The sequence below is a fragment of the Siphateles boraxobius genome, unplaced genomic scaffold, assembly GCF_051911475.1.
Source record: "Siphateles boraxobius isolate OS27281-9 unplaced genomic scaffold, OSU_SipBor_1 24, whole genome shotgun sequence".
Taxonomy (NCBI): Eukaryota; Metazoa; Chordata; class Actinopteri; order Cypriniformes; family Leuciscidae; genus Siphateles; species Siphateles boraxobius.
This window is the reverse complement of record NW_027508855.1, coordinates 6,706,726-6,850,904: the sequence shown is the minus strand read 5'-3', so window position 1 is coordinate 6,850,904 and position 144,179 is coordinate 6,706,726. Positions and strand designations below refer to the sequence as shown.

General features: G+C 40.5%; 5 protein-coding genes across 8 annotated transcripts; 4 read left to right on the top strand and 1 right to left on the bottom strand.

Annotated features, from left to right (window-relative positions):
• Nucleotides 1–1,947: 1,947 nt before the first annotated feature.
• Nucleotides 1,948–7,638, top strand: LOC143748526 (alpha-(1,3)-fucosyltransferase 7). Its single transcript, XM_077240543.1, has one exon. It carries the CDS (start codon nt 1,952–1,954, stop codon nt 3,008–3,010), a length of 1,059 nt encoding a protein of 352 aa, XP_077096658.1. The 5' UTR covers nt 1,948–1,951; the 3' UTR covers nt 3,011–7,638.
• A 53,554-nt stretch (nt 7,639–61,192) lies between these two features.
• On the top strand, nt 61,193–65,435 carry carnmt1 (carnosine N-methyltransferase 1). The gene is made up of 8 exons (XM_077241044.1): nt 61,193–61,400; nt 62,562–62,757; nt 62,895–63,061; nt 63,628–63,768; nt 64,085–64,263; nt 64,377–64,490; nt 64,599–64,702; nt 64,783–65,435. The coding sequence occupies exons 1-8, from the start codon at nt 61,252–61,254 to the stop codon at nt 64,957–64,959; spliced, it is 1,227 nt and encodes a 408-aa protein (XP_077097159.1). The 5' UTR covers nt 61,193–61,251; the 3' UTR covers nt 64,960–65,435.
• A 204-nt stretch (nt 65,436–65,639) lies between these two features.
• On the top strand, nt 65,640–71,660 carry LOC143748829 (uncharacterized). The gene is given in 3 exon segments (XM_077241048.1): nt 65,640–65,848; nt 65,851–66,185; nt 71,362–71,660. Coding segments are annotated over 3 exon segments (621 nt in total). The 5' UTR covers nt 65,640–65,718; the 3' UTR covers nt 71,518–71,660.
• A 1,956-nt stretch (nt 71,661–73,616) lies between these two features.
• trpm6 (transient receptor potential cation channel, subfamily M, member 6) lies at nt 73,617–95,852 on the top strand. 3 transcript variants are annotated; one of them, XR_013206837.1, is made up of 41 exons: nt 73,617–73,812; nt 74,242–74,289; nt 74,720–74,799; nt 74,921–74,959; nt 75,055–75,238; nt 75,329–75,542; nt 76,055–76,179; nt 77,004–77,175; nt 77,273–77,447; nt 77,625–77,748; nt 79,457–79,529; nt 79,610–79,710; nt 79,800–79,934; nt 80,039–80,092; nt 81,833–81,973; nt 82,193–82,309; nt 82,421–82,674; nt 82,841–83,069; nt 83,603–83,758; nt 84,645–84,746; nt 84,850–84,978; nt 85,966–86,017; nt 86,151–86,214; nt 86,575–86,749; nt 86,947–87,061; nt 87,262–87,452; nt 88,976–89,108; nt 89,675–90,603; nt 90,692–90,768; nt 90,888–91,008; nt 91,317–91,360; nt 91,447–91,511; nt 91,600–91,622; nt 91,733–91,783; nt 91,897–91,962; nt 92,045–92,346; nt 93,335–93,417; nt 93,505–93,710; nt 93,812–93,863; nt 94,479–94,588; nt 95,245–95,462. XR_013206837.1 is itself a non-coding variant. In XM_077241023.1 (40 exons), the coding sequence occupies exons 2-40, from the start codon at nt 74,287–74,289 to the stop codon at nt 95,310–95,312; spliced, it is 5,667 nt and encodes a 1,888-aa protein (XP_077097138.1). In that variant the 5' UTR covers nt 73,617–73,812; nt 74,242–74,286; the 3' UTR covers nt 95,313–95,852. The 3 variants fall into 3 exon arrangements, 2 of the variants coding, with proteins under 2 accessions (XP_077097138.1, XP_077097139.1); XM_077241023.1 differs by having other exon boundaries at nt 85,966–86,214; nt 95,245–95,852; XM_077241024.1 differs by lacking the exon at nt 73,617–73,812 and having other exon boundaries at nt 73,939–74,289; nt 85,966–86,214; nt 95,245–95,852.
• A 4,583-nt stretch (nt 95,853–100,435) lies between these two features.
• rorb (RAR-related orphan receptor B) lies at nt 100,436–121,840 on the bottom strand. 2 transcript variants are annotated; one of them, XM_077241040.1, is made up of 10 exons: nt 121,585–121,840; nt 106,398–106,483; nt 105,966–106,107; nt 104,841–105,260; nt 104,540–104,661; nt 103,401–103,533; nt 103,179–103,286; nt 102,915–103,025; nt 102,633–102,745; nt 100,436–102,508 (listed from the first exon to the last, which is right to left on the bottom strand). In XM_077241040.1, the coding sequence occupies exons 1-10, from the start codon at nt 121,589–121,591 to the stop codon at nt 102,350–102,352; spliced, it is 1,401 nt and encodes a 466-aa protein (XP_077097155.1). In that variant the 5' UTR covers nt 121,592–121,840; the 3' UTR covers nt 100,436–102,349. The 2 variants fall into 2 exon arrangements, with proteins under 2 accessions (XP_077097155.1, XP_077097154.1); XM_077241039.1 differs by lacking the exon at nt 121,585–121,840 and adding an exon at nt 107,854–107,970.
• Between the last annotated feature and the right edge of the window lie 22,339 nt (nt 121,841–144,179).

Below are 144,179 nucleotides of genomic sequence, written 5' to 3'. Positions count from 1 at the left end.
TACTGAGCCTAATATTATTGTATAGAGCGCGCAAGGTATATGCACATGCTCCATGTTTTTAGTGCATATCTGTATACAGCCACATAGCTAGGTCTGTCATGTATGCTTAGGCTACTACATCGTTTTGAGTCGGTTTCAGTGGTTTCTTGTGTACGCACGCAGGTATTGACAGAGACGACACCGTGTTCACGGATTTTTTTTTTAGAACGAGGAAAAAAACATCGGATAGGGAAAAGCTCTGGCTTCGTGTGGATGTGGCCTTAGTGTAGGCAAAATATTCGAGTCACTGGGATGAATCATCTCCCCACCGCTAATGTTTGAATCTCCCTTTGAAATAAAGAGAGCCTGCAAATCAATAATGCAACAATATGTGTATATTGTGCCCTTTATTTATTTGATGTATTGTAAATAAAAAGCTTCGACATGATAGTTTCATCCAAATTTTTAGTCAACACCTCCCTCTAGTGTCTAAAATAGGCTAGCCTATTAGCGCATCGTTTGTGTTCACACTTCAGACAGTGGGAATTAAGCTGATAAGGCGGAGGCCTATTTCTTATAACAAGTAACAGCGCTAAATGTCCAGTGTGGTTTAGAGAGCAGGCTGTGGTTTCCCCTCAGCATCAGCCCACAACAGGATTTTTTTTTTTTTTTTTACTGAATGACTAGGCTACAACGTTCCAAATCATTTAAATGGCCAACTCACAAAAAACAATACATCAATAAGACCCCAAAACTGTGACATCCACTAAACTGACATCCACTCTTTAAAATCTGGATATACAGTTTATATTATATAAGTTTATATGATATAATATTACAATGTAAGATAAAATCTGTATAAGGAAAATTAGCCTATACAAGAAGCAGTACATTTTCTGTCAAATGTACTAAAATACGGGTAATATACATAAGGTTTGTAAAACACATATTGTTGTAAAAATCAACTGAAGATTAATAAAACATCATATATTGGGCCATATTTAGTAAATATTATATTATATTATAAATTATTTATTTCCACACAAAATATTTACTGATCACATTCTTTGCCAAACAAGGGCAGATTCTAAAAATATCTTTGAATTTGGTGTTATTTAAAAAAGATAACCTGCGCACATGAAATGTAATTTGTCTTGAAGTGGGACCAACCAAAGCATTTCAGATGGACAGCAGCTCAATCCATACTTTTAAATGTTCATTTAGATTAACAAATGTTTCCTTAAACCCCTTATATTAAAATCCTCTCAGTAATTTTTGTAAAATATGATCTGAAACACATGTACAGTGCTATAAGTTGTAGTTTTGTATAATCATCTTTGTATAATCATCGAGACATCTTGCCTGCTCTGCACCAAAATAGGTGTGGCTTTTACACATGTGCAGGGTGAATCTTTGCACCACATTGATTTCATGTGTCCAACCTTCTGCGTTGTGAGTTTGTCTGCCAACAGGCGAGGCAGGGCCGGATACACACTTTCGCTTCATGTCATTCGCCCACAAAGCAGTGGCACTCTGCATTACAATTGCATTCTTAAATTTGTCGGTCCTGGACTCTCAAGCCAAGGCAAGTACATTATTTAATTGTGCCTGCATTATGTTAGAAAATACAATAACAAAAAGAAATAGATTTTTTATATGTAAATTATTAACCTTTATTGTGAACATATTAGAAAAATAAATACATTATTTTGCTAATAAAATGGCAGTGCATAGTATATTGATTCCAACCTGCTTTAATATTAGTTTTTTATAATGATTTATAGTTTTTTTTAAAACCAACCCATTCAAAGTTGTTACTGAAACCATGCGAAGTTATGATTAAGTGTTCCTACGTGTTCACGCCATCACTTCACATCAGGGTTTAGTCACTAGGCTACTTTCAAAAGGAAGAGACTAAATTGATTTGATGCTGTCTGTAACCACCTCCCTTCTTTGTCTTCATAGTTGTGCCATGCAATTATTGAAACAACATAACCGTGCCCTCTGTTGTCTGTTTGGCTTTGTACTGCTCTACAATTTTTTATCCTGGAGTATACAAATGCTACTCTTGAGTCAGATTGAGACCAGCGGACCAAAGATTCTCGAGCATAACATCACCATCCTCCTGTGGCACTGGCCTTTCGGAGTTCACTACAGAGTGGGGAGAGGCGTCTGTATGGATAAATATGAAATCCCTAGATGCTTTCTGGAGGATAACCAATCCAATTTCACTCAAGCAGATGTTGTAGTGTTCCATTACTATGAGCTCTGGACTGGTCACTCCAAACTTCCTCTCCACCTTACGCGTCCACCAATGCAGAAGTGGCTTTGGTTATCGCTGGAACCTCCCACAAACAACCACAACCTTAGCAACTACAACGGCTTGTTCAACTGGACGATGAGTTATCGCCGTGACGCTGACATCTTCATGCCATACGGAGAACTCGTTTCTAAAATGACTAATGCCACATACATCATTCCGAAGAAGAGCGACTGCCTAGTTTGCTGGGTGGTCAGCAAATACAAAGCCAATCAGAGTCGCTCTCTAGTTTTCCAGCAGCTGAAGAAACACATTCCATCAAATCTGATAGAAGTATATGGTCAGTGGTCCAAGCGGCCGCTCTCAAACAAAAAGCTGCTTTCCACGATATCTCGATGTTACTTCTACCTTGCCTTTGAAAACTCAATATCTACAGACTATATTTCTGAGAAGCTGTGGCAGAACTCCCTTAAGGCAGGGAGTGTGCCGGTGGTGCTTGGCCCACCAAGGAATATTTATGAACTATCAATTCCACCTGAATCATTCATCCATGTAAATGACTTCAGCAGCGTTAAGGCGCTGGCTACTTTCTTAAGTCAAGTGGCCGCTGATAGAGAGCGTTATGAATCTTATTTTAGATGGCACCATTACTATGATGTTAGAATGTACACAGACTGGAGAGAGAGACTCTGTCATATTTGCATGCATTATGACCAGCTCTCTAAGCATAAAAAAGTGTACAGTGACCTGTATAGCTGGGTCAACAGTTAACCATACCTATGGCATCTGTTTTTTGATAAAATAATATGTAAGTGTTTGATTGAATATTAAATAAATCTATAATAATAATAATAATAATAATAATAAACTAATATATAATAATAAATTGTATTTATACAATAATACTGTTTTTTCCCTGTTTTGTTTTGACCTTTCCCTTGTTTGTTGTCATGGTTTTTAATTTGACCTCATGTGCTACACCTGTGTCTAGTTAATCATCTCATTATGTTCGGTGTATTTAAACCCTCGGTTTGTTTCAGTTCAGGGTCAGTTCTTCTCTGTAATATGTTGGTTTGCTTCATTTCCTGCTCTCTTCTGGTCTCCACTGTGTTTCTGTTTTGGTCTTTTGTAAATAAAAATGACTGTTGCAAATAGATACTGCTTAGTCTCCCTTCTTGACAACATCCGTGAAATCTATTTTGTAATCTTTTTGTCTTAAAATTTGTGAGTGTTTGAAAGAACATTAAATGAATCTGTAATAAATATATTATAAGTGCATTGTATTCATAATAAAAAAATAAAAAATTTAGTGTCCTTGTTACATGTACTTACCATAGTAATAACAGTAAATTATGCATAATTACATGCAACAAACCCTGCTCAACCAAATCCTAATCCTACCCTAACCCTATAGTAAGTACATGTTGATAATTAATATTACCCACTTAAATATATAATTACTGTCACGATTTGAGTCTGTTTTGTTCTGCTTTTCGGTTCATGTCTGAATTCTAGATTAGTTTTCATTGTTCAGTTCATGTTTGACTTTGTACCCATTCCTTTGACCTAGTTTTCCAATGTCTTACTTTTCCATTGTTTGATTCCTATCACCTGTTGTTTTATCAATTCCCTCATTGGCTGTCTCGTTACTTTGATTAGTCCCTGTGAATTTAAACCCTGTGCTTGGTTCTGTTCAGTTGTCAGTTCTAAGTTGCCTATGGTTAGGTAGTTCATGTGTATCGTTTCTGAGTTATGTGTAAATAAATACTGCTTGCATTTAGATCCTGCATCCATCCTTTATTGCAACTAACCATGACATTTAACAAAGACACCTTAAAATAATGTGTAACTAAATAAAACATTTAAAATAAAAAACTTCCTACAAGAGATGATGCCTCTATTTTGTAATCTTGTTGTGATAAAATATGTTTGAAGCAATAATTATATTGTAATACATATATAATAAAAAATACATTTTATTTACTTAAAAAATACTTCATACACGAGGAGTAGGCTTCTTAAGACTTTAAACATTCAAACCAAGATTCAAAGGAAGCTTTATCTTTTAAAATAGATATTCAAATACGCTCAGGAAAACCCTTCTGATGTGATGTTATCAAGTTTTCGTCAAGTTTTTTTTAAAGTTTAATCAATGCAATTTCAAAGCATCTATGCATGCTTCTAAATCATATTTTTAAAAATGACTTATTTGCAAGATTTCATAGGAGCTGACTTTAATAAAAGCAAACTAAAGCTTTACCTATAATGCCATGGTAAACAATTGTTGTGAGACCGCCACGCCCGAAAGAATGCTGCCCACGGAGAAATAAAATGAGTCAGAATGAAGCATGGTAGCTCACTCTTGCATCCGAAGGGTGTTGGTTGTGTATGCCAGGCTTGTGCACACAAACATGCATGCACACACACACACAGACACAGACACACACACACACACACACACACACACACACACACACACACACACACACACACACACACACACACACACACACACACACACACACACACACACACACACACACACACACACACACACACACACACAATTATAACAAGCTGGAGGATCTGGGGTCCTTGCAAGATCTCTGTTTTTTTATGGTAGTTTATGTTAAGTGTCTCAGGGGGTATCACTCTCAGAGGGCTGTAAATTAATAATACATTTGAGACTCAACTTTTCCTATTTTGTTTTAAAAGCTGAAATTTTAAGGGGCAGCTGTGGCCTAATGGACTGGTAACCCAATGGTTTTAGGTTTGACTCTCAATACCGGCTGTAAATGACTGAGGTTCCCTTGAGTAAGGCAGCTTGAGTAAGGTCACCCCAATCGCTCCCCGGGTGCCACAGCAAAAATGGCTGCCAACTGCTTCGGGTGTGTGTCCATGGATTGCAGTGTGTACACTACTCACTACTCCTAATCTGTGTGCACTAACTTGAACGAGTTAAATGCAGGGGACAAATTCCGAGTATGGGTTAACATACTTGACCTTCGTATATCTATTTCACTTTAAAATCATCACCACTGATGTGCACCACAGCAGTCACCAGAGACCACAACAGACCCATTCCTATTTTTCAATATTATTGGTAGAAGGAGTTTACAGTGCATAGAAACATTAAGCTATTTTTCTGTGAAATTGCTCTAAAAAAATCAAAGTTGGGAGTGAAACCATGCAACACCTTCACAACACATCAGATCAGTGAAGGAAGAGATTAAATTGATTTTATGCTTTCTGAAATCTGTGATCAAATCCCATCTTTGTCTTCACAGCTTTAGGTGCTCTTCTAAGCATAACCCAAAGGATGTAAGATCTCAGCTATTGGCATGCTTTAATTTGGACTGATATAAATCAAGACGATTAGCACCTTCAAGTATTTTTCATCTTAGTGTGTTGGTTTGAAAATTCGGATCACAAAACCTATGCAGAGCAACAGTTTGTTGTGACCAATGTAATTTGCAACCGATGTCTTAAGGTCGGAAAAAGCTCACAGAGGACAAAATATCACATCCTCTTCAACAATGAGACATCTTAAACTGTCTGTTTCTGTGGTTTCCTTTTATGCCAACAAAGGAAAGTTTCAACTGAAGCTTTTTGACAGGTAGGAATTCTTGTAGAGAATCTGTATTAATTTTGTAAGATTTTTTATGGAAATGCAAGAAATTCCAAGAGTTAAGTTTAAAAACCCATCATTTTATCCTGTGTCCTGTTAATTTTAGTGCAGCACTGATCTTACTCTCATCGCTTTATGATCAGTAAACGGTTAACAAGTAGTAGCTTAATCTATCTGTAACAATTAGGCAGGAACGAAGCGGAGAGAGAATCCACATGCAAGCACTATTTTAATAAAACAAACAAGTAATCCAGGGCAAACAATAGAACTCAGGACAAGAAAATGAAATAGCGACAGCTACAAGCAACAACGACCAAGAAACAACAACTGACTAATAAACAAGAAAAACTACAAAGGACTACAAAACATGGCACAGAACAGGAAATAACAAAAGTCCACACAAGACAATGAGAACACCAGACAGGAATCATGACATAGCCCCCTACTTAAGGAGCGGATTCCAGACGCTCCTCAGGAGAACAGTCCAGGAGGATGGTGGGTGCAACCTGGGCGGCCAGGTTGGAACATGCAACCTGGGCGGAGCAGGCTGTGCAGGCAGCCATGTCGGAGCAGGCAGTGGAGGTGGCCAGGGCGGAGCAGGCAGTGCAGGCGGCCAGGGCGGAGCAGGCAGTGTAGGCGGCCAGGGCGGAGCAGGCAGTGCAGGTGGCCAGGGCGGAGCAGGCAGTGCAGGCGGCCAGGGCGGAGCAGGCAGTGCAGGCGGCCAGGGCGGAGCAGGCAGTGCAGGTGGCCAGGGCGGAGCAGGCAGTGCAGGCGGCCAGGGCGGAGCAAGCAGTGCAGGCGGCCAGGGCAGACCAGGCAGTGCAGGCGGCCAGGTCGGAGCAGGCTGTGCAGGCGGCCAGGGTGGACCAGGTAGTGCACACAGCCAAGGCGGAGCAGGCTTTGCAGGCTGTGCAGGGACCCAGGGCGGACCAGGCAGTTCAGGTGGCCAGGGTGGACAAGGCAGTTCAGGTGGCCAGGGTGGACCAGACAGTTCAGGTGGCCAGGGCGGACCAAACCCCGGCTCAAGAACAGACCCCGGCTCAGGAACAGACTCCAGCTCAGGAACAGACAACGGCTCAGGAACAGACACCGGCTTGGGAACAAAGGGAAGAGACACCGGTTCAGGAAGAGACACCGGCTGGGCAGCGGCCATCTTGTCCGAAGACACTGGCTCGGCGGACTTGCCGTGAACAGTCTCTGGCTCGGCAGGCGTGACGTGAACAGTCTTTGGCTTGGCAGGTGTGATGTGAACAGACTCTGGCTCGGCAGGTGTGACGTGAACGATCTTTGGCTCGGCAGACGTGACGTGAACAGTCTCTGGATCGGCAGACGTGACGTGAACAGTCTCAGGATCGGCAGACGTGACGTGAACAGTCTCAGGATCGGCAGACGTGACGTGAACAGTCTCTGGGTCGGCAGACGTGACGTGAAGCGACTCAGGCTTAGTGGATATTGTCAGTTTACAGGATTTCTCTGCAAAACCCCCAGTAAGAGTTGATCCGGCCAGCAAAAGAGCATGGACAATATAATGTTGAAGATTCCAGCTAGGGTGATGAAGTGGCATAAGGGAGCTGAGCGCTCGGATAGTCCTCCACAGAAAAAGATCATTAGACATAACTCGTCCATACAGGTCAAGTGAGCCAGCTCCAAAAAGTCCGGGCTAATTAGAAACACCTGGAGAGACTAATAAACAAGAAAAACTACAAAGGACTACAAAACATGGCACAGAACAGGAAACAACAAAAGTCCACACAAGACAAGGAGAACACCAGACAGGGTATGTATGGGGTTAGATTTCGGTCACAATTCTGCACGCGCAAGATCAAATTTTGAGCATGCAAAATGGCATTTTGCACGCGCGTGAATGAGTTTTGCGGAGAAATGTTCGTCCCGCAGATAACAAAATATTTGGAGCGAACGAAAATCAATTTTGCATTTAAAATAAGTATTTGGATGTGCGCAGACGTTCTCTTTCGCATATGCAAGGTTTCACTTTCTTGCTCCTCTCATACCAGCCCTGAGAGCTCTCTAAGCGAAGACAGCTCGCTTGCTCAACACAACCCAGCATTACAATATGCCGTAATTCCAGCCAATCAGAGATGAGGCTGCTAAATTCTGATTGGCTGGCTTGACAACCAATCATAAGACTTCCTGCATCACCGACTGTGGAAGAGGAAAAATACATTGTGGAAGATGTTTATGTTTATGTAGAATTTGTTTAATGGCTTGAACACTTCAATTTAAAGGCAGGGTAGGTAGAAATCCCCAAAAATACTTTTTTCCAAATTTGTTTAAACTGTCGAGCAGAGAGGAGTGCAGTGCATGTAGTGACATCATATCAGAATCGCAAGTAATAAAATAACTAACTTTATTGTTGTACAAACTGTCACTCATTCACTGAACGACATAACATAAAAGTCTCACGTGTCAGAAAGAGACTCTGCGACAATAGTGGAAACAGGGGGTGGTGCCCTTGTAAATCCACTTTTTGATGGCGTGGACGTTGATATGTCTTTCTCATAACTATAAAAACAAGCAAATCACCATAACAGTTAAATCACCACATTTTTTAAATGTTTCGTTTACAGATAAACTGAGTAACATACACAAGATAATATAACACACACACACAACATATATTGTATACATACAGATACAACATAAAGACATAGGTAAACATATGCATACCTGTCAAGTTTTGGATTTGAAAATAAGGGAAATTTTCCGGCGCCCACCGCGAACAGTCCCACCACCGCAACCAAGCTCCAGTCACGTTATCCCTTACATTTTAAGACAAGTGTTATAGCTTAAATGAAAACACAAAAGGGTATATATGAAGAGCATTTATTTTAAAGGCTTATTTGCATATTTTCTGTTCATTTAACATTGCTTGTCTCTACATTTACATTTTATTTTCATTCCACACATTCTTTTAATTTCATATTGCTTTTCTTTTACAGTTTTTCTTTACATGTCACATAACTTTTCTTTACTCTTTTAGTTAGTTATTGTTCAAATTTGTTGCAGACTTTGCATTCTTTTTAGGCTGCAACCCCACTTTTGAAAAATCCTCAGAAATGGCATACCCAAACTGAAACAGATAGCCTACAGTTCATAAACACTTTGCACTAAAATCACAAGTATGATCTCATTTGAAAGCTGACACCTGGCAGTTTATTGTAAATGTAGAATTCATTATTGTCATAATGAAAAATAGTTATTAATAGCTACAAAGTTTTGTAAAGTTATTAGAAATTTATTTTGTATGAAACATCTTCAAAGTTTCTGAGAATACAATAGTGGTCAAATAGTGAAACTTGAGTGTTATATCTTTTTAATGATGTATAGTTTGTCAAGGTAATAACATTAAATCTGATAGTAACTTTGAACTATTTAAACAAACAAAAAACGCTTCAGTGCGCCGGCGCACTGGCAACGGTTAACAGGTTTTAAGATGCTAAAGTCGCAGTTAAAAAACGCGTGACTGTCCCCTACCCTGCTCCTCTTCAGAAAAGTAAATTCGCTGTCCCATTGATCGCGATATTTACATGAGGGTTTTGGTTTTGTGGCAGGAGTGCCTTCCGTCTCTGTCGTAGCGTCCATCATCCGTCTGCGATTTTTTTTTTCCTGCGTTGTCACTCTGACCTCACTAAAGCCTAGTTCACACTACATGATTTTAAGCCCGATTTAAGCCCGATTTGCAAATCGTTGAGCTCGCCGACAGGTCAGAGTGTTATCGCGTGCAAATCGCGGGGGATTAGCGAGCGATGAACGCTTGCCAATCTGTTAGTATGAAAGAGCCAACAACGCATCAAAGACCCTTGCAGACGCCTCGCAGACGCGTCGCCGAGCCTAGAAAAATATCTAGCATGCTAGATATCCAGAGCTGTCGCACAACTCAATCTCACTGATGTCATGAGCAACAGCCAATCACAGCAACGCATGAGTTGAGGTCACCGGGTAAATACGTGATTTTTGCCATCAGCTAAACATAAACATGCAGCTACATCTCCGATAGGCTATAAACATGCTGTACTCACCTCCGACTCTCTCTGTAGCACAGACCTGCCATTCGCGTATACAGATCCACTCTTTCCCCCATACTCTCTTATTTTTTCTTTTTTTTGCGTTTTTTCTCAGAGCAAATCATCGCGCAAACAGTTTGCAGCACTAGTTTCTGTCTGACGTCCATATTCGCGTGTTGTGTTGTTCTTTGCTGTGTATTGGCGCGTGCTGTTTCGCGTCAAGATAGACATTAGACAGATAGATTTGTAGACAAGATAGAATCGTTGGGTGACAGAGTTGTTGTCAACTCGTGTAGTGCGTTACCTCCTGTTGCGGATCAATCACGCTGTGTCGTGTGGTGTGAACAGCTCAACAACTTGAACACTCCTGATTTCTCAGAGAGCAAGTCATGTAGTGTGAACCGCACAGTTCAGCCCGACGTTTTAAAATCATGTAGTGTGAACTAGGCTTAACACACTAACCTCGCGACAACTGTACCTGTAGTAGGCTACTGCATTTGGCAGTTATCGCGTGGCTAGTGACAGAGCTCAGATTGCGAATGTTTTTTGTTTTTTTTTAATCCGCCCCGGGCCATTATTATTTTTTAATAGCGCAGGTTAAAATACGGGAGATTTACGGGAAAATACTAATACGGGAGGACGGCGGGAAAGAAGGGTTAAATACGGGACTTTCCCGGCCAAAACGGGATACTTGACAGGTATGCATATGTAGAGCATATAACAACAAACCAAAGGTGAAAAAACGGAGCAGGTAGAGTTCACGGTGAACATAGGAACAAAGTTTAGGCAGAGGGTAAAGCTAGGTATAAAAATAGATCCCCTAAACTTTTTAACCTAAAGTTAGATTTGGCGAAATTAAACAAAACAGCTTTCAACTGCAGATAGGCCTATTGCCTATTTATCCTCTCAACCCTGGCTCACTAACAGTAACGTTATACCAGTCAACACCAAAGTTAAATATCATAGCTAAATGTCTATAGCTAAGCCAGTGTAACGTTAGTTATGCTACATAACGTTAGGTAGCTATATTAGGTAGCTACGTGTGCTAGTGATACATGCTTCATGAAAGAATAAATGCCATCAAATTTCTTGATTTATCCAAAGACTTTTTGTTCATAGCCTTTTCAAATGCTGTCTTCCTTTTTTTAACTTGTTTGACTTCGCTGCCTCTATATGCAGGTACTGAGAATTTTGACTGTTCTTTCTCTGCCATAATTGTTATTACTAGCTTCCGTGCCTCTTCAAACGGGTGCGCACATTTGGGCTGCTCCTGTATCAGCAGAGGTGGTATCTATGGTAACGAGGGAGAGTGACAGTCGCCCCAGCCAATCATTTCTTTTGTCCCGAATGGAATAATGAGCTGTGTTTATTACAGTCCTGAGAGGATTACAGACACTTGATTTTTATAATTTATATTCCAGAGTACTTACATTTTAATTATGCATTGATATATAAAGACAGTTTAAACAAATTTGGAAAAAGGTATTTTTGGGGATTTCTACCTACCCTGCCTTTAAGTTCAAATGTTTAATCAAATCATACTATTACTGTACATAATGGCATGTCCCAGTGGTAGTTCTAACTTGTTTCTGAACTGCAAGTTATGTAATTAACATTAGTGAAATATGAATGTGACCGAGCTGGGGTCTCAAATGTTACACATTTTCAGAAATGAAGATGGACAGACTTTTCCCCTTTTAATGAGATAAGTGTGTAAAAACGGTACATCACTAGCATCAGAATAAAAAAAGCCATCAAATAAACGTAGAAATGCAATGTAATAATGTTACAATAATAATCAATCTACTTCATATCCTTGGCATTACTTAAATAAAAACATTCACAGCAGAGATGTTCTGTAAAACAGGGGTGCAGGCATTGGAATTAACATTTGAACTTAAATTGAAGTGTTCAAGCCATTAAACAAATTCTACATAAACATAAACATCTTCCACAATGTATTTTTCCTCTTCCACAGTCGGTGATGCAGGTGATTACGTTCCTGTGTATTTTGCATGAATGAGGATTGGTGTTTGGACAGATATTGTGTTTTGCGGTAGTATGCCATACAGAACCGTTGCCATGTGAACTTAGTTTAGGATTTGCAATGTAGTTTCTCAATTCCAGAATTCAGCACTACATGACAATGCTTAGAGGTTGGAATAATGGCAGGAAGCACAATTTCTCCACTGGCTTTTACCATGGCAATGGAAGTAATCATTAGGGCATCAAAATGGGTAGTAGGAGGAGAGCGATTGGCTTCTGGGATGCGACAACCATCAATCAGAGCACACATGGATGACATGGCAACCATGACTACAACAGTAGCCTGCACTATTCGGTTATTGGGTAAGTTAACCGATAACATTGAATGGGCATGAATGCAATTTAAGCCCTCTAAATCAAGGAGCATCTCGATAATTAAAGGCAAGGTGGTAGATAAAACATTCTTCATTAATGGTGAGGCAATACCAACAGTTTCTGAGAAGCCAGTGAAGAGTCTTGGGAGATAGTACGATGGGGATCTAAAGGACACAGTTCGAGTGGGAGAAGTTAGACGACAAGCAGTGGAAGGGTTGAAGAGCATAAACAGCTGTGCTCTACCAGGGAAACTAAAACTCTGGTGCTTTCAGTTTGGTCTACTGCCGAGGTTGCTGTGGCCACTGACTGTGTACGAGGTTTCTTTGACAACAGTGGATAAGCTGGAAGCGTTAATAAGTTCATATATCAGGAAATGGTTGGGAGTTCCACGCTGCCTCAGCAGAGTGGGACTTTATTGTAAAGGAATATTGCAGCTGCCAGTCTCTGCTTTAACCGAGGAGTTTAAGTGCGCCAAGGTCAGACTGGAAATGACCTTAGTAGGGTCACACAACAAATGTGTAAGGGAGGCAGCACCTGTGTTAAAAACTGGTAGAAAGTGGTCAGCAAAGAAATCTGTGGAAGAGGCAAAGGCTGCCCTTCAAATTGGTGATATCGTGGGGCAGGTACAGCATGGAAGAGGGGGTTTTGGGCTCAGTTTAGCTCCTCCTAAATGGCACAAGGCACCCCCAGCTCAAAGGAGGAAGCTCGTAGTCAACGAGGTGCGAAAGCAGGAGGAGAGGATGAGGTGCATAAAGACCATTTCCCAGGCCAAGTAGGGAGATTGGATTAGATGGGAGAGTGTGGAACAACGCAAGATGGGCTGGCAAGACCTTTGGTCAATGGAAGAGAGTAGGATCAGTTTCCTTATCAGGTCAACATATGATGTTCTCCCATCACCACAGAGCCTAAACCTCTGGGTAGGAGAGGATCCCTCTTGTCCTTTGTGTTCATTACCTTTTCCCAGGCCAAGTAGTCTTCTCCTCTCCAGTCATCCTACCACCTGCCCTCTAGACCCCATCCCCTCACACCTTCTTCAAGCCATCTCTCCCACACTTCTACCAGCACTCACACACATCATCAACTCATCCCTCCATACTGGCATTTTTCCTACAGCATTTAAGCAGGCTCGGGTAACCCCACTGCTTAAAAAACCAACATTAAACACATCACTTCTAGAGAATTACAGACCTGTCTCTCTCCTACCTTTCATTGCAAAAACACTTGAACGAGTTGCTTTCAACCAAGTATCATCTTTCCTGTCTCTGAATAACCAGCTGGATATTAACCAATCTGGCTTCAAGAAAGGGCATTCGACCGAGACCGCATTACTTTCAGTCACAGAAGCCCTGCGGATCGCCAAAGCTGCTTCCAAATCATCAGTTCTAATTCTCCTAGACCTGTCTGCTGCCTTCGACACTGTGAATCATCAGATCCTTCTGTCCACCCTCTCATCACTGGGCATCACTGGATCTTCCCTCCACTGGTTTGAGTCCTATCTCACAGGTAGGTCATTCAGGGTCGCATGGAGAGGCGAGGTATCCAAAGCACATCGACTGACCACAGGGGTTCCCCAGGGGTCAGTCCTTGGACCCCTCCTCTTCTCCATTTACACCACATCACCGGCACCCATCATACAGGCACATGGTTTCTCTTACCATTGCTATGCTGATGACACCCAGCTCTACCTCTCATTTCAACCAGACCATCCCACAGTAGCTGCACGTAGCTCTAGCTGTCTGGCGGACATCTCGGCATGGATGAAGGAACATCACCTGCAGCTCAATCTGGCAAAGACTGAGCTTCTCGTTCTCCCTGCCAATCCGTCTCTACAGCACGACTTCACTATCCAGTTAGACTCATCCTCAATCACCCCATCAAGGTCAGTCAGAAATCTTGGAGTAATCTTTGATGACCAGCTAACCTTCACAGACCACATTTCAAAGACAGCTCGATCATGCAGGTTTGCAATGCACAACATCAGGAAGATCAGGCCTTTCCTAACTGAGCATGCAACACAACTTCTTGTCCAGGCCCTGGTTATTTCTAGGCTTGATTACTGCAATGCTCTTCTAGCTGGTCTTCCATCATGTGCAACTAAACTCTTACAAATGATCCAGAATGCTGCTGCTCGTCTTGTCTTCAACGAGCCCAAAAGGGCCCACGTCACTCCGCTGTTCATCTCCCTGCATTGGCTACCACTCGCTGCTCGAATCAAGTTCAAGGCGCTGACACTTGCTTACAGATTGTCCACCGGCTCAGCTCCCTCCTACTTTCACTCGCTCCTACGGGTCTACATCCCTACCAGAAGCCTACGATCGGCCAAGGAGCGACGGCTCGTGGTGCCTTCACAGCGAGGCACAAAATCACTGTCCAGAACATTCTCATTCACGGTTCCATGCTGGTGGAATGACCTACCCACCCTCGTCCGGAATGCAGAATCCCTGACAGCATTCAAAAGACAACTGAAAACTCATCTCTTCCGTGAGCACTTAACAAAGGAAAAAAAAAAAAAAATCTTTTTCTTGAAATCTTCGCTTGTCTGGTTTATGCTACTCTGAGCAATGTTTGAACTTTGTATTCTGAGCACTTCTTGCGTTGTTTTTGCCTCTCCATGATGACTCGCTTGGTTTAATCCTCAAATGTAAGTCGCTTTGGATAAAAGCGTCTGCTAAATGACTAAATGTAAATGTAAATGTAAATTACCTGCCACATTAAGGCACACTTTGACAGGATGTAAGGTGGATCTTAGCCAAGGTCGGTTTACTTGGCGCCATGACCAAGTACTCTGATGTTTGGCTTTAGCATTGGAAGACAAGCGTAACATGACCAATAAGTTGCCACCTGTTCTAGCAAAACATTACACACAGAAGACAATATTCCTAATAGGCGAGCAACCACCACGAAAAGGTGTTAAAACCAATTGTCGCTCAGGACAACTGGAAGCTGCTAGGGACTGGAAAATGCTGGCTGATCTTGATCAACGTTTTCCACCTGAGATTGCCACCACTAACCTCCGACCAGATATTATTTTGTGGTCTGGATCAGCACGCATTGTTCAACTGATAGAGTTAACAGTGCCATGCTAGGATGCTGTAGATGAGGCATATGAGAGGAAGAAACTGCAGTATGCTCAGCTGGCCACTGAAGCAGAACAGCGAGGATGGAGAGTCCGGGTTTATCCAGTGGAAGTGGGTTGTCGAGGATTTGTGGCACACTCCACAACCCGGTTCCTCAGAGACGTCGGATTCAGTAGTCAAGAGTTGCGTCGCACAGTAAAGAACTTATCTGAAGCAGCAGAGAGGAGCAGCAACTGGCTGTGGTTGAGACGGAAAGATTCTGGCTGGCTGTGTACAGGCCGCCACGCTACGGTTTAGAAGAATTCTTGAAAACTCGAAGAGTCTGTTGGTTTATTTGTATAGTTTGCATTGTAATATTATGTTCCTGTGTATTTTGCGTGAATGAGGATTGGTGTCTGGACAGGTAGTATGCCATACGGAACCGTTGCCACTGAACCTGCTTTAATGACGGCAGTGGGGCTCGACAGCCTTAGTCAAATGGGTTGGCGCATATGGTCCGGTTGCGGAGAGATTGTGAGAGATTGTGGTTAGGTCACATGTGAACGATGAGGAAGGAGCAACCTCAGCAGCAGGAGGGAGGTAAAGGTCAGTAAGCTGGGCTGAGTTGAGTGGGGGACGGAGGGGGGTGACTCTGGGACAAATCAGCATGAAGTTTTAACATTTACTCTCGTGTAATGGAAATCATGTGATTGGTTGTCAAGCCAGCCAATCAGAATTTAGCAGCCTCATCTCTGATTGGCTGGAATTATGGCATTATTATTGTAATGCTGGGTTGTGTTGAGCAAGCGAGCCATCTGCGCTTAGAGAGCTCTCAGGGCTGGTATGAGAGGAGCAAGAAAGTGAAACTTTGCACATACGAAAGAGAACATCTGCGCACATCCAACTATTTATTTTAAATGCAAAATTGATTTTCGTTCGCTCAAAATATTTTCTTATCTGCGAGACGAACATTTCTCCGCAAAACTCAGTTCACGCGCATGCGAAATGCCCTTTTGCATGCTCAAAATGTGATCTTGCGCGTGCGGAATTGTGACCGAAATCTGACCCCATAGGTATGCACATGCAAATGGACCCGAGGATATTCGATAATGGAATATTATCCTCGAATAATATTATTAGCTCTTGCTCTGCTGCGGAGAAAAACTGAGCGCGCTCTTTGGCCACGGTGAGCAGCCAATAGCAGCGTTGCTGATCAATGTTTCTACTATCCATACATATCCCCTTTTAAACCAACGCATGAATGCAGTTATCTCAGATAACTCAATCCAGCTGTACTAATCATAAAGGATGATAAAAGATGATATCATCAATCAAAAGATGATATCATCTTGGATGTCTCATTTGATCTCGGATGTTTTAAGCAACGTACGAAGCATGGTTAAAAGTTGTTAGGTAGAGTGTGTTTTTTTATGGTATTGTATGGTATGTTTTACTTTAATGTGCTACAGTGAACGTCTATAAATGTCTCTTCGATGTACTTGGAGGGCGGGGTTAGGGGGGCCCATACAAATTTTTTATTCTCTTTCAGCGACAATCTTCACATCGCCTTGATTCTCCTACAGTGGATGACCCAGCCCCCCCCCCTAATTCCGTTACCCTGCGCTACAGACCTGGCCCTGTGCGCCACATAGACCACCGCCCATGCTTTTGGAAGTGTTCTTTGATTTACTTTACTTCTGAAAGGGTGGGCGTGGTTGTGTGCCCTGTGTTTTTGTTTGCTTGCTGTCTTCTCTTTCTCTCTCTCTACTCACTCTCAGGCCTAATCATCAGCACCTGTAACTCGTTTGTGTGCGTGCCTGAGACGGAGAGTATAATGAGGCAGTCAAGTGTTTGCAGCAGTGAGATGCAGGAAGGCGTTTGATAACAGGAAGGAAATAAGAAAGCTTGAGTTTGTCAGTTGGAGGAGATCAGTTGGTGTTCTCTGCTGTAAGGTCCTTGTTTTTCCCCCATTTTCTTTTATTAGTAGTATAAGTAATAATAATATTAGATTAGTGTTGGAAAAGGAGGTGGTATTGGAGGCCCGTGGCTTCAGGGAGTGGAGTGGAGGGGATGACGATGGTGGTGGGTGGCATATGGTGGTTAAGGCTCTAAGAGGGAGGCATCAAGTGAAAGACCTGAAATGTCAGGAGATGAAGGAAATAAAGTTAGGAGAACTGGAAGTACTGAAGAGTTAGTTGTGCTGTTTAAAGTCAAGGGAGCTAATCAAGGAGATACAGGATTTAGAGCAATTAACCCATTAAAGGTTACTAATGCTTTGGAGAGTCAGATAGGCAAGGATTTTCAGGCCAAGATATTATATAATGGAATGTTAAGAGTATGTTGCAAAAATAGGAAACAGTATGATGATGCTAGAGGTGTTGGGAAGTTGGTGGTTAAGGTGGAGACTTTGGTCCCTAGAGGAAGCAATCAGGGAGTCAATGGAGTAGTATATGGAATGTTTGCTAGCTAAGGAAATCTTAGAAAATGTTAAGGGGGCCCAAGTAACTGATGTGGTAAGACTTGAGCGTAGAGATGGAGCCGGGGATCCGCCCAACCTGTTAACGTTTAAAGATGGTGTACTACCACAGAGAGTGTTCCTAGGGAGTATGGTGTATCATGTGAGGGAGTACATTAAACCACCCTTGCGCTGCTATAATTGTCAGAAGTTTGGACATGAGACCCCTAAGTGCCCTAACTGTGATGGGAATCATGCAGCAGGGTTTCATGGTTGTGAGCACTTTGTCCAAGCTAGGCGGATGCAGGTTGTGAAGGATCAGAACAAAGTAACATATGCAGAGGCGGTTCAAAGAGTGACTATTGAAAGCGGAAATGTAAGCTCTGGGGAAAGGCCGGTGTTGGGTTTGCCAGGTCTCTGTGCCAAATCTACCATCTGCATCTTCATCTGACATGTTAATTTTTAGTAAGGAGTCATTTTTGTCTTTTGTTTCTGATGTGTTGGTGTGAGCTAAGAAAGCAACTAACGGGTCAGATGTCATTAGGTTAGTGGTGGGTGCAGCTGAAAGGTACCCGAGTATAAAGCAGTTGCCAGAAAAGTTACATCAATACATGATGGAGAGTCAGTGTATAGACAGGTCACAGTTGTTGAAGACTAGCAGTATGGAGGACGTTAGTAGTGAGGTGGTTGATGAGGATCCTCATTAACATTTTAATGTGGTATATTCTTCAATGGAATGCCCGGAGTCTGATTGGAAATGGTCTGGAGTTAAAAAGGTTTAAAAAGGTTTTGTATCCAAGAGACATGGCTAAAGCCCTGTCTAGATTTTGTAATTCAAGGTTATGAATGTTTGATATTAGATAGATAGACTCTGATATTGAGTGTTTGGCTTTGGAGGTCTGGAGCAGTCTCAGTTCTATTACTGTGATAAATTATTATAACCCCTGTCAATCTTTGGTATTGTTAGATTTTGATGAGATAATGGAGAAGGTAAGGTGTCCTGTTATATGGATCGGAGATTTTAATGCGCACAATCCAATATGGGGGAGTGACCACAGGGATAAAAATGGTGTAATAGTAGAATCATTTTTAGACAAGTATGAATTGGTAGTACAACCCCAAATAAGAAAAAGTTGGGACATTTTGTAAAATGCAATAAAATCAAGAATCTGTGATTTGTTCATTCTATTTAACCTTTTATTAACTGACAGAAGTACAAAGAAACGTTTTCCAATGTTTTCACTGACCAACATAATTGTATTTTGTAAATATGAACAAATTTTGATTTCGATGGCTGCAACACACCCCAAAAAAGTTGGAACAGAGACCAAATAAAAGTGAATATTACAATGCAAGATGGCAAAGAATTTATGCCTTTCATCACCTTCCATACATAATATTGTCAGAAGATTCAGGGAATCCAGAGAAATCTCAGTCTGTGTTGGGTAAGGCAGCAGACCTCTGCTGAATGTGCGTGACCTTTGAGCCCTCAGATGGCATTGCACAAGATACCATCATGCTAATCCGACACATGTGCTCAGGAGTAATTTGGAAAACCGTTTTCACTGAACACAGTCTGATGCTGCATCAAGAAATGCCACTCGAAAGCTTTACATCAGTTCTATGTGGAGATGGCAGCGAGTTCTCTGGGCCTGAGCTCAACTCAGATGGTCTAGAAGAAAGTGGAAATGTTTGCTGTGGTCAGATGAGTCCATGTTTCAGCTTGTTTTTGGAAAAAAATGGACATCGAGTTCTCAGTCCCAAAGACGAAAGGGACCAACCAGACTTTCACTAGCGACAGGTGCAAAGCAGACATCTGTGCTGGTATTGAGGTGCATCATTGCAAACGGTATGGATAACTTGCATTATTGTGAAGGTACCATTGACATGGAGGGATATATTTGGATTGTACAGAGACATAAACTGCCATCAAGATGACATCTTTCCTGGGAAGCAAGACAATGCCAGGCCTCATTCTGCACAGGCTAAAACTGAGTGGTTTCTAGACACTCTGCACCATGTGCCTGCCTGTTTACTGCAGTCCAGATATGTCTCTTATGGAAAATGTATGAACCATCATGAAAAGGAGAATCAGGCAACGATGACCACAGACTGTTGAGCTGCTGTCTTGTATCAGACAAGATTGGGCAAATATTCCACTAGCAAAACTATAACAATTAGTATCCTCAACTCCCAAATGATTGAAAAGTGTAATTAAAAGGAAAGGTGAAGTGACAGTGGTAAACATGTCTCTATCCCAACTTTTTTGGGGTGTGTTGCAGCCATCAAAATCAAAATGTGTTCATATTTACAAAATACAATTATGTTGGTCAGTGAAAACATTGGAAAACGTTTCTCTTGTACTTTTGTCAGTTAATAAAAGGTTAAATAGAAAAAATCAATAATCTGTGATTTGTTCAATTGCATTTTACAAAATGTCCCAACTTTTTCTGATTTGGGGTTGTATTAAATGATGGAAGGCCGACTAGGTATAATACTGGGAGAAATACCTGCAGCCATATAGACTTATCAATTGCATCATCAAATTTAGCTAGAATTTGTGATTGGGATGTTACAGATTCCTATACACTGGGTAGTGACTATACTGGCCTTATTAGATTTCTCTGGCATCTAACTATCCAGTAAGTTAACTAGTGACTCAAAAACATTGCTGGACACTTCAAGTTGTTTCTGAAGTTTATGATTCAACTGTGAAACTGTAAAAATATACAAAAGATACAATCACTAAATATGAAATTGGAAAATTACAGATTGACAATAACGTAAGGATAATTAAACTAAGAAAATATACATCTTAATATCAAATAACCTTCTCATATGTATCACACAATTAATTTAACACTATGTACTTAAAGACATTGCGTCTAACAGATGCAAAGAAAGATGATGCTTAAAGATGTAACATAGCTATCACATTTTGCTGAACTACTGCAGTACTATTAGTACTTCCTGTTTCCTGAACTAAGAGGTTGTCTGTGACTGCTTTTCAAAATTAAAGTCCTCACTAGAATAAACATTTTCAAAATGTTAAACCCCCTGAAAAATCCTAAACAAATGCAGTCCTGCACAGTGACCATTGTCCAATTTTATGCAGGTTTGGTAGAGATTTGAGAAGAGAAGTGGAAAAGAATGTCCCTTTTATCAGGCCAAATGGGATAAATACCAGGAGAAAGCTCAAAGCTTAGTAGGAGATGTTGATAGTGAGAGTTCTGTAGATAACTGGAATACTATTAGTCTCATGATGCATGAGGCTGCTTGCTATTACCATTCTTGTGAAGCAGGATCGCAGCAGTGATCTGTAAGGTTATGGAGAGGATGGTAACTAACAGATTAGTATATTTTTTAGAAACAAGAGGACACTTTGTTGATGTACAGAATGGAAGGTCTACAATGGAGTCAGTTGCAGTTTTAGATCAAGATATTAAAAGGGCATTTAGCAATAAGAAAATAGTAGTGAGTGTATTTCTGGATATTGAGAAGGCTTATGATTCTTTGTGGAAGGAGGGATTGATGATAAAAATTTTTGACTTGGGAGTTAGGGGACGAATGTTTAATTGGATAAAGGATTTTTTTATTGACAAAGAACAATTCAAGTAAAGGTTGGTAGTGTTAGTTAAAAGACTGTGGGCATAGAGAATGGAACCCCACAGGGAAGTGTAATTAGTCCAGTGTTATTTAATATAATGATTAATAATATCTTTGGTAAAATAGAGAGAGGATTTGGGTTATCTTTATTTGCAGATGACGGGGCCATTTTGAAAAGAGGGCGTAATGTAGAGTTTGTTTTAAAACGGATTCAAAGAGTGTTAGTATCTGTAGAGGAATGGGGGAAAACATGGGGCTTCAAAATCTCTGCTTCTAAGACTAAATGTGTGGTATTTGGTTTTAAAAGAAAGTTACCTAATCTAGGGCTATATATGTATGGGTCTCCATTGGAGAAGGTAAAGGTTTTTAAAATTTTAGGTGTTTGGTATGAAGAGCGTATGACTTGGGCTGTGCATGTAGGTATATTTGTGTTGAATTGTGAAAAAGTTTTGAATGTAATGAGAAGTCTGGCTGGGTGTGAGTGGGGGGCTAATAGGGAGACGATGCTGCTAATTTTACAGGCCATGATCAAATCTGGTGTTTTGCAGATCTAGATTATGGGTGCTTTGTGTATGGATCTGCTTCCAAAACTGTTCTGGCTAGGTTGGATGTGGTGCAGGCAAGGGCTTTGAGGCCTTTCTGTGGGGCCTTTTAGAACTTCCCCAGTCCCTGCCCTAATCATTGAAATGGGAGAAATGCCCTTATGAATAAGACGCATTAAGTTAGGGTTACAGTACTGGGTAAAACTTAGTGGGTGTAATCATACCTTCCCAGCAAGGTGTCTGTTGCAAGAGGTTGCTGGAGCTAATAGATACAATACATTTTTTGTCATAGTAAATCAGTGGGCAGAGAAGATATGAGCATGGATCAGGGAGGTATTGTAGAGCACACAAGTTGGTTACCTATACCATATTGGGTGCTGTCTGAAATGAATATTGAGCTTGGTTTTCTTCAGGGAAAAGATAAGGGGGAAGTGGCACCAAAAATAGAGGAACATCTTAATTCAATTATTGGGAGCACAATGATTGTTTTTACAGATGGATCTAGAGATCAAGTTAGTGGGAGAGCTGGATTTGGGGTGTATGTGGAGCAGCTAGGGTTGGAAATTGGTCGGCATATTTTTAATGTAAGCTCTGTCCTCACTGCTGAATTAATTTTATGGGCTCTATGGTGGGTTGAGGAAGTCAAACCTAGAGAAGTTATTATCTGCTCTGATTCTGCAGGTGCCCTAGAAAATTTTACAGTAGGAAAATCTAAAGCTCGTCCTGACATTGTCAATGACATCTTGAATGTGGTTTTTAGAACTAGGTTTACTTGCAACATCAGTTTTTGCTGGGTTCCCGGGCACGCTGGGGGGAGGGGGAATGAACAGGTGGATAACATTGCAAAGGAGAGTTTAGGAAGAGAAGTAGATATCCATGTATTATTAGGAAGAGTGGAATTGAGAGAAAGAATTAAAGAGGGCTTAATAAAAGAATGGCAGAGAGGGTGGGAAAAGGAAATTAGGGGTAGACACTACTTTTCTATACAACCTGAAGTTAGGAAAAGATGTTCATGTAAAATTTTGTCCCGCAGGGACTATAAAATCTATTCTAACCGAATAGAGAGCCTAAGTCCCTCCCCTTCCGGTGGACCACCATGGGGCCTTATTTCGGAAAAATATTGTATGGTAGTCAATGGCGAGAGACAACAAATATTTGGATCCCGTTTGAATTGTGCCCTGAATTACACGATGTTTGTCAATTTAAAAGATACATTTTAAAGTCAAGAAAGTCGCAGTTTGATGTAAAACTGTTGAGGTATAAGACTGTGAAAATACGTAATTACAAAGACTACAAACCCAAAAGGCGCGCATGTGACGTCTAACCTTTTCTCTCAATGAATTAAGCTAACTTTACTGAAGCTAATGTCTGTCATTTTTTCTATAGTCTAACGTTATAATCGTAACGTTACGCCGTCATGCCTGTGTGTTCTGTACCAGACTGCACACACACGAGATTGGTGACGTACATAGTGCGAGACGAGAGATGTAGTTCATTGAGTGATTTTCACATAAAACTAAATGTTACTCTTCTGTTTTATGACAAACTGTGACTTTCTTGACTTTCATAATTATCTTTTAAATTTACAAACATCATATGTGTAATTCAGGGAACAGTTCAGACGGAATAAAAAGATAAGTTGTCTCTCGCCATTGACTACCATACAAATTTTTTCCGAAATAAGGTCCCTTGAGCCGGAAGCAGAGGGGAGGGAGCCTAAGTCCCTCCCCTTCCGGTGGACCACCATGGGGCCTTATTTCGGAAAAATATTGTACGGTAGTCAATGGCGAGAGACAACAAATATTTGGATCCCGTTTGAATTGTGCCCTGAATTAAACGATGTTTGTCAATTTAAAAGATACATTTTAAAGTCAAGAAAGTCGCAGTTTGATGTAAAACTGTTGAGGTTTAAGACTGTGAAAATACATAATTAAAAAGACCACAAACCCAAAATGCGCGCATGTGACGTCTTACCTTTTCTCTCCATGAATGAAGCTAACTTTACTGAAGCTAACGTCTGTCATTTTTCTATAGTCTAACGTTATAATCGTAACGTTACGCCGTCATGCCTGTGTGTTTTGTACCAGACTGCACACACAAGAGCTTGGTGACGTACATAGTGCAAGACGAGAGATGTAGTTCATTGAGTGATTTCCACATAAAACTAAATGTTACTCTTCTGTTTTATGACAAACTGTGACTTTCTTGACTTTCATAATTATCTTTTAAATTGACAAACATCATATGTGTAATTCAGGGCACAGTTCAGACGGAATAAAAAGATAAGTTGTCTCTCGCCATTGACTACAATACACATTTTTTCTGAAATATGGTCCCATTAGCCGGAAGCAAAGGGGAGGGACTCAGGCTCTCTATGCTCGTCCAACGCGCGATGGGTTGTAGGCAATAACAGCCGTTAGAGTGTGCATCGATCTGCACTTCGGATTCTGACCGGATATAGTAGACCATCCGGGTCTCTTTGGAACACTCATTTCAATATACTACGATTTGGGACGTACTAGTTCTATTTTCGAATACTATTTAGGACGGATAGTATGCGAATTGGGACGCAGCAGCACTTCTCCCCTGCTCCAGATTGAACTGTTATGGAATATGTTTGCTTCTGACATTCACAGACAGTAGTTGTGAGTTAGCGGTGGCTAACTGAGTTTAGCAAGTGACCTGTGTTTAGTGATCTTGATCTCACTTCCACTAAAAATTAAGCAGAAGGTATTGTGTTCTTGTTAACCTGTTTAGTAGTTACTGTTGTGAGGGAAGCTTTTGGGGGTGAGTGCCCTTTTCTTTTAATACTGTTTTGTCCCTGTTTTTGTATAGCAAGGGAGTTGAGGGAAGTTTATTTCTTTTTGTTTAACCTATTTTAGGTTATTTAGAACTCCTCCCAAAATTAGTGAGTGGGCTGTTTTGTTTGTTATTTTAGGCCTTGCTCTCCCCTGAGCCATTGCTCCCTAGTAACCTGTTCTGTCCTGTTTTTTTTTGTAAATAAATTCCTTTCTTTGAATTGATATATATCATCTGGGGCCTGTTTCAGAAAGGAGGTTAAGTAAACTCTGGGTAATATGTTAACCCTGAAAAGAGGGAAACTCTGGGTTTTTCAGTTCAGATTGGGAGGTATGTCAAACCTGAGAAAGCAGGGTAAGTCAAGCCCGTTTCTGAAAGAGAGGTAACTTATACTCAGAGTCAGTTACCATGGAACCTAACCTGGTCGGGAGCAGGTTTTCTTCGGTAAACCCAGAGTTTCTTTCGGTCTCCTCCCCTTTTTTAAAGAACAAGCAGTGTTTAAACACCTCATTCTTTCGGTACATTTATTCATTGCTGCTTTTATTTTATTTTTAATAAGATGAAGTCTATATAACTGAAAATACAGTAGATTAGCGTTACATCATGTAGTTCTAAACAAATTCTACAGAATAAAACTGGCATTTACTGAAAATCACTGTACTGTGTTCATCTGTGCACCAGAAGTTGATGAACCTTCCTCCTTCTGTTCTTCCACACTAGGATAAGAATGTCCTTTTATACTTGGATATAAATTTAGATTCTATAGGCTACTCCACATAAAAATGTGAAAAAATGTGAATGTGTAGTTTGTTTGATGTGTATACACATATTAACATTACCTCTGTAGGCCTCTCTGTGGTGTCAGAAACTGTTTCTTCATCCCCATCGTCCTGTGAAGATGAGCATTTGGTTGAGAACACTTTATAATACTATTTGTCATAATTTCTTGTGTATTGAGTAGGCTACTTACAACTGTCTGGGGTTCTGTTGGGACAGGAGGCTCCAAAAGACAGATATTACTATCAGAATCTGTTGGGAACAATGAAAAACCCAACCCAAAGTAAAATAAATGGAAATATCAAAAATAGCCTATATAAAAAATAACACATATGTAGACCTCTTACATTTTATGAAGGCCCTTGAATCTTCGGGAGTGACTGGCTCTGATGAAGTCCTTCCAGGAATTCCCTCAGATATTGGCCTTCCAGCATTCAGGCTCAGGGACATCTCCATCTCCTCTCCTCCCCCCGTTTCGCGAGCCTCTGCCATCTTTCTGTTGGCTGAGTAGAAGTCAAATGAGAAGGAACATTAAATTGTGTGAAAAAATAATTAGACCTATGTCAAAAATGCTGCTGCACTAGACACTGGATGCTATTTAGTTATTTAATATGACAAATGTTTGTAAAGTCAGGTAGACTACATCCATGATATGCTCAAGCCTTACCTGTTTGAATTATGTTTTTATATTTCATTTTCAGCTGCTGCCACGTTCTTTTAAGGCCTGCAGGATTGCACCTACATGAAAATTAAAATGAGGTTGAATAACATACTGTTCTTCCAGTTTCACCTCTGATATTATAACAGTTGGGTAAGTTACTCTAAAATAGTTATTTATTACTAACTACAAATGACATCTTCAACAGTGTAATTAGATTAATGTAATAATTACTATCTCTAGAAAGTATTGGTCTACTTATTACTAATTACTGTCTAAATCCCATATCTACTTATTACTATTTACTTTCTAAATCCCATATCAACCTCAACCACTTGAACAATACAAAAAGAGACAAGAAACTGCACTTTTAATGCTTTCAAATTAACAATATACAATTGCATGAATTATTCTTGAATTGACCCAAGTGTGTAGAGGGAGAAAGTTACATTAAAAATATACCTTTTAAAAATGTTATGTTAAATCCACTATTGTTTTATATAGAATTGTTCTTTAGTCTATGCAGTATGTAATGCAATGACATCAGATTTTACTTTATATTACAGAAGAATTAAGAGTAATCCCTTTAAGTAAATTACAGTATTTAGATTACTTGGTAATTAATTACACCCAATACTGTATAACAGTAATTATACTCGAGCAACTATTTTCTCCCAAACTAACTCTCTGTCCTTCGCCGCTGCTGCCGTGTTGCTTTGGGTCCTTCGTTTCAGAGTCACACTCAGGACCTTCGGGTCCAAATGGGCCGGAGGGGTGGGATTCATATTTATTAAAAGAAAATCATCATTTTTTTTTACTTGTTTTTTTATAATATTTTTTCTTTTCTTTTTTGGTGTTTTGAGATAATTTTATGATTTATAATTAATATTTATGCAATAAATATGACCCATTTTCCCCCAATCCCCCCCCCCATTGATTATAATAGAAAATTATTTTTTAAAAAAATATTTTTTTTTAATTTTTTTTAAAGCTGTATTTCATTTTAGAGTCAAGCCTAGACCTCATGAAAGCAATTTTTGAAATGAGATGGATGCCATCTGGTGGACAAACTGAGCATTTTAAAAATGCAAAACACATATGAAATCTGAATTTTTTAGTTTGTTTATGTATAAAAGTGTGTTTGTGTGTGTGTGTGTGTGTGTGTGTGTGTGTGTGTGTGTGTGTGTGTGTGTGTGTGTGTGTGTGTGTGTGTGTGTGGATGTGTCTGTTTTGCACTCTTGATGTTTTATAGATTCACCCCTTCACTGTTGTGTGCTTTTTTTCTGGATCGTGGCTGATTTGTAGATTGTACGCACAAAAAAACTCGGTATTTTCACATTTTTGCCAATTTCCCATTCATTTCCTATGCACGGTCCATTTGGGCCGAAGGTCCTGAGTGTGACAATTTTTTTTACAACCACTTAGATTATTCAAATCCTGTCCCCAATTTTTTTGGATGTTCATATACCAAGTACCAAAAAAGTCACCAAATTTCAGACCATTCCGATGAAGCTATGATTTAAAAAAAAAAATATTTAAATGCGTCCGGACCATTTGGACCGAAGGACCCCAGAGGGTTAAAAAAAAAAAGTGTTCGTATTCTCCATATGCTTTTAGAAGCACATCCAGTTCTGCTGGTGAGAAATATGCAGATCTCTTTTTGTCTGGCGCTGTTGCCATGGTGACTCATAATATCTGCGCTCTAAGTCAGTCAACTTACTCATTTCAGCTGTTCTGTAACCGAAAACTCAAAGTTTCCCATCTCAGGGTAAGTCAACTCAGTTCAAGTTCTAACTCAGAGTTGGTTGAACCACCTTATTGAAACAGGCCCCTGGTGTCGTCTTCACTCTGGGACAGAGGATTGAAGTGTGTCCTCGCCTTCCTCCTCTTTTTTTTATTTTAAATTTTACGTTTTTTTCCCTTTGTTACCTCCCCTCCCGGCCCCTAGATGGTTAGGGGAACGTATTAAGGGGCCTTTCCCACTCTCAGGACTTTTCAGAGGATGCTGGGCCTGATGGTACTTCTGGTGAGCCTGCTACATATGCGATCTGGAGTATCTTTGGGAGGGCAGAGTTCAACCTTTTCGCCTCAGTAGACAACTCTCACTGCCCACTATTCTTCTCAAAGGACGCCTTTTCCCCAGTCGCGCTGCTCCTCAGGTCATCAAACAGATCAGAGAGGACAGACACAGTCCTTCTGGTGGCCCCTCTCTGGCAGACCCAACCTTGGTTCCCCCGAATTGATACAGCTGCTAGCAGGAGCCCCATGGCCAATTCCCCTGAGGAAAGACATCCTTTCCCAGGCTAAGATTATCCCGCTGGATGGTGGACACCATCGCATTGGCCTACGCTTCATTGGTCCTTGGCCAGCCTAGTGACGTGAGGGTGCACTCCACCAGAGGCATAGCCTCTTCCTGGGTTTAGTCCAGTGGTGTATCTACTGGCATCTGAGCGGCGGCTGGCTGGTCCTCACCGTCCACCTTCGCCAGGTTTTAAAATTTGAACGTTCCTGCACTGCAACCACGAGTCCTCTCTGTCTAGCTAGAGTCCTTAGCGAGCTCAACCCGTGGATATCTCCCTGGAGGCTCCGGTCCATGGCCAGAGCCCCTTCTGTCAGGCAAGTTCTTGCCTTTGTTTAGTCATATTTCCATCAAAGCCCTTATGTTCAATTGTCTTAGGCTAGGGTCTTGGAAACAATTGTTCCCTTTCGTTGTCACTCCGAGTTAGGTCGGATGACGACGAATGGGGTTTCGCTTAGAACACCTATCGACTTCGAGTATTACAAAACGAGCCAATGGCAAAGAAATGCCATGGGTCTGCGGAATTTGCATAGCGTATCTCCGCCTTACCTCGTGGGTATAAAAGGAGGACGCCAGCAACATGCAGATATGTTTTCGCTTCGGAGCCAAGAATATTTCTTCACTCCACTGTCATCTCTGACTTCGCTCTACGAGACGAGCTTCTCTCTCCGATGTTGGTGTGACGGCGATCTGCAGCGAGCTCACAGTGCCTGCTGATCTGTGCAGTGATCTGCCAGTGTGTGTGTGTCTCCCTGTGTGCTTCAACATCGCGGAGTTTTTTTCTCCTCTCTTAAAAGAGCTCGCACGCGGCACGTCTTTTTAAAGACGGCTCGCCCGTGCATTTCTGGTTGCAGCGGACTGGTATCGGACTCTGATGGGCACGAGCGCTGTCTAGTGTGTTGGGCTTTGATCATGCTTGAACAGCGCTCGTGGATGACTCATGTTCTCTCTGGGAACGTGATCATCGCGTCATATATAGGTCGAGACTCGGTGAACTCGCAAGAGTGAGAGTCCCCTCATCCACCCCCCGATCTTCGGCTGGGGGCCAGGGTGACCTGAGGGTGTTGGTCTGGAACAAGGCACCGACTCTGTGTCCGCGACCCCAGCCCCCCTCTTTAATGACGGTGCCCGCTAGCGAACTGATGATTCCACGAGTCTACCCCCCCCCCCCCCAAAAAAAAGGGGTGGCCCGTGTGTTTTCATTTGAAGCTACAGAGGATGATGCTGTGTCTGTAGCAGCATCACTAGGTGGGCTTGATTCTTCTGGAAATGACGACTCGTCACAGCTGCCACCCTCTGGTGTGCATACGGTTGTGCCTGAGTCTGATCCGGAGATGACGGCCATGCTTTCCTGGGACGATTGGTTTTTGGGTGAGGCCGCCGACCCGCGTCCACGGCAAACCCCAATATCTTTCCTCCCGGACGTGCATGATGAGATCACGGGTCCGCTCGTTGGTCTCATCCGCCTTTCCTCCCCTCAGGGGCCGCTGCCCATGGGTACACTGGGTTCCCCCGGTTGAACGCTCTGTTGCCATGCTACTGTGTCCTCAGAGTGCTTCCCGGCGCAATCCTAAGCCCCCGTCCAAAGCCTGTAGTTCTTTTCGTCTACACTAATCTGTGGCGAAATCCTATAGTGTCACAGGACAGGCAGCCGCCTCACTGCATCCCATGACCGTTCTGCTGGTCTACCTGACCCAGATGCTCATGCTCATGGACATGCAGGAGGGCGGGACTGACCCGAGGCTCTTCAGTGAGCTGCGCGCCGCCACTGACCTTGCTCTCCGAGCGACGAAAGTGGCCGTACGCTCTCGGAGTCAGGTGATGTTCACCATTCTGGGGCTGACCGGTCTGAGGTGCACGATGTCGGGTGGACCCGTCTGCTCGACACCCCCATCTCCCAAGTCGGCCTCTTCGGCGGTGAGGTTGAGTGCTTCTGCCCTACAGTTCTCAACCGCCCATGAGCAGATTGAGGTTATTCTGCCCGACGGCCCCGCCGTCCGCTCAGATCCCTCAGTCTGCCCACCGCCGAAGGCACCCTCCTACGGTTCCAACCCCGCCCATTCACCCGGGCCTGGCTCTGGAAGACCGTAGCTGGGACGCCACAGCCCTCTCCAGCCCCGCCCCCCGCTAAACGCCGGGTTAGCGGCACTTTTGAGATGGGCTGCTCAGAGATGAGACTCAGTTCTTCCAGGAGTTGGTAGCAGGGCCACTCCTTTCCCCGGTGGAGGGCTGGCGAAGAATCCTTATTCAGAAAGAACTGACTCTCTCGTCTCTGAGCATATAGAGTTCTCGGACGACACAGAGCGCCGCCCACAAGCCGTGCTCTCCTCGTCCCCCTCTGTTCCAGAGGCGGTTGACACGGCGTGCCGTCCACGGACCGCTTCGCCCCTGTCCCCCTCTGTCGCCAGACCCCTGACAGAGCAGGCCCCGGTGGAACGCTGGTCCTTCCCTGGGCTCCTCTGTCAGGGTGCGGTTATGACCTTGCCCCCACACCGGGCCGCTATGCCGTCCACGTCTGGGCCAGTCATTCCGCTTCGCTGCACCACCCGGGGGACGTCTGTGGTTCTTGACGCCGCTGGTACAGTTGGGAGCCTGCCTAGAGCTTCCCTTGTGTTCCGCTGGGTAGCGCGAACCATCGGCTCGGCTTGCGATTCAGTTTGCACGGTCTCCTCCCCGCTTCAGGGGAGTCTGCTCCACTTTGGTCGGTGGCTATGCCCCTATCATGAGAGCGGAGGTTGCTACCCTACTGGCGATGGGTGCGATTGAGACTGTTCCTCCAGCCGAAATGAGGTCCGGGTTTACAGCCCCTACCTCATTGTCCCGGAGAAGTCTGGTGGGTCACGGCCAATCCTGGACCTACGCATCTGAACCGCTCCCTTCACAGGCTGCCGTTCAAGATGCTCCTGGCCAAACGCATTTCTGGATGTGTGCGGCCACAGGATTGGTTTGCAGCGATCGACCTGAAGGACGCCTACTTTTATGTCTTCGTTCTCCTTCGACTCAGACCATACCTACGGTTTGCTGTCAGGGCACGCGCATATCAGTACGCTGTTCTCCCATTCGGGCTAGCCCTGTCTCCTCGCGCCTTCACAGGGGTTGTAGAGGCAGCCCTTGTTCCTCCATGGGAACACGGGGTTCGCATCCTGAACTATCTCGGTGACTGGCTGTCTTAAGCTCACTCCTGAGACCAGGTTTGCGAATACAGGGACCCAGTGCTCCGGCACCTAGCTCGTCTGGGCCTTCGGGTCAACTGGGGAAGGAGTAAACTTTGCCCCGTGCAGAGGATCTCTTTTCTCGGTATGGACTTGGTCGCCTCCACTCAGCCATTGCTGACTTGCCTGAGACTATCAAGCGCAAGAGTGCGGTTCCACTGAAGTTTTTTCAGAGGCTCCTGGGGCATATGGCATCTGCAGCCGCGGTACGTCGCTCAGATTGCTTTATATGAGACCGCTTCAGCTTTGGCTTCGCGACCGAGTCCCGAGGTGGGCATGGCAACACGGCACCCTCCGAGTACCAGTTACTCCGACCTGCCGTCAGTACTCACCCCGTGGTTGAACCTCAGTTTTCTACGGGCCCGAGTGCCCCTGGAACGAGCTTCCCGGCATGTTGTTGTCTCAACAGATGCCTCCACGGGCTGGGGCGCCATGCGCAATGGACATGCTGTCACACTCTCATGTTGAGCAGAATTGCTCCTGAAAAATTCTGTGAGATTTATCACACCCAGGTGTTGAGCAAGGTTGCTCCTGAAGCTCAGTGATTCTCGCATGTAGTGTTGAGCAGTATGGCATGTCTATTGCCTCGAGTTGCTGGCAGTACGCCTTGCCCTGCACCGCTTCCGGGCGTTGCGCTGGGGTCAACACGTACTAGTCCGATCAGACAATACCGCCACAGTAGCGTACATCAACCATCAAGGTGGTCTACGCTCGCGCCGTATGTCGCAACTCGCCCGCCACCTCCTCTTATGGAGTCAGAAGCATCTGAGGTCGCTTCGAGCCATTTTCATTCTGGAGTCCTGAACTGTGCAGCCGACGAGCTCTCACGGCTTCGGCCACTCCCTGGAGAATGGCGACTCCATCCCCAGTCGGTTCAGCTGATTTGGGACCAGTTCGGGGACGCGCAGATAGATCTGTTTGCCTCTCACGACTCGACCCATTGCGCCCAGTTTTATTCCCTGACCGAGGGCACGCTCGGCACGGATGCTCTGGCGCAATGGGTCGCATACACAAAGTATCCGTTTCCCCCAGTGAGCCTTCTTGCGCACACTTTGCGCAAGGTCAGGGAGGACGAGGAGCAGGTCATTCTGGTTCCCCCTTACTGGCCCAACCGGACCTGGTTCCCCGAACTAGTACTCCTCGCGACAGCACCTCCCTGGCCGATCCCTCTGAGGAAGAACCTTCTTTCTCAGGGACGGGGCACCCTATGGCACCCTCGTCCCGATCTTTGGAACCTCCACGTGTGGCTCCTGGATGGGACGAGGCAGGTTTGAGTACCCTACCACCAGCGGTGGTGGCTACCATCACTTCCGCTAGAGCGTCGTCCACGAGACACGTCTATGCGTTGAAGTGGAACCTCTTCGTCAACTGGTGCTCTTCTCACCGAGAAGACCCCCGGAGATGCTCGATCAGTGTTGTGCTTTCCTTCCTTCAACAGGGGCTGGAGCGAAGGCTGTCTCCCTCCACCCTGAAGGTCTATGTTGCCGCCATTGCCGCACATCATGACCTCATCGAAGGTAAGTCGGTGGGGAAGCACGACCTGGTCATCAGGTTCCTGAGAGGAGCGAGGAGACTAAATCCTCCTCGTCCTCCTCTCGTTCCCTCTTGGGACCTCTCAGTGGTTCTAACTGCCCTGAAGAGTGCTCCCTTTGAGCCCCTGCAATCAGTCGAGCTTAAGTTCCTGTCTATGAAGACAGCGCTCCTGGTTGCACTGGCCTCCAACAAGATTGTTGGGGACCTGCACGCATTCTCCGTTGACGAAGCGTGCCTGGAATTTGGGCCGGCTTCCTCTCACGTGATCCTGAGACCCCGGCCTGGATACATGCCCAAGGTTCCTACCACTCCCTTTCGGGACCAGGTGGTGAACCTGCAAGCGCTGCCCTCGGAGGAGGCAGACCCAGCCTTGGCACTGCTCTGTCCAGTACGCGCTCTCCGCGCCTATGTAGACAGAACGCAGTGTTTCAGGACCTCAGTCCAGCTCTTTGTCTGTTATGGTGGGAAGCTGAAGGGAAAGGCTCTCTCCAAGCAACGGTTGTCTCACTGGATAGTGGACACCATTGCTTTGGCTTACCAGCAGCAAGGTCGACCGTGCCCCCTTGGTGTGACTGCCCACTCCACCCGGAGTGTGGCGTCCTCTTGGGCTCTAGCGCATGGCGCCTCGCTAACAGACATCTGCAGAGCTGCAGGCTGGGCGACACCTAACACATTCGCCAGATTCTATAATCTCCGAGTGGAGCCTGTGTCCTCTCGTGTACTCGCTTCAACCAGCTAGTACCGGACCCGCTCAGGTGTCTTCGCTTGCTCGCCATTCCACTCCACGGACTGGATACGTGCGATATTTTCCTCAGGTGAGCTTCTCCGAAAGCCCTGAGCTCCTCCAGCACTCCTGACGTCGGCGCCAGTGTCTATTGCCTGCGCGTCGGCTAGGTGCCTCCCGTGTGCATGGTCCCTCCTCTGAGCGACCCCCACATGTGTATTTCCACTGTAAGCCTCTCTGAGCGTGTGTCTTTCCCTTGGCAAGCCACCTTGCCACCCCTGGGGTTGAAATATTCCACCTGCGGCTGGACACCCCAGTGTTTTCCATATGCTTCCTTCGGGTCATATGTGTATTCTCTAAGTCCCCCCCCTCCGGGCTGGCATTAATTGCATACTTCCCCTAAGCTTGGGATATGCTTCCCAGTGTACCTTGGTATTCCTGTGATAAATGGAGTCCTTTGTCCAGGCTGACAGGGATCTCGATTTACGCAGGGCACTGGAAGACAGCTGAGAAGGTGGCGTGATTAGACTGGTAACCCCATTCGTCGTCATCCGACGTAACTCGGAGTGACAACGAAAGGGAACGTCTACGGTTACGTATGTAACCCTCGTTCCCTGAGTAGGGAACGGAGACGTTACGTCTGCCTGCCACTTTCCGCTGTACCGCGGGGATCGCCTGAGCTCAGTCTTGGCTTCTCAGCGAAGAAACATATCTGCATGTTGCTGGCGTCCTCCTTTTATACCCACGAGGTAAGGCGGAGATACGCTATGCAAATTCCGCAGACCCATGGCATTTCTTTGCCATTGGCTCGTTTTGTAATACTCGAAGTCGATAGGTGTTCTAAGCGAAACCCCATTCGTCGTCATCCGACGTAACGTCTCCGTTCCCTACTCAGGGAACGAGGGTTACATACGTAACCGTAGACGTTGTTCTGCCTTATAGACCTTATGTAGCCACGCCCCTTTTCAGCACTGAGCTCGTTGTCTTTTGACTTCCGGTCTGTATTTTCACAGCGATCTTGCGTAGTTATGAATGAACGGCTCGTTTAAAAAATTTCCAAGGTCCATTTGTTAAGACATATGCTTTACAATACTTATGATAAACATTACAATGCTCATGATAACTTTCGTTAACTCTACAATAAGTAAATCAACTTCACCAGTTAATTACTCCTGGACAGCGATGCTATAGAAATATACAGAGCGAATACAAAAACGGAAGTTCAAAGACGATATGCTAAAGATGGCGGCGCCCTCGTTTCTCTGGTGCATACTGAAGGGTTGGGGTCAGAATCCCTTGCCTCTTCAATTCAACTATATGTATATCCTTTTTTATGATTACATTATTACTATAATAAGCACTAATCAAGTTATATAATCCTTCCTATACGCAATAAGTGATTCACATATAGTTTTTTATTCATACTTTTGTTGAATGCACATCTTTCCTGAATGTTGGTTGAATGCCTATCTTTCATGAATGTCTTCTGATGTCTGTGACTAATCTTCTGTGGCCCTGAGCGAGAACATTAAATACAGGCTTTTTGTCCGTATGTATACTAATGAGTGTGTTAAACTTAAAGAAAACCCTCATCATATGATCATGTTTCTCTGCTGACCCTATTAACGGACAGGGGTCAAGTTCTGTACGATTCTATGATTTGTTTTACTTCTTTCATACATATATCTCTCAAGAAGTAAAGTAATTGTTATTTCTCTCTCTCTGAGGATGGAAGGTTTTATCAGTATGTTGCAGGTCTCATGACACGGGGTGGCTGGTCTCATGACGCTTTTCGATGGGCCCTCCGAGGTCATTACTGGATCTTCGTGACTTGGATGACAGCTATCTTGATTGATGTCAACGTACCCTTCTATCTATGTGTGATTGTTTAGACTTTATGTCCTCTGAGCCAATCAGAAGTGAATGTTTATGTAATGTATGCCCTTGGAAACAGTATAACTGGTGTACGATTTTCATGTAAGGTAGAGTTAGCTTGCGACCTCCTCGTGAGACTTTGACGCTGGCTCTACCAATTTAACTGCAAACTATTCTTCAGTAAATTTTACTCTTTGATTGAACATCACGACTCCTGGTCTTTACTGTAAACTGAAAACCCGCTCTTTACAGTCCTGTAAGAACTGTAAACCCGCTCTTTACAGTCCTTTCAATAAGGTCTATACAGTATCACTACCTTATAGCAAATGGGTTTGGTTACCCATATACTTCAAAATATCTTCCTTTGTGTTCAGCAGAACAAAGACATTTATACAGTTTTGGAACAATTGAGTGTAAGTAAATCATGACATAATTTAAATTTTTGGGTGAACGATCCCTTTAATTCGGAAGAGGAAAGTGATGACAAAAAAAGAGCAACCCACATCCACACATAAGATCTAATATTTATAAGGAATCTATCTGATCTTCTGCATTTACAGAAAAAAAAATCTAAATTATGTATAATAGATATTAACTGCATTTGCAGGAGCTGAGAACTAAAAGAGTTCTGCAGCAAGTATTGTAAAAAACTAATTACCTTCATAAAAAATCTCTTTCCATTTCTGTTAACTTAATAATAATTATCATTCATACAGTATATTATACTTTTTGCACACACTTTTCAAATATTTTGATGCCAAAGATTATGATTTTAATTGCGTGGGAACCACATCCTACAGGCAACTATACACTGTAAGAAAAAGTTACTGCCTTAAATTTCTAAGTACAATCAATTTGGATGTTAAAGTCATTTTAACTTAAATTATATTAAACTGACTTTTAAAAATTAGTTGAATCTTGTATAACTTATAAAAAAAGTAGAAAATTGCGTAACTTATTTTGATTAGTTTAAGTAATATAAAAACATGCTGTCATAACTTATTGATCATATAATTGTTTACAATGTATACTTCAGAGTTTGGGGGTGTAAAGGGGTAAACGTTTTTAAGAGACCTGATTAAATTTTAATTTTTTCTGTTCTCTTTTTCTTTATTTCTGTAATGTCAATTTTATACAAAAAAGACACACCTCTTTTGCTATAAATTTTATTTGACTTAAAAGCATCAAACGTCTCTTTTAATTGCATGTAATCATGATAAGCGTTAATATATGTACAGAAGTCTTTATATTCATCCGTCATCATCCACTCTTTCTTGGGCATGCGCTTATTAACAATACTCCAGCTTATCCACTCTGGTAACAGCAGTAAAATCAGGAAGTTCTGGAATACCCATTACTCGTGCTTGTGTAGGTGTGTAACTCTACTGTTTTTAAAAAAAAATTTTTTTACAATACTTAAAAGACTACTAAATGAATTGGAAAATATGCCAAAAGTATGGTTAAACAGCATCTATGTCTTTCTGTAATGCTAAACAAAATCAAGGCTGCCAAAATAATCTCTGACTGATCTCAGCCAGTCAGTTCCAGTCACTCTCAGAGGACAGGTTTCCATCATCAAAGAAATTTTGTAAAACACTTCCCCCGCAGCAAGAGCCCTTCATTCTTTTTACATAACTTATATATAGCCATTTTGAATAACAGTTTATAATTTTCCTTGCTTTCATTTTGTGATTATTGTTACTCCTTTCTATGGAAAGCACTTTAAATTGCAATAGTGTGTGAAATGTGCTATATAAATAAACTTGCCTTGCCTAGTTATCTTTATTTATATTAAAGCTGCCATGCACATTTTGCATGCTGTGTCACATGGCATTTCCCTGCCTTTTGTGGTTTCTCTAAGTTTCTATTTCATCTTAACACATTAGAGAGTTTTAACTTATTATAGGTTGTGTAAGGCTGCTTTGATACAAAATGGATTGTGTAAAAAAATAAAATAAAAAAAAAACTATCCAGAAGAAAAAGAAATAAAAGAACAATGTTGTAACAACTTGTTCCCTATAGAACAACTGTCTTAAATAAACAATGCATCGGTTTGATAATAATCATTTTAATTCATTTTATTATAAGCCAGAAGAAGACGACGACGAAGAAGAAGGTCACTATTTAAGGGGACAGCCATTTGTAGTGGTGTCCGAAACCATAGTGGGCGTTATTGAGTGCACTCATGATTCAATCTCACAATGCACCTCAAATATACTTCTAAATTAATTTACAACTGATGTTCGCTCAACAGCTAGAGAATCCCATAATGCACCGTGAGAGTCGCGTGCTGAATTAATTCTCATGCTGTGTTCGAAATCGCCCCATATTACCTCATTCACTATTCCCTACCTACATTACTCCACTAATATAGCCCACTTTAAGGAGTGCATGGAAACGAGTGAGGGAATTTGGACATTTGGTGCGCCGGTGTGGTGAAGAGATGAGTCCCACTGAATAGATGGTTCCGAAGTATGCCTGACCTAAATCTGTTCTCGCAAAACTGTTAATAAGAAAAATAGTAATAAACTCAAATTAACATTATTTCATGGTTCTTTTAATAACAAAATGTGTACAACATATTGTGCTGATTATTACGATAAAAAATAATGACATAATTATTATTGAGGCAATGATGAGACAAAGGATCGTGAGAAATGTAGTTCATAAGTGAAGGACACCGTGGGAAAGGAGGACATCTAGTGGACATCAGGGGAACACAAACCCAACACTGTGACATAACCCCCCTCTACGGAGCGGCTACCAGACGCTCCACGACAACAAAAAAAACACAGAAAACACAACACAATACAAGAGGTTTAGGAGGGAGGTGGAACGGTGGAGGATCAGGGAGAGGGAAGGTGGGCCAGATCCATGAAGGGAGACAGGAACAAGGGGTGAGGTTTTAACCGGGGACCAGGGCAAAGCAAAAAATCTATCGGGCATCCAGGGGGAAACACAAAGTCCATCGGGAGGCCAGGGCGAAACGCACAGTTCATCGGGAGGCCAGGGCGAGACGCATAGTCCATCGGGCGGCCAGGGCGAAGAAGACCTCTCGGGGGGCCAGGGCGGTGAGGATCCCTCGGGCGGCCAGGGCGGTGACGACCCCTCGGGCGGCCACGACCCCTCGGGCGGCCAGGGCGGTGACGACCCCTCGGGCGGCAAGGGCGGTGACGACCCCTCGGGCGGCAAGGGCGGTGAAGACCCCTCGGGCGACCCCTCGGGCGGCCTGGGCGGTGAAGACCCCTCGGGCGGCCAGGGCGGTGAAGACCCCTCGGGCGGCCAGGGCGGAGCAGACACTGGCTCAGGAACAGCAGACACCGGCTGAGGAACAGCAGACACCGGCTCAGGAACAGCAGACACCGGCTCAGGAACAGCAGACACCGGCTCAGGTACAGCAGACACCGGCTCAGGTACAGCAGACACCGGCTCAGGTACAGCAGACACCGGCTCAGGTACAGCAGACACCGGCTCAGGTACACCGGCTCAGGTACAGCAGACACCGGCTCAGGTACAGCAGACACCGGCTCAGGTACAGCAGACACCGGCTCAGGTACAGCAGACACCAGACACCGGCTCAGGTACAGCAGACACCGGCTCAGGTACAGCAGACAGCGGCTCAGGAACAGCAGACAGCGGCTCAGGAACAGCAGACACCGGCTCAGGAACAGCAGACACCGGCTCAGGAACAGCAGACACCGGCTCAGGTACAGCAGACACCGGATCAGGTACAGCATACACCGGATCAGGTACAGCAGACACCGGATCAGGAACAGACACCGGCTCAGGAACAGATACCCTGCTCAGGAACAGACACAAGAAACAGACACAAACACTGGCTCTGGAATAGACATTGGCTCCAGCTCTGGAAGAGGCACTGGCTCTGCCTCCGGCTCTGGAACGGGCATTGGCTCTGCCTCCGGCTCTGGAACGGGCATTGGCTCTTGGCTCTGCCTCCGGCTCTGGAACGGGCATTGGCTCTGCCTCCGGTTCTGGAACGGGCATTGGTTCTGCCTCCGGCTCTGGAACGGGAATTGGCTCTGCCTCCGGCTCTGGAACGGGCATTGGCTCCGGCCCTGGAACAGACACTGGCTCCGGCCCTGGAACAGACACTGGCTCTGGCCCTGGAACAGGAGACACTGGCTCCGGCTCTGAAACAGCAGACACGGGCATGTCCAGGATCCGAGCCAGACGCTCCAGATAGTCCAGGTCCATGAAGGCAGACGGCACTGGCTCTGCCTCCGGCTATGGAACGGGTACTGGCTCTGCCTCCGGCTCTGGAACGAGCACTGGCCCTGCCTCCGGCTCTGGAACAGGCATTGGCTCTGCCTCCGGCTCTGGAACAGCAGACACTGGCTCCGGCTCTGCAACAGTAGACACTGGCTCCGGCTCTGGAACAGCAGACACGGACATGTCCAGGATCCGAGCCAGACGCTCCAGATAGTCCAGGTCCATGAAGGCAGACGGAACGTGAACAGTCTCTGACTGGGCAGACGGAACGTGAACAGTCTCTGACTGGGCAGACGTGACGTGAACAGTCTCTGACTGGGCAGACGGAATGTGAACAGTCTCTGACTGGGCAGACGGAACGTGAACAGTTTCTGACTGGGCAGAAGTGAGGTGAACAGTCTCTGACTGGGCAGACGTGACGTGAACAGTGTCTGACAGTGTCTATGCTTTGAACCAATTGGATTGCTTGGGTCCTAAACTGTGACTCATTTCTTCAGTGGGACCGAGTGGGACCAGAGATGGACTATGCCCAAACATAGATATAAACACTAGTTGTCACCTTGGGGTTCTAAGCATGCGTCAAAACCGCCGCCATCTTGGAACAGGGGTCTTGTCATAGGAAGTAGCTAGGCAACGCTGAATTCATGGATAATGCCGGACTTTTGAGCTGCATATAGATGTAGACACATGAACGAAATCTAAAAACCAGACAGCAAGGGATTAAATTTCACAAGATTGTGGAATTTTGTAAATTTTGTAAAAATTTTCTGGACTCTATAATAAATACATGACTGACCGTTGGAACGAACCAAAACAACCAGAAAATCGCATTCATGATGATTTATGGTGATTTTATTTTCGTTAGACCTTTTCCTACATTGACGCTGATGAGGGGCTCCCCTGTTTGAAGATGGCGGCTCTATTGACACTGTAGGGTATGGACCAATCAGACACATATTATTCTATTCTATATACTAATTATTCATTATATACAAAGGTTTATGAAACTCCTCACACAGCCCAAATGAACAAACACAAGGGCAGAAACAGTGTCATGTTACAGGGCATGATAAGGAGATTTTACGACCTCCGAGGAATGTGGCCACATACTCAAGAGAGAGACTATGAAACAGAAACCTCTTTAAAACAGACTTTGCTGCATTAATCATAGACTAACTGATCTATAAATGAACATGCATAAAACTGTGAAAGAAACATTGTAAATGGTTTACTGTCTCGTGTACTATTAGGTATATATTATGGTATGTATCCTGGTATACAACCAACTAACGATCAATGTAACCTCACCTGTATCATGCCTCCTACCTAATTAATGCTCATTTAATGACTCACACTTTGATGTACATCACCTTCTTCTAGAATGCAGTGTGGATGTGTTATAGCTATCTGAACATTAATGAAGGTATAATCATGCTAGGGACAAAGATCCGTAAATCAACTAAGAGCCACTTTCCCTCTCAGACATGTCACCTTTCTGATTGGTCGAGTTCAACCCTTAGGGGAGGATCTTTTCCAGGCCTTATTAGAGACAGTCCACATGTGACCTCCCTCTCTTAGTTCTTTCATCCAGCCGCAACACTGTTCTGGTGATTCTGGGGAACCCCCTCCCCCTCCACGGGGGCCCCAGGGCCCAGCAGGCCGCAATCCAACCAGATATGGGCACAGGCAGGAGAGAGATGACTCTCTCACAAAGAACCAAGGACAATCTCAAGAGTTTTGGAACAAAGACTCCAACCAACAACGACTCCAATCACCCATACTTCCTCACTTCTCCTGGGTGCTCGGCGTGGCCTCAACAGAGTCCCAGGCCTTCACCAAACCAGTCATGCGTTCCTGGAGAAAGAGAACGCTCAACCAACTTCCACTTGACACTGCCGGAACCATCAACGACTTCAATTTTCAACAACTTCAAGAATTGTTCCCATTACAAATGCAAGTATTCAATTCAATGAAATGTGAAAATGAAATTCTGATGGTTCTTCTCATAGACCCTCTTTCGGTTTCCAATTTCATCCTATCACTAACCTAATTTATGTATTCATGTGTGTATGTTGTTTAGTTTATTTATATTCATATAAATATCTATATTTAGTTAATAAAACTTGTACATAATATGTATTTGGTTCTGTTTTGTTTGCAATACAAGTCACTTTACGATCACGGTTTTTGCTACTGGCTCAAAGTACTGTACAGGCGAAGAAATAATTATTCTTCGGTGGCCATGGGAGATACCCTTTTCTTAGAATAAATTAATAATCAAAAGAGTTCGTTGGAAGAACTGATTAATTGATTGTAATATTAATTCAGCCACATCAAGTTAATCCAATTAACTGACCCAAATATTTATAATTAATAATAACAAGATATTATTGATTATTAATATTTCCAGAAAGCTGAGTTCCTTACAACACATTCGTTTCAATGAACTGCCGTAGCCAAGGCGACATCTAGTGTTTATATCTATGATGCCCAAAGAGTATAGAAGAACAAGAGGCGAAATTCTGATGCTTTTTTGGTAACAGCCACTAGGTGGCGCTTCGGTAGCGCGGCCGCCATTTTGGGGTGAAAATTCCAACTGGAGTTACTGGACAACAGCACAGATAACAGTTAATCCAATCATTAAATACACATTTGAGGTAGTTTTTTCTTGCTTTGAGTATTTCCATTTTATGCAACTTTACACATTTATTACTATTATTAGTTACCAACTCCACTAGGCCTGAAATATATTTTGTACGTTTTACCCATACAAAAATGTAATATATGGCCATATATGTACTCATATTTTAAATAACATGACATATATCTATACATATATATAGACTTATCTGAGAACACAATATATGCCTTCAACATATGAACATTTATGTGTCCAAACATGTGAATGATTTCCATCACACGAGAGTAGATGTTAAAACTTCATGCTGATTTGTACTCGACTTTCGCTAAGATAAGCACCAACTAAGACGTAGCTTTACAGTAACCTATGCTTCTCCATCCATTTACGCTTCTTTCCAAATGGTGATGTGAATCGATACTCGGTTACTAACGTAACCTCAGTTCTCTCTAGAGAGGGAACGAGTATTGCGTAAGTTTAGCTTACCCTATGGGAAAGATTCATCTTCTCGAGATACTGAAGCCAAAAAATTATCCTTAATTTTGTATTCCTTGTCAACGCAGTGCAGCAGCTAGCAGACCTAGAGCAATCCATCACGTGTGCTCATTGGCTGCCCTGCGGCAACTGCTGCAGCCTACCAGTGAGCCCGGCGTGACGTCACGCCCAATGAAGGGCGCCCGCGCCTTCATAGCGTCACAGCCCGCCAGAATGGGCGTGGCCTAGCGTATAAAAGTAGGGGCTGTAGGCTGAATTCTCTGGTTTTTTGTCGACTGAAGTGAAGTCGCTCGTGGCGCGAGCACAGCCGGTTACCCAATACTCGTTCCCTCTCTAGAGAGAACCGAGGTTACGTTAGTAACCGATTATCGTTCTCTTACGAGAGGTTCTCTCGTATTGCGTAAGTTTAGCTTACGCTACGGGAACACTTTGTCAACGCCGTGCGCGCCAAGCATCCACCATGAGACCCCGAATTTTCAGGGGAACCCCATAAGTGAAAAAAATAAGGTGGCCAGCCACGCGGGCCATCACTTGTACATAAGCACACGTAAGAAATACAGAGCAGCGCACCGGTCTGTATAGGCACATGGCACATACCCTACTTAGTGCAGCTCAACCAGGAGAGCTGAGTCATGTGAAAGTGATCTGAGCAGGAGATCTGGGCAGAATACACCTCTCCTTCAAACTGACAACAGTTTAGCCTGCAAGGCAGGAACTTCTAGGTTATAAAACCTGACAAAGGTAGACGGGGAGCTCCAGCCCGTCGCTACACATATGTCATGGATAGAAATTCCACTGGACAATGCCCACGAAGAGGCCACGCCTCTCGTGGAATGAGCCCTGATGCCCAGAGGGCATTGCAGACCTTTCGACGCATAAGCGGCTGCTATAGCGTCCACTAGCCATCTGGACAGGCTCTGTTTCGAGGGGGCGAGACCCTTGGTGCGCCCACCAAACGAAACAAAAAGCTGTTCCGAACGCCTGAAGGAGGCGGAGCGCGTAATGTAAACCCTCAGCGCTCTGACAGGGAAGAGGAGATTCACATCACTTTCGCTGTCAGATGCTGGGAGAGCTGACAATGAAATAACTTGCGCTCTGAATGGAGTGCCCATCACTTTAGGGACATAGCCATGTCTAGGTCTGAGGATGACTTTAGAGTCATTCGGCCTGAACTCAAGACACGACACGCTGATGACGACGCGCTGAACTCAAGATGACAGCGCATGCAGGTCCCCCACACGTTTTACTGACGACAGTGCAGTCAGAAAGACGGTTTTCAGTGATAGATGTTTCAACCCCACGGAGTCTAGTGGTTCAAATGGAAAAGCTTTCAGGGCCTCGAGGACCAACGAAAGATCCCACATGGGAACCGACGGGGGGCGCGGCGGATTCATCCTTCTAGCTCCTCTAAGGAAGCAGATGACAATGCATGCAGAGACCAGCGCTCTGGATGGGGATGCCAGATCGTGCCGCGTGCCTGAGAGAGGAGATCTGCCCTCACCGGAATCGGCCACGGAGCTGTATGTGACAGCCGTGCTAGTTCCGGGAACCAAATCTGATTCTCCCAACGCGGGGCTATGAGGAGCACCGAGTGGCGCGTTCCCTGATTCTCTTGATCACCTGTGGCAACAGAGAGACCGGAGGGAAAGCATATAGCGGGAGGCTGGGCCAAACCTGGGCCAGCGCGTCCTCGTCCTTCGAGAAGAACGTTGGGCATTGAGCGTTGTCTTTTGACGCAAATAGGTCGACTTCCGCTCTGCCGAATAGGCGCCACAGTTTCTGGACCGTTTGGGGGTGCAGGGACCATTCCCCTGGGGGAACATTGTCCCTGGACAGTTTGTCTGGGCCGTCGTTCAAATGGCCAGGCACATGCGCCGCCCTCAGCGAGCGCAGGTGCATCTGAGACAAAATAAGGAGGCGTTCCGTCAGATTGCAGAGATTTCCGGATCTGACACCGCCCTGACGGTTTACATAGGAAACCACAAACATGTGGTCCGAGCGAACAAGAACATGCTGGTCCTGTATGAACGGGAGGAAGCACTTCAGCGCGTTCTCGACCGCTATCATCTCCAGACAGTTTATGTGAAAACCCTTCTCCTGGTCTGACCACGGGCCAAAGACCGCTCTGCCCTCGAACAGCGCGCCCCAAACTGAGTTGGACGCGTCTGTCGAGATGACTTACCGATAAGAGATGGTTCCCATCATTACTCCCTGCTGGTACCAGTCGGCCACTAACCAGGGCTGCAGAGCCGCTAGTCAGGTCTGGGTCACTCTGATTTTCTGGCCCCCAGACACCCAAGCTCGGCAGGACACGCGAGCATTCAACCAGCATTGGAGCGGGCGCATGCGCAGTAGGCCCAGCTGAAGCACCGCTGCAGCTGATGCCATACAGCCCAACATCCTCTGAAAAGTTTTCAAAGGGAGAAAGCTGCCCTTCTGGAAAGACGCGGCTAGGTGGCGAACATGGCGCGCGCGCTGTGTCGATAAACGAGCCGTCATGGTCACCGAGTCCAGTTCTATTCCTAAAAAGGAAATTGACTGGCTGGGCAGTAATGAGCTCTTGGTCCAGTTGTTATCTTGGTCCAGTTGTTATCTCATTCCACTTAGGTGCACAGACCTCCATTTGGTACTCTGGTGGATTGAGAGGGGGGATGTCTGACGGAATTGACATAGGCTCATGCCTTTTTGCATCTGTATGCGTTTCCTCCAAATATCTCTCTAGCTCAACCCTAGATGCTTTTAAAGTGCCATTCTTCTCACTGGTGAATAACTTCTTTACGAATTTATATGGGTCTTTATAGAAATTAGCCCTCGCACGCTCCTTCTTTTTGTAGCATTTCCGTAGGCGCTCAGCTCTGCGTAATGTTGCAAGCTTATCTTTTATGGCCCTTTGTAAGAGATTGAGTCCCTCCTTCTGACCTTGTTCTGCTCTTTTCCATTGCTTCCTCAGCTGCCTCCTTTCTCTAGCTAACCCTTCAATTTTCTGCTGCCGTCTAGACATTCAAGGAGTAGTTTGTACTTTTTCCTTCCTTTTTTCCACACCAAACCTCTCACTTCCATATGCGTAAATGATGTCCCCAAATTTATCCAGCTTCTTTTCAACTGTACCAGTTAATCTTTCCAGTGCAAAGCATAGATCTGTGTTTACCGTGTCCCATTCAGTTTTCTCACTAGCTCTTGGGCATCTAACTCCAGGCCTATGCCCGTTGAGGTTCTTTTCTCTCTTTTGCTGGTTAATCTGACCGGGTTCACAAGTATCAATGTGTTGATCACTAACTGTGCAAACCCTCCTCTCCTCTATGACAGGGGTGCTGATATCCTGCGAACTGTGGTTTGCTTCCTGTCGCTGGATTTCAGTCGACTGACTTGACTTACTTCGTAAGAAGTACTGATCAATGCGAGGCCCTTGTCCCTTCTCTCTCAAGCATTTCATTTTCTCTTGATGAATCTTCAAACCCCTGACCGTTGTCGCCTTGCTCCAGCCACAGACACAAGCTTGGAGTTCAATGACTTTGCTAACTGCAGAACCTGAACTAGTCTTTTGTGAAGTACTCTCCATACTCATTTCCGTTTCCATTCCAAAGATTTAACCATGTTGTCCGACATTGAGTCATCTTCCGCCCCCACTCTCGCAGACTCTAGGGGTATTTTCCTCTTTAATTTCTCAGAAGCCTTGGGCGGGTTTCCCCAGCATCCTGTAAACACAGAGCTGGATACTGCCGACAAGGGTAGCTAACCCTTACCAGCAGGCTTGTGCACAATTCAGAATTGAATTGAGAATGACTCCTAAAATCCAATTCAATTCTTGAATTTGAATTTAATTTGAATTGATGTCAAAAACAGGATCTAGAATTACAATTCGAATTTGAATTAAAGGAAGCAGAATTACAATTCAAAACAAATTCTAAGAAATTCATATAGATATTTTAATTGAAGTGTTTAACAATGAAGCTTTACAGTATATGTCAGATATGATTGCATTACATATTCTATAAATGATATTAGTTTGAACTACTTGTACAGATTACATTAACAGGAAATATTTCCCCCCAGTATAATTTTGTGGAACATGATAGAACATGTCTCAGAACATGATAGAACATGACTCCCAGAATTACTTTAGTAAATCTTTAGAAGAAAAAACTATTTTAGGCGGACATTTGTTTATATATATATATATATATATATATATATATATATATAGAACAAAATGTATGCAGTTTTGAGGAGTGAGTTAACTGTAATGAAATTATGTTATTGAATTACAAAATGAATGTAATTGTATTTAGTTGTATTACTGAGGTAAAATGTGTAATTTAATTAGTTAATAATCAAATTAAAAGGAAATTGATTTACATTGATAAAGTAATCCAAATAAAATAAGCCAAACCACATTTATAATGGGTAACTTATAACAGTAAGCAATTACATTTCCAAAGTAACCTTCCTTACGTTGAATGTGAGATTCAACATATTCTTTCTGTTGTGTGACTAGGGTGACCACCCGTCACGCTTTGGGTTGTACCGCACAGCATTTTCACCCCTTGTCCCCCACGTTGCATATTGAGAAAATGTCCCGCATTTTTATCAGTCTGTTTGTTTTTAATTATCATATCAAGAAAATGTGCATGTGTTCTTTTGCCTTTTTAAGAAAGCATTTTATTTATTAATTTTGCGCCGTGGTTTTTCACCTATATTTAACAGCGCTTCGTCAGAAGTACAAATACAACAGCTGTTTTTAAAATCATATCCAATTGTTGAAAAGAAAGGAGTAAACACGGTCACTAGTAGGTTGTCAATCAAAATGTTGAGCGGTAATTCCTTCCATGTGTTCCCTGTCAGAAAACAAATGGATAATTCTGTAAATTAAAATTTTAATTTAACAGAATTTATCAATTTATTGCCTGCTGTAGTTGTTTTAATGTACATCCTTTCTAAAAATATGAAAGTGTTTGGTGTAATATATTCTTAATATATAAGGCTGTCAATAAACTAATTTCAATAAACTAATTTTGGCAAGTAAAATAAAGACATGTTATGTTACATTGGTGATGTAATTGTGTTGTCTGGAAGGGACTAAATAACAAAGTATTTTTATCAGCTGAAATGCAGAATACAAATGTTTTTGTTAAGTTAAATGGACATTATTTAACAGTTTCAGGTTATGTTTTAGTGTTGGTAACATGTCCCACATTTGGTTTGTTTGATGGTGGTCACCCTATGTGTGACTGTGTAGAATTTCTTTGAATTGCCATGAATTTAATTCCACTTCCTGTCATTCCAATTGCAATTCCAATTCAACTTCCTGTGGGGCGGAGTCAATTCAATTCAAATTCCAATTCGTGAATTGAATGGAGGCCAATTCTGAAATTCATTGGGGTCTCTTTCCTCCTGTCAGCTGTCTCTCCAGGCTGTCTCAATGTCTTTCCCTTGTTGCCAGCAGCACTATTCACCGCAGTCACTGGACGTATCCAGATCTTCATAATTTCCATTACACGAGAGTAGATGTTAAGACTTCATGCTGATTTGTACTCGGTTTTCGCCAAGGTAAGCACCAACTAAGACGTAGCTTTACAGTAACCTATGCTTCTCCATCCATTTACGCTTCTTTCCAAACGGTGATGTGAATCTCCTTCTGCCTGGTGTTAATAGTATTTGCACACACAACGGCTGCAACCACAGTGCGGTCCCCTCATGACAACCGCCTGGACTGAGCAGAGTAGGGGACATCTCTAGGGTCTTCAAGTGGGCACCTTCCATCCTCAGTGTTTCGTTGACTAGCCCACGACACCTCAAGAGGGCTCGACAGTGACTCTGGCGTCCCAGAGTCACCCCCTCCGTCCCCCACTCAACTCAGCCCAGCTTATTGACCTTTACATCCCTCCTGCTGAGACTGCTCCTTTGACCTAACCACAATCTCTCACAACCTCTCCACAACCCGACCATACGCGCCAACCTGTTTGACTAAGGCTGTCGAGCCCCACTGCGGACGTTAAAGCGGTCAGTGGCAACGGTTCCGTATGGCATACTACCGCAAAACACAATATCTGTCCAAACACCAATCCTCATTCACGCAAAATACACAGGAACGTAATAACTGTAATTACTATGCAAACTATCCAAATAAACCAACAGACTCATCAAATTTTCAAGAATTTTTCGAAACCGTTGCATGGCGGCCTGTACACAGCCAGCCAGACTCTTTCCGTCTCAACCACAGCCATTTGCTGCTCCTCTCTGCTGCTTCAGATAAGTTCTTTACTGTGCAACGCAACTCTTGACCACTGAATCCGACGTCTCTGAGGAACCGGGTTGTGGAGTGTGCCACAAATCCTCGACAACCCAATTCCACTGGATAAACCCGGACTCTCCATTCTCGCTGTTCCGCTTCAGTGGCCAGCTGAACACACCGCAGTTTCTTCCTCTCATATGCCTCATCTACAGCATTCTCCCATGGCACTGTTAACTCTATCAGTTGAACAATGCGTGCTGATCCAGACCACAAAACAATATCTGGTCGGAGGTTAGAAGTGGCAATCTCAGGTGGAAAAATAAGCCGTTGATCAAGATCAGCCAGCATTTTCTGGATGTAACCGATCGGCGAGAGTTGCCACGTGCAGGCGGGGAGGAGCTGCAAACAGAGACGTGAAGTCCGACACTTTCTGGTTCCCGTAGTGACCGCTCACCTGGTGTTTGCATACTTTATCACAGCTTAAGTGAAATAAATGCAATATTTGCAAAATATACAGATGTTTCAGAGACATTTCCATTCAATACTTTATGTACTGCTTTATACAGCGTCTGTTTGAACAAGAATAAAGTTACTACTATCAATGAAGTGGAATCAACGTGTTTTAATCAGTTTTATTGTGATAAACATGACACAATATAACATCATGACTACATGAAAACAGTTATAAAAAATAATTTGTGAGCTTTCGTGGAACTAAAGGTGTGAGAATAAACACGAAACACGTGATCGTTGTCATGCGGTGAATCCGGCCAATCGTGGAACAGTTGTGTCGTCATCAGAGCTCATGCAGCTGCTATTGAGAATCTGCGCTGGCTGAGTCCTGCGGCTGCTCTCGAATCGCTCTTGCGCTACTTTAATGGCATACGTCATAGTCATGTGGCGTCGGCGCTGCATCAAGTCGGACAAAATTTCTAACCGGCATGCACTGCTTCAAGTCAGCCACCGATCGGTCTGCGCAGAGCTGCTTGAAGTCGAACAAGCCTATAATCAGTGCCATAGAGAGAGGAATGCGGAAGTAGCACGTGTCATGGAGCAGCCAATACATGAATATCAGATTATGTCACCAACGTCTCCTCACTGACGTCACTCAATTCTAAAACTTGTCTTCCGCCATCTTGAGTACCTGATTCGGCAAGATCGATACATCAGTCGCATAGGAACTAGAGCTTATTCTCTGGCCGAGCCCGAACTTGCGGGCCGATATTTCCCGTCACTATCCTCGGGCCGGGCCCTTGATCTAGAGACGTGCACTCCCAATGCAAAAGAGTGCGGCGCGGGACTAGATTTGATGCCGAGTGCGAGCGGCAATGCACTCTCTGTGTGTGTGTGCGTTGCAGGGAGAATAAAACGATTCGCGGGACTCCCGCAAATTGGAAATATCTATGAATAAAACATATAAAAACTAATACATCTTTGCAGAAAAGCAACAAGAACTAAAACAAAATAGAAACGATTTACAGGCCAGAGTTTCCTTTTAAAACACGTTTGCAGCGTTGAGCGATGTAGCCAATCACAGACATACGTGTTGATTTCTTCAACGCAAAGGCCAATCAGAAGCATTTAAGATAGACTCCCCTCACTGCTCAAAACCTCTATGCTCAAAACAGACTTTGTGTTCAGAGCTCTGTATGCTGACAAATCCTCTAATTGTAACAAACAAAGTGTATATATTATGAAAGATTCATTGTGCAGTCGGCTTAATTGATATTAACAGAGATGTGAGATCGCGTTTAACTGATGTCAGCTTTTTAGGAATTATTAAGGGAGCGCACTTTGCGCGCATTCAAAATCCTTCAATCATATCATGCCCAACCATGCACGCAGCTGCTTGCTTTTATGTTATAACAGTGGTTTGTGTGTGCAAACTCTCTGTGCAGTGTTCATGTTGTCTGTGGTGAGTTACGCTAGCTTAGGGGTGTGCGATATCACGATTTATGATCGTGGATTAAAATATATCCACCATCTGCTTTTGAAGAAATGTCGTATCGTGCATTCTGTCAGTAGCATTTCTGGCGCCTTCCTCTCAGCATAGGCTACAACGTGACGTATATTCACATCAAATGTTAACGCAGAGGAACGGGACAATGCAGTTCACATAAGTTCATTATTTGCATGTGCTAACAAGTCATTCACGTGTTGATACGCGGTTCTAACGAGGGCTTTTCTGAGCGCGTACACCGCTTCGCACGCGCACTAAGCCTGTCTAACAACAGCGACAGGTTACTGAACTAAGTTATCTTTCTAGTCTTATTGCGCGAATACTGTCAAATACACACAGGGTTTACATAAACAAAGTTGGTTATGTATAAATCCTAGCTAATGCCGTCAGTATTGTAGACAGTACTCGGCAGGTACTCAAGATGGCGGCAGTCAACTTGAAAAAGAGCGGATGACGTAAGAGGTCATGTGACTGATATTCATGTATAGTTCCAAATAGAGCTTAGATCGGGCCCAAAAAATCAAGCCCGACCCGACCCGAGCCCGTGCACGTTGTGTCCGAGCCCGGCCCGGCCCGACACATTAACTGTAATTATGAGCCCGAGCCCGATTTAAACCCGACCATTTTTAATATGTGGGCCGTTATAACCAGGGGCGACGACAGATCATTTTTTAACGCAGGTGCTGAATGGGTGCTAGACCATTGACAGTGTGGAGCTGCGCAATTATATATATATATATATATATATATATATATACTATTAATAAATGTGCAAAAATTGGCCACTTAATATTTAATATTCAATTATTTTAATTATCACAATGATAGTTTTAATTTTATTAAATTGAACAATTAGTAAATTCGGTGACAAGCGTGCCGAGAATTGATTTAATTTTATGATGAGATGTTCCAGTTCACGTGCTATGGTGAACACGGCTCGCCGGCGCCTCCATGTCATGAATATTGCCTGCGATATTTGCTTCTTATTAATGCTTCTTCTTCTTCAGGCAATTGGTTGATGAAAAATGTATTAAAATTAAGATACTATTTATACAAAACGAAATTCACTTTAAAGAAAGGCTTTCTACAAAACAAAACATAATGAAGTGGTCAAAATCATGCTTGAACCACTCCATGTCTCCTGATATTGCGCATCCTCCTATCTACTCTGTTCACTTTCATAATCAACATAGATGGAAAAAAAGAACATTATAATATTTTAATAAATATGAAACTAAATGCGCTTATTTAATGGCTACAACACATACAGACTCTCTAGCAGCGCGCCGCACTTGGACTCAACAAAGCCAACACATATCTTGTCACTGCCCACGAGTTTAAAATATTTCCATACCTCCGACTTTCCTTCATACTTGCTCAAAGTTAATTCTCCTGTTTTAATTTTTTTCTTTACTTCTTCAAGCTCCATGTTGCACTTAAGCTACACAATACAGCACAGCGTGCGAGTGGAGGAGACGCTGCGCGTGAAACGTGACGTGCTTGATCAAGGGCCCGACCCGACCCGACCCGACCCGAGCATAGTGGCGGGAAATATCGGCCCGGCATCGGGCAGAGAATCTAAGCTCTAGTTCCAAACACTGATAGTTCCAGCATTGAACCCCATTCATTTTCAGTGTTTCCGAAGTACGCTCGCTGGTAAATTAATGAAATTATTTTATTTTTTTACTTTTAAACACATTTGCCGACCTCTCGTGAATCTAGTCAGTAGTTATTTTATGTAGCCAGTTTTAGTTAATGTTTATTGGAAGATAATAGGTTAATTGCAGCTATAGCTTACGTGACACTAACGTTAGCTACCTTACGGTAACCTGATTATATATACAGGTGCTGGTCATATAATTAGAATATCATCAAAAAGTTGATTTTATTTCAGTAATTCCGTTAAAAAAATGAAACTTGTATAGTATATAGACTCATTACATGCAAAGTGAGATATCTCAAGCCTTTATTTGTTATAATTTTGATGATTATGGCTTACAGCCTGTGAAAACACAAAATCAAAATCTCGGAAAATTAGAATATTACATGAAATCACACCGTAATTACGCAGTAATCCCATGGTCATTGAACCAGGTTTTGGTTCTTTTGGCAGTGTGGGCAGGTGCAAATCCTGCTGGAAAATGAAGTCAGCATGAAGTGCTCTGAAAATGTCCTGGTAGACGGCTGCGTTGACTCTGGATTTAATAAAGCACAGTGGACCAAAGTCCTCTTTTCTGATGAGAGCAAATTTTGCATCTCATTTGGAAACCCAGGTCCCAGAGTCTGGAGGAAGAATGAAGAGGCACACAATCCAAGATGATTGAAGTCCAGTGTGAAGTTTCCACAGTCTGTGTTGGTTTGGGAAGCACATGTCATCGGCTGGTGTTGGTCCACTGTGCTGTCCACTCAACACAGCAGTTTAACACGACATTTTCAGAGCACTTAATGCTTCCTTCAGTAGAAAGGCTTTGTGGAGATTTTCCAGCATGATTTGCACCTGCCTAAAACTGCCAAAATAACCAAAACCTGGTTCAATGACCATGGGATTACTGTGTAATTACTGTGTGATTTTCATGTACTATTCCAATTTTCTGAGATTTAGATTTTGTGTTTTTCACAAGCTGTAAGCCATAATCATCAAAATTATAACCAATAAAGGCTTAAAATATCTCACTTTGCATGTAATGAGTCTATATAATATACAAGTTTCACTTTTTGAATGGAATAACTGAAATAAATCAACTTTTTGATGATATTCTAATAATATGACCAGCACCTGTATATATAATATTATTAATAATATTATATATATATATATATATATATATATATATATATATATATATATATATATATATATATATATATATATATATATATACATACACACACACACACAAATCATTTATTTAAATGGGTTAGGGTTATGTGTGTATATATGCATATTTGTCAAAATGTGTGTTTGTGTAATACATATAGGCCAACATAAATACACATGCATTCATATATATATATATATATACATACATACATACATACAGGTCCTTCTCAAAAAATTAGCATATTGTGATAAAGTTCATTATTTTCCATAATGTAATGATAAAAATTAAACTTTCATATATTTTAGATTCATTGCGCACCAACTGAAATATTTCAGGTCTTTTATTGTTTTAATACTGATGATTTTGGCATACAGCTCATGAAAACCCAAAATTCCTATCTCAAAGAATTAGCATATTTCATCCGACCAATAAAAGAAGTATTTTTAATACAAAAAAAGTCAACCTTCAAATAATTATGTTCAGTTATGCACTCAATACTTGGTCGGGAATCTTTTTGCTTCAATGCGGCGTGGCATGGAGGCAATCAGCATGTGGCACTGCTGGGGTGTTATGGAGGCCCAGGATGCTTCGATAGCGGCCTTAAGCTCATCCAGAATATTGGGTCTTGCGTCTCTCAACTTTCTCTTCACAATATCACACAGATTCCCTATGGGGTTCAGGTCAGGAGAGTTGGCAGGCCAATTGAGCACAGTAATACCATGGTGAGTAAACCATTTACCAGTGGTTTTGGCACTGTGAGCAGGTGCCAGGTCGTGCTGAAAAATGAAATCTTCATCTCCATAAAGCTTTTCAGCAGATGGAAGCATGAAGTGCTCCAAAATCTCCTGATAGCTAGCTGCATTGACCCTGCCCTTGATAAAACACAGTGGACCAACACCAGCAGCTGACATGGCAGCCCAGACCATCACTGACTGTGGGTACTTGACACTGGACTTCAGGCATTTTGGCATTTCCTTCTCCCCAGTCTTCCTCCAGACCATAGACTGTAAAAAAAGATGGACGACGCCCCTTCGCTCTCTTCCATTGGCGAGAAGTGAAGCCGCCATTGTCCCGACATGGCACTGACATCTTGGGACTTGAGTCTGCGCAGTTGCGATTTCGGGACCAGACATGCGCAGTAGTAAGCAGGAAGTAAAGCCGCGAAATCAACCATAGACATCATATATGAAATCAATGTCCCGCTCTGGTCCCGCCCTCACTTCGCTGAATCAATCGTAAGCACGCGTCTCTGCTGCAGAACAAACCATTATTTCGGTGTGAAATAATCAATTATAGAAATTTAGATATTAAATTTAAAGCTTCAATCTCCTCAGTCCTCCAAAGATCCCGAAAAAAAGTCCGTTGTTGCTTGAGTGACTACTTTGCTCAAAGAACCTGTCAATCACAGCTGTCAATCATGTACGCCACAGCGCTGTTTTTATAGCATCAAATAACTAACTAAAACAAACTTATTTTAAAAACAAACACTTGAAATTACATCAGCATGATGAAAACTACATTAAATGACCGAAACTATCTTTGGAAAAAAGATATGTGAAGTGTAATTTAATTGTTTAGTTGGTCTCACTTCTCATTGAATAACATGGGGAGGCGGGGTTTATGAGCTATACTAGGACCAGTCACTGGGGGGCGATAGAGACGTTTTGGCTTCACTTTTCAGGGCTTGTGCGGCAGGCTTGCTCCAGACTCTGGCACCTTGATTTCCGAATGACATGCAAAATTTGCTTTCATCCGAAAAAAGTACTTTGGACCACTGAGCAACAGTCCAGGTCAGGCGCTTCTGCCGCTGTTTCTGGTTCAAAAGGGGCTTGACCTGGGGAATGCGGCACCTGTAGCCCATTTCCTGCACATGCCTGTGCACGGTGGCTCTGGATGTTTCAACTCCAGACTCAGTCCACTGCTTCCGCAGGTCCCCCAAGGTCTGGAATCGGTCATTATCCACAATCTTCCTCAGGGTCCGGTCACCTCTTCTTGTTGTGCAGCATTTTTTGCCACACTTTTTCCTTCCCACAGACTTCCCACTGAGGTGCGTTGATACAGCACTCTGGGAACAGCCTATTTGTTCAGAAATTTCTTTCTGTGTCTTACCCTCTTGCTTGAGGGTGTCAATGATGGCCTTCTGGACAGCAGTCAGGTCGGCAGTCTTACCCATGATTGCGGTTTTGAGTAATGAAACAGGCTGGGAGTTTTTAAAAGCCTCAGGAATCTTTTGCAGGTGTTTAGAGTTAATTAGTTGATTCAGATGATTAGGTTAATAGCTCGTTTAGGGACCCTTTCCATGATATGCTAATTTTTTGAGATAGGAATTTGGGGTTTTCATGAGCTGTATGCCAAAATCATCAGTATTAAAACAATAAAAGACCTGAAATATTTCAGTTGGTGTGCAATGAATCTAAAATATATGAAAGTTAAATTTTTATCATTACATTATGGTAAATAATGAAATTTATCCCAATATGCTATTTTTTTTAGAAGGACCTGTGTATATATATATATATATATACACACATACACAGCTAATATATTATGCGTATGGGTTAGGGTTAGTAATGTGTGATTCAAATATATATACATACTGTACACCAGGGGTGTCAAACTAAGTTCCTGGAGGGCCACAGAGTTTAGCTTCAACTCTAATTAAACACACCTGATCCAGCTAATCAAGTCCTTCGGTCTTATTTAAAAACTACAGATGTGTGTTGGAGCTCGTTGGAACTAAACTCTGCAGGGCTGTGGCCCTCCAGGAACTGAGTTTGACACCACTGCTGTACACAGTACATCGTATGTATTTGTGTGTGTTTTCTGATGAATGGTTTAGTCTATGATTAGGGTAGGATGAAGGGGTAGGCTACATTAGCCATACTGAAATGAATCCCGTTAACAGTTATTTAGCTACGTATTTAGGAACATAGTTCATTCACTCATTAACCACTCTCCGGTTTCATTTTATGAAGTTAATATTTACCGAACATTGCTGCAAATCGTTGCTTTCTACGTTAGGGGAGCAGTCCATTTCCCTCCTAAATCATTCATTTGTACATGCACAGCGTAATTATTTATATTTTATGTTGGTTGGAATTCTGAACGGACCGCCACTGCAGACCTCTTTGCCTGATCACGAAGGTATGGAAAATGACTGAAAAGCAAGATCACGGATCAATAGCCTAATACAGCCCAGTTGTGCTAAAATAAGTATCATGAGACGTAGTATCCATCATCAGAGCCGCTAAAGCCAGTGCTACTACCCATGCGAACATGAACACTAAGCTTTTCCCTCAAATAAACCCTAAAACGTAACTAAGTAATATACAGTATTTCGTTGTCACCCTGCCTCTCCAAATGCAATTTGACATTAACTAAATGCAATAATGCAGTAACAGCTGAAAAAAGTACTTCGGTGTGTGTTTTATTTTATATTTACCGTTCAATAATGCAATCGCTCATAGTTCGAATTACAGGGGGTACTGGGGGGTACTATACCCCCCAATGAAGACCCAGTACCTCCCAAAGGGACAGAAATATCAGTTTTGGGGGGGTCAGATAATTTTTCTGATATTGTGAAAAAATATAATTAGAGTTACAATAGGCTACAAGTCAACTCCTATTTTCACTGTAGGAACATTTTAATGTAAAGCGATTTCAGACACCCCTATTGTGGACCGTACCATTTTTAACCACCGTGGCTAGAAGCAACGGAGATAGAGAACGGTTTGCTGCTGACCTGCATGGATAAATGTAAGTTGCTAGCTGACGTCTAGCTTGTTGATTTTACAACCTTCATTTATTAACGTGTTTTGTTCTTTCATAGCTCATGTCACGTCTTCATACATTGAATTACCGGCTACTTACCTGCTACTTACCCACTGAGGCTAGTTAAGTGGACCTTAGTTACCAAGGTTAGTTAGCAAGGTTAGGTAGCAAGATAATTCTCAATTTAAATCAAGCTTTACATTGTGGTAAGTTAAAATCAGGGGCGGATCTACAAACAACATTGTTAGTGTATTAGAGGCGTGGGCGCGATCGAACTGTGTGTGTGTGTGTGAGAGAGAGAGAGAGAGAGAGAGAGAGAGAGAGAGAGAGAGAGAGAGAGAGAGAGAGAGAGAGAGGCGCGGGCGCGATCGAACTGTGTGTGTGTGTGTGTGTCGTATGACTAAATCTGTTCATATTTCCTCAAAACTCACTAGAAGACATCATTTGAGGGGTCTTTTTTTTTTTATCTCCTGGGGAGCAAACCCCCCAAGAATTGCTTTTTCACAAAGTACAATTTAAGTATAGACTACACAGACTGTTGATAGTGATTACATAGAGAAAGGGTCCACAATTCACAAATTAAGACCCTCACCATCCAAAAACCCAGCTACATCTCTGATTTGACTCCCACTCCGTGTAATGTAGGTGTAGAGAACAAAACACATTCAATGAAAACCGTAGCATTTTAAATTATGAATAATGTCCATGGCCCCCCTCCTGAAACCTCATGCCACCCCTTTACCACCCCAGGTGGTAGTATGGTTTTTTATAGTATGCTCCTTAATCACATTAAAGATTGTGTTGATTTGACACTGACTACCATAGACTACAATGGAAAATTGGTTTCTGTTTATACAGTATATGAGAGGGTTGGGTCTTACCTCCAGGTCTTATGAAATCTAAAAATAAACCAAATCAATATTTCATGAAATAGGCAATAGGCTTCTTGAAAATGTATTACTTTTACTAGTAATTAGAATGGTATTTCAGTGCACTTAACTTCTAACTTTTGGGAGTTGATCAAAACAGTTCTCTTTTGGATATATAATAACAATGAGATATTCTGTAGCCTACTGATTATCAGTTTGTCGCATGTTTAGACCTTGTATGTGTGTTGCACAACACATGTTGCACTTGGCGATCACGGTGGGGATTGATATGGTAGTGGACCATGATGGTCATAGAAGAAGTGAAGGGGCAGTACCCCCCAATTATGGTGGGGTAATTCGCACTCTGCAATCGCTGCTGTCTGTCCCATAGAGGAACATGACAGCCAGCGTATGTTTTGAAACTATTGGGGTTTACATGAACCACGTGACAGCCACAGCGGCGACATCAAAGCGTGTCGCAACCAATGATCTATATCGCAACTCTTTCTCTCTATGGCACTGGACATAATAAATACACACAAAAAATGAAACTTTTACACTTTATTGGTTCGATGTTAAAACATGACATTCTTATCATTTTCATCACTTAAAGGGTTAGTTCACCCAAAAATGAAAATTAAGTCATTAATTACTCACCCCCATGCTGTACCAACCCCGTAAGACCTTCGTTCATCTTCGGAACACAAATGAAGATATTTTTGATTAAATCTGAGAGGTGGATCACTGCTACATAGGCTGCCAGAGGGAATGAAACTTGACGGCCCAGAAAGTCATTAAAGAAAATGTTTAAATATTCCATGTGCCTACAGTGGCTCAACTATAAGTTTATCAAGCGACGAGAATACTTTTTTCCCGAAAAAAAACAACATAATAACGACTTTATTCGACTATTCCTTTTCTTCATTGTGGGCCTGAGACGAGAGTTCAAGAGATTTCCACGACGCATGCGCGAGAACTGAGAAGAGAACGTTCTTCTTCTAATACTTCTTGTTCAGTTCTCGCGCATGCGTCGTGAAAATCTCTTGAACTCTCGTCTCAGGCCCACAAGGAATGAAAAGGAATAGTCGAATAAAGTCGTTATTATGTTTTTTTTTTCGGGAAAAAAGTAGTCTCGTCGCTTGATAAACTTATAGTTGAGCCACTGTAGGCACATGGATTATTTAAACATGTTCTTTAATGACTTTCTGGGCCGTCAAGTTTCATTCCCTCTGGCAGCCTATGTAGCAGTGATCCACCTCTCAGATTTAATCAAAAATATCTTCATTTGTGTTCCGAAGATGAACGAAGGTCTTACGGGGTTGGTACAGCATGGGGGTGAGTAATTAATGACTTAATTTTCATTTTTGGGTGAACTAACCCTTTAAGATTTGCATGACAAAAGTTTGGAATCACTATGATTTAAAAAAAAGTATACTTTTATAGCAGGCAAGGTCAAGGATGCCTTAAATTGATCACAAATGACAGCAAAGACACAATGTTACAAAAAAATAATTTTTAAATAAATTTTGTTATTTTGTACTTGCTATTCATAAACAATCCTGGAAATATATGCTCCATAATGATTTCCACAGTTCATTAAGCAACACAACCATTTTCAACTGTGATCATAATCTGAAATGTTTCTTGAGCAGCAAATCAGTATTAGAATGATTTCTGAAGGCTTGTGTGACACTGAAATCTAGAGTAATGAGCTCTGCCATCACAATACATTTTTTAAAAAACATTAAAATAGAAAACTTTCACATATTTATAATATTTCACAATATTACTGTTTTTCAGATAAATGTAGTCTTGGTACCCTACCTAGAACCTTACTAATACCAAACTTTTGAACAGTAGTGTATTATTATATCAAAGCCAGCACAAGCACACCTTGCAACCAAAACATAAAAAAAATAGCGTTAAGTTTTTTTGCCAGTATGTATATTTGTAAATATAATTATTTTAGAACATCAAATTCTAAACTCATAAACTCTCAAGTTTATTAATTTGTGATTTGTAGAATAGGATTTGTGCACCTGCAATGAAGAATTTGAGAAGGTGTAACTGTTGTGTTGTGTTTGTGGGAGAGAAAAAAAGTCTACAAGTTTGCAACTCTTAATGCATTTCTCTCTGTGACTTCAAATTTACTTATACACATGTGTGGCTATTCTCTACAACTACAAATTTCACTGTCACAGGCGTTCAGTAGTTTTGCACAAAAATACCTTAATACTAACATGCCTACAAAAATGTTCCTTTACATAAAAACATTTCATTTATAAACAAAGTTGATACATTGACTGTAGTTGACTTGACAACACAACAAACTAGCGAATCGATCACGATCAATGAACTCACAAATCGACTGTGCAGGTTCTATTATATTCCCTGTATTCAGTTATGTTGCCGATTGTCGATTACTTACGCCTACAGTGAACGGCAATGGCTGACGGCAAGGATGAAACAGTAGCAGCTTCCAAACCAGAGGTATTTTACAACTATCGGGAGAGGATAACACGTTCACCCGAGGAAGAGGCCCAATTAGAGAGGCAGCATTTCTGGAATGTCATGAACGCGTTTAAATACTACAGGTAAACATTGCTGGAGCATCCAAGTCCCATCTGCTCAACAGCCACACAAGATGAGCCACTGATATTTGAGCTTTAATTTTGAACATGCGAGAGCATTAAAATATCCGTATCTATCTATCTATCTATCTATCTATCTATCTATCTATCTATCTATCTATCTATCTATCTATCTATCTCTATCTATCTATCTATCTATCTATCTATCTATCTATCCCCCCTCTCTCAGATTCAAATTCATATAGCTTCATTGAAATGGTGAAAGAAATCTTTACATTGCCAAAGCATTAATAACACGATACAAAATAATAATAATAAAATACAAATTTTACATTAAAAAAAAATAGCAATATTTTTTTTAAATCTTTTAATATTTATAACAGTGTCTCTAGGCACATAGTGAGTGTTGGTAGCTCTGTCCCGCTGGAGTCTCTTTTATCGTGTCAAGACCTCAGGTACCTGGCAGCCAGGTTTGAGCTTCCTGGGCTTTCTTATAGCAGTTATGGGTGTTTGTCCATATTTGTTTTCTGATGGAAGTGTTTTTGGTGGGTTGTGAAGTGAGGAGAGAAAGTGTCCCTAATGTTTGTATAAGAAGAGCAGGATGTCAGAAATTGCAGCTCTGTTTCCACTTGATTCTCTGTGCAGTGAGGTCACACCCGCTCTTCCTTTGGCAGCCAGGTCTGTCTGTGTCTGACCGATTCATATTCATTTAGGGCCAAATAGCTTTCCAATTTGTTGGGCTGTTGCGTTTGTCCAAAGGTGTTTTAATTATTTGGTTTGGTCTGGCTATGTTTTTATTGTCAGTTTGTGACGTCAGCGAGCTCTGACCAAGTCTTAGACAGATAGTCTAAGATCAAGACTTAGATCAGTCTAGATCAAGTCTCTCTCTCTCTCTCTCTCTCTCTCTCTCTCTCTCTCTCTCTCTCTCTCTCTCTCTCTCTCTCTCTCTCTCTCTCTCTCTCTCTTATATATAAATAGGGTGATTTAGGTTGATCGGGGTTGATTTTTCCCATCGAGATGGGAAAAAGTGTCCCAATCAACTTAAATTCTATATATATATATATATATATATATTAAGTTATATTATATTATATATATTATAATATAAGTCCCTTTAATTTACTTTGTCCTCTGTCCATATATATTGTCTCCCACTGTGTTCAGAATTCATGTTCACGAACGAGTGAATCGAGCCGAGCGGCAGTTCCGATGCCTTCCAGATCACCACCAGCAACTTTTGACAAACTTCCTGCCCAATCTGAGCAAGATACGCTACTGTGTTGACCGAAACCAGGAGGTGATGCAGGCCATAGTGAACAACTGCCTAGACATGTTTGAGAACATGGAATATGGACAGGATGTAGGTGGCACTCAGTAGGTCTTACAATTAATAATGTTGTATTTTTTCATTTGGTTGTTGTGATGACAGAAGTGTGGCTTTTATTATCCTGTTTAGTAGTAAGTCAATTAATCTAATAGTTTTCCTGCTTTTTAAAGGGTGACCCAAGGAAAGTACGGCCTTCTTCAACTTTTGACATGGACAAGCTAAAGTCAACCATAAAGCAGTTTGTCCGGGACTGGAGTGCAGCAGGAAAGGCTGAAAGGGACAGCTGCTACAAACCTATTATAGAGGAAATCCAGAGACTATTTCCTCCAGACCAGTGGTAAATATACTTTGATGTCATTCTGTGGTCAAGTATACGGTCTACTGTCAAAGTATAAGGTGCATGCAGTATCTATATACACACTACCTAAAAAGTTTAGGGTCAGTAAGATTTTTTTAATGTTTTTGAAAGAAGTCTCTTATTCTCACCAAGGCTTTATTTGATCAAAAATACAGTAAAACAGTAATATTGTGAAATACTATTACAATTTTAAATAACAATTTTAAAATGTCATTTATTTCCAGTGAATTTTCAGCATCATTCCTCCAAGATTCAGTGTCACATGATCATTTAAAAATCATTCAAATATGCTAATTTGGTGGTCATTATATATTTCACATTATTATCAGTGTATTATCAAGCTTTTACTTGATATAGAAATCTTTTGTACTTTTAATCCGTTACCCTTGCTGAATAAAAATATTGACCCAAACTCTTGGAAAAATGTAATCTTTTTGGAAAAATGTCTGCTGGTTAAATGAATTTAGTGTTCTTATGTTTTGTGTCAAATGGGCTAAACTTATAATTTGGAAAGAAAGGAGTTTGAGTTATATTTCTCTCTACAGTGATGTGTCCCAGGTAAGAGTGTTAGTACCCGGGTCCGGTCTAGGTCGACTTGCATGGGAAATTGCTCATCTGGGCTATTCGTGCCAAGGGAATGAGTGGAGTTTCTTCATGCTCTTCTCCTCTAATTTTGTTCTGAATAGGTACAACACACTAAAATCTTCACAATTTAAGTAGTTCCATTCACATAAATATAGATCATTAAAATATGTTATATTTATTATTTTTCTCTCTTGGTCTTAACAACATGTTGTAATAATATCCTGTTGGGGTAGCCCTCTATTTATTATTAGTGACATGTTAAGTTGTGTAATTTAGAGGCATAAGGTAAAGTATACTAGAACTTGTATCCCTGGCTAAAGTTCTTTGAGTTCTAGGACAGCACATTTGAATCGAGCAATCAGAATGGTATATAACATCTGTAGTAAGGAGGAAACTAACTGATATTTTGTCTCTCAGGTGTGATGAGGAGAATGCTTTGACTCTGTATCCCTGGATTCACCAGTTCAGTAATAACAAAATGTCCTCAGACCAAACAAGACCTGTGTCCTTTCCTGATGTGAATCCACAGAGTCTTCCAGCAGACTCGGACTTCTCTATGGTCGCTGGAGACTTCCAGGAAGTATACAGTGACCCTGGTGAGTTTATTTTTTTTAATTTTTATAAACATCAATGTAATTTTAAATGGCACTTAAATGGAGACAGGGAAAGATATGAAACTTGACCATTTTAAGTTGTATCTCCCATACAGAAATGTGGGATTGTGTTGCTACTTGCTTCTTCATTGACACTGCCCACAATGTTCTTGATTACATTGAAACCATCTGGAATATTCTAAAACCTGGTGGTGTCTGGATAAATTTGGGTAAATCAAATTCTGTATAATCTTAATCATTCACAGACAAATGTTATCTACATATGAAAGGCTGAAAACAGGTGTGGTTGAAATAATTTTTTGTATTTGTTCTCAAAGGTCCACTACTTTACCACTATGAGAATATGGCTAATGAATTGTCAATTGAGCTGAGCTATGAGGATATAAAGGCAGTCCTTTTAAAATACGGATTTGTCCTAGAGGTAAACAGTTAATTATCAACTGTTTAAATTATTATTAACAGTAATACTGTTGTAAACTGTTACTGTATTTCTTTCCACAGTTGGAGAGAGAGTCTGTGGCCAGCACATACACAGAGAATGATCGCTCCATGCTCAAATACCTTTACGACTGTGTCTTTTTTATCGTACGGAAACCTGCAGAACAGTTGATGAATGGAGATCTGACACCTAAAGATGGCCAGATTGAGGATTCTTTACAGATAAGAAACTCAACATGATGTTTAGAAGGCTGAACTTCTGGCTGAATTCACAGACAAAATGGCCCAAATAATAGACTGAGGATTTTAATCATGAATGTCATCATTATATTCCTGGTGATACAATTAGACTGGAGCTTTATTATGGACTGAATTATTTCAGACATTTACCAAAAATATGTCACGTTTTGGTTCATTGCTTTGCAGTCATATTCCTCAGGTTTCAGGTGCTGCTTCACATCTTACTAATGGCGCTTGTCACTCTACACATACATTTCAGTGTTTTTCTTGCAGTTGTTTACACTACCACAGTTTTCATGTCCAAAACAGGGCCTACTCTGGATCTTGATTTGCGCAGTTACTCCAGACCCTCTGAGAAAACTTGCTGGCCATTAAAATTGTATTAGTAGGTAGAACTAAAATAAAGTTGTTTTAAACTTAACAGATTTTCATGATCTTGTACATACTGTAATAAACTGTTTTACAATTAAGAAAAATTGGAATATTGTTGCATATACAATGACTGTTGTAAGCTTTTAAGACTGTTTATTGTTCACCACACAAATTTCACATTAGTTATTAGGAAGTTAGTTAATGTGTTTTAACATTTACTCTAATAGTTGATATGGATATTATTCACAACCGTTTAGCTTTTTACTAATAAAACATAAACGATGTTGTTCGACCTCTCTGGCCACAGAGGGCACTGTATTCAAACATGCGGTTCAACTTCAGTTACGACCGTTACGACACAACTGTCGTAAATGGCTAGAATGTTGAATGCCTCTGCGTACTACAAAACAAGTCTTACCGCTTTTTTGTATAAGTTTTAACTTTTCTGAAGAACTTAGGTTACACGTCGCACAGATGACCAAGCGGAGAGCAGAGAACATTTTGCCTCCCGAAATCCCCAGAAAAGAAGTTTTCGTTCTCTCTTCAACATCGACAAACCTGTCGCAGGTGTGAATGTGATCCCAAACGCTAATCCATCCTCGTTGTTGTCATTCTCTGGACAACGCTGCAGGAAAAGACCGAAGTTTCTCGATGACCCGCTGGATACCATTAACCTACCGAGAAAAGTGGCTGCAAACAGGGTTGATTCAGTGCTGGCAGATAAGAACACATACAAGCCTAAAACATTCGAGGATGATGTTAGATCTGCTTTCACGCGGCGCTCATCTTGCGCACTTCAAACTGAGCCAAATAAACAGCCAGACGAAGAAAATAACCTTACTGCAGGAGACAAGGTAACGTTTCACACAAAAAGTGCAAAGTCATGAAAGTCAAAGTCTATCTATCTATCTATCAGGTCTAGTTTCACAGAAAGGGCTTAGATATGTCTTTATTGTATTTAGAAATTGCTGTTCCCACGTGTAAAACCTGCTAGTCATGACGAGTCCCCACAACGTAGCAAAAACAATTAGACCTTGGTTCAATTAGGACATTTAAGTAGCTTTTATACATGTGCCTTAGAAAAAAACATCACTGGTGTGCATCTTGAAACAAAACAATGGCACAACATATTTTAAAGGAGTCCTATTATGCTTTTCCACTTTAGTTAGTGTGTCATGTAGCAGCAGCTGTTTGAGCATAAAAAAGATCTGCAAGGTTAAAGCTCAAGTCCACTAAAAAGGTATATTTTATTTAACAGAATCCCTTCTCAAGAATTACAACAAACGGCTCGTTTGGACTACAACGCACTTTTCCGGATCTTATGAAGTCTGTTCTTCCTAACTAACTCCCGCCCACAGAATACGCTAAACATTTGAGAAGGGTCTGTCTGCGTCCCGCAGTACTACAAACCACGCCCCTACAAGGTGGATTTCATTGACTAAACAATCTTTTGCAGAAAATTATTTTGTTTATGAATTAAATGTTTGTAAGGCTGACCTATTTTGCTTTCGAATCTTAAGTATTAAATAACAACTATTAGTAAAACATAAAATACATTATATAATCAGATTAATACACTCATGGTAAATATAGCTAAAAACCTAGCCTACCCTTCCATTACATTTTAATTAACTTTAGAGTTTCATACTTAAAATACTTTTAAAACTGAGGAAAACAAACATGATGACTTGTGGCATCTGGTGATAGGCCTATGTTATATGATCTGTATGCCTTATCTAGTACTAGGTGGCGATAGTGCAGTTTAAAAGTGAGGAAAGTGAAGGAGAAGAAGAACAGTACTAGTGATGCAATCAAGGGGGTAATCCATAGATATCATATAGAGACTAGATGCCCTATTGGCGGCTGTGGCGCAAGAAATGCGGCCGCCATCTTAAACCGGTCATACTCCTATTTGCGTTGCATAGCAGCAGTAGATGCCAGAGCACTGTGCAGCATATTCCTGCTCAAATCGGTGGACCATCACTCGGGGATTACTTTCAACAAGTAAGATTTAAAATTTAACATTACCGTACTATTGGTTGCATTTTGTGAACAAAATATTCAATGTGTCCTGTATCGTAGCTACGTGTATGACCTTTGCAGCAAAAAAACCAGCGTGAAAATCAGTTCGGTATTCAGTGAGATATGATTAATCAAATGCGCTGGCAGCTCATTGCACCTGCCAAACAGATTACACTGAGCGGAGCGGGTGACCGGTTTAAGATGGCGGCCCCACGGCTCGTCTGCGTAGCGGTCGATAGGGCGTCTATCTATATGATGTCTATGGGGTAATAATCCATCAGCCGGAAACTGAAGCCTTGCGGGGGCTGCCATTGTAGCAGAACTTCACCTGCTGTTAGCATTCCATTGACTCCCATTCATTTTGGCGTCACTTTGACAGCGAATAACTTTACATCTGAGGCGTCCAAAGACTTAATTTGTCCATTATTTATTTCTAAAGAAACACACGACAATGTATAAAGGGCTCCATTATTATTACATCTAACGTTATGGCCCCGTAGAAGACGTTTTTGTAAAAATATACTAACGATTGCGTCATAACCACGCGACTTTCTGTCGCACAATTGAGAAATTACTGTATAGAGAGGAGGAGAAGCTCGCAGGCAATCTTTTACTGTCTATGAGGCAATCGGGGGGACATAGAGGCATAAAGTCAAGGGAGAAGCCCATAGATAGAGAGTCCATAAAAGCAACAGGACAAAATATTTCAACAACATTTCTGAGGAATTAGGTGATTCAGATTTGACTTGGGACAGCTACTAGAAGATTTACAACTGTCAGACTGTCGTAGGGGCAACAAATGAACTTCAGACTCTCTCCCATGCCACTCAAAGTAGATAGAAGATGGGCTGTAATTGGACAGTATAACGACCGTATGCTGTACGGACATTAAAGAGGTAATGTTTGCACTTAGGTTTTATTAAGCATTTAGGAGAGTATTGCAAGAAGCTGCTTACATTAACCTTACTTTCGAAAAAAAAAAAATAATAATGTTAGAATTGTAGGCCTAAAATACCTTGGTATCAGCTTGTTTTCATCAATGGTATAATTAATACAATTACAAATAATTTGGTTTGTCATGATTAATTTGTTCATAATCAGTAAAAAAAAAAAAAACTTGTAATATAATAAAACATATGAACAATTAAATTATTATTGTATTAATAATTATTTTTAACTATCTTGAAACTATCCAAGCAGTGTGTCACGCTCCGGTGTGACGGCGGAATTAATACATTACCAAAATGTGATTAGGCTACAGAAAATATATAAATTATCCATCAAATTGTCATTTTCTCCTTACAGTCTTGCGAGTTAACAATAATGCCTGACCAGTAAATTACTTGGTGAACAAAGAAAACATTTTGGCATTGGCATTAGTTTATGCCTAAAAATGTAAAAGTTTTACCTTATAAATAGAATTTAGTTTAATTTAAAAATTTAAGTCAGTACTTTTTTAATGGCTTGTCAACTTTCCATTACTCCGCTGCGTGATTCTTGTCAGCGCTGGATTCTAGTTAGTGCTTGAGCACTGGTCTACGACTGGAAAAATAAAAATATGATGTTCCGAAGATGAACGAAAGTCTTACGGAGTTGGAACAACATGAGGATGATTAATTACTGACAGAATTTCCATTTTTGTAACTAACCCATTGTAATTATACGTTTTATACAGCTGCTATGATAGCTATGTTGTAGACGAAGAGCAAAGCTTTGCCTCGCTAGCCTTCTAACTAAAATGACAGTAGGCCTATTGATATAGTGTTTACTGTAGCTTTTGTAAGCTTTTGCTTTTGTAAGACTGTTCACCGTCCCTTAGGAAAAGTGTCCATGATTTTGTGATCGGTTACTGGGATTGCATTACCATGGTTTTCCGACAAATAAGATTAAATGGTGGAAAACATCATATCTATAAGAAAAATACAAAAAAAACATACCACTCTGAAATGTCCTGTGAAATCCGTGCTTGCAAAGTCTGTGCTTGAAATCCGTTCTGCATTATCATATCAAAAGTATTTTTGAAATGTTGACATACAGGAACTGCAGGAAAAGCAGTAGATTACCGAGCCTAATCTCCATCTGTTTCAGTCGACCTCACCAGCAGGGGGTGCAAGCTTGTGTTGTTGTCGAAGACCAGAGCAACAGTTAGAGCCATAGACATCATATCTATGGTTCGAGCAAGCCATTCATTCATAAACTCATTTACAACAATGTAAGTGTATCTGTGATGATTGTTTTATGTGAAATTCAGTGTCTTCACGATTACTTTTCCTGTGTAGCCTACATGCACCTCTACCGTGAATGAGATTATAATGTTATTCCCCCGATGCGGATGTATACAGATCCAATGTAACATTTGAGTTTGACATATCTATTGGTTGTTTATTTGCCTCAACCTTATATTGCAGCGATTGTGCTGCATGCAGTAGGCTAGGGTTTCCCTCAATACGTCAGGATTCCCCTGCTGGACATATAAAACGCATAACGTAGCTTAATGGACTAATACAGTGATATAAAAGATCAAACTCGCAGGCAAGCAGAAGGACTCAGAATATGAACTTAACGCGCAAAGTTTAAAGGTGAGCGTTTTTCAGTGATACTGGCATAAGTTGGCTTGACATAGGACATTAGCACATTTAGGGACGGTCTCTAAAGTAACATACGACATTGGTATACATGTTTCTAACTTCAATAGCATTTGAAGAGAACGACTTGCAGTCATAAAACCAACTGTAAAGTGTTCATGTAGGTGTCAGGCATAATGCGCAATTTATTCAAATAAATTGAAGTTTGCTTTTGAAGTTTAGGCCGACTACCAATGCTACTTTATAGACGGTCCCAAAATGTGCGAATGTCAAGGCAATTTTACATTTAATTATTTAGCAGACGCTTTTATCCAAAGCGACTTAAGTTACAGTTAAACTAACAATATAGGACAACAATATGAAAGTGCTATGACACTTCCCAGGTTAATCATGTATGTAGGAATATTAACATGCATGTAGGCATACTTCCCCAATAAGGTGCGAGTTTGGTCTTTTATATCACTGTATTAGTCCATTAAGCTACATTAAGCTTGTCCATTAAGCTACATGTAGTCCATTAAGCTACATTACATGTCCTGATGGAAGGGGAATCCTTGAGTATGATGAGATATCGAGGGAAACCGATTATAATCCCGTTCATGGTAGAAAAAGTTGATAACATGTAGCCTAACACAAGGAAAGTAACAATGAAGTTAATGAATGAAACATAAAAACAGCTTTTGTGCCTTTATCATCTTTTCCGCATATATACTGAGCCAGATAATCATCACAAAAAACTTAATGCATGCTCAATTGTTGTAAATGATTTTTTTGAATGAATGGCTTGCTCCGGCTTCGTCAACAACACGCACTTGCACCCCCTGCTGGTGAGGTCGACTAACAGCAGATGGAGATTATGCTCGGTAATCTACTGCGTTTCCTGCAGTTCCTGGACGTCAACGTTGAATTTACTGTCGAATTTGAACCACTGAATTTGTGGAAGTGAATTTGCAAAGCGAAATAAAATGGACTGAAAACCGCCTGTTGAATATTATAGGTTGTATTTTTAATCAGTTTGAATATTTTGGAAGTGAAATATGAAAGGTGAATATGGATTATTGAAATTTTACTGATGAAAATGTGTTTGAAATGTTTTGAATTTAAATATTCGCAGCTTAAATATTCAACCATGCTAAATTTCAGCCCATAAAAATGCAAGCCCTAAAAATACAATGCATTAAAATACGAGCAGGGTTAATGCAATGCATATTTTTTTCAAGTGGTACAAATCAACAGGCTTTTTGTTTCAAAAACATTTGGCATTATTTTACTTGCATAGCTTAATCCTTGTCTGTGAAACCGAGGGCAAAACTATTAAACTTTCAGGTACTTTTAGCATATTCTATTAAACTTCACCCTTGTTGCTGCATGTGTTTGCTGTAGTGAATGCTTTGGATATTCAGCTCTGCTTGTATCCCACTAGGCGATGCACACAGATGAGGACCTCTCTCCATTCAATTCCTTCCAGTTCTGGCAGGTTCCACTGCCTGAGTTGGATCTCTCTCTCTTGGAGACTGAACCCTCAGCTAGGTCCTGCACAGCCTCTTCCACCAAAGACTTAGAGGCGATGGAAACCTGAGGAGATCGCCAATGCACAGTGATAGGTTCATTCTTGTTTAGATGTTGTATAGGTGTTGCCAAATTATGTCACTGGACGTGAGATGATTCTCCCTGATCTGCACTAGATCAATGTATGAACAAAGCCTTGTGCTTTGTATAGTTTGTAAGCCTCCAGCACAAGCTTTCGTTCTGATGGGGAATGCATCATGATCATGTGACCTCAGTCCTCTCCTATATGGGTCATGTGCTCAGAAGTGTGAAAGCATAATGCTGTATATATTGTATAGATACAATGTATGTATGGGTTTTTTTCTGTTAGTAGCTGTGATAGTTCAAACTTTTGAAGGTGACACAGCCTTTCTTTTGCTTGAACCGAGACAGATTTTTAGCACTGTTCATGATGCTTAAAGGTATTAGTCACTTTTATTATTTAGTTAATGTTTATTTTTGTTTTAATAAAAGGCTGTGTTCCTTTCTTCTGACCAACATTATCTTTTTGACAACAGTATTTCGTGCTTCTGAACTTAGTAGATGGAGCAAGAGCTTTGTATTTTCCATTGGCCTGTAACTGCAGTGTTTTTGAAATTGCCCAACAGCAATAAAATTTATTTTTTAAATATACGATATTGGCTTGCCTTACATTGTCTTTGGTGCCTGTCTGATTTCATGATTCTTCTTTCGACATGGTAAAGTACATTACAGTTAACCTTTACAATTGGACTATGGTCCATTGAGTAGTGTGATTTCTTTCCTCATTCCTCATCCAAAGGAAGTGAAACACCTGTTTCCACCCTGTTGTGTCAGGTGCTCATGACCTTTGGTCTAGGAGGGAATAATCGCTGAGAGCATGCCAGCTTTATCAGGAGATTGCATCGCAAGTGGTCAGCATGCAGATAGTCATGCTCACCTGCTAAGCTAAAATAAGCATGCAAGTAAAATGATACAATGGTAAGCCAAGTTTTGATACTTTGTCCCATTTAGGTGGTTCTCTGGGAATACATGTAAATATCTAAATGGTATGTGCATGAAAGATGAAAACAATGCGCTGTCTTGTTAGGATTTAAGCTAATGAAACAGCTCAGTACTTTAGAGACATGCTTTAACCTCAAGGACAACAAAGAAGAAAATAATTTAAAAAAAAACGAATATTGAGCTTTCCAATCATTTAGCATACTAGACAAATTTTATTTAGACTTAACTGGTTGCTGGCAACAGTTGATGTCAGGGCAAGTTCTGTGTGGCACAATTCATAAGATTATTTGATCATTCATTGGAAGATTTTTAATTAGAAATAAAATCAGAAATTAAAGCATGTGGGAATCAAGCTCCACACCTCTGATGACGGGTGAGAGTTTTTTTCTGTTATTATTTAAATTAATACATATTTTACATGATGTAGCCTGCATGTGCTAGAATATTACTGCTATGGAAAGTGGTAAAAATATGAAATATATTTGTAAGGCGACAGCATATTTAAAAAAAAAAAACATGGCATCCATCGGCCAATCCGATTTCATAAGATGTTAGAAAAGATTAACAACAGCAAATTTTCAGTAAATCTGGTGGGCTAATAATCAAGGGTCAGAAGCATGCAAAGTTTCATCCGGTTTGGACAGAAGAGGGCGCTATAACAGTGGGAAACAATTTACATACAAGTAATACATATAAATGGCACGGATTTGGTGTTAAAACTGTATCATTACCAGCTATTAATAACAGAATTGTAAATATGAATAATCGCGAGTTTATTTGCAAATAATCCCAATGACTGCTACTTGAAACTTTGTTTGCTACTTATTATGCAGAAATTAACATTTTGATTACTAAACATTGTTTGTTTGTAAAGATGCCATCTGGTGACTGTCTGGCCTGACGTCGGTCTTTCCATTATTTGCGTTCCTCCTTAACTACCTTTAACAGCCTGCGCGCATTTAGTTAGTCATTCGTGAACACATGTTCCCTTTTCACTCCAATGCTCTTCGAACCAGTGCGAAATCATATGACACTTCAGCGAGAAAAAAATAATCATAATAATAAGCATCTGAAAAACATTTCGAAACTGTTACTGGAAGAGAGCCAAGAATGAAGTTACATTTGTGATGTTATGCAACTACTATTGGTGTCTCTTGAAACGCACAAGTTCGCAGTTAAAGTTCCAGTTGCATGTCCACACTCGACTCTTACAGCACTTGTAAAGCCCACCCATTTCCTAGCTCATCCCACCTCTTCAATTATGCGCGTTTACTGCAGGAATAAGAATAGCCTACGCTGAATTTTTGGAAAGCATGACTGGGAAAACAGGACTATTACACAGGTAAATAAAGCACTAAGCAGTATGTTATCTCGGGTAATTGCCTTTTTGGATGAAACGAAAATGTATATCCCACAGGGATTTTCTCTAAGGCATGTTAAAACTTGTGTTTCAGTTATCTCATCTCCCATTCCGCACAGGATTGTTGTTTTGCATGCGTAGTTACAAGAGTTTGTGACCTCTTTTCGTTCAAATTCACGAATGTATTTGCACAGTAAGTGTAAGGGTATGTTTTGTTTCGGTCACTGTTTCTCTCCACCCTTTTTATTCGGTTTCATTTCTTCGGCTAGATGGCGGTATTTTCAGTTCTGAATTTTGTTTCTCATTTGAGTCTCGTAATTTCACCCAATAATTCCCGGAAAAGGATGTGTACGTAATTTTCCACCACACGCTAAAGCATAGTTTTTTTTTGTTTTTCTGCAATGCTGAAAGAATTCATGACCGACTGACTCTACTGTAAAAGAGATTTGAGGGGAAATGGTATGTTGCATCACACACACACACACACACACACACACACACACACACACACACACACACACACACACACACACACACACACACACACACACACACACACACACACACACACACACACACCAGTGTTATTTTAGTAATAATTAGTTTCATGTCTAAGTAATTCAGTTGTTTTTGTCATTTTTATTAATTGTTTTAATATCGCTATTTAGCTTTAATTTATTATTTCAGTTTTAGTTTTAAGAATTTTATACTTCCAAATTATTTAATTTTAGTTAGTTTCCAAGTCAACATTTCTAATTTTTATGTAATATTTATTTCACATTTATTTGAATGAATAGAAAATTGTAATAGTTGTAGTTAACAATAACAACTAATGTAGAGGTAATAGTGGCCTATAATATGACAAACATTACAACTCTTTTCCCTTCAGTCTAGACGCACTTGGATCCAGGCCACTTTTTACAAGAGAGAATGTGTCAAATTTCTGCCAGCCTCACGTGATCATCACAGGTGTGCTTAATAATCTTGGTTGTCATATCGGGATATCTTTTAATGTTAATCGAGTGTAATTTAGGTTATTAATTTAGTCTTACAAAGACCCATATGAATTGCAATTTTTACTGTTTTGCAGGTGTTATCCAGTGTGTCAAGTGTGCCAAAGCTTAGTGAGGTATTATTTATTTTGATCATCAGTACATACATTCTCTATTTATTTCCATGAAAATGTTTTTGTCATTTTCTCAAATATGTCATGTCTGTCCTCAGATGTTGTTGTGGGAGGCTGATCGCGGAGCATGTGGGTCCATACTCTGGCTTGCTGGGACATGGCCCTGGGGCAGACCTTACTGATGAGGAGTGGTCAGTGCTGCGACACACCAGCATCAGCCCAACTGACGCTTTCGGATCGCTGGACTTCCAGGGCAGCACAAAGCGCACATGTCGTGCCAAGGTTAGTGCATACAAGGACAAAAAAATCTCATCATTTAGATGCCTATTAACAGTGCATTTATAATATAGGATCACGCTGTTTTCTCTACAGTATGTGCGTCTTTCCTGTGACACTCCACCAGAGCTCCTGGTGCAGCTGTTGCTGAAAGAATGGCACATGGAGATGCCCAAGCTGGTGATATCCGTGCACGGAGGGACTGAAAACTTCCCTCTGTCTCCACGTGTGTGTCAGGCCTTCAGCGCTGGGCTCATCACAGCGGCAGAGAGCACTGGAGCTTGGATACTGACTGATGGGATCAATACGGGTTTGTGTTTGTGGGTGCTAGTGTTATATGTGGAATGCACTTTAAACATCTTATGTTTGCTATCACACTATTGTCTAGTGAAGTATGTTGTATTAAAAATATGAATAAATACTACAATAGCATATAAATAATATTAAAATAACACTGATAAGGCCATAATGAATTACAGGTATGAATAAACTGTTTTCGATATCCAAATTACCTTATCAGTGTTATTTGAATATTATTTATATGCTATTGTAGTATTTATTCATATTTTTAATACAACATATAACTACTTCACTAGAAAATAGTGATAGCAAACACAAGATGTTTAGATTTTTAGATTTTAGTTAGTTTTCTTTTTTTTCTTTTATTAGTTTATTTCAGTTAGTTGACAAGGCAACATTTAAGTTTATTTTCAATCTAATATTTATATTTTATTTTAGGTTTATTTTAATTACTGAATTTTTTTTAATAGTTTTAGTTAACAATAACAATTACAACTGGACATTATTTCTCCTTGCATCCAGGTGTGTCTAAGTATGTTGGTGATGCTGTAAAACTGTATGGGTCACATGACCACAGGAAGAGGAATGTTGTAGGGATCACACCCTGGGGGATAATTGAGAATAACAGTGACCTTATCGGCTGGGATGTGAGTTTTTTTGTTTGTTATTAAAAAAATTATTTCTACACTGTATTATTGAATTATGTTGCACAGTGGGATCTGAGGTCAGTGGAATTCTAAATCAGATTGAGGGTACATTCACACGACAACTATGTACAAAAAAAGGGAAACGTTTTTCCTTGCTTACAGATGCAAAATGATCCCCGTTCACACTGATCCACGAAAACGACTATAGATTGAATGACGTCACTGTTTTCACAAATTCATGTTTTCGTTGTTTACACAGAGACGATAATGGTATAATTTTCAAAAACTTGCATGTTGAAACCCGTTTTCAAAAGTTCGTGTTTTCAGGCCCCCAAAACGACGTTGTTGCATACATGAACGCAGAAAAAAAACGTTCCGTTTTTAGTTTAAAACTGTGTTTCTGGCTCACTGATAAAATAAGTAAATTTGTGACATTGATCATGAGACTCTTTGTACCAACGTTCAGATGTTAGATCTCATATCATTCTTAAATACTACTGGAGACCATAATCATCAGTTTTTACAAAAACTTACACAAAGAGTTCATGCAGCTGAAGTGCTGCTGCAATAGGGAGACGAACCATATATTCTGAAATATGAATTATTCTATTAAAGTTTTCTTAAATTGTTCTAATGATCTGTATAAAACTTCTCAATTGAAAATAAATTTCACTAGTGGCCTCAGACTTTTGGACCCCTTGTTTTGGCAGTGCAAAGAAATTAGCACCTAGCATTGTAATTGTTGTTATTTTGTTATATTATCATTTCCTGTATTTTGTTCTGGGTCTGCTATACTGATGTTGGGGTTAATGGTTCTATGTCAGGTTCTGAGGCACTACCAGGCTCTGGGTAATCCCCTGAGTAAACGTGCCAGTCTGAATGGCATGCATTCACACTTCCTGTTAGTTGACGATGGTACTATGGGTAAATCAGGTTGTCAAAACGACCTGAGGAAGAGACTGGAAAGGCATGTACACTTTCAGAAGATCCACCCAAGTAAGAGTTTTCAGTCTATGTCAACGGTTTTTGTTAAGTTAAATGATTATGTGCATGTGTGATGTGTTTGTATGTGTGTGTGTGTGCTCATTTTAAGGGCTGCCTCAGCATGTGCCTTTAGTGTGTGTTGTAGTAGAGGGGGGTCCTGCCATCCTCTCTGTGGTGCTTGATTACGTGCACAGAAGTTCTCCTGTGCCTGTGCTGGTGTTTGAGGGAACAGGCAGAGCTGCAGACCTGCTGGCTTTAATACACAAACAAACAGCTGTAGACAGGTGTGTCTGAAATAAATGTCAGTGTGTACTTGAAATGAAATGTAAGTCGCTTTGGATAAAAGCGTCTGCCAAATGCATAAATGTAAATGTGGATGAATTGAATAATATTTAGGTGCTATTATGGAATATTTTGACCATTGTTTCTGTGTATGGCTCTTGCACATATATTTGTCACAGAAAGTTGGATTCCGATATTAAAGAGGATGTCCTGCTGAGGATTCAGGATATGTTTGGTGTGGAGAGAGCAGAGTCCACTGAACTCCTTAACATACTTATGGAATGCATGGAACATAGAGAGCTTGTAAGTTCAGTAGCCTTATTTTAGATCTATCTGGAATACTTGATTGTGATTGTTAAAGTTGAAGTTAGAGTTAAAGACATTTAATTTCAGAAAAGTTTAATGTTTGCAGTTTACTGTTAACTCTTGTGCAAACCTCTTAAATTAGAGGACTAATTTAAACTTAATTTAAATTTTTTTAATTTAAAAATAAAATTATTGTTTGTGATTGAACAAAGAACCAAACAAATGAGACTTAAAAGTATATAAGTAAAAATTATTAATTCACACTCATTCATATTAAAGAAGAAACCTTGTTAAACATGGGGTGTATAAGAAAAACAAATTGCATTTGATTATTATGGTCATTATGGTTATTATTATTCTTTTATAGTTATTTCTTTGATTGATTCCTTTCAAACATATTATTCTTGTATTGATCCATTTATGCTTTTTGTCTATTATATCTTTTGACATCATATACTCATCGAATTCATGTTTTCTATTCTATCATGTACAGGATAAGGGCTTATTAATTACAAAAAACGATTATTTATTTTTGCTAATTATTATTTTATTTTAGTTAGTTTTTCAGTAACTGTTGTTAGTTTCGTTTCGTTTTTCATTTATGTTGAAATCTCTATTTAGTTTCAGTTTACGAAAAAAAAAAATTGACCAATTGTTTTAGTATTATTTTCAGTTTTCGTTTACGAAAATAACCTTGCTCTCGAGTTTCCTACATAGCTCTGCTAGCTTCATGTCTCTTGTATCACTCAGCAGCCTCTTTCCCTCTTTCTTAATAAAATATAAACTTCAAATCTAAACTTCTAAGCTTCAAATCTGGATCCTGATCACTCTGTAAATGTTCACCAATTTCTTTTAGTCAAAATGTTCAGACCCATTAAAGAAACATTTTTAAAATAAGATTGTACTCAGTCATTTCAAATAGTGGTATCCGCTGTCTTGGTAACACCGCTCTCAGGAGATACCGATCAGTTTATTTGTAGATTGTAATCGTCAGTTCAGGAAATGTTATTCCGTCCTGACATTCTTGAGAACTTCAGCAAAGTTCTTTTCCTCTAAGCTGTGAACCTAGTGCAACATATTCCAATCCCCTTCTGCATTTCTTTGGCTGTTTCCTCTTCTTCCGTCGTCTTCTTCTTCCTCTCTCCTCCTACTTGGCGGTAAACACTGGTTGTTTTGTGTGATAAGACGCCTGCTGTGTATCGGTCTCTGTCACTACGCCGAAAGCTCTGATGCTAAGCCTCCATCAAACGGAATGTTGTAGTTTACCACACCCATCCCACATCTCTGAGCGTCTAAATTGAGAGAGAACAGAATAATTGGAATGATGGCGCATGAAACGTATTTCCATATTAATCGAGTAGAAGGGATTAATTTGGTCCCCAGGCGTACAGATTCTTTGATTGGGTATGAATCACTCTTGTGAAGACGAAATGCCAAAGGCATGTTAAGAGAAGAACATCTCCTCTGGGTGTCTTATAGAGTTACATGTATTTATATATTGGCATGGGATGCTGGTGGTTTCAGACTAATACCAAACAAAATAAATAACTGCTGGCTATATTGAACACGACACAACGGCAGTGGCACTAGTTTGCAAATCTGTTTTAATGCTGGCCATCTGCGTTGATTAAAATTATTTTTTTATGTGCAACTTATGGACTCTTTTTTTTTAATGAGGTCAAACTTCAACATTTTTTAATTTTAGATCACCATTTTTGACTCAGAATCTGAGGACCTACAAGAGGCTGATGTTGCAATCCTTTCGACATCACTGAGAGGTATGCAAAGCTTAATAATAATTATCATATTATTTAAAGGTTGGATTAATGTGGTAATTCCCCCAAAAATGAAAACACAGGTACCAGAGCTTCCCCTGAGGAGCAGCTGAATATCACGTTGGCCTGGAACAGGGCTGATGTCGCAAAAGACCACATTCTGGTGTATGGACAACAGTGGCAGGTACAGTAAACAAGTTATGATTTCACAGCCAGGATTATGGCTTTAATTAGTTAGAACAGATGTGTATAACCCAGCACTGGATTTTGTAGGTGGGATCTCTGGAGCAGACCATGCTGGATGCACTGATAATGGATCGTGTCAGTTTTGTGAAGCTACTAATTGAAAAGGGCATGACCATGAGCCGCTTCTTGACCATCTCTCATCTGGAACAGCTCTACAACATAGTGATTCTCATTCTCATACCACTTACATGAAGCTTTTGTCTCTGATGTAAGCAAGCGTCTCTGATCCTTCTTGTTTTTATTATAAATATATTTGTATTTTCCAGCATAAAGGCTCATCAGATCACTTCCTTCGACACATCATTGAGGATGCCAAACAGGTTTGTGTAGAAGAAACCCTTTAAAATCTGATCTGCATTGTGAATTTCATAGGTCAAGGGTTGTCAATTGGTCAACTGTTTATTTGGAAAATATTCATTAAACAAAAATACAATATTAAAATAACTTTACTGATCAGGGCAATAAATTACATTTTTAATTATATAAAAATTGAAAGCAGTTATTTTTCATTATAATAATATTTGACAATATTCCTCTTTTAATTGTATTTTTGATAAAAAATGCATCCTTGGCAAGCATAAGAGACTTCTGTCAAAAACAATCTTACCAACCCCAAAATATATACTATATATAGTTATGTCAATAATTATTATTTTAATGGCTTTGCAAATTAACATCATAAAGTATGTACATATACACTCACCTAAAGTATTATTAGGAACACCTGTTCAATTTCTCATTAATGCAACTATCTAATCAACCAATCACATGGCAGTTGCTTCAATGCATTTAGGGGTGTGGTCCTGGTCAAGACAATCTCCTGAACTCCAAACTGAATGTCAGAATGGGAAAGAAAGGTGATTTAAGCAATTTTGAGCGTGGCATGGTTGTTGGTGCCAGACGGGCCGGTCTGAGTATTTCACAATCTGCTCAGTTACTGGGATTTTCAAGCACAACCATTTCTAGGGTTTACAAAGAATGGTGTGAAAAGGGAAAAACATCCAGTATGCAGCAGTCCTGTGGGCGAAAATGCCTTGTTGATGCTAGAGGTCAGAGGAGAATGGGCCGACTGATTCAAGCTGATAAAAGAGCAACTTTGACTGAAATAACCACTCGTTACAACCGAGGTATGCAGCAAAGCATTTGTGAAGCCACAACATGCACAACCTTGAGGCGGATGGGCTACAACAGCAGAAGACCCCACCGGGTACCACTTATCTCCACTACAAATAGGAAAAAGAGGCTACAATTTGCAAGAGCTCACCAAAATTGGACAGTTGAAGACTGGAAAAATGTTGCCTGGTCTGATGAGTCTCGATTTCTGTTGAGACATTCAGATGGTAGAGTCAGAATTTGGCGTAAACAGATTGAGAACATGGATCCATCATGCCTTGTTACCACTGGGCAGGCTGGTGGTGTTGGTGTAATGGTGTTGGGGATGTTTTCTTGGCACACTTTAGGCCCCTTAGTGCCAATTGGGCATTGTTTAAATGCCACGGCCTACCCGAGCATTGTTTCTGACCATGTCCATCCCTTTATGGCCACCATGTACCCATCCTCTGATGGCTACTTCCAGCAGGATAATGCACCATGTCACAAAGCTCGAATTATTTCAAATTGGTTTCTTGAACATGACTATGAGTTCACTGTACTAAAATGGCCACCCCAGTAACCAGATCTCAACCCAATAGAGCATCTTTGGGATGTGGTGGAACGGGAGCTTCTTGCAGTGGATGTGCATCCCACAAATCACCATCAACTGCAAGATGCTATCCTATCAATATGGGCCAACATTTCTAAAGAATGCTTTCAGCACCTTGTTGAATCAATGCTACATAGAATTAAGGCAGTTCTGAAAGCGAAAGGGGGTCAAACACAGTATTAGTATGGTGTTCCTAATAATCCTTTAGGTGAATGTATTAATAGGATAATAAATGCATGTTATTATTATAGGTCCGGCTTAAAATGTAACACTCAATTTTTTTTCTCCATTTGTCAATCCTCCAAGGGGCCCTTGACCTGAAAAAGTGTTTTCTTAAGCATTTTCTTTTTTTTTGTAGACTCGTCTGCCTGCTGTTTATAAAATATCTTTAATTGACATCGGAATGGTGATTGAATACTTGATTGGAGGAGCTTATCGAAGCACATATACACGCAAGAGCTTCCGAGTCATGTACAGTCGCCTACATAGCCCAGTAAAGGTCTGCCTCCTTTCTGCCATCCAACTGCTACATAATGACAAATATACTGTATGTTGTTTGTGCTAAGTCTGACATAGCAAATCTCTAATATTTAATTTGTAGAATAATTTTAGCCAATAACCATGCATTTGTGTGTTTTGAAATCTTTTGGCCATGAATTTCCATTTCCTTTAGACATAATCTAACTTAAATTTAATGAGCTATGTTGATCGGGGATAGGATGGTGATAAGGAGACATCCACCCCCTTCAGCAAGGCCAGGAAAGCAGCTCGAACTCCAGAGACCTCCCAATCTCGCTCCCATTTCCACAGAACCGCTCAGCCGTTCAGACACCAGGTCCTTTGTGCTTTTTCATTCTGTTCATAGACACAACAATGAGTCATGCAATTACGAATACGTTCACAATCATTCCATTTATTAAAAACACCCAGAATTGTGTCTTTGCAGGAGGGTGCGGTAGCAGTTGCACCTCAGGACCTGAAGTCAGCCCAGAGCCCCGACTTTGTATGCACTTTTAACGACCTGTTTGTGTGGGCAGTGCTCAAGCATCGGCAAGAGATGGCGCTGTTCCTGTGGCAGCATGGAGAGCAGGCTATGGCCAGGGCGGTTGTGGCCTGCAAGCTCTACCGCGCTATGGCAGTGGAAGCCAAGGAGAGCAATATGAGTGACAGCATGGCTGAGGAGCTGAAGAAGAAGTCTCTGTCAGTTTCGTTTTTTTCCTCATTCCAAAGCTAATTACAAACTCCATATGCTAAATGGCGTATAATTGATATAACATTGGATTAGAAAAAAAGTGTATCTCGAGTTTAAAAAATTTGTGTTTGAAAGTTGTCAAAATAACGTAATGTGATTGTACTGATTTTTTAGAGAGTTTGGAGAGCTGGCTGTGGATCTCCTAGATCAGGCTTTCAGAGAGAACGAGCGCATGGCGATGAAGCTGCTGACCTGGGAGATGAAGGACTGGAGTAACTTCACCTGTCTGCAAATGGCTGTCTCCTCAAGACTAAGGCCCTTTGTGGCTCACAACTGCACTCAGATGCTCCTCACGGACTTGTGGATGGGCCGACTCAACATGAGAAAGAACTCCTGGTTCAAGGTGTGTTTAATTGCTTGATAATTGCGTTTGAAAAGTGTAACATACTTCGATAACATGTATTAACTTGTATAGCTTAGCACTGTTTTTAATAGTTTATTTTTTTCCAACTATGCTGCAGAAAGGATAAATATCTGTTGTATTTAACGGGTTAGTATTTGGGGTGTTGTTTAATTATAACATTACCGTTTTGTAATTTTTCTCAATAATTACACATGCATAAACACTCCATGCAACATGTTTCGATCCCATTCCCCTCTCTTACTCCGGAAGTTTAATTCGCTGCTGTAAGCTCCGTGGTTCAAGAGGGCAAAAATAAAACTAAGAAATTACTCAGGCAGGTCAGCTCTCCTAGAAGCAGAACGGAAGTGACACAAATAACTTGCATTTCAAACATATGTGTCAAGCTGGCAGCCGTGTCCCTACAGATTCATTTTATTTTCATTCTTTTGACATTTATCATTTTACAGCAGATTTGTGACCCAGATCTGTTTTTTAACGGCTGTTGTTCAAAAATCACATCCTTTCATGTCCAGATTATTGCCAGTATTCTGATGCCTGTGGCCATTCAAATGCTAGAGTTTAAGAGTCAGGCAGAGATGTCCCATGTTCCTCAGCCCCAGGAAGCCTTGCAGTTTGGGTGGGACCCAGGAAGCCCTGGGGCATCAGAGCAAGAAGGGGCGGCAAATGCAGTAAGTGATTTAGACAGACTCGCTTTTTGCAGCTGGGGAGCCCATTTAGTTTGTTAGACTGATTCAAACTGACCACTCTTTTATTAAGTAATGAGAGTCATTTATTTGTAAATCAAACTACACTGGTCATGCTGTATAAACTACAATAAGGCTATTCTTTTGAAGAACTGAAACTACATTTAAATCTTAAACTTAGTTTAAAATCTGTCACCCTAACTAACCTAGTTAATTCTGTGCAGGGTCTTGAATTGGCAATTCACCTGGTTCATTTGCCTGAACTGTCCAAATGAACCGTTTCACTAGAGGGCTATTCACACCTAGAATGCTAAATATAAAGATAACTATATTAGTGTGGACACCAACACCATTCTAAGTATATGTTGCAGTTTTGTTGTCTGCCACTTTAAATGCTCGAGCTTTTAAAAAGCCTTTTGCATTCTGATTGGCTGTCAATGTTTTTAGCGTGCAGGAGCTGGAAAATTCATTCAGAAATTGAAAGGTTTGACTTCAGTATTCTCATAGAATTAGGTAGATTTTTAAAAACTTTTAGTTAGTTATCATTATAGTTTTTAATCCTTAGTTTTTATATATAGTTTTACAATACATACAATGTGAAATTAACACAGGAATGTAGCCACATTATTACTCATTAAAAAAATGACTTTTTACTGGAAAAGGCTGCACTTTTTTTTGAAAACAGGTAAACTAGCCATGGTATGACCTCACTACTCACTAAATTGTGACTCCACTACTCTTACTAAGATGTGACCACACTACTCTCAGTTAGTCACTTCCCAATACTGCTGACAACCTATTAACACGCTACTCAGTCTTTGACTTCTTATTGCACAGTGTGTAATTTACATTGACAGTGGTCTTTCTCTAGATTCAGGGTGATGAGGAGAGAGGGAGCAGATGTCTTTGTCCCTGGACCAGAAAGGTGTATGACTTCTATACTGCTCCAGTGGTCAAATTCTGGTTTCACACAGTAAGTTTCCCCTTAATTCCCCAGAGCTTTCCCCATTCTTTCATTACACCCTCTCACTCCATTTGTCACCCTTTTCAAACATCCATCTGATTTGTCCACACAGATGGCATTCTTGGGTTTCCTCATGATGTTCTCTTATACTGTGCTGGTGAGGCTGGAGGAGAAACCCAACATTCAGGAGTGCTTGGTCATAACTTACATCCTGACCATGGCAGCGGAGAAAGCTCGAGAGGTAAAATACATATACAGTATGACATCATCATCAATGTCTGCTTTTGTCTGTGAATGGTTGGCTCAGTGTCCTTTGCAGCTGTTCATGGCAATTAAAAAATAAAATGTTTCTTCGAAATGTCTTATCTTAACCAAGCTGGATTCCAAAGGTCTTCTGGAAGGCGCTATCTCTTTCTGATTAGGGAGTTTTCAAGTTGACCCTGACAATGCCTCTGTCCGGCTCCCCGATCCTCTGTTATCTATAAACTCAGCTACAGTTCATTGGTGGGAATTATTAACAGAGTTCTGACACAAACTATATGTTTGAGAGATACATATAGAGATACACATAAATAACAAATATCTATCTATCTATCTATCTATCTATCTATCTATCTATCTATCTATCTATCTATCTATCTATCTATCTATCTATCTATCTATCTATCTATCTATCTATCTATCTATCTATCTATCTATCTATCTGTCTGTCTGTCTGTCTGTCTGTCTGTCTGTCAATCATGACATATTGCATATACACGTTTGTTGGAGCAGATACCCTTGTGGACTGACTGACTAGACAGTAATAATTATGAAGAAACCATTCCCGTATACTTATTGTTAGTGAACATGTATTTCAATTTGGCTGGGTCGAATATTATTTTATCTTGCGTTAAGTTTCGTTCCTGATGATCAAGGTAGCTTGTCAGTTGACCAGTCCATTTGCGTCTGTCTAATTCGGCTAGCTTTTACCAAGTGATAGATGAATTTGTGCCACAATACAGTACTGTTTGATTTCATGCATAATATTGTATGTCAATGACAACAGATATGGGAAGAGTTTGAACTTTTATATGTTATGAACATTTTATTATTTCCATTTAGCAGTTGTTTTTCCTCTGCTGTCCATGACCCTTTTGGTTCATAACCCACCAGTTGAGAGCCACCGATTGACATATTAAGTATATTATGTTGAGAGTTATGATAATGGGTACTGTGTGTTTTCTAGGTGTGGGTATTGGAGCCCAGGAAGTTCACAAAGAAGTTAAAAGTGTGGTTCAGTGAGTACTGGAATATCAATGACTTCATGGGCATCCTCCTGTTCATGGTTGGGGTGGGCCTCCGGTGGCATCAAGAAACACGCTTAGCCAGTCATATTGTCTACTCTTTGGATTTTATCTTCTGGTCTGTCAGGCTTCTGGACCTGTTCGCTCTGAATCAGCATGCAGGACCCTACCTGACCATGATCACCAAAATGGTGTGTAATTTAAATTATTAGTACAGTGGTTTTCAATCCTGGTCCTGGGGACCCACAGCTCTGCACATTTTATATGTCTCCTTTATCTGACACAGCCAGTTCCGTTCATAGAGCTCTTTCCTAACAAGCTGATGATCTGAATCAGGTGTGCTAAATGAGAGAGACATACAAACGGTGCAGAGCTGTGGGTCCCTAGGACTAGTATTGAAAACCACTGTATTAGTAGATAAGTCTACATGCAACATTTACTGTAATGTTTTTCTTAAACTCAGAATTAAAAGATCTTTTATAACTTTGAGGTGGGTTTCACAATAATAGATAATAAAATTTAAAATGTGTATATATGACTTTCTCCCGCAGATGAGCAATATGTTCTATATCGTAGTCATTATGGCGATTGTACTGGTCAGTTTCGGCACGTCCAGGAAGTCTATCCTGTCCCCTGATGAGGATCCGTCCTGGAGTCTGCTCAGGGATGTAGTCTTCCAGCCCTACTGGATGATCTTTGGGGAGGTGTATGCTGGAGAAATAGATGGTGAGTAAAACAAAAAGACAAGACCATTCAGTCTGTTCAGTTCATCTGATTTGAATAAACCTTTTCCCACAGCTTGGATGTCAGAACATAGTTCACCCTTTACATCTTTTAGATGATTTACTCTATTATTTTTAATTGTAAGACATAGACATTTTTATTTTATATTCTATTGTGATCATCCTTTTTGTTTTTGCCAGCCTGTAGTAAACCTGAAACCTGTGTCCCTGGAGCCTTCCTGACCCCCTTCCTGCAGGCCGTCTACCTTTTTATTCAGTACATCATCATGGTCAACGTACTCATTGCCTTCTTCAAGTATGCACTTCATCTTCATCTTTAAGTCTTGTCATTCGCTCACATACTTTGATCTGTTTCCTGGTGTAATGATACTTTTTTCTGTTGAGTTGTTGGACTAATATACGGCTTGGCTTCCAGATTGGAAGAGCATTGCAGTGTTGATGTATTGGTTGCTTTGCGACGGTTTAACCTACTTTGCCTTATTATTCACTTCACAGCAACGTTTACTTTGACATGAGCTCAATATCCCGTAAGCTGTGGAAATATAACCGCTATCGTTACATCATGACCTATCAGGAGAAACCGTGGCTGCCGCCCCCTCTCATCCTTCTCAGTCACATGACTCTGTGTCTCAGTTCCATGTGGCAAAAGCACAGCAAGGCATACAAACGGGGAAGAACTGGTCTAAGTAAGTGTATGTTTGTATGTCATTTTATTAACCATTATAGCCCTCTGTGTCTTACAAAATTGACACACAGAGGTAGGATTGTGACAATGCAAAATAAGATGATTGTAGTCGATACATGGATACGTTCAGTATTAGAACAATAGAACAAACATTAACAGCAGTATCAAGTATCCCAAAAAAAATCCATAAATTGAAGATTAAATATATTAATAAATACAAATATTTATATTAATTTACGCATAGGATTCTTCACATAGTATTCCTCGCTGAGTTTGACTGAGAATGTTAATACTTGTTATGGATTATGAAATCTAAAATTTCACAATTCAATTGAGTCTCAATTCAATCCAATTAAATTATTTTGGAGAGATTCAAAATAATTGATATAAGAATTTGCTGAAGAAATAAATTTAAAGGGGTGGTTTATTATGATTTCACTTTTCTAACTTTAGTTAGTGTGTAATGTTGCAGTTTGAGCATAAACAACATCTGCAAAGTTACGATGCTCAAGGTTCAAAGTAAAGGGAGATATTTGCTTTTAAAGAGATCGTTTTTTAAGGACTACAACAAACGGCTGCTAGGGACTACACGACATTCCTGCCGGGTTAGTGAAATCACTAACCCTAGAATTTACATAAATCCCACCAGAACACGATTTATAGATTATCAATCAGACAGAATATGCTAATCATTGACTAGAAGATAACTACACATAAGCTACATAAATTCATCAACTAACCATTCAGAAATGTCCGGTTGCATTCTACACGTTGTCACTTCTTCTGGAGTTACTCCATCATTGTCTGACTCCAGTGTGAACATAAAAGTCAAAAAGTTTCTAAAATTCTAAAATGCTAAAATCATATTCTGTGCAGGCAATTAGCTTACTGCGCTGTAAACAGAAAAGCCTGACAATATCACTGCTAAATACCTTGAAGTATTGTGATATTCCGCCATGTTTCTCACTGACACGGCCCCAACTCGTAAAGATGGGGACTTAAAGAAAATCCTGAGCTCCCCACTCGTATTTACAACATTGTGGTGGCATTCATGGGCGTTCAACTCGTAAATACGATCTATACGTACCAGATGACTTGAACGCACCAAAAGGACACAAGCTCTGCCGTCTGTGCCGGGAGCAGCTGTTCTTTTGCATTTTTAGGGACAGACACAAAAACGGTGCGTTTTGCTCACCCTCAAAAAGTGACAACTTTAACATGCTATATAAAAATATCTGTGGGGTATTTTGAGCTAAAACTTCACATACACACTCTGGGGACATCCGAGATTTATTTTACCTCTTGTGAAAAGGGCATTATACCAGCCCTTTAAAAGACAGTGTCTTATGCTCTATAGTCAAGATAATCTTGAAAATAATCAGACTTTACATTCAGAGTCTAAAATAAGTAAAATCAGTTATTGATCCAATAAAAATATAGAACATACTGCTGTTTCTTAAAATCACATTTATATACAGGATATTATCACCAGTTAAGTGTATTGCTGGTACTGTATGTTTACAGAATTACTCCTGGCCCCAAATGATCTGAAGAAGTTGCATGAGTTTGAGGAGAAGTGTGTCGCTGGATATTTCAGAGACAAAAAGGAGAGTCAACAAAGCATCGAAATCAACCGGATTCGCTCTGCTGCTGACAAGTGAGTGCATCTCCCAGAACTCATTTGGATGCAGCAGGAAATTACATCAGTTTTGTTTGAGTTAATCTATCAATTGACTGAACTTTGTTTATGAAGTTATGCATCTGAATTCCCATTTTAAATTATTTTGAGTTTGAGTTTATTTTCTTATAAAGCAACGAGTGCAGCCTAAAGTGCTGTACAATACAATCATAACACAATAAAACAAGACTACATGAAAGACCAAAATTGAGTTCTCTTTCTTGAGAACTAACATTTCTAGAGGGGGCCCCCCCAAGTAATTAGAGATACGGGGCGAAGAGCTAAGAGACAACAAACAAAACAACAACATCAGTTTTGCTCTCATTTAAGTGGAGACAATTCTTAGCCATCCAGCCTTTTACATCTTCAAGACACTTACTAATGTTGGAAAAGGACCTATCAATCGAGTACAATGGGACATAGAGTTGTTTCGTTGGCATAAAAGTGGTATGCGATCTGATATTTCCTAAAAATAGAACTGGATGGTTTTGTTTGTCTTAAATGGAATAGTACAATAGTTTGTTTACTACAGTGTTTGTTTCTAGGGCTGAAGAGATGGCTGGAATATTAGTTGAGGTTGCTGAGAAGGTCAATATCATCCAAGACGATCTGCACACTTTAGATTGTCACTTGGGGCAGTTGCAGGACTTGTCTGCTTTAGCAGTGGACACTCTAAACCTCCTCTCAGCCACAGACAACCAGCAGCTAGAAGTGGCCCGTCTTGGTCAGAGTCAACCAATTACATGCCGCCATGAGCAAGTGTCCCATAGCTGCTGTCTCCGCATTGGTGGAAGTGTCGCGCCCAGCCAAGCACTTCCATCTCCGAAGCACTACCGCAGTATGCCACCTTCCCTGCTCCGAGGTTTGGGGCCTGGCCGGCAGCGTCCTTCCCTAGAGTTGCCACCAGGGACGAGTGTCGGACCCTTTGAGGTCAGGAGCAAATTCATGTTGGCAAACCCTGAGGAAGAAGATTATAGTTTTAGGTGGCCCCTACAGCATTCAAGCGAAGGTGTATCAATGGAATGCGATCTCTCTTTACCTCACCTATGCACTGGATGGAGGGACAAGGGAATGTATGGATCTGGGGAACCATCACGTGCCAGTTCTCCCACCATGCCATTTATAAGGGACTTACAGCTTCAACCCAACCATGAGGAGTCTATGGAGGAAGAGGACGATGAGGACGACGTGCACGCAATATCCAGAGCCTCCAGTCATACTTTCCTGCTCGTAGACTCCCAGAGTGATGGAGACAGAGCAGTTGGGATCAAAAACCCGGCTTTTTACAGGCTTGATGATGGTGAACACTTCACAAGACCTCAAGGACTTTCAGGCAGGAAATGGGCCTATGATCTGGAGCAGAGCCGCTCGCTCTCAGCTAGTGTGGAGAATATGGCCATGCCTGATACAGCAACATCAGAGCACGGCAGGCGGACGCTTCTGACGTCTCCCCACCACAGCCATGACCAGAAAGGTATAATGGATGCATGTCATTACAATATACTAAGTAACAACCTCAGTTTCTGTTTAATAACCAGTTTATGACTATCTGTAATCTGTAGGATTATCTAAGATCTTTAGGAGACAAAAGTCATTTGGGAAAAAGTCCATAAAGACCAAAGCAGGAACTCCTGACAATGTAAGCCATTCTGCTATGTCTGTTTAATTTCATTGCATGCAAGTTGTCCTCTAGTGGTGGTCTTCCATGTTGCACTAGTGATGGTCATATGGTCAAGTGGTGCCTCTGTCTCCTCTTAGGTAAAACTAGATGAAATGCGAGGATGCATGCATGAGTTTGACCCACGCAGAAAAAGGAAGAGGAAAGTAAAAGGCCTGTTTGACCGGAGATTCAGAAGCTCAGTCAGTCTAACCCAGCTGAGTATGTTTTTTTAAAATACATTTGTGTAATTATAAGAATTTATTTTATTTTATTTATTATTATTTTTATTTTATTTATTTAAGTATTTATTATTTCCCCAAAACCCCTGGTGTATGTCACAAAAAGACAACAAGGCATTATTTTCCAAAAGAGGCTCTTAGTTCATTTTTGTTAAATATCAAGCAATTGAGCAGTCTGCTTAGAATTTAGTTTTCTAAATTACTTTTTACGTCTGGAATTGCTGGCGGAAATAAAATGTCAGTAACCCACAAAGTGACAATAGGATAATTTTTCATTTTATTTACTAGATGTTGACCAAGTGGATTCCACAAAACTGACCCCATCATGGCTCGTAAGTTCACCTGTAGTAATTTGGTCTTTTGATTTCTTTCCTGTTTGTGAGACATTTGATTTGGCTGTGTTATGATCTCTCTTCAGAACACTGTGAGTCCAGGGCAGCCACTTCTAAGCAGTTGGGCCAGGTCTATCAGTCAAAGACCCTCGTAAGTTAAGTTTATGATTTGATGAGACATTTTAAGTAATCACAGGAAACATTTCTAGCTGTTCACCTAATTTCTCTACTTCTTGTAGGGTAAGCAGTATGACACAAGAAGGTAATTGTACATACTTTATATTGTAAGTCTGTTTATGATGTGAGTAAATTGCATGGGTTTAATTTTGGTGAAAGACATGTTTTTTGTGCTTTCTCTTTGTCTGGTGTTAGTTAGGAGCTCTACGTTTAAATTGACAGACGATTTAGGCCAGCATTACTCAGGTGAGTAGTAACTATAATAATCACCTCAAATATATATATATATATATATATATATATATAAATATATAAATTTTTTTTTATATGGTTGATCTCTTTTGGTGATCTTTTTTCAGCAATGGAGAGGAACAACCTAATGAGATTGGCTCACTCTATACCATTCACCCCTGTGTCGTTATTGGGTAAATAATCAAACCATGGTTGTTTTTTAACCAGTGATATACATATTTGGCTATTTTCATAAATGTCCTTTGCCGTATTCAGGTGGTGTTGAGGTCTGTATATATACACTGGAGGAGACAGAAGAAGGATCTTCTCTTGGGAATCAGTCCTCTGGCATCTCCGCCTGGCTTCAGCAAGGGCGTACCGCTGTTCTTCAACCGTTAGCCCACCAGGAAGTGCTGGATGGGGGTCTGCGCAGGGCCACCAAGGTGGTGTGTACCTGGGCTGAGGGTGATGTGTTAAAGCTGGGCTCAGTGTATGTCGTGAAAGCCTTTAGGCCAGAGGTGGTTCGCATCTGGCAGAAAGTTTTCCCAATCAGCACTTCACTTCATCTCTGTCTGCGGGTACATATTCGACCATTTGAAAGATTATCAACAGTAATGTAAATAAACTGTAAATTTTGCACTTGATAGATTTACATAACTTTCATTGTCAGATCATTTTATTGATCTATTGATTATCACCTATTATCTACAGACAGTATATACAGTATATGTATTGTTTGGAATAATACTTTTTTTATGTTTTTGAAAGAAGCCTTTTATGCAACCTAGGCTGAATTTATTTGATGGAAAATACAGTAATGTTGTGAAATATTACAATTTAAAATAAAAATTCCTTTGATGGCAAAGGTGAATTTTCAGCAGTCACTACTTTAGTCTTCAGTGTCTCATTATCCTTCAGAAATCATTGTAATGTGCTGATTTGGTGATCAAGAAATATTTTTCATTATTATCAATGTTGAAAACAGGTTTTGCAGCTTAATATTTTTGCGGAAATAAACCATAGTACTCTACCATTCAAAACTTTGAGGTAAGTAAGAATAAAAAAATAAAAAAAAATAATAATTTCAAATAAATGCTGTTCTATTGAACTTTCTATGTAAAAAAGTATCAGTTTCCACCAAAATATTAAGCAAAAACTGCTTTTAACATTGGTAATAAGAATCAGTATTAACAAATGAGCTCCAGTAATAATTGATAATAACTGAGCACCAACTCGGCATATTAAAAGGATTTCTGAAGGATCACATGACACTGAAGACTGAAGTAAATAATTGCTGCTGAGAATTCAGCTTTGCCATCCAAATTACATTTTAAAATATATTATCATTGAAAACAGTTATTTTAAATTGCAATAATATTTCACAATATTACTGCTATATAATATCACAATATTACTTAAACACAGGTTTGGTGAGCATAAGAGAGCCTAAAAAATAATTTAAAAAAATAAAAAATCTTCATTATTCCAACTTATTCTCCATAAAGAATAGTTATAAACATTATTCCGAACTGCTTCTCTATTGAATACTACCTCTCCAACCTGTAGGAAATCCAACAACAGAGAGCAGCACAAAAACTCATGCAGCGATTCAACCAAGTTAAACCCAGCAGTGTTCCCTACAGTTCTAGGTCAGCATTATGAATTCTATCTGCATTATTATGATGATAAGAAGTTGATTATGTATATGACTACCTATAGTCTATGTATGTGTGCAGGTTTCTGGATGTCTCCTTGCTGCACTGGCGCTCAGATGGCCAGTGGCTGACTGTTGAGAAGAACATGAGTGGACATTTCAGGAAATACAACAATAATACAGGAGAGGAGATCTCGCCCTCCTCTGGTCTGGAGGAAGCAATTCTAGCATTCTCTCACTGGACATACGAGTACACCAACAAGGAACTGCTAGTGTTGGATCTACAAGGTATATCTATAAGCTTACTCTAAGAGCTTGTGTGATTATTACTATTGGAAAATTGATTTTGTTGGAAAGTTGATGAACTGAATCTTTATTTTTATTAAAAGGTGTGGGAATGGACCTCACTGACCCCTCACTGATCAGAGTAGATGATCAAAGGTAAATAATCATCATACACTGCTGTTCAAAAGTTTGGGGTCGGTAAGATTTTTAATGTTTTTAAAAGAAGTCTCTTCTGCTCACCAAGGCTGCATTTATTTGATTAAAAATACAAAACAAACCCAGTAATATTGTGAAATATTATTTCAATGTAAAACAGCTGTTTTCTATCCGAATATATAGTAAAGTGTAATTTATTCCTGTGATCAAAGCTGAATTTTCAGCATCATTACTCCAGTCTTCAGTGTCACATGATCCTTCAGAAATCATTCTAATGTGATTATTTGATGCTCACGAAACATTTATGATTATTATCACAGTTGAAAACAGTTGTGCTGCTTCATATTTTTGTGCAAACCGTGATTCATTTTTTTCAGGATTCTTTGAAAGTTCAAGAGAAAAGCATTTAATTAAAAAAGAAATATTTTGCATTACTATAAATGTCTTTACTGTCACTTTTGATCAATTTAATGCGTCCTTTTATTAATTTCTTTAAAAAAAAAATCGTATTGACCCCAAACTTTTGAACGGTAGTGTAAATGTTTAAATATATTTACTAAAATGGGAAATTTGTTTTTGGAAATGTGCAGATGCATTTGTTTACCTCTGTTGTAGCTCCTCTGGAGAGATGGCGTTTGGACCTGCCAATTTGGGTGATGATGCAATCCAGAGCTTTGTTCTCAAGCACACCTGCAACTCCTGCTGTAAGAAGCTCGGTCTCTCGGGTGAGGTAACACTCGTGTCACAGGTTGAGAGTTGAACTTTCAGGACTCTTTTATTTTTTACTTCCTGCTGTGGCAGATCTCGCAAATACGGCCTACCTTCATGTTTCCAACTTTAGAAGTGATTTGATAGTTCGTTTGAAAAGAGCAAACTTCAAAATGAACAGGAAAAGCCGTCTAATTAAGTCTGAAGGTTTAGAAAAAATTCTAATGAGGCAGAAATTATTTCATTTCCATGACAGCAAAGGCATGCAGAAGAGGGGCGTGGTTTCCTTTGTGGCATGTGGAGTGTTCTCTTTGATTACATATTTAATAGCTCTTTGTGCGTTAGAGAGTGTTGACTTTGATTAGATATTAATTACTGTCTCATAGAAGACATATGAGATGCCTGTTGTTTGTATCAAGAGGGAGGCTTTGCTTCAGAAGTACAGGGATAAAAAATAAACAAACAAACGAAAACCACTCCGCCACATTTGTTTGATATTTCAAAGGTGCTTTGTTTTTTATTCATCTTGCGTCCTCTCCAAGAACCACATCAAATCAAAACAAATTATTAATGTACAATCCACAAATTTCATTTCGGATCTTAAGAAAAGCATCTCTCTATGATAAATTATGTATATGCATCGCAATTGTGTATATTGTGTTTGGCTTTTCAGATTTGAAGAGTTGCAGCAGCCAAAAGAAGTCAGTTCCTGCCTTTGATGAGGCGAGCAGCACAGTTTAACCTCTGACCTGGAAGTGGCTTTATCAAATCCACAGAGGGTATGCAAAGACTCCGAGACACAGATCAGTTTCCAGTGGAGCTCGTCATGTTCACATCCTGTTTATCTCTACGATATATAAAAGTAGTAAAAAGCTGCTCAAGGTGACAAAACATTTTCGTTTGTGTTGTTTTTGGCTGATGCTAGTTTATGATAAACAGTAACAGGTGCAAAAGTTGATAAGGGACGTCATGTGTCAAAGATCTGATCTGACATTTTTCCATTTCACCTTTTTTATTATTAGTTCATGTCAATACCTATATTAATGTTTTAAACACTGTTTAAAATATGTTTTTACGTTTAAAGAGAAATAAAATATAAATACAATATGCAACACCACTATCACAATGAGCAAATGACAGCTCTCTCACATTTGCTTTTAGTCTAGTCAAAGCAATGAGTGATATGTTGATGGTCATGGAAAACCTATTTCCAGGGAATTTTAAAATAGATATTTCCAGGATATCATTGAAATAAATATAATAAAACCTTTTCAAATTAAATATTTATTCTACTGAAATATGGAATATTTTTGCTTAGCTCTGCTCCGCTCTAAAATATTATTGCAGTCTTAGTTGTTTTCAAACAGCCTTTCTGAATAGTTGAGGTCACAAGTTTGCATACACCTTGCAGAATCTGCTAAATGTTAAAATTAAAAAAATAAGTGGTATCATAAGTTGCATACTGCTTTTTATGTTGTACTGCCCTGAATAAGCTAAGCTCCTTTTTTTTTACATAACTTGTCGACATGACAAAATAATAGTATTATTATTATATGACTGAGTTCCTTGTTTGTCCTGAGCAGCTAAACGGTCCACTGTTCTTCAAAAAAACTCTTTCCAACCGTGACTTTATGATATTGAGATCCAAGCAACTTGCTTGACAAACTTCTGATCATCCAGGTGTTGACACAGTGTTAAGAATCAGGCATATGTAAAATTTTGAATTTGGGCTCCTATAATGCCTGATGAGTTTGGAGAACAACTAACAAGAGATCAGAGACCATTCCTCCATACAGAATCTCTCCAGATCCTTCAGATTCCCAGATTCATGTTGGTGGTGCTTCTCTTCAGTTCACTCAACTCATGGTCAGGGAACTGGGACGGTCATGGCAGAAGCTTCATTTTGAGCTCCGTAACACATTTTTGTGTTGATTTTGATGTTTGTTTTGGATCATTGTCCTGACGGAAGATCCAACCACGGCCCATTATAAGATTTCTAGCAGAAGGCGTCAGGTTTTGATTTTTTATCTGTTGATATTTGATAGAATCTGATGAAGTCCAGACCTCCAACAAAAAAATATTCCCACAACATTAAAGATCCAATGGTATATTAAATTGTACACATGGGGTACTTTTTATCCTTGTGTGCACCAAACCCATCTAGCGTGTTTGCTGCCAAAACGCTTTTTTTTTTGTTTCATCTGACCACAGAACCCTGTGCCGTTTGTAGTTCCAGTCATGTCTGACAACTGAATTCGCTGGAGTTTGTTTTTGGACATCGAGGAGGATTTTTCTTGAAACCCTCCCAAACAACATGTGGTGATGTTGGAGTTGTTTGATTTTCTTTTTTATAGGCTTTCTGACCCCAAGACTCAAGTAATCTCTGCAATTCTCCATCTGTGATCCTTGAAGAGTCTTTAGCCACTCAAACTTTCATCCTCACGGTCCATTAAGGCAATATCCTATAAAGAAACACGTCCTCTTCCTGGCAGATTCTTTAGTTGATTGGAACTTCTTAATTATTGCCCTGATGGTCAAAATGGGGATTTTCAATTCTTTCAACTATTTTCTTACAGCCACTTTCTATTTTGTGATGCTCATCAATCTTTTGATGCAGATCAGAACTATATTCTTTGGTTTTTCTCATTTTGATGGATGATTAAGGGGATTTGGCCTTTGTGTTTCCTCATATTTAAACTCCTGTGAAACAAGAAGTCAATAGCTGGACAATTTCATGTTCCTAGTCACCCTGGTGTGCTAAAAAAGGTAAACATTAATGGGAATATACTTCAGAAATATTTTACTCATAAAAAATTCTAACGATACCATTGACTTTGGTGCAATGATGTAGTTTATTTTTCTTGCTCAAGAGACATTAGAGAAAGTAATACAAATATTTTGAATGCCTTTTTATTCAAATCTTATACAATTTTATTATAATTTGCATAATTTGATTGCTTGTGAATTCAATCAAAAACCTATAAATCAAGTCTAACCAACCACGCAGTCTTAGAACTGGGCCTGTCCATGAGTGCAAAATATAATTCAGTATTTATAATTTGTTTTACAAATAATAATAATCTAACCATTCTTAAAACAAGATTTATTTATTTATTGCAAGATAATAAGATCATGTATCTTAAGTTTATTTTTCTTAGCCCACTGGCAAAAGTTTTTGTCAATTTATTCCATACGATAACTGCATAAGGTAACAAGACTTGTTCTCTGAAAATAAATTGTATTTATTTATTGAAAGTTTATTTTTTATCTTATACACTTTTGTTTCTAAAATAATTGTATAATGTTTTAAGGATGTTTTGATAATTTTAATCGAACACAAGAAATGAAGACAAGATTGCATCCATAAAATTTTCTTTATTTTTTTTTATCCCACAAAGAAATGTCTACAAAAGCCATAAAATATAGAATTTAACAAAAATCACTTAAGTCCTTCGCTTAGTATATACAACATGGAGGAGACACTTTAAGGTCTTGATTAATCAGTACTTTTGCATGTCCATTCCACAATGTTTGCACCTCAAGCTCAACCCCCGCCCCCCAACCCCCAACCCAACCCATCCCAACCCATATTTATTCATACATATTCATTCACTCACACAAAGTGCTATTCACCCTTAAGTTATATACTGTTTTACAATCCAACTCACATTTATACATACAAACATATGCACACACTCACACCATTGGCAAGTTAACAGAACCCCCCACCCTCCCATGCTACATGTGCTTTACTTGTATTGTGGACATGTGCTAAAGTTCTGTCAATCAGAGCCCGTTCTCCATGAACAACAAACAGTTGGTTGTCTGAATATTCACACTTGCATCTGAATTCCACTTTTTGATTGCTTCTCAAGTAAACAACCTGTACAGTAAAGCATCTATCCCGTATGCCATTCAGCTTCACTTCACACTAACTATGGCACTTAAAAACAAAAAAAAGTTTGTTTACATATTTAGTACATAAAAAGATGTTGCACGCTAAGTACAGTCTTAAGGGTTTTGGTAACAGATGCTACCTTTATTTGTTGTTTGTTTAGTTTTGTTTTCATCCAGGGAGACATTCTGATTCATGAATTAACAAAAAATTTCAAAATAATAATAATAAAAAAGAATGAAATAAAATAAAAAGAAAACAAAATAGAAATGTGTAGTAGGCTATGCATCAGACTGAAGTAGAACGTATAGGCCTACTGTAGCCATCTGTGGCCGCACGAGTTTTTGACTCAAAACACAGACATCTGTTATTTCTTTCATGTTAAGTGTAGGGCTAATTTATGCCTAGCTGATATATTCATACGGAACTAGTCTTCAGCAAACTTGCAAGGACCAAAACATTTAATGTACGCATGCGCAGACGCGAGTGCTGCTGTGCTTGGTCAACGCATAGGGGTCAACGCACTGACAGCATTTACATTGATCTTATCTGGCGGCTGTAACAAGTCTCAAGGGGGAGATATAGTTACATTCAGGTAAGTTAGTTGTCACAAACAAACATACTTTAACTAACTGTAGCTCAGCCACGACAGTAATTGACCTAAAAAAGAGAACAGACCGCAATAGAATATACTTTAGCTAATTCGCGCTAGATAATGCCCCATGCGGTCAAGTAGAGCTCGCGTCTGCGTTCACATAGCCTACTTCCGTAGTTTAGGCCATGTTTTGAACTTTAGTGCCCTTATATTATTTTACTCCAACACAATAAGAAATACTTTGTGCTTATGTCAGTGTGTGTGCGAACATAATTAAGAGGGTGTGGTGTTTTCAGTCAACATCAACCCAGAAACATTCAGAATAAAAACGAGCCCGAAACCAACGCCCCCACCCCGACCCTCGTTGCCTACCCCCTTTCAGCAACACATAAGAAAACACAAAAGCCCAAAGGTTTCATTATTATGAACCAGCATGCAAGAATAACTGAACAGCAATAGGCTAATAATATAATTATAATAAAATAAAAATAATCTTAGAATGCAAAGATGACTGTAGTAAATGCTTCAAGTTATTGCTACAGTACCTAACAGTGTTGAACCTCATATAGATACAAATTCCTCTCGCCCTCATTTCACAGTCTAATACAAAAAGCCTTCATCATATGTTTGAAATGATTTCTGACTGAATCCATTTTCTGTAATGAGCATAGAAATAGATAGAGAGCAGCTTATTCATGCTCTGTATAAATAATCTAACTTACATAAAATCCATTTAATTTCAGGAGATGCTTAATAATTACATTACATTTTAATTTGGAGCTCAGGACTGGCACCATTGCTGGTACACTGCTGCACATTGATATTTACAGAGAGAGAGAGAGCTGTTTGCTGGGACGTGCAACAAGCGATGCAATGTGGCAATCGAGCCTGTTTCACCCCTCACCAATGGGTACACGCTTTACACACACACACACCAAAGCCTTGTCTGGGTAGGTTTTGTATGTGAAGAAACCGCTATGATTGTATTTAATTCCCTAAAAATGTCCATTTCTTTTAAAATAGTACTCTCTTTCTATTGAAAACATTAAAAGAGAAGTCCCTGAGATGGGTGCCAAGAAAAAATGCACCCAGAAATGATTGTCTTGAACAGGACACTAACATTGAAGGAATTGGAAACATTCCCCATGAAGTTGGGCTGAGAGCGTTTGGTTCAGTCGGAGGACTTGAACAGGTAGTATGATTGCTTCTCAGCAGACAACATTTGTGCATGTATTTAATACCATAGATCTTTAGTTATTAATCCTTCATACAGTAGTTAAGTGCTTTCAAGTGCATTTCACAATATAAATGCATCAAGATGTACAAAAAATTCAGTGATCGGTGTAACCGAATGTCCTAGCTTGTGTATTTATGTTTTTTTTTCCTTTTGAAACTGACATATGGCTTTACATCCTGTACATGCCAAGAGAAGGGAAAAAGCGCTCTTAGTATCTCCACCTGGTGGTAAGAGATGGTATTTTATGAGATTTATGTTTGGACCAAAAGGGTCCAAACCCAAATTGCCCTTTCAGAATTCCTCCAATTGAACTGCCAATCTTCCTACCGTAGCTGCATTCGTGGTTCTATACTGCAATATGAGTACTCAAAGATGATTGTCATTATTATCACTTACATTAAGCTTTTACAAAGTCGTTTAACAGTGGATTACAGCAGTTTAAGGATGTTCAGTGTATTGAAAACATCTCTGTGCTTAAGAATGACTGTTAATGCTGTCATAATTAAATTTGCTTTCCTAAAATGTATTCTTAACCTGTTAAAATCCAAGACAATCACCTAATCCGAATTATTTTTATTCACAATTAAGCAATTTCTCCCCCCAAAATAAATAAAATAAATACATAAATAGATAAAAACATGAAAATTTTCCATTTATCCAGTAGGATCTTTTTTTTTGTGTGTGTGTAGAAATTCTATTTGATTATGATAAAATAGGATTAGTTCCAAATTATGATTAAAAATCGCAATGGAATTCCTGAAAGAATGTCTTTGAATTGGACAATGCTCTAAATGATTGCTTAAATCCCATGATTGTTATCTTTCAATTTTTTAAAATAATTTTTAGATGTCTTCAGATATTCACCTTAAATTAAGTATTGCCAAACACAGAAAATACTTCAATATCTAATAAATATGTAAATAAATTGATGTTCAAAATAAGGATGAGTACTTTACAATTAGCATATGGTTAAGAATACCACAGACCCAGTCTGACCTGGGCACTTAATGACAGATTAGAAATTATTGCTCAAATCAGAGAATCTACTATAAAGGCAGCAGAAAAAAAGTTCAGTACACTTCATATAGAACGGCAGTAAAGGATAGAGCTTAGCTATTTATGCCTTCACAGACAGAGGGCTGCAGCTTCACATACACTAGTGCTGTTTTATTTTTGGCAGTAAGAACAGCATTTGAGGCATTAAGAGCAAACGGGATTATAGATTCGAAGTAGTTCTGAGGGCTTCCCATAATGTCACATTTGACTGGATTGTTTTTCAGCAGTTACAGAAACTGTTATTGCAGCTATGACTGACAAGATGGTAATCAGCCATTCAATTTTTGTAAAATATATATCTCTATATTTTCGTATGGAAAATAATCATTATCAATTATTTTTCCACTTCAAAAATCCTTAGTGGTAGGATTAATGTGGTGCTGTTTATACATATCTACATAGCCCAGACAAGGCTTTTAAACGTGACCAAACAAAGTTAGTCCCTCGTTAACCTTATACCAGTTTCAATTTCACATATTATGTACAGGTAAAACTACAAAAACAAATACGAAAAATTACATTGACAAGGTACGGGCCTTTCAGGCCACCGTTGTTAAATTATTACTAAAATATTAACAGAACAAAATTTAATACTGGAATACCGCTTTGTACTAAAGAAGTGACTACATTATCATTTTTGAATGCACTCCCCACCTTCTCATTTCAATATAACAATATTTTATATAAAAAAGAGAGAAATCAAATTAATCAAATTAACTTACCCAATTTAAAGACAGCTTAAATTGCCCTAAAGTCTGTACATTTCTTGTCAAACTGAAGGCGCCTTTTGCTGCTGCCGCATATATACATTCTTATGACTGTACCGGTGAAATTGAGTTGGACTTTTGAAGTGCAGAACATTCCTAGAGTTTGTTGTTGTTGTGGCTCCAAAATCTGCGGATGCAGCGACACGGTGTACATCTTCTGCAAAACCTTCCAGGGACAGCCTGTCGATTGTTAAATGAAAGACGTAGAAGTGGGGTAAACATGTCCGGTCATTTGGGCATGACCCCAACGGCGTCGGGATTGAAGAGCTCCTTATAGAGAGGAGGAAAGAGCATGTTAACGGTCTCTGGGTGGAGCTGCTGGAAGGCCTGAAGCTCCTCCGTGTGGAGAGTGCACAGAGCCGACAGCGTAGGGATCCGGCTAATCAGCTGCGAAAACAAAGACGGGTACAGTGGAATAAGGGTCACATGCCTAAACATGATAAAACCGCATCTATTTAAGTCGTGATCAATTACTGTCTGAACTGTGTCATGGTCACTTGAGACGTCCTACCTTGGCCAGGGCGTCCTCGTCCAGATGGTTCTTTTGCATGATGTGCTGCAGGGCTAAGTAGATTTTCTCTTGTAGCTTCTGCACTTTCCTGGGCTCCATTAACCAAGGCCGGTCTAGAAATGCAAAATAATTATATATATAAATATCTGCTGGTGTGTGTGCTATGATATGTAGGTCAGGGTTAGGGTAAGTACTAAATGTTGATTTGACCACATTAATACTCAATGAGCACATCTTTATGTTCCAACTAAGATACTTGTCAGTTTTGTAGTCAGGTCTGACCTGTAGAAATGAGCACCGCAGCAGAAAAAAGGGCGATCTCCTCTTCCGTTAACTGCAGTGAACACAAACTCTTGGCAAAGTCAAACACCGCACTGACCAGGTCGTCACAACCTGCAGGAGGTAACTATATTAGAATCCATGCTTAAATTATCACTAATAATTTACAATTAATTCAGTTGTTTTTGTTAACATGATGCTAAACTATATTTATAGCATTTACATTTTGTAATGTCGTAAATGATTGAGCATGGGAAATAGTGGTACCTAGAGCTTTAAATATCTGCATGCCTCCATATTTCCCCTCAAACAGAACCATGTTGTTGAGAGGGTTGAATGCCCGGCACATTCTGACCAGCACTACCTCCAGACAACCTGAGTTTGAGAGAAAAGCTTTAAGTAGGCCAATTTGAATCACAAAATTTGTATTTACAGTACTAAAGTTTTAATCAGTGTGTAATAGAGTATATATCATGGTCTGTTCTTTACCTGATTTCAGCAGCAATATCTGGTCGTTCTGGCAAAGCTCCATGAAGCCAGTGATGTGCTTAGCAAACTCGACCACATACTGAATGGCATGAGTTATCTGCATAGCACACTGCTGCCACAACACGTCCCGTGTCTGAAACACACACAAATAGGCCTCATAGGTAAGCGTGTCATCTTTTTTGTTCAGGAGAAATTATTACATGCTTCTGGGAAACTTTTTTTCTCTGTTAATAATTGCAGTAATTACTCATTTTAAAGTAGACTCTTATGCTCACCAAGGCTGCATTTATTTGATCAAAAATACAGTGAAAACAGTAATATTTTGAAATATTGTTGCAATTTCAAACATCTTTTTTTATTTGAATATACTTTAAATGTAATTTATTCCCGTGATGGCAAAGCAGATTTTTCTGCAGTCATTTCTCCACTCTTCCGATTAATGAGGTGAAAAAATAATAAATAAATATAGAATTTTCTGCACTCTTCTGGATAAAAGCTAAATTAAACAAGAAGAGTACACTTTTACTCTTTAATTTAGTTTTAAAAAGTAATGATTGAAATTTTCTGTGCTCATCATGAAAAATCACAACAAAAAAGGCAGAATCTGTAGTTTCCCATTTATGAATCATCCTTACAGAGCACACAGAATACTGAAAATGTGATATCAGCAAATTGCTTTTGTGAGCTCTGCAATTCTCTCCCTGTATAGCGAATCTTCATAGGCACTATTTCAAAGGGCTTCTCGGTAATTACCCATAATCCATTTGACACAGGGAAATGAAGAAGGCTTGTAGTGCGTCTGGCACCCTCCCCTATTGTGCTTTGAGTGTTCGTTAGCTAAATCCGTTAGCTCTCTTGCTTTCTCTTTTTCTCCATATCAGTGCGAAAGCTGGATAGGATCAGCTCCAGGGGGCTGAGATACTCTAATGAACTCTGATCTCAAGCGTGCAATCTGACTATGAAGAGGGAACGAAGTACGAGCAAAGAGGACTGAAAGGGTGAGAGAGTCAGCACCAGGTGTAAAAGCATGTAAATGAATGTGCGACTGAGAACTAGGCGTCATGAGGGGGGTATGGGGACAGCAGAAGTGTTTAGCATGTAAACTGAGGTATTTGCTCATTGAGAGAGTGACCTCGCACCTTGCTTTGGTACATCTTGACCTCTTCATAGGAGTGCGTCTGCCAGGCTAGCTGCTGAAGCTCTTCCGCTGTGTACTGACACGTCTCCAGGTGGGACTTTATGATGTTCTGTGCAATTCGGTCTGGTAAAGAGAAAAGCAGATGGGAATGACTGCAGTTGAGTTTTAAATACAGTGCAATGTAAGGAAAATCAAATATTAGATATTAGATTTCATGCAAACAAGGTAAATTTGCTTGCTAGAAATACATCCATGAACCATCGGGGGGCCAAATTTCCAACTGGCTTCACTATTAGTCGTACCTAATTCCCCCATAGACACTCCAGGTGCTAGCTGGCTATCTTGATAGGAGCCGTAGGTGAAAAGGTTGGGTACAGGGGTGAGATCATATATGGGTTCCTGCTTGATCTGCTTCAGTCCAGTCATGTCCAGTCCAGACTGATCCGGGCTGGCCTGTGTGGAGTCCATGCCATAGTAACCTCCAGGAGCGCCGTTCGTCTGACCCTTGGGCATGTCTATAATGTGACCATTGGCGTATGTCGCTCCGATTTCATGGTTGAGGGTGCTGAGGCCGTTGGTGAGGCTGGAGGAGTAAACACGAGCGAGGGCCTCCGCTTCGCCCGTCTGCTGCTGCCGCTGCTCCTGCAGCCTCTGCTGGTGTTTTTGAACCTCTGCGTACAAGGAGTCTCTCTGTTTCTTGGACATGCGGCCAAACTTAACAGCTGTTGGGGGAAGGCGAAAGAAAACAAATGAGATTAGTGCAGGTTTTAAAGCTATCAATAAGATTATTAGCATAGTTCTTATGCTATTCGGAAAAGTATGGAATTTCCAGGATGGAGAAGTATGGAAAAGCAGAGTATGGAAAATTAATTGTGTTTCTAGACTATTGGCCCTATTCAGTTTTCTAAAATATAAAATAAAGAATTTCAATAAAAATAAGTGTTTTCATGTAAAAAGTTTAGAGATCATGCAAAACTGAGAATTATGCACAACTGTTTTCTTTACCATAAGCAAGTCTCTTTTGATCTTCACTAAAATATTTTTTGCTCAATTGCAACAGATAAAGGAGCAAACTATCATTTAATTCAGACTGTACTTTGTTTTTTGGTGACCGTGCAACATCAAACCACGTTAACAGTATCAAACCAATGTGTCAGAGGTGAATGTATGCAGGTTATAAAGCGTTTTCAGTTTATTCTGTGGTTAACGCAGTTATCAAGTGCATGTTAACCCTTTGAGAAAACGAATGAAAAAAAAAAAAGATAACTGTACTATCCCAAATATAATGCTGAAAATGAGGCTGTATGAACCAATAATGTTAAATATGGTCTGAAAAATCTACAGAGAGGTTTGGAAAATTAGATTCTGGAAAAGTATGGAATTTTGAAATGGAATATGTGTAGGAACCCTGATGTGAAATCTCTCACCATCCCGGGACATGCCCAAAGCCAGGCACTTTTGGAGCCGACAGTGCTGGCAGCGGTTGCGGTTTGTTCGGTCAATTAGGCAGTTGCGCTGACGGGGACAGGAGTAGGAGGCGTTGTTCTGTTGACTGCGCCTAAAGAAACCCTACAGAGAGCACAACAACAACAATAGAAGATTTAGATACGTTACATGCAGATAAATCATATCTACACTGTCTAAAACAAAAAGAGTGGCAGAAATGATTACATGATTTTTTTTTTGATGATGATTTGCAACATCGACACTGTTACTGAACTGCATGAATCAATTCAACACTAAACTGACTTATTGACTGATTAATGTAAATGTTTGCAGTGTATGACCAAAAGTCCATGGATGGCTGAATCACATGAATGACTAACAAATGTACAGAAAAAGGCATATCTTTCACTGACCTTACAGCCTTCACACGTGATGACTCCATAGTGGATGCCTGATGACTTGTCTCCACAGATTTTGCATGGTATGACTTCAATTTGGGCTAAAAAACAGACAAAAATGAACAAAAAAAATACAGTTACATAACTATATGCCCTTGTTCCCTTGATAAAGACTGTACATCAGGGCTCCTCACTTGACCACCATCGTTCTATGAGTGATAACTTTTAAAATGGATAGGGATGTGCCTTTTACATTTTTGTCAAGACACTTTGACATTTTGTAATCTATGGTTCTTGGAAGACAGAAAGAAAAACACAAGAGAGGCCATTCAAAGTCTAGTATTCTCTCAGGTTCACCAGTAGACCAGAGTGGATTCTCAGTTGTGCTTTTGTCACCTCTATTTCTATTATCCATCGTAAGCATAGTGTTTGAGAGATTGCCTTTATGAAAAACCTTGCACATGTACAAGGAAAAGGCTGGAGCAAGTTGTTTAATGAGGAACCAAATACAAATACATGGCCGTGAGGCTCAGCTCCAACCTTTCCATCGCTTGCACGTGGGACTAGGAAATGTAAAAGAAAAGATAAAAGGAGAAAGAAAACCTTTAAGAGAGAGAAAGAGCAAGGGAGAGGAACACAGAGAGAGAAACCCATCTCCCTGCTGAGACGGCACACTCACAATAAAGAGATTAGCCACCCAATCTAATCCTAAATTATTTCTACACATGCTTGTTCCCCTGCTCTCAACTGGCTTATCTGATGCAGCAATTCTCAATTAATCTTTCTTGCACTCAAAAGCAAATTCACATCTGCCTATAATGACAATTTTACAAAAAAGAACAAATGGTATATTTCTCTTCCACTCTTATAGGTCACTTTTATTCTTGTACATTTGCATTTATATATATATACACACACACACACACACATACATATATATATATATTCCCCCTTTATGAACTCCCAATTAGTATACGCACCTAGCTAAATGAAAGAAATACATTACAACAGCAGTCTCAGATGCAATTCTAATATGGTTTAGAAGTAGAGACCACTACAATGCGAGTTCCATGCCAGATCCATCACTGCATGCATTAATATAACTCACCAAAAATGATCACAAAATTAATAATGTCAATAATAAGTAGTTTAAGCTGAGGTTTAACTGCAGTATTAGTTTACACACATTTTTGCTTTAGATTAAATCAGTTCAGCATTGAAAATATGCATTTGAGCTATGATTCTAGATTAAAATTATAACATTTCTTCCTCACTTGCGAGTTGTTTAGTTCCGGCTCTGCATCACAGTTTACATGAAACTGAATTAAAGAATAAGACAATACATAAAACAAAATGAAACAATAAGATATTAGTGCTAAATTAAATGTTACTGTACTTGCTTAAACGTGAAGTGAACGTTTTAAACAGCAAAACAAACTAAGACCTTTTTAAACCTGAAATGTTTTCTTACCTACAACATCTGTCTTCATTTTTAGACAGAAGCAATGTTGACGCAAATACACACCTGACTTGAGACCGCAGAATGAAGCTCAAGAGGTTTGGAAGTGTGAGTGCATATCTAGTTATGTGTGTGTGTGCTGCTAATCTGACGGTGAGAATATAACTCAGAGAGACTGACTCTATGTATTACATGTTGGCCAGTGTGTATCTTGTATTCATACTGTGAATAATATACACGTTTCATGACTGAATATGTACTTTTGTGCAAAATCTATTTCACATACGAAAATGTTATGTTTGTTGTAAAGGTGCATACTCACTGTTAGCAATGTAATGGGATTAACACACACATACACGTTAACTTGTCTGGGCTGTAGTAGCTCTTCCTGTCTCAGTCAAGCCCACTAGTTTTAAGCCATTGTGTTTCTTTGGTATGGGGGTCGGTGTTTGCCCCCAATGACCCTCAGCTACAGGAAGCACACACAAGGTCGTATCCATGGCAATGTCACCTTGAGTTTACCCCTCTGTATGAAAATTGAAGCAGTATTGACAACTGTATCTACATTTTTCACAAGGAAAAAAACACTTTAGTGTTATACTGGGATAGGTCAATGCTGATGGATGCAAAATGTTCCATTTTTGAAATGTTCCATTTATGACCTTTATTTAAATTTTAATATTTATATCTAATATTTTTTTTAATTTTACATTACAATAGTTATATTACGAAAGTAAGCTATTTTTATCAAACATTTTCATTTCGATGAATTATGCAGTGATAGACCTAAGGTAAAAAATTATTACAATATTTGTAATTACATTTTTTTATTTTAATTTTTATTTAATTTTATATTTTGTCTTTTTTTGGGCAAATTGCCAAATTACCTTTTACTATTTTTACTCACAGATAGATAGATAGATAGATAGATAGATAGATAGATAGATAGATAGATAGATAGATAGATAGATAGATAGACAGACAGACAGACAGACAGACAGACAGACAGACAGACAGATAGATAGATAGATAGATAGATAGATAGATAGATAGATAGATAGATAGATAGATAGATAGATAGATGGCAAATTAAAGAAATATTCCTTACTGTTCCAATTTTACATAGACGACCTGCTTTGCATCAAAACTGAAACAATTCTGCTTAATTGTAACTTATGAATGCTCCTGAGTGTTTTAATTTGACTCCATTACAGAATGAGTTATGTACACTTTAAGGGCTCTTCAGATAGATCAATTACTCTGTTATCACTGCATTTCATCTTGAGGCGCTAATACTATCATCTGCAGGGACTGTGGTTCACATTAAAACATGTGATAGTTTTTCAAAAAGAAAAAGTAGCACACCCTGTCCTTGCTTTTAAGGTCATTGCAAAACAGCATGATGTTTTATGTCCTGGTACTTAAATCTTCAGGCTTTGTGTGTGGTAACAAGGACTGTGAGTTCTGTGAGATTGGCCCCAGACTCAGAACACTGGACCGGTTCCTCTCATGACCCACTTTGACCAGTGCCAGAGCCAAACTGGGTCAAACAAGCACAGAGACTTGAACCTGTTGTGAATGCAATCAGACACAAAACGGTGTTATAAAATACTCGTTTAACTTTAAACGGCACACGACAGACATCAAGTTATTTATAGCCCGTTAAAAGCAGGGCGCTGGATCGCTCGGCCATGGCAGTATTGACCACCGATAAAATATGCCATGCTGCGCGTGTTGATGTTGTGTTAGTTTAGTTACTATTATCAAGACAAAATTTGGATCTACATGCTAGCTAAACGAATGATGTACAGATGAAAGTTGAGAAATATTCAGTTAATGTGTGTTTAAACATTTTGTGTGTTGCATATGACAGTGTTTGGTCTGAATGAATATATTGGATGAGTCTGTTTGTGTGAGAATGGCCACAGGGCCTGTGTGTGTAGACCTGTCATATGAAATAAGGAGACGTCCGTGTCTGTGTCACTGTTGCCAGGACGACCACAGCCTCCCTGGGTTTATGGGTAGGAGGCCTGTATAGTCTGCCTGTCAGAGCAATCATCCACACCACCATGACATTCCAACAGGACATGATGTCATCGCCATCCCTACCAATACAGCAATGCTGCACATTTGTCATTGTGGTACCTATACAGATTTTACTTCCTTAAAGGATTAAAAACCTAAAAGGACGAGATGAAATATGTAAATAGAAAAACCTAGAGGGATGTTAGCGCCGGATTTAACTACCTCTTTAAATGTTAACATCTTAGTGTTGCTAAAACCATTACAGATTTGCAAATTCATTTTCTATTTAACTACACCTTTCAAAATGCATCAGTGCTGAACCAAGGAATCAGAATTAGTGTACACACGTTATATATTCATAAACGACGCTATTATTTAAAGAAAAAGAAAAGCTTGTGGTTGTTCTTGTAGGCTGTATAGGCTCCTTGCACCTGTCCGCGGTTACGCATAAGGGTTAGACCTATCAGAGGGTTACGTAAGAGAGGGAGTGCAGCGCTGGCGATTCCATGGTTAAGAAGAGCTCAGCCCTGCAGGCTTAGTCGAGGACAGACAGGAGCTGCCGAATACCACACACATGCTAGTCTCACAGTCAGCGACAGCAGCTTAGCACACTCAAGTTACTGAGTGGGAACTAAAAGATTCATAAGGAGAAAATGTTTTGTGTGTATATTGCATCAACAATGTTGCTATATACTGTACATCTGAAAAATGAATGTTCTGTCATTGTTTACTCACCCTCATAGACAATGGGACTGTAACATAAAAAAATTACCATAAACAAGTTCATATGAATCATGTGCTATATTCAAAGTCTTTTAAAGCCATCCAATAACGATTGTACAATAACAACATTATTCACTTATTCACAACCTTATTTACTCATTACACTCTTAAAAAAGAAGGTTCTTTATTGGCATTGATGGTTCCATGTAGAACCTTTGGTCACACTTTAGATTATAATTCAATTCTAACTATTAACTATGACTTTTGCCTCAATAATTACTGCTTATTAATATTTAGTAAGGTAGTTGTTAAGTTCAGGTATTGGGTAAGATTTAGGGATGTAGAATATGGTCATGCAGAATAAAGCATGAAGGTTCCTTTGGCAACCAAAAATGGTTCTTCTAATTGGTATCACTGCAAAAAATAAATGAAAATAAAATCTTTTGGAACCTTTATTTTTTAAGAGTGTATATGGAGACGAGTGGCCAAGATGTTCTTTAATATTTACTTTTTTACTGTATATGTTTAACAGAAGCAAGAAAGTCAAATAGGTTTGTAACAACAGTATGGTATTTTCATAATTTTTAAACAAACTATTACTTTAATTTGTGTGTGAGTGAAAAAAGAGAGAGACACACACACACACACACACACACACACACACACACACACACACACACACACACACACACACACACACACACACACACACACACACACACACACACACACACACACACACACACGCACGGATTGTATAATTGATTCCTAATGATATGAAGCTCTTTTCTGTCCCAAGTGTAGTTCCTTCTCTCTCTAAATAGTTCTTTAATTAGCTTCATTAAAGTGGATATGAGTACCCTTGCAACTTAATTTATCATCACGCATGCACACCCTTACACGCTGGAGAACACTGATAAATATTTGCTGTCGATACCAGCTGTCTGGGTGACAGATGTGTACCAAGACAGCCAACAATGCAATCATTTTGTAATTCATAATTTAAATGATAACACCATCACTTGTGCTGTCTTGAAAATAATAAAGTGATAGAGATGTAACTTAACAGTATTGTACCAACAGCTTCCTTCTGATTTCTGCCTGTGCGTGTTTTACTGTATTTGTGTATTAGTTTGATGAGATGATGATCTTATTTATCAGTGGCCTCAAATGATATCTGCAAACCTTGTTTGCAGCATTCCTTCAGGTGAATATGCTGATAATGTCACCGTCTTTTAATTTTAGCCTGCAGATGGAAGGCCATTTGAAGTCTTTGTTGTAAATCTTGCCTGTATGCATATGATAAGATGTTGTTTTGTCATTTGGCATCTGGCCCAATGATATTCCAAAGCCTTTTTGGGATATGCTAAACAGTGATACTAATACATCGTGTAGGTGGGAGATTATCTTCAGCTCTCACACTTGTGAGCATGTCAACAATCCATGTCTCTTTAATACAGACAAATATTAGAGGACGCAATCATACTCAGAATGCCTGAGATTGTCCATCGCAGACAAATGTGCATGTGTTTTTGAAGGTTTGGGGGTGAGCTGGGGTGAGAGGGTAGCTGTAACTCCACCTTGTCACCATTAGGTGGCACATTGTCCAGATTGACAGAGGCCTAGGGGGAAGTGGTTGCAGAGGGGCAGCCTGCGACAGCATGTGGTGTTCATCCATGTTTTACATCATTTCCTTCAGGGAAGGACTCCGAGATGAAGGCCCTGGGCACTTAGATACTAAACAGCTTTCACTGTCAGCAACATTAGCATTCTGATTCTAACACTGATCCCACTGTGTATTGCTAAGAAAATAATTAGGACAATTCCACAGGGAAATAGAAGAGATATTCCACCCAGTGCTTTAAAATATTCAGATATATGTATCTGACCTCCTGCAATATCATTACTTAAATATCACGTATGAAGTCTTCAAGTTTGCAAGAGATTAGCTTCTTTACCATACACCAGGCCTAACAAGCCGAACTTCCCAATCCATCCGTATGAACCCCCTACAGCATAACTAATCTTCCGGGCAGTCGCGTTGCTCAATGATATAATCCTTGACATGAAATCCTTAGCATTTGGGTTCTAGTAAATCATGTAAATGAGCTAATAATTAGCGTATATGGTTGTGAAACCCAGGATTGTTTAATATTCCATCAGAATGCAATTGCTCTGCATCTCCTTGATTCACAAAGAAACAAACATTTCAGGCCATTTTGGTGCAGCTATCAGTGCCACTTGCTTGCACTATTGATCTTTTCAGTCTGCTGTGTAAAACTTTGTATGATAGTACAGGCTAACTTTATCACTGACCTCTCAGCTTCCGATAGTCCTCTGACACTTTCATTTATGTTATGTCAAACAAAGACGGTTTCATTATGGGTAATAATACCCGTAACCCCATTCATCATTATAGTTAACCGAAACTAAAACCATAAAAAAGTAGAAGTGACCCGTGTTAGCAGGATCCCAGGGCATACTCCCTAATGATATTTATTTGTTTCTTTATTTCTTTATTTATTTTTGCAAAATGGTCTTTTGTGATACCATCCACACATGCTAAGTTGGTTGATAACATAACTGCAAAAAAGTAATAGCCTTTTAAACAATTAGAACATACAACATATTTTATATTATTTAAGCACCTGGAACAGTATCAGTTGGACATAAATTTCTACTTCAAAGTGCCATGGGAAGTCAAACTTTATTTGCAAAATATTTTATTTATGCAAAAACTAACTTTACATTTTCTAATATTGAAATTGTTTATGTGATGTTTTCTCCTCTTTTCATCAGTTTTTTTTTTTAGTTTACGTAGCAGTTTCAGATCACGTTTTACTTTCTCCATAGCGTTTTAAAGTTGTAAATTCTCAATAGAATTCAAATGGGTTGCGATAAGAGAAGCTAGCACAAATCTTATCACACTTTTGGAGAGCGCTGTTGAACGTACGCACATGATACAGTGATTCACGCACCACCCATGTAAATAAACCGGGCTTCAGTCATATTGAGCTTAGTCCGTTCAGTTCAGACGGGAACTTAACTCTTATAAAAGCTCTGAATGAGCAATGTATACATCTGATTAATAATTCTGTTTCCATTAATCGTGGTATATATTGATACATCACCTTATCTCCCCCTGCAAATTACGCCCATGGGCCAAGGCAACATTTCTCATTTCATTTAACTTGATATACTAAAATAACTATACCTGAAATAAAAATTTATAAAAACATTTTTGACATATTTAAACATAATTAAAAATGACAAAACACTACAAAATAACAAAAACTTTAATATTAAAATTAAAAACAAATTCAAAATATTAATAAAAACTATAATAGTATCTCAATTATACTGTTTTTTTGCATCTTCATACACGTGTGAATGAAAGAGTAAGACAGTTAAAAAGTGCTCTCTAGTCTACTGTATGTGCAACATTCCCAAATCATCTTGCTCCGCCACAGTGTGTGACAGAGTTTGCTGGGATTATTTCTCCGATAAGTATTTGTTGATGAGGCTGCAGGCATTTCCCCATTGGCTTGTCATCAGCTGTGCCAGACTCAGGCATCTTTGATCTGAGATGTGATTGGCCGCCTCAATTAGGCTACAGAAGGGGACACGCTGGCATGCATCCAACATTTGAACCATATAAAACAACATATATCTGAACCTACAGAACTCTCTATACTACATACTCTGCGTTTTAAACAAGTTAATGTATGCTACAATACTGAATTTCATTATTGCAGTTAGTTACAGCAAGTATTAAGATACCAGAAACTACTCTACTGAAAGAAGTCTCTTATGCTCACTGGGGCTGAATTGATTAATAACACAGTAAAAACAACTGTGAAATACAATTACAGTTATAAAATTCAGCATCACTTATTATTCTAATATGCTGTTTTGGCTGACTTCTTATGAATGTTAAAAAGAGTTGCTCTGCTTAATATTTATGTGGCAACCGCAATACTTTTTTTTACTCAAACATTTAAATAAAATGCTGAAAAAGTTTAATTGAATTTATTTGTATGTATGAATTAGTAGTGCTAGTACATAAAAAGCATTTAACCAAAATTAGTGTTTTTAGCATTTTGACATATAAAATTGTAAATGAAAATGTAATTCCTGAATGTAATATTTAATTCTCTCTTTCTTACACATTGTGCGTAAACGTTGCAAAAATACCTTTTAAAATACTTTGTCTAATATTTTGTATTAACATGTTTTGGGGGAATTTGTTATCAAAAAATGATAGCGATGCAATAACTTGGCAAAGTTTCATAGCAATATCTCATATTTCAATATTATTTTTGTTGTTACCCTATTTACCTGTTGTGTCTCCCTAAGAGGTGAAAAGCACATACAAATACAGTGAGATACAGCAGTCAAGAAGGAACCATTACAGCACTAGCAAACAGTACAAAGACTCAGTGACCACCCGTGATTTTATCGCTGTCGGTGTGAACAGCTGCATCTTTTATCTCAGAAAATTTCACAAAACTGAATTGCTGGAACTTAGAAAAAAGAAACAGAATTAAGAAACTGCATGGAAGTCAGTTCTGATCATGTGAGTGTAACCGTTTACTAGCCACAAAAGGACTGGTGCTCCATAAGTCTGACCTTTATGACCTACCTGGCCTCCACCAACACAAACTAGTTGACCTCATCAACCTTTGAACTTTCCTTTTAGACACTTTTGTGTGTGTGTGTGTGTGTGTGTGTGTGTGTGTGTGTGTGTGTGTGTGTGTGTGTGTGTGTGTGTGTGTGTGTGTGTGTGTGTGTGTATGTGTGTGTGTGTGTGTGTGTGTGTGTGTGTGTGTGTGTGTGTGTGTGTGTGTAAACTGTTAAAGTGGGTTAGTAAGTCACTCAGCCTAAGGGTAGCATAGCCGTGTCATATCTGGATGTTTGGACAGTGTCCTCTCTCACTCTTCAGAATTACATAATCCTACATGATTGGTAAAAGAAAGTATATGGATACACTGTAATGCAGAAGGGATGACTTTAGATAAGGGGCTATTTAATTGAATGAATCAGAAACAATACATTGTGCAAAATGTTTTGTTGGATAACTTAAAAAAAATGCTTAATGTGGCATTCTTTAAAGTAACAGGTGTTACATTATATATATATTTTTTAAAATATGATCAGGGTTGAAAATATTCTCTCTCAAATTAGAATATTAATATTTTTTAAAACTCATGGTAATTCTTGAGTGCCTCCTGTAGCTGACATGCCTCTGATTATTGCCTTTTTAAAATATCTGTGCATTCTTATTTATTGGTTTATGGCATTTTTGTAACACATTACATGCTATGGAAAAGGCTGGTGCTGACAGCAGCTAAATATAGATTTATAGTTATAAATTGCCCTGATAATCATCAGAATGCCTGTTCCGTAAATGTTGGTATCTCGTAGTGTGTGTATGTGTGTGTGTTCTGCATGTCTCTTTACGGCTTCCCTCTCAGGACGTGATGGTAATAGCTTGCCTTAGGCCACAATTTAATTCCATGTAACAAGGTCCTTCCCCAAAGTGTCCCCAGGAGCCCCTCTCTGTAAGAAGCAAATTGATCACAATCTAAGGGCCTCTCTTCACCTGAGAGCGCTGTCTCTCTCTTTCGCTCTGTCTCGTTCATCTCCCTTGAACACTCTATCTCAGTATCCTTATCTGTCTTAAGCTTTCTCTAAGATCACTCTTGCTCTTCATCTAAATCTCTTTAAGGGCCTCTGTTTCAAAAGCTCGCACAAACAGTTATTCTGTTACACACCTTTTGTTCGACGTTTCCTCTTTACACTCAATGCCGTTCCTAATGTAATTTTCCTACAGGCTTTTTAAAACAGATATAATCACATTAGCATGCTTTAAAAATCTGGTTCAAACAGTTCACTGTGTAAGCGTGTGCATGCAGTCAGGAGTCTTTAAGCACACAGGAGGACTGGAGGTGCAATGGATCTAAGCTAATGAGATTTCTATACAGGGAGGTTTAAAAGAGACCCCACTGAAAATAAAAAATGGGAATACGTTTTTTTTATTTTTTTTATTTTTTTTTATAAATGAGCCGGAAATATGTAAGATTCTGCATTAACAGGTTGTTAATTAAAAAAGCAATTTTTTGGCATTGAGTGCTGCAGCAAGTATTAATAATTCCTTAGAAATTCAAATTGTCACACAAATTATGCGGATAATATAATTTATAATGATATAAGCATTTGCAGTGGTCTCTTTTCTATGGACCTTTCCATGGACATGTCTGTTTATGACCAAACAAGTCTGTGCAAACTAATTTTCTGATGCAACTGAAAGTGAAAGAAGTGGAAACTAACTGTGTGAGAGAGAGAGAGCTTCAATTTAGATCCGATTTCTGTGTTACATAACTATGTTTTAATTCTTTCTAAAGCGAAAAACAAATTTTCTCCTTCCTCCGTGCCAGAGGTAGAACAGTAAGCCTTACAGCGGAAAGTTGCTTTCTGGACAATATATATCACGCTGAACTGGCTTTGGGATATAACCAGCTCCATTTTAAAAACCTTACAGAACCCCCCAGTATCGTAAGCTCAGAATGCAACATCCCTGTTATGTAGAGGAACGGTCCCAGTGGTGTCAGGTCCCCTTCTGCACCATATCAAAAGCCCCAGGTGTCACTATCCAAAGCACACATTACTGAATGAATGAACACCTAGTGAAGGGCGAGACCAGTCGAAGAGAACTAATAAAACCGAAACGCAGCAAAGCAGAGAAAACATGCAGAAGTACTGCAGGGAGGCCTAAATGAAAACATTAAATGGACATGTTTAGCCTTACAATTCAGTCTTTCTCAGAGCTTCTCTCTCATGCAAACTCAACAATCTCAAACAAGTCTCTAGACTCTAGTCGATACCAAGATGTGTTCACAAAAACATTACAGGGGACAAAAGCTGACATGGTCACACTCGGAAATAGATGTCAATACACTATCTGGTTGGTGTTATGTAGTCACCTAGAAAGTAAAGTTCACCTCTGATCTCAGTATGCACAATACAATTACGTTGCATCCAGATTTTTTTTTATTTAAATTCTAAACGCAGATAAAAATTAGAGTAAAATAGATCGAAAACAGAACACATACTTATAGGATTAGTTTTGTGCTGGCTGTGCAACTCTGTTTCTGCCTCACTTTTGGGGATTACATATCTTGGTTTTCTTTGTGTAATCTTTCTCAGGTTACATAAGAGCAAGCCATTAGTCAACCAACCAAAGACTAGCAGCTACTATAAACAATTGACCAGATCATATTAGCACCTATATAAACCTGAGCTTTAAACTGAAAAATCTGACAGACCCTCTCCTGCAGTTTCACAGTCAGATATAAATTTAAGATTTGATTTGTATTTTTAAATTTCACTGAACACATTGGATGTAGCGGTAACAGCTGGTTATTGATAGTTTTACTTAAGTGTATGTTGGCCTACTGCCTGGTTAGAGATTTGGAACAGTTTGCAATGCATAATCCATGTCTGTGATGTTGTCATGTGTATGGTGTCAGTCAAACAAACAATGCTGTGCTTATTGATCTGCCTCCAAACTGCAATATGAAAAACACATTTAAAAGGACCAAAACAAATAACACATTGGTAAGCTATATATATATATATATATATATATATATATATACACACACACACATACAGTACGTTCATGGGACAAAAGATCTGTCGACTGGATCCTGCACTTCACACAGCTATAATATCTATACACATGATTTATGTTAGTTTACAGTAGGAATAAAGCTTATGGTGGAGTGGGCCATGCATATTGATCCTACTCTTTCACACGCTGAGCCACACAACGTCAAGCAGGTCGATGGAGAGATGGCCTCTCACTCCAAAAGCCAATGTGATGCTAAAAGCTATTGGCATTAGCAGTTCATGCGTAACTGTCTCTCTTTGTGTCTGTGGCTCAGAGTTTCAGGGGTGCAGCAAGCACTGAAATGAGCATGGACAAAGCAACAAAGCAACGCAGCTCAGAGGCATTTGTGAAAATCATGGTCAGATATGAAGTAAACAGAGGCCAGATATGTTCCTGTGCTTTAAAGACAACCGACCAAAACGCGGGTCAAAAAATTAAAACTTCTAGTGCTGTTTGTGTGTGTGTGTGTGTGTGTGTGTGTGCAAACAAAGTTTTAATGTGATCTGCGTGTGACAGAGTTGTGGGAAAACTAACACCAGCCCTGAAGCAGCTCTGCACACTGTAATGGAGAAGACGAGGTTTGGAGCGGATGTAGAGCTAGAGTTACTAGATTGAGTACCACAGTCCATCAGATATATGCATTGGAAGACACTGCAAGCTCATCTCTGATCAATAAAGGAAACTGATAATTGTTTTGACCAATAGGGCACATCTCTGTGTACACAAATGACACCCACAAACAGAAAAACAACAAACAAGTGCACTAATGATGTGTTACCATAAAGTTTTAGTACTTAATCATTTTCTACCTCTTATAAAAACTATTTTTGTACAATTAATATTGACAAAAAATCTGTAAATATTAAACAAAATAGATGTTTTAAGATTAATTTAATATAAATAAAATCATAGCTGTTGCCAAACACTTCAAACTTTTACCAAAAAAGTAAAATTTCATCATAGCATATATCATATGACTTTATTTATTCAATGAAAAGAGAAGTTAGGTAAAATGACACCCTCAGTCCCCAGTACTTTGATTGTACGGAGAAATTAAGCAAAAAAACAAAACACAAAAAGTGACTAAGACTTTCATAATATATTTTGTGTAGCACCAAAACAAAACAAAAAAGTTATTTAGGTTTGGAACAACATGAAGGGGAGTAAATGATGATTTTTTTTTTAATTTACTCTTCTTTTTGATGAACTGGCCCTTTAAGAAAAAGCTTGCTGCCTAACAGTTGTGCACGTCCATAATCAGCTCAAAGGTGGAATCAACAGACAGATACATTCATTATAAACAAACGTACGGATTCAGTGTGTGGTAATCAACACCCACTATTAAGTAGAAATAATTAATAACTATGTGTCACTTTTACTATATATCAAATCAGTGAAAGATTTATGCAGTTTTATTTTTCTCATTATATCGACTAAAATGTTTCTCTGTCGGGCGATTGAGCCACACAAAATGTAAGGCAGAAATGCAAACGGTAAAAAAAAAACTAAAAAAAAAAATGATTAATCAAATCACTGATTAAAACAAATAGCAATTATTTCCGTCCTGACACTGAAATTGACAAAGACAAATCCAGTCTAAAACCTATATGCTATCTGGTTCGTATTTCTGAACACAATGCCCATGCAATGAACAAAACAATAATTTAATATTGTATAAGACGATTTCGTTTGTAAGAAGATTAAATCACAGCTAGTAGTTTAATTGTTATTTTAAAATTGTGATGCCCGCGCAACGACTGAATTCAATGTCGGAGAGTCGGGCTCCGTGAGAGGCCCCAGATACTGATGTGATTCTTTCTGACACGGTCCTCTGGGGCTCAGAAAGAGAGAAGCAGAGAGGTGCTCTGGGGGCGTGTATAGGTTGTGAACTTGTGACACAGAGATGGAAAAAAATTAGTTTTTCGTGTTTCCACTTTTTTTCCTCCTTGCAACGAATAAGCGGAGGGGAAAAGCTGCTTAGAAACGTACAGATGTTAGCTACTTGTAAGTGAAGACGCAGCCTATTGGAAAGAATATGTTGATATGTTGATTCGTGTAGGCTAATGTCATGCGCGTGAGTTGTGTGCTGTATTTGCTTTTAGATTTTACTATGAAACCAAAATCGAATAACGAAATAACAGCAGAATAATTCATTTGAATCAATCAGTTGCCAATGAGCAGAATCTTTTAATCTGTATTTTACATCTACATCTGCATTTATTTTTTTTAATAATCTGAAGGGCCTATTATCAGTCTAATGACAAAGACCTGTCTCCGAACTGTAAATATTATATAGCTTAGATCTTTAAATGTTTAGAAAAGGTTTATATATCTATTTCAAATTATCATTCATAATCTAAAATAGGAATTTAAACGCCTATTATAACAAATGGCAAAACATAGGTAACAATTTAAAGCATAAAATATCCTACGACAAATAATGGAAGTGTTCTGACTTTGAATTAAAATTAAAAGACACATTCTTCTGTTCTTTTAGTACTTTATTATTGAAGCATAACTGCCGGTTTTCTTTACAAAAGGTCAATAAACACTTTTGCGTTCATCCATTCAGGTGTAACTGCAATAAGTCCGAAAAGAGCGCGTGGGATGGGCAAAGCGCGCGCTGCTCCACGCGTGTGTGAACTCTGCTCGCGCGGACATTGCTACTGCACTTCGACGGTTTCAGCGCGCAGCGGCGCCTGACTGACGGAAATGGGTCAGTAGATCGCAGACACTACTTTACCCACACAGTGGTGGTCTGACCGTCTGCCTTAACACTTACAAAAATACCACGAATAAGTTTTGATACAACTGTTTCCCAAATGTGATAACCTGCAACAGTCTAAAAACGCAGCAATTTCTCACATGCATATAAAATGCGCATACACAAACCCCAAGGATCAGAGTACGATAGGCTACATAATTGTACATTTTCAGTGCGAAGTCTTAAGGCTCACAAATACATTTCCACTCTTTAGGAAAGTTGGAGTGAAGTTGTTTCAGGTGAACTGTCTGAGGAAGTCGCGTGCACTCCATAAACACGAGACTGGGAGTTATGTGCGGTTCATTTATCTTCGAATGTCTTACGAGCGCCTGAATTTAAAATACAGCTGACCAAAACACGTTTTTTTTTTTATTCATGTGCACATTAATTTGGCAGAGTTCTGTATCATATATCGCATATGAGTCACTTCACTTCAGTATGACTATGAAACAGACAGAATTAACCAGGAATGATGGACTATGGTCTCTGGGATGAGACTAAAAAGACACCCTTATACTTCATTATTCAAATGAGCTGTCACAAACAGTTGTATTCCTACCTCGCATAGTGGTGGCGACTCGATCCCGAACGTTTCAGTCATGAAGAAACAAACATAAACCAGAGTAAAAAAAACAAAATCCTCGGTGGTGAAGTTTGGTCTCGTCAAAGTGGGAGACTAACTGTGCAAAACCATTCCAGAAGTGAGTGAAGAGGTGCTCGGACTCTTCAGTTGTGCGGTAAGGCCAGCATGCGGGTTTTCACATGACATCTGCGAGCGCATATACCCAACGGAGGATTTCACTGCCTCCGTGAGCGCAGGGGAGAGCGCACAGCAGGCTGAAAGCAGCCCGGATTGGGCTGACACTTTTTCGCTCCGCCCACTTTCCAGCGTCTTCAGAGGCATGGAGCAGATACGGACACTGTGCGGTCTGCGCGTACGCGAGCGCGGCGCGGGGCTTTGAGTTCATGCACAGACTTCGTTTTACAGCAGCGCTTTGAAGTCAACAGAAAAAAATTTAAAAACCTTATTCTACCTATCATGTTATTATCCATTTTTGTTTTACCTTTTCATGGATTGCTTTTACTGTTAGTAGTAATTGTAGAAATAGCCATTACTTGTAGGCCTAGTCTGAATATGACACATGAATTATGTTGTGCATGGTTGGGCATAACGGAGTACAAATATGTGCATGCCTTTTTGTTCCTTCATGTGGCCTATTCAAGTTTCAAACAAACTTTATGGCAGGACGTAAACACTGGTTATTGTGAAATGTATATTTTATCATTTAGCAATGTTGCCTGCTAGAGAGAGCAAACCACCTTACAATACATAATATCCCCCTCCTACACACAAATCATTGGCTACTTTGTATATCCTATCATTTAAAAAAGAAGACAAAAATGAAGGAACTAGTGTCTTTTTAATATCTGACATTTGACTCTCCAATACAGTGTATAATATAAAACAGAAGCCATGCAACCAGATAATATAGCTACTATACATATCATAATGACCCACTGATGTTTTCTTTGAGAAGTTCACCTGATCAGCAAAGATGTTTGATTAATGTGCAGTAAGATTTTTCTTTTCTTTTTTCAGTGTAATGTAAGATGTCAAATCAAATAAGAGCAGCAGTTTGTAAAAAAGTTTTCTCTATGGTGCAAAAAATAAATATATATATATATATATATATATATATATATATATATATGTGTGTGTGTGTGTGTGTGTATTATTATGATTTTTTTATTGCATAATATGGCTTCATATTTCTATAAATCTGCAAATAAGTATACTAAATGTTAAATCACTTTTTCATTAAGGTTAATCTACGAGCCATCAGTTTAAACAGCACATAGCTATAGGAGAGTGTGAAATTGCTCACTGCCTGTGTGTTTATGGGGGAGGTGGAGACAGAGACTGAGCTACAGACCCATCCAGGGATAGGCAGAGACTAACTGCCCAGAGCACATCACCACTGACCTACATTTCCTTCCCCCTTTTTTATTTTCCATTTCCCCTATATGAACAAACTCATAATTGTGATGTAATGACAAAAAGCAAGCATGACAATAAAACTAGACCAGCCCATTGGAGATTGTAAAGCACTGTCCTGGAGTGACAGCACTGTTGTTGAACAAAAAGCTTTTCCTGGCTATTCAGGAAAGGGCTGAGTGTTGCAAAAAGAAATATATGTAACCTGTGAAGTGGAATTGATGGGTTAAAGTGCGCATCTTTTGTGAAATCAACATGCAATCATTTTATCATAAACATAATTAAAAATCATTCTGACACTCACCTTATGATCTGTATTATATTTTTACAGAGCTGCAGATTTACAGCAGACCTACAGGAATAAATGAATGATCCAAAGATGGGTGCAGCCATAAGGTGTCTATAGGTAATAAGGTAAACATAAGGTAAACATTGTTGGCACTGCAACGGTTTAAGAAAGAGTAGCACTATTAATGCTTGTTGTGAAAAGCTTGTGTATTCTCTTATTTTTATTCCATTGCATTTGTCTACTTTTATGACATACTGCTGTCAAACAGAATAGCTCAAGAACGTAAATTGTGATGTTATTTCACATAAGTGCATAGTTCTCCTCTAACTGGACTGTTAGTCAGACCACTTCACTGTTAGTCATTATTTTTGAGAGAAGACAGAGGTCTAAAGATAGAAGCATTAAATGAGTTGAAAGATATCCCTGGTTTTAAGGTTAAAGCATATTTGTGCAACTCCTTTGTCCTTGAATCGACCATCAGGAAGTTAACTTTAATATAATTGGATAACTTTCCATTGAAAATAAAAATTAGGGCACTATTTCTCAAAGGGATTCCCCTTAACTCTCAAATGACACATGCCTTTATATTGTACTCTGGAAACAAGCAAGGTGTTTTTAAAAAAGAGAATGTTTTACTGGGAAATTGATTTAGTATTATATAGGCCTGCAGAACATGATGCTTATTAATAAACGTAAGGGGAGTTTGTGTTTGAATCTCTTATTACTGATCAACATAAGGTATATAGATCAGAGTTCACTCAATAATTGTCTCCCCTTGCAAATCTACATGTGAAATGTCAACATGCTGAATCTCAGACAAAATCCTTGCTGTGGTAATGAGGGGAGAGAGAGAGAGAGAGAGAGAGAGAGAGAGAGAGAGAGAGAGAGAGAGAGAGAGAGAGAGAGAGAGAGAGAGAGAGAGAGAGAGAGAGAGAGAGAGAGAGAGAGAGAGAGAGAGAGAGAGAGAGAGAGAGAGAGAGAGAGAGAGAGAGAGAGAGAGAGAGAGAGAGAGAGAGAGAGGAAAAATACACTTGAGAAATTTACAGAAAGATACCACAAGTGACAGAGGCAATTTTCTGGGAAAAAATTACTTCATCATAATTTCAATCCCAAAAAGAATTGGAAAGAAAGCCCTGAAGGAGCCGAGTCGTGTCACCTTGAAAAATGGCAGTGGAAAAGATCACTAACTTCTCTACACACACACATTCTTTGATGCACACATATACACATGTACACAAGCACACACACACAATCAAACTAATAATTCAATCTACACTGTTTCTTTTCCACAATTTTGTTCTTTGTACTACACTGTTTTATAGAAATGCTGCAATTTCCTCATAGTCAACAGAGTGAATACTGTACCTTTTTCCATACATAATTACACTATAAACCCTGACAGCTTACTTATCAAAAATATGAGTAAAATGTAATATAATTAGATGGTCTAGGTTTTGTACACTAATAAATGATCAGATCTAGTATATGGAATCAATTCAGCTGGTTGTCAAAATTACCCAAATAAAGCCAAAGGGACTGTATTATAATTTTATTATGAGACTAATAAAGTTGGAGCCCATCTCATCTGTATCAGCAAGTAATAAGCAGATTTCTCATCAAAGCTCTTAATAAGACCGATCGTGCAAAATATAACTGCTTTCCCATCAACATAGTACAGAAGACTGCCAATCAGTTGATTTTAATTGGATTTTTTTTCCCCCCACTCTCTTCTAACAAAGCTATTAAGATATTGAATCTAATGTTACATTGGTTTATTGTATGACACATTAGAATATCCTCATATGGCCGGAGGCAAACTCTCAAAATAATTTCTCCTGCTGATTTAGTTTTCAGAACCTAATAAATGTTAATGTCGGATATGTTGAGAGAGACTTTTGTACAAAACACTTGCCTTTGAAAACACTGATCTCAAATCACCACATACTAACACATAGGTCCAGCTATTACTGTATATCATCTAATTCTTACAGTATTAAATGTCTGAACAGCTTCTGGTATTAAGGCTGTCAGAAACTGGCTAAGACAATGATGCATGAATGAGGAAAATGTTCTTTAAAATGTTGCTCTGAAATGTAGGCTACTCACCCGTTTATGCGTCTCTTGATTCTAATTGGTCAATTGTGCCGTCTAGAGATCCGCTGCATCATCCATGGCAACTCAGTGTATCAGACCTCTTTATCAGATAGTGGCACAACTTTCAAGACTCTCGTATCACTCTGTGGACTCTCGTCTCATTTCATACAAATGCAACTATTGTGCCCCAGTTATTTATTGTATTAAAAATGACTTTGGAGGACTTCAGTATTAATATTACGGTAATATTGTAGCGATGTTCCATCTCTTTCTTGGCCGATTGTTTTTTTGCAGATTGTTTTGTATCTTAAATGTTTTCATAGCAGAAGCTTTAAGATAATAGCCAATATTTCATGTCCAAGTTTTTATTAATTTAGTGTGTAGATGTGAAATATTTGGCATAATGTATAGTCAGCCACAGTCATTATCGCAAAATAAACCTCGACAAGGTGATAAGGACTCCGACATGGAGCGCAATTTAGTTGTAGGTCTAAAATCCCATTCCAATTCAAATCCTCATTTGTTGCAGTTAGAGTCACCCGAAGCGACCGGATTCTGTGTCAAAGCGTGACCTCCGTGTCCTACATAAGCCAAGTTCAAACAAATCGACACTTCTCAGAACTTCTTAGTCTGCCACAGATATACACCCTTAACTTAACATTCCTTATTCATCCACGGACATAACTCGCCGTTAATAATTCACACCAACATACTTGATTTGCGCAATCATTTTTAAGGGACCATTATCGCAAATTGGCCTTTCGAATTTATGAATCTAAAGGGACGGATCTAATGGGGAAGACCTTCACCTCTCTACACCCTAAAGAGGAAGTGTCTGATGAGGAGAAGCTAATGGCTGCAGTACAGTCACCTCAGGGGCTGAAGACTGAAGTCAGAGGGGTTGAGGTAATGGAACATACGCCTGCAGTAGCTGAATTATTCACTTGATCCACTGATGCAATATACACGAACACGCAACACACACACACACACACACACACACACACACACACACACACACACACACACACACACACACACACACACACACACACACACACACACACACACACACACACTACTGGCTGTCTGGAGTGAGACTAAGTTTCTCTCTCTTCTCTGATGAGCAACTTGCTATCGTGTGCACATTTTCAAAGAGTCTCCCTGCGTTTTAACATCCCATTCTTCACTTTGATGTCTGCCATTTATCTCCCATTTGTTAGTTCCACAGATTGTCACCGTTCAACTCAACACGTTCCTGGCTACATTTGGCCGATGACCAATCCAAATCTCCTGGCATGATTTTAAACAAAACACAACACCGTTACGGATTCCAACACTCCTTCCTTCCCTCCCTCCCGCCTTCCTTCGCTCGCTCATGAAAAACAGATTAAGTTAATGAATTGATGGGCATCTTGCCTGTGCAAGCTGAGAGTTAGGCTATGCGGACAAATAAAGTAGCATTACAATACAAGAGCACAGACCGAGACAAAAGAGAGGCTGCATAGCTTCCCTATTGTTCGGCTGGGAGAGTATAGAAAGGCTTACAGACAGCTTGCCTCATGAGCCAAACGTTAAACAAAGGGGAACTTGTTGCCAGTGTTGAGAAGAAATTACAGTAGTGTCAGGATGCTTGTAGGGCTGTGGGGGGTGGGGGGGGGGGGGACATATTCAAACAGAGACATATTTACTGTAGCAAACATCTGAGTGCTGCTGACAGCTTGGACCGTTGGGGGATTATGGGGCTTCTCAAGGGAGTCTGAGTCTCGGAGAGCCATAGGAAGAGGATGAGGGTGGCTTGCTTTTATCATCCTTGATATTAGATACCATAAAAGCAAGGAATATGTTAGTGGAGCAAACGTAGAACAACTCTCACACTCTCTGAAAACTGTCACTGAAGAAACAATCTCTTATATCACGTCACAATTTGTCATCTCCATAGAGCACTCATGAAATTTGCCCTCTGACCATTGGCATCATCGCTGAACCCCATCAGAAATCACGTGGGCACCAGGGGCTGGGTTCTTGCTATATCCTCTTAGTGTCTGCCCAGTCAGCAATTGCAATTTAATCTTCACTAGAAATATATAGTGTGCAAGTGTTCGCTGGGGAGTTTGAGGGGGACTGGTGTGTGCCATGTGTGTGTTTCTAATGACAATGATGGGGGGTGATGAGACCTTCTGTTTTTAACTCCACCCTCCCTCTCGGCCCTGGCTGGCTTAATCCTGAGTCTAGGAGAGGGATTAGAGGGCACTCGACCATTCCAACATCTCACAACAGGCAACAATTCTTACCGCACACATCCAAGATTATGTATATAAGCAGTTTAGCGTATGATGGCTGTAGGAATATTATAATCTGCTGGGTGATAATGATCTTTTATACGCAATTAGATGATGCTGAAAACACAAGCATGTCAACATGTAGACAAACACACATATAATAGACGGATTGAATTTTTTTTCTTTTTTGCCTTGGGAAAAGTCTTTCCTCTGCACTGTTTCTGATAAACTGACTGGTTTAGAGCAATTGCAGGGGTTATATTTGGACACTTAATCCTGACTTAAAATGTCTGAATGTCATTGAATTAAATGCTGAATATCAAATCAAGAGGCATTTGCAAACAAATGATGCTAGAGCTTTTCGCAGAGAAAAACATTTTCGCAATAACCAGCTGTGACTTCAGTGGATGTATGAAGTCATTTTGTGTTTACACAGGTGTCCTAGCAGATTTTTAAATGTGTCCAAAAACTTCAATTTACACTACCGTGTTTAAATTAATATTTTATACACCATGGGCACATTAAATGGATCAAAAGCGACAGAATATTGTTCTTTTGGATTTTCTATTCATCAAAGAATCCTGAAAAAAAATGTGTCATGGTTTTCACAAAAATATTAAGCAGTTTTCAACATTGATAATAATAGGAAATGTTTATTGAGCACCAAATCAGCATTTTAGAATGATTTCTGAAGGATTTTGACACTAAATATCGGAATAATAGGCTGCTGAAAAGTCAGCTTTTTCAACAAAGGAACAAATTACATTTTTAATTATATAAAAATAGAAAACAGTTGTACTAATATTTGACAATATTGATTTTATACTATATATCTGATTAAATAAATGCAGCCTTGGTGAGTATGTGTGAATTCTTTCCAAAACATTTCAAAATCTTACCGACCCCAAACTTTTGAACGGTAGTGTATTCATTTATGTAATTTCTGTCTTTACCTGATTCCTCTTTCCTCTCTGTAACGCTGACTGCCAGGCAGATCATTTGTCATGTCAATTTGTCTTTGTTTCAGCTGAGGAAAAATTGTTAATCTTGAGGATTAAGTAGTTGCAACAACTCTAACAACTGTGTATGTGTGTGTATGTGGGAGAGGAGGGGGAGGTAGAGTGATAATATGGAGAAAATTCCTCAGCTTTCTTATTGAAACAAACTATACACACACGTGTATAGCTGATTCACTTGAACAACAACAGCAAATTTGACATTTTTGATATTGCAAACATGACAAATGGCTTGATAACTGAAATAAACAAATTTGTGGCATCATATGAAATTATTTTTCAAGTGCAAACGCTCTCATAATCTTCCAATGTCTCTTATTGTCTGTCTCTTATGTCTGATAATTTGTATTTGTGTGAGGAGAAAATGGGTCGGGGGGTAGGGGGAAACACAGCTACATTATGTAGGGGATATAAGTCTTTATTTCTGTGGTATTATGTCTGGTTTAACGTATGCCTCAAAACCACACACACTTTTGTCTGATTCTGTATGCTGTCTGAGCTCAAAAACATATTTTTTACACACTCACACACTCATTCGCGCAAGCACGCACAGACACAGACAAATACACATTAGCACACTCCAACTGACTCATTCAATACATGAGAGAAACTGAATGCAGAAAAGTGAAATTTCTTTGACAGTCAGTCTGGCTCCTTTATCCTCATCTGAAAAACACGGGTGAAATATGTGCTCTTTAGACTATATGTTTGAACTTAATAGGTCATGTGACTTGAAGTGCATTTCCCCCCTCATCTGTTTGCTTCGTCCAAACAAGGGTTAGGCTGTTGTATTTTCTATTGTGTAATTTTTTATGAAAAAATGGGGTGGTCAAGCTTCAAAAAGGACAAAAAAGCAACATAAATATAAATGTAGTCTAAACTACTTGTGCACTATATTCCATGTCATAATTATGGGGACAGCCGTAGACCCTATTCACTTTCATTGTATGGAAAAGAGAAGCTTCTCTTTTTGTATTTTATTTAAAAAAAGAATCAAGAAAGCCATACACTGTAAAACAGTCAAATTTACTATATGAAACTAGTTAATTTTACTCAAATATTACTTAAAGTTCACTGTATTAGGGAAACTTGTGAACTAATGTGAACTTAATACCTTATAATATTAAGCAACAAAATGAAATGGAATGGGTCACTGCTGGTTTCTAATTCCCAGCATGCTTTGCTTCTGACAGTTAAAGGAGAGTAAATGTTAAAATTAAGAGTTATTTTATGTATTTTGCTCAAGAGTAATATAAGGGGTAATGATCTGTTAGTGTTTAATGTTTTTTTTTTGGAATTTAAAAGTGTTTCTGATATGCCTGAGTTTGGTGTAAAATAGAGCCTGTGGTTGGGTCGAGGATTGGCCAAATACCATTAAGAATATGTGTTGCTTTATTTAAAAAGGAATAGCTGTGCACAGGACAACAATTGTCTCTTAGTTAATTACTTTAGTACATGCAGGTGTGCTTGTGCTGTTACTAACTAGTTAACAGTAAAATATTTGAGTAAACTTAAAGATTTTGATTTTAATAGTTCCCTTTCGTAGTCACTCCGAGTTACGTCGGATGACGACGAATGGGGGTTTCGCTTAGAACACCTATCGACTTCGAGTATTACAAAACGAGCCAATGGCGATGAAATTCCATGGGTCTGCGGAATTTGCATAGCGTATCTCCGCCCCACCGCGTGGGTATAAAGGAGGACGCCGGCAACATGCAGGTATGTTTTCGCTTCGGAGCCAAGAATATTTCTTCACTCCACAATCATCTCTGACTTCGCTCTACGAGACGAGCTTCTCTCTCCGGTGTTGGTGTGACGGCGATCTGCAGCGAGCTCACAGTGCCTGCTGATCTGTGCAGTGATCTGCCAGTGTGTGTGTGTCTCCCTGTGCGCTTCAACATCGCGGAGTTTTTTTTCTCCTCTCATAAAAGAGCTGTATTTCTGGTTGCAGCGGACTGGTATCGGACTCTGATGGGCACGAGCGCTGTCTAGTGTGTTTGGGCTTTGATCATGCTTGAACAGCGCTCGTGGATGACTCATGTTCTCTCTGGGAACGCGATCATCGCATCATATATAGGTCGAGACTCGGTGAACTCGCAAGAGTGAGAGTCCCCTCATCCACTACCCGATCTTCGGCTGGTGGACAGGGTGACCTGAGGGTGTTGGTCTGGAACAAGGCGCTGACTCTGGTTCCACGCCCCAGCCTCCCCTCTTTAATGACGGTGCCCGCTAGCGAACTGATGATTCCACGAGTCTACCCTCGGGTGCCCCGTGTGTTTTCATTTGAAGCTACAGAGGATGATGCTGTGTCTGTAGCAGCATCACTAGGTGGGCTTGATTCTTCTGGAAATGACGACTCTTCACAGCTGCCACCCTCTGGTGTGCATACGGCTGTGCCTGAGTCTGATCCAGAGATGATGGCCATGCTTTCCCGGGACGATTGGTTTTTGGGTGAGGCCGCCGACGCGTCCATGGCAAACCCCAATATCTTTCCTCCCGGACGTGCATGATGAGTTCACGGGTCCTCTCGTTGGTCTCATCCGCCTTTCCTCCCCTCAGGGGCCGCTGCCCATGGGTACACTGGGGTTCCCCCGGTTGAACGCTCTGTTGCCATGCTACTGTGTCCTCAGAGTGCTTCCCGGCGCAATCCTAAGCACCCATCCAAAGCCTGTAGTTCTTTTCGTCACAGTAATCTGTGGCGAAATCCTATAGTGCCACAGGACAGGCAGCTGCCTCACTGCATCCCATGACCGTTCTGCTGGTCTACCTGACCCAGACGCTCATGGACATGCAGGAGGGCGGGACTGACCCGAGGCTCTTCAGTGAGCTGCGCGCCGCCACTGACCTTGCTCTCCGAGCGATGAAAGTGGCCGTACGCTCTCGGAGTCAGGTGATGTTCACCAGTTTGGGGCTGACCAGTCTGATGTGCACGATGTCGGGCAGACCCGTCTGCTCGACACCCCCATCTCCCAGGTCGGCCTCTTCGGCGGTGCGGTTGAGTGCTTATGCCCAGCAGTTCTCAACCGCCCGTGAGCAGATTGAGGTTATTCTGCCCGACGGCCCCGCCGTCCGCTCAGATCCCTCAGTCTGCCTACCGCCGAAGGCTCCCTCCCACAGTTCCAACCCCGCCCGTTCACCCGGGCCTGGCTCTGGAAGACCGTAGGGGGATGCCACAGCCCTCTCCAGCCCCGCACCCCGCTAAACGCCGGGTTAAGCGGCACTTTTGAGATGGGCTGCTCAGAGATGAGACTCAGGTCTTTCCAGGAGTTGGTAGCAGGGTCACTCCTTTCCCCGGTGGAGGGCTGGGGAAGAATCCTTATTCAGAAAGAACTGACTCTCTCCTCTCTGAGCATACAGAGTTCTCGGACGACACAGAGCGCCGCCCACAAGCCGTGCTCTCCTCATCCCCCTCTGCCCCAGAGGTGGTTGACACAGCATGCCGTACACGGACCATTTCGCCCCTGTCCCCCTCTGTCGCCAGACCCCTGACAGAGCAGGCCCCCGTGGAACGCTGGTCCTTCCCTGGCCTCCTCTGTCAGGGTGCGGTTATGACCTTGCCCCCACACCGGGCCGCTATGCCGTCCTCGTCTGGGCTGGTCATTCCGCTTCGCTGCACCACCGGGGGGACGTCTGTGGTTCTTCACTCCGCTGGCACAGTTGGGAGCCTGCACTAGAGCTTCCCTATCTGTTCCGCTGGGTCGTGCGAACCATCGGCTCGGCTATGCGATTCAGTTCGCACGGTCTCCTCCCTGCTTCACGGGAGTCCGCTCCACTTTGGTCGGTGCCTATGCCCCTATCATGAGAGCGGAGGTTGCTCCCTACTGGCGAAGGGTGCGATTGAGACTGTCCCTCCAGCCGAGATGAGGTCCGGGTTTACAGCCCCTACCTCATTGTCCCGGAGAAGTCTGGTGGGTTACGGCCAATCCTGGACCTATGCATCTGAACCGCTCCCTTCACAGGCTGCCGTTCAAGATGCTCCTGGCCAAACGCATTTCTGGATGTGTGCGGCCACAGGATTGGTTTGCAGCGATCGACCTGAAGGACGCCTACTCTTATGTCTCCGTTCTCCTTCGACTCAGATCGTACCTACGTTCTGCTGTCAGGGCGCGCGCATATCAGTACGCTGTTCTCCCATTCAGGCTAGCCCTGTCTCCTCGCGCCTTCACAAGGTTGTTGAGGCAGCCCTTGTTCCTCCATGGGAACACGGGGTTCGCATCCTGAACTATCTCGGTGACTGGCTGTCTTAAGCTCACTCCTGAGACCAGGTTTGCGAATACAGGGACCCAGTGCTCCGGCACCTAGCTCGTCTGGGCCTTCGGGTCAACTGGGAAAGGAGTCAACTTTGCCCCGTGCAGAGGAGCTCTTTTCTCGGTATGGACTTGGTCGCCTTCTCCACTCAGCCATTAAACAAGAGTGCGGTCCCACTGAAATTGTTTCAGAGGCTCCTGGGGCACATGGCATCTGCAGCCGCGGCAACTCCGCTCGGATTGCTTCATATGAGACCGCTTCAGCTGTGGCTTCGCGATCGAGTCCCGAGGTGGGCATGGCATCATGGCACGCTCCGAGTTACAGTAACTCCGACCTGCCGTCAGACCTTCACCCCGTGGTGGAACCTCAGTTTTCTACGGACCGGTGTTCCCCTAGAACGAGTTTCCAGGCATGTTGTTGTCTCCACAGATGCCTCTTCCACGGGCTGAGGCGCCATGTGCAACGGACATGTTGCCGCGGGCTCCTGGACAAGACCCCAGCGCCTTCTGCATGTCAATTGCCTCGAGTTGCTGAAAGTACGCCTTGCCCTGCACCATTTTCGCACGTAGCTCAAGGGTCAACACGTACTAGTCCGTTCAGACAATACCGCGACTGTAGCGTACATCAACCGTCAGGGTGGTCTACGCTCCCGCCGTATGTCGCAACTCGCACGCCACCTCCTCTTATGGAGTCAGAAGCACCTGAGGTCCCTTCGTGCTATCTACATTCCGGGAGATCGGAACTTTGCAGCCGACGAGCTGTCACGGTTTCGGCCCATCTCCGGCGAATGGCGACTCCATCCCCAGTCGGTTCAGCTGATTTGGGACCAGTTCGGGGACGCACAGATAGATCTGTTTGCCTCTCACGACTCGACCCATTGCGCCCTGTTCTATTCCCTGACCGAGGGCTCCCTCGGCAAGGATGCACTGGCGCACAGCTGGCCGCGGGGCCTACGCAAATATGCGTTTCCCCCAGTGAGCCTTCTCGCACAGACCTTGTGCAAGATCAAGGAGGACGCGGAGCAACTCATTCTGGTTGCGCCGTATTGGCCCACCCGGACCTGGTTCTCCGAACTGGTACTCCTCGCGACAGCACCTCCTTGGCCAATTCCTCTGAGGAAGGATCTCCTTTCTCAGAGACGGGGCACCCTTTGGCACCCTCGACCCGATCTCTGGAGGCTCCACGTGTGGCTCCTGGACGGGATGAGGCAGGTTTGAGTACCCTGCCACCAGCGGTGGCGGCTACCATCACTTCCGCTAGAGCATCGTCCACGAGACATGTCTATGCGTTGAAGTGGAACCTCTTCGTCAACTGGTGCTCTTCTTTTTGAGAAGACCCCAGGAGATGCTCGATCTCTGTTGTGCTTTCCTTCCTGCAAGATGGGTTGGAGCGAAGGCTGTCTCCCTCCACCCTGAAGGTGTATGTGGCCGCTATCGCCGCATATCACAAAGAAGTTCAAGGTAAGTCTCTGGGGAAGCACGACCTGATCGTCAGGTTCCTGAGAGGAGCGAGGAGACTAAATCCTCCTCGCCCTCCTCTCGTTCCCTCTTGGGACCTCTCAGTGGTCTTAAATGCCCTGCAGAGGGCTCCCTTTGAGCCTCTGCATTCAGTTGAGCTTAAGTTTCTGTCAATGAAGACAGCGCTCCTGGTTGCTTTGGCCTCTATCAAGAGGGTAGGGGACCTGCACGCATTCTCCGTTGACGAAGCGTGCCTGGAATTCGGGCCCGGTCACTCTCACGTGATCCTGAGACCCCGGCCTGGATATGTGCCCAAGGTTCCCGCCACTCCCTTCCGGGACCAGGTGGTGAACCTGCAAGCGCTGCCCCGGGAGGAGGCAGACCCAGCCTTGGCACTGCTCTGTCCAGTACGCGCTCTCCGTGCTTACGTAGACAGAACGCAGTGTTTCAGGACCTCAGACCAGCTCTTTGTCTGTGTTGGTGGGAGACTGAAGGGAAAGGCTCTCTCAAAGCAGAGGTTGTCTCACTGGATAGTGGACGCCATTGCTTTGGCTTACCAACAGCAAGGCCAACCGTGCCCCCTTGGTGTGACAGCCCACTCCACCCGGACTGTGGCTTCTTCTTGGGCTCTAGCGCATGGCGCCTCGCTGGCAGACATTTGTAGAGCTGCAGGCTGGGCGACACCCAACACATTCGCCAGATTCTATCATCTCCGAGTGGAGCCTGTGTCCTCTCGTGTACTCGCTTCAGTTAGCTAGTACTGGACCCGCTCAGGTGTCTTCGCTTGCTCGCCATTCCACTCCACGGACTGGAAACGTGCGATTATTCCTCAGGTGAGCCTTCCTCTCTGAAGCCCTGAGTTCCACCAGCACTGTTGACGCTGGCGCCAGTGTCTATTGCCTGGGCGTCGGCTAGGTGCCTCCGTGTGCATGGTTCCTCCCTGAGTAACCCCCACATGTGTATTTCCACTGTAAGCCTCCTTGAGCATGTGTCTTTCCCTTGGCAAGCCACCTTGCCCTCCTGGAGTTGAAAGTTGCCACCCCTCGGGCTGGTCACTCCAGCGTTCCTCCATATGAAGCCCTCCGGCCATATGTGTTTCTTAAGTCCTCCCTACGGGTAGTTATGCTGCGGCATATCTCCTCTGAGATATGCTTCCCAGTGTACTTTGGTATTCCTGTGTTAAGTAGGACTCCTTCGTCCGTGCCAGTATCACGACAGGGGGCTCAGACTTTCGCAGGGCACTGGAAGACAGCTGTGAAGGTGGCGTGATTTCACGGGGACCCCCATTCGTCGTCATCCGACGTAACTCGGAGTGACTACGAAAGGGAACGTCTCGGTTACGTATGTAACCCTCGTTCCCTGAGTAGGGAACGGAGACGTTACGTCTCCCTGCCACTTCCGCTGTACCGCTGGGCAGACGCCTGAGTTCAGTCTCGGCTCCTCAGCGAAGACATACCTGCATGTTGCCGGCGTCCTCCTTTATACCCACGCGGTGGGGCGGAGATACGCTATGCAAATTCCGCAGACCCATGGCATTTCATCGCCATTGGCTCGTTTAGTAATACTCAAAGTCGATAGGTGTTCTAAGCGAAACCCCCATTCGTCGTCATCCGACGTAACGTCTCCGTTCCCTACTCAGGGAACGAGGGTTACATACGTAACCGAGACGTTTTATGCAATTTAATTAAGTTTCAGCTACAGAAAGTATAGGTGGAATTATTTTTGCTGGACTCAAATGGTAAATATTAGTTTTTAAACTAAAATGGTTTAAGGCAATGGGTTTCCTCAAATGGTTTGAGTTAAGGCAAGCTCACACAACAGAACTATGAGACTACATGAGTCGCCATGGTGCTCACACTATACAACAAGTTTTCCTGTCGTACGTCATCATCTTGTCTTAGCAGCACTCATACTACACAACACAACGGCGATAAGGTGTACAAACTAAAATATTTTTGGCAAAGAGGCAGCCCTAGACTTTACAGAGCTGCTCATACTCGCTGCCCAAGTAATATGTGGATAAAAAAGAGACAAAAAAAGAAAATTGGGCAGAAATACACACGGGCTGGCTGTCCATATCTGTTCAGCAAAAACTGATGGTAAATAAAATATAATGTTAAATATAGAGCAAGGATAAAAATATATTTCTTGTTAAGTTTATTAGTGTAAACAATTATTAGCAAATTTGTCACCTTGCATTCTTGTACATTAAGGTACATGAGCAGTTTGCTACATGTTGTTTCATCGCTCTCACTAAGATCAAGATGCGATAATGTCAAACAGGTTTGAAAATATTGCAGCATCTTTGACTGCTCGAGACAGGCTCAGATCACGTCGCTGACCTTCTCAAATTTGACGAGCATCAGCGACCCCAACGAGCACCGATTTGACCACAATCCGGGGGTTTTGTCGCAGATCTTAGAAAAATCCAGCCAAAAGTCATGTAGTGTGAGCCTGCCTTAACCTGTTGGGTTTAACAGTGAACAGGTTGTTAAAGATATGTGAATTCTATTTATTTATTTATTATTGCATACCGTTTCTAGCTAAAATTACCATAAACAACCCATATCACCTCCTTATCTGTGGACAAACTCTACATCTCTCTGTTTGGTTTCTCTTTTATATTCCACATCTTCGTTATGCCTTCTCCCCGACTCACTTTGTCCTTTCTCCCTCCACACTCTCACATGTTCCCCATCTCTCTCTCTCTCTCTACCCCCCCCCCCCCCCCCCCCCCCGTCCCCCCCCCCCCTCTCTGTGAATGGAATGATGGCTGTAATAGTGGGATGTAGGTCATCAGGGCAGCTTGGCTGGCTCGTGTCTAGACTCAGTCTTCAGGGCATGAAGTCACAGAATTGTGCACATTGACCAGCACAGTCAAAACTCTGCTGCAAACTGTGCTCACACACACTAACACGCAGAAGAGTAAAATATCTGACGAGTCTTCATGCAAACTGCTTGAAGTGTCTGATTTGCCAAAATGTCATTAAAATGCCATGTGGTATTTACATTAGGGTGCGGTATATCCTGCGGTCATAATTATTAACAGCTTAGAAAACAGCCATTGAAATTTGCTATGCTGGCAAATATGCATGCCCGATTTGTTGACGGTTTCTGTGCAGTTTTGAACACACACACCCTCCTCTGATGCCCCAGGTGAGATGCACATGAGCATTTGTAATATGCTTGTGTATCTCTTAAACGCACTTAACAATCACACTAACATTGACAGCGCAGCCGAAATGTACGCAAACTTCTCATCTGTATTTGATTTTAGTTGTGGTCAAAAAAGTTGAAATAAGGGCTGGGAAAACAAAACATATAGGCTAAGTATAACAGAGCTGCCATGAATGAGGTAAATGAGGTGGGTAAGCCCATTCTCAATAAGCATTAATAGCTAACTGACTGTTTTGTTTAAATCCATCATCACTAGCTTAGATAGCTCCATCCATTATTATCATCATGCTCTGTCCGTCAATGCTTGTCACACCTAATATCAGTCTGTAAACTCAGTCAGTGCAGTTAGCGCATGCAACATGTATTCTCTTCACCCACAAAATAATCTGCGGACAGCGAGTGTACAATAGCGCTCATATTCACAGCTAATATTCAGTGAGTGTAGGTGAAATCTGGTGGCCCAATCTGCCTAGCAACGCTGGCTAGTTTCTAACTGTAACACTTAAGTATTAATTTATGCAAAGGATAAAACCGTACATCACTTAAAGCATGTCTGTGGGGTCAGGTTTTGCATTGGTTATGGGGACCAAATGTTCTCACAAGGATTGTAAAACCTGAAATCATCTCAAATGTTGGGATCAGCCAAAAGTTTCCACAAGAAAACCAGCTTCATAATCATACCAAATAATCAAATATTCTTTATTGTTAAAAATATGTGATGGGTAGAAAATGTGATTGATGGAAAAGTTGATTTTCATGTGTTATCCACCATTTCTATCTTCCTCCCAACTCTTGCTTTCTCACTTGCTCTCTCACTCTTTCTCGTCTCTCATGGGTTTGAGATGGTAAAAGCTACAGTCTTGCATACTTTACGATATTTTATTCATGGCTATCAGACACTGTTTTTTACACTAATGGAAAAACCCCAAGTGACCTTTCACCCTCTTACTGCGTAACCAAGAAATGACAAGGTCCAACATGTCCACATCAATTTACATCTATCCGTGTATAAAATATAAAAGATCACCTAATGTCTCATGATTCCATGCCTTTTGTAACCTGGTGTTGACCACATTGTTAAAGGAGCGTCTGACTTGGCACAGCGCCGAAACCATGACTCAAATGCAAATGTTATAGAGAAACAGCTGAAGGGAAAAAAGCTCTCCATGACCTGTCAAAGCACATTAACACACGAGGACTGCATGCTGCATGTTTCTTTGAGACAATATTCTCCTGTAATTTTCTATCTGTATGTTGATTATTCAATATTTCCATTCCATCTGAGTGCACACATCAGTGATGATAATTAAGCAATTTCACACATAACTTTTTCACATGACTTTGTGCAAAATGCTTTTTGTTTTGTTTTGTATTCCATGTGCTGTCTGTGATCAACTCAAAATTCCTTATACACGCACGTTCTTTAAAAGGAAGTCTGGCTGCTTGTCTCAAACTCCCTGCCCTTCCCATGCTGCCACCTTCTTAGGCTCCACCTTCTCAGGGGAACCCCCGGGCGGTGCTGTCAGGTCCCATCATGCAACTCCTACGGTAACGCAGTTGCCGGGTAGCTAGCCGTTAGCGGATCCGTGTGTAGGTTTAGAGCTTAGCTGTTAGCGCCAAGTTTAATTATAGATTACAATGAGCTACGAGCATCCACTCTCTTTTGCAGCAGGCATGCTTGGTCATGCATGCAAAGCCTAGAGCAAAAATGACACTGTTGTAAAATTCGTAAGGAGGAGGAAGTATAAAAAATAGAACCTTATATGCCCAGTCTGATTAATACCCACATAAATTACTATACCTGACTCATTTGTTCTTAATATAGTAATAATCAGTGCTGGGTATTACTTACAAATTTTAGTCGGTTACTGATTCACAATTACATGACAAAAACTTAAGTTAGTAACATTATCCATTACGTTACAGATTTAAGGTAATATAATCTGACTACTGATTACTTTTAGATTACTTGTTTATCACATTGATTTGAATATGATAATCTTGATATAAAAATACAAAGAGAAAGAAAGTATATTATGAACACGAAGTGCATTAAATATTACATTACGTCAGGGTTTCCCAGACTGGGGTTCATGAGAAGCTATTAAATAATTAAATCATACTTTTTTAAATTAAATTAAATGATTTCAAAATAAAAACAAAGATGAAATATGTTATCTGACCATGTGACCATTAACCGACATCAGAGAACTGTGAACTTTTTATTTATTGTCATTATTACTGACTTAATTGTATTATTGAAAGCAGTAGGCTTTTTTAGAAAAAGTAGTAGGGAGAATCAGTGAATTATGAATAATTGACTGCCATTGTGAAAATAACATATCATGTAATCAATAAAAAAGTAACTGTAGTCTAATTAAAGTGTAATTTAATGTAATTACAAGTAATTAATATTTGGAATCTGATTATGTAATCTAGATTGCATGTAATCAGTTACCCATCACTGACTATAATTATATAACAGGTTGCATTAAAGCCTTCACATTATCACCATCTATCTTTAGTATGACCAAATCCAGGACTAAGCATGATGATTTCTCCATAAATCACCCTTTATAAGTCATTAAAGGGATAGTTCACCCAAAAATGAATCTTCTGTCAATATTGACCCACCCTCACATCGATCCAAACCTGTATGACTGTAAAATCTTCTGTGGAACATTGAATTGCTCCCTCACGACGAGCCGCTGGGCTGCCTGGCACACTGACGGCTATTACATTTTTAACCCCAATGACTTTCATTGTATGGACAAAAACTGTTTTTCAAAATCATTTTTCCTCTTATTTTGTGTTCCGCAGAAGAATGAAAGCAATACAGGTTTGGAATGACATGAGGGTGAGTAATGATGACAGAATTATCCTTTTTAACGAGCACACTCTCACAATTCATTAGGCTACAGGATATTCATCCATCCATATCCTGTCCCGCTCTGTTTAGTCTTCCTGTATCCATAAAATGTAAGTCTGTCACTCTCACATTTGCCCTTTTGATTTACCCTCTTACACTCCTGCTTAAAGCCCCCACCCCCAAGTCCTCCATTAAACTTTAAGATCTCAAGCAGACTATGCATATTTCATTTGGCATTTTGCAAACAAAGGCTAAATAAAATATAGATAAAAACAAAGGTCTGAACCCAGCGTGTGTAAGCGCATCCCTCGTCCCCTCCCTATCTTGTCTCTATCCCCCTATCTTTATCAGCAGATGAGTAATGTGGGTTCAGAGGTAGTTGTCCGGCGCTGTTCGAGCTGGGGAACATTGAATTGCTCCCTCACGACGAGCTGCTGGGCTGCCACACTGACGTCTATTACATGCATCAGCCATTGTACGCCATTATTTCTGAGATGCATTTATATAATTTGTCTGTCCATTAATAGACAATAACACACAGGCCTTAGCAGAGCAAATCATATAATCACTGTGTAGAAAAGAGTTTCCATTATGTTTCAGAGAGATGAAAAACAGAAAAAGAAAGACAGGGGGAGGGTGTCATATTGCTCTCATCTTGCATCGAGTATAAAACAGCTTCTGTATTTACAAAACTAACAGTTAATAATTCAGGTCATGATGCTTGATTTTAATTTTTCATGCATTTAGGTATATCTACAGCTAATTATAAAACACTTCAACTGTGAAAAGCATGCTATAGGTTTTATTCTCAAATTTAACAGTTAAAAACAGATGAGATGGGTGATACAACTTCATTTCTTTTTGGCCTGATTCCATTATCACTGATATTTACATTGATTTTTTTTTAAATTTCATAATTAATTATGGCCTTATTTATGTTTTCCATTTACCACAATTATAGAACATGATCAGTGATTTTTCAGCTTATACACTACAAAAAACCTACTGTATGCTGTGCACTTCTGCTCATATTCAGAACAGTAGAAAAATGGTTAGAGAAGATGCTTCAAGAGCATAGAGAATTATTATAATTAATTATACAACTTACAAATTATACAAAGAAAACATTAAAACACTGGATAAAAAGATGAGAAACAATGCACTAATGTTTTAGAAAAAGAAAGATAAGAAAGAATTGATTCAGATAATCCAGTCTGCTGAGAACTGACCCACTTGATCTGAAAAAGGTTCATCTGTAAAATGGACCGCTTAGCAACAATTTAAAAAGTTACTGTCAATAAAATATGACATTGAAAATGATATGAATATAAGATGGAACGATGGACAGATATATGCAAAGGCAGGACAAAAACATGCCCATTCTGAGAAACTCATAGCCCTCAGTGATGCTAAAACTACGTGTGACTCAGACACCAAACTGATCAGAATCATGAATGACCTTCGTTCCCTCTGTCAGATGGACAAGACTGAACATGTCAAAGAGGCCCACAGCAAAGACACACGGACAGCAAACAACACCAATTCAGTCATGTTTCTCCAAGACAGCGTGTGTGTGCTCACGTGATCGTAGATACTGTAACAATAGTGCATATAACTGTCGGTCAATAATTAATGGCTGATGTCAAATGTTAAAGACCAAGCATTTCATTTGTTTTGCAGACTGATGCTCTCCTTACTGAACCCACAAGGGACCTTCCAGCTATTAGATGTAAACTACTCTCAGTAATTTATGGCTCTCTTTATTTTAGATGTCCTTAGAAATTATGAAAACCAAATCTCTGACATAATGGTCGACAATGCTGCTGCCTTCTGATTGTGACTACTAGAGAAAAACTTTGGTTGAAACCATTAAAACCAATCACACACTTTAGTAGTCGTTTGAAGCACTCGACCAGACAACCTCTTCAATCAGGAGGGAATATATTGTGAGAAAAAGCATTAATGTAGTTGAAGTCTATTGTTTTTCTCTTACAAAAAATCTATTTCTCTCATCCTCCTTATTGACAAAAATATTTTTACACACCCAAAGGAAGGTTACTCTCTCATAGCTTCACCATTGTTTCATTTAAGTACTGCATCAACAATATTTTTCAGATTTTTTTCCTAAAATAAAATGAAAGTGCGGTTAATTTTCTGGAAAAAAAATAGCTTACTGTAATCACACTAGAACTGTTTTTTTTCTCAGTAAAAAGCAAGAGAATTAAGCTAAATCTGACGTCTCTTTTGTGTGTTTTTTCCTATGGGCATTCATGATACATACTTTGTCTGAGTTAACTTTATTTAAAAGTCATTGTACAAATATAGGAGTAACTCATTAGAGCGTGCTTCAAACTCCAATGCGAGACGACTTGGTTTTAACGAATAAACACTGCAAATGGTTAATGCCACAGGACATTTGTGCAACTGGAGTGTTTTTACTAGAAATGTGTAGTGTTTGCAAAGCTCGGCTTTTAACAGAGCAAAGCTTGTGTTTTAACAGAGAGTCAGAGGCACAACAGAATTGATGGAGGAGTGTGTGTGTGTGTGTGTGTGTGTGTGTGTGTGTGTGTGTGTGTGTGTGTGTGTGTGTGTGTGTGTGTGTGTGTGTGTGTGTGTGTGTGTGTGTGTGTGTGTGTGTGTGCGTGTGTGTGTTTGTTGTGGGGGCAAGGGGGGAAGTGGGTGTGGCTCTGCCTCTCACTGTCATCCAGATCATGATTATTATGTTGGCAGGATCTAAAAGATTAGACACATCAATAGTTTATGACTCTGTAGAGAGTCTCACTCAATTCCCACATCTATAAATTACTAAACAGGGGCATTTACATCTCTGTTTCTCAACTTCTTATATCTCTGTTCTTTTTCTTTCTTTTCTTCTCTGTTCTTTGCTTTTGTGCCGTTATTTTTTAAAACTAATGTTCCGATGAACCATTGAAACTTAAAAAAGAAATGATATTTAACCTTTCTGTAGGGCCACTCCGTTACTTTCAATGTAGTTATCGGTCCTCTTTTAGGCAGGAAAAAAACATATAATTGTAAAAATGTAAGCACCTAAAAAGAAAGACATAATTAATAGATGTGGTCTGCCGATACACATGAATAATGCAGCTTTTATATTCAAGAAAATTACAAACTATACCCATCGGGAGAGAATGGAGGGGAATCATTAACTGCAAACTAGAACCTTTGCAAAAAATCCAGCAAATTTTTAATAATTTATCCACATAAACAAATAACACATGAATAAAGAACATTTTTAAAAGAAAAATATTCTGCCACCCAAGTCATAGAAGCTGTGCTCACTTCACTTTCTGTGTAACTTTTTGCATTTGGGAGAAAAAAAGGTGGAAATAAATAAATATATATATAAAAACAAAGTTTAGATTGAGCATTATTCAAATGAAAATAGTTAACTTTGCCTTTCTAAGTTTGCTAGAGTTTTTTCCCCCGTTATGTTTGTTCCCTTTTGTCAGAGATCTATTGTATAGGCCTGCATGCAGAAACCTTTGAGGTAATATCATTGTAAACTTTAGCATGCTGTGGGAAATTTTCAGTCAACTCATATCTGTTTAGAAGAGATTTTAGCTTAGGCATTGACATTACAGGAACTGAACGAGTACAGTATAACACGAACAGGAGCCCAGGAAAACATCTGCTTATTAGATTTTTCCAACCTCTAGAAAAATAGCAATCTGAAAATGAGGGGATTATATGATAAGAAATACAAGT

Excerpts from the sequence above, each read along its gene's own strand:
- carnmt1 (XM_077241044.1), top strand. The coding sequence starts at position 61,252 with ATGGCTGACGGCAAGGATGAAACAGTAGCAGCTTCCAAACCAGAGGTA. Across the intron at positions 61,401-62,561 it reads AACGCGTTTAAATACTACAG|AATTCATGTTCACGAACGAG; the intron begins GTAAACATTGCT and ends CACTGTGTTCAG. Across the intron at positions 62,758-62,894 it reads ACATGGAATATGGACAGGAT|GGTGACCCAAGGAAAGTACG; the intron begins GTAGGTGGCACT and ends TGCTTTTTAAAG.
- rorb (XM_077241039.1), bottom strand. Across the intron at positions 103,287-103,400 it reads GATATTGCTGCTGAAATCAG|GTTGTCTGGAGGTAGTGCTG; the intron begins GTAAAGAACAGA and ends TCTCAAACTCAG. Across the intron at positions 102,509-102,632 it reads ACGAGGACGCCCTGGCCAAG|CTGATTAGCCGGATCCCTAC; the intron begins GTAGGACGTCTC and ends TTGTTTTCGCAG.
- LOC143748526 (XM_077240543.1), top strand. The coding sequence starts at position 1,952 with ATGCAATTATTGAAACAACATAACCGTGCCCTCTGTTGTCTGTTTGGC.
- trpm6 (XM_077241023.1), top strand. Across the intron at positions 76,180-77,003 it reads GTGACCTTATCGGCTGGGAT|GTTCTGAGGCACTACCAGGC; the intron begins GTGAGTTTTTTT and ends GTTCTATGTCAG. Across the intron at positions 91,512-91,599 it reads TCTATCAGTCAAAGACCCTC|GGTAAGCAGTATGACACAAG; the intron begins GTAAGTTAAGTT and ends TACTTCTTGTAG.